This window comes from Daucus carota, chromosome 1, assembly GCF_001625215.2.
Source record: "Daucus carota subsp. sativus chromosome 1, DH1 v3.0, whole genome shotgun sequence".
NCBI lineage: Eukaryota > Viridiplantae > Streptophyta > Magnoliopsida > Apiales > Apiaceae > Daucus > Daucus carota.
This window is the reverse complement of record NC_030381.2, coordinates 34,589,138-34,700,759: the sequence shown is the minus strand read 5'-3', so window position 1 is coordinate 34,700,759 and position 111,622 is coordinate 34,589,138. Positions and strand designations below refer to the sequence as shown.

Genomic DNA, 111,622 nt, shown 5'->3' with positions numbered 1-111,622 from the left:
TTTCTCCAGCCAAAAGTGAAGACAATTATAGATGGAGAAAGACCTGGATTATGGGAAAAGATTTCCATCGTTACCTTTGTTGATTCACCAGTGTACAACACATATATGTACGTGTATCTATGGCCACAATCAATCTTAGAATATTCTTCCTGAAATGCTCTCCATTGATATGTCACTCTCGTTAATATTTTCTTTTCTTTTTCTCCTTTGTCATCTTTCGCTCTTTATTTGTTTGGTTCTACTTGCCTGCTCTTTCTTTCCTTCTTTTTGCTCCTGTAGATCGTGTTTTGTGATATCGGAATTCGGGTATGGATCAGGGAATGCGGTCTACCGACTTCTCAACACGGTTCTCAACACGGTATCAGAGCTCTCATCTGACATGTATATCTTTTCGTCTTAGAAAAAACTGTGCACTATTAGAATGTTCTCCCTGCCCAAATATTTCCTCCTCAACACATCAAAATATTCCCACATAATAATATTCCCAAAATTATTATATTATTTCAGTGAAAAAACGTTCTCTACTCTTCTCAGTTCAAATTCTAATTACTTCTCGATGCCGCCCACTTCACTAGATCCGATTACCTTTCGATCCCCGGAGAGTCCTTGACAACAATGATAGTGAAATACCTGTAACAGAATTGATGTTCATCAACTTTTTATGTACCTAATTATACAGCAAAAAACATAAATTAGTTCATGTTTTGCATCCGGCTTTAAAGAGAACAAGGTGGAGTTATTTTGTTGACTACTTTTAAAATCGTTCCAAAAAATCTATCTTTTGACAAGCACTAGCTACAAATATCTGGTGACCTATGAGCATCTTCAACTCTAATTATATAATAAAATATATATTTTTTGAGAGAATATTATATTTTATTGAATGAGAATTCCAACAACATTTCCTATTTATATTCCCAATTATTATTATAACATTATATTCAACTTATAATAAAAAGAAGGAATGGCAGGAAAGAGTAGGAAAAAAGAGAGAAGTGATTGTTTTATTTTTCAAATGCTAAGACTATGTTGGAGTTTTGTTTTATTTCATATTTTTTATTATAATAATTTAGGACAACTTATAGGTAAGGTGCGGCAGATGTTCCAAGCAATACTACTATGCAAAGAATAGAATAGTGGACAGTCGACATAATTAAATTTGTGATTAGCAAGATGTTAGCTGGCCAATGAAACGTGTGACACTCTTATAAATAATAAAATAATATATAAGATTCATAATGAGAGAATATATAATGTATTTGCCTCCTATATATTGAATCTATACCAGATTTCAATTCAGAATATATATAAAAATATATGATATAATAGACGTAGCATATATCAAAATATTTTTCTTAAATTTAATTTTGATTATAATCATCTTTTAATTTCATGTTTAATATTTTAAATATTTTATTAGACAATCTGCAATGAAATATATCGATAATAGCAATCATGTTGTTCGTGTGTGAATAATAGACTAGTACAAATAAACAGTGTACACAATAAACAAAAATGGCAACAAATAAAAATAACAAGCAGACAAGAAACGATAAAATTATAGTACAGTGTGTGACTGTTTACTTGAAGTGTATTAGGTTTTACCGGATGTGTGAGCAAATCAATTTCCAAAATAAAACGGATTATGGTAAAACATGTGTCACTTCTAACGAGTTCGAGATGAGTAAAAGAATACCATTGAAGAAAACATAGATGAGAAGAGAGTGATAGTGTTTTAAATGATTACTAGCCTTTAACCCGTGCAAAGCACGGGCGGGTATATAATTTGTAATTTATTAATTATAACTAGTTGAGAAGTCGCGCGTTGCGGCGGCCTATAAAAATTATATTAATGATTTAATTATTTTTTTTGAAAAAAATGATTCAATATTAATATTTGTAGAATGCAATAATCTTGTGGCTGTCTATAAAAAATATATTAATGATTAATATTTGTAGGATAAAATAAATTTTATGATGAAAAAATCTTGATGTAATACCAATACTAATATATAAAATTTCAAAATTGGACTATAATTCATGGTGAAAAATGAAAATAAATTTCTATACATAATTAACATTTTAAAACACGACGAATCTTAATTTTATTTATGTTTTTTTTCCTCTAATTTTTTTAGATTGATTGTGCACAAAAACATCTAACTTAAATACGTGATATAGCGGTCTATAACTACCGTTGCTTGTAACAACCTTTATTTTATAATAATACTGTGTAAACAATCCTCACTTTAAAATTGCTTGAACGGAGCAAACAGATAATTCATGGATAATTTTTTCCTGTGTACAAAGTAATCATATAAAAATTAACAACAACAAATATGTCCAATGAACAAAACAAATATTATAAAAGAATAACCAGCAAACATACATCACTAATAGTTAATTTAGTGATATCATCCATCAATATCATGTCAAGACTATATTTTTATCTGGTGTTTGGATTTGTCGACTCCCACGTAGCGGTCTATAACTACCTTTGCTTGTAACAACCTTTATTTTTTTTTAATACTGTACAAACAGCCTTCACTTATCGTTGCAGAAGAACGGCACCACCGAGTTAGAAATCGAGCAAGAGAACTATCACTTGAAAGAGAGAAACTTGTGTTTAGATGATCCAAAACGGCAAAACCCTATAATCTACAGGGGTATTTATAGGTGCAGAGAGATTTGTGTGCTACTCTTTCCCATAATTAAATAATCAGAAACAAAATCAGATTAAAACTTTCAAACTACTATATTCCATAAATAATCTGAAACAAAATCAGATTTTGAAACTTACTTCTAATACACCAGAAACTAAAAAAGGTAGTTCTAATTTTTGATATTTTTCATCCAAAAAATTCCAGAAATACTGTATAAACAACATTCACTTATCGTTCCACAAGAACGGCACCACTGAGTTAGAAATCGAGTAAGAGAACTATCACTTGAAAGAGAGAAACTTGTGTTTAGATGATCCAAAACGGCAAAACCCTATAATCTACAGGGGTATTTATAGGTGCCAAGAGACTTGTGTGCTACTCTTTTCCATAATTAAATATTCAGAAACAAAATCAGATTAAAACTTTCAAGTTACTATATTCCATAAATAATCTGAAACAAAATCAGATTCTGAAACTTACTTCTAATATACCGGAAACTAAAAAAGGTAGTTCTAATTTTTGAAATTTTTCATCCAAAAATTCCTGAAAATTAGAAAAATAGAACGGAGCGATGTGAGAGGCGCCACCTACACGCCCCTCGCTTCTCCTTTATACAAGTATATTGATTTAAATCTTAACACCATTTTAATATTGTATATTTATAATTATTTATACATTTATCTATAAATATTTTTTAATATTAATATATGTTATTAACAATAGTTTCACCTTTTTCAACTAATTATAAATTATATTTTAAAAAGAAACTAATATACATAAGAAGTGTTTTTAGTATATGAAACTGTTTAATAGATATCTACGTAGACTTTTAGTTTTAGAGGAGAGTATCAAACCAAGAGAGAATACCATACCAAAATTTTGTGCGACTACAAATTATATCCATGTTAGCTTTCTATAATACCAGGATTCGTAATTTATTAATCATAATTTAAATTTTAACATCATCTTATTAGTATTTTAGTATTAATGAATTAGATTTAACCAGATTATATTTACCAACTGATTACATAATATCTGTTTACTGATTACATAATATCTTATTAGTATATAGTATATAAATAATATATAAATTATATTTAAAAGAATAATGGTGGAGTTTTTTATCTTGTATTACATCACAAGTATTTGTAATTTGAACGGTATAAAACTCTTTAATATTGTAAGAGTAAGAGAAGTCTAAATGTGACCGACGTGTAGTTATAAAGGAGATGACCAAACCAAAATTTTGTACGACTACAAATTAAACCTATGTTGACTTATTATATTATAGTATAGATTATAAAATTCTACGACTTATAACGGATATATTGAGAAAAACAAAACGTATGATCTACTCAATTAATTAATTAATTATGTTTGATAATAATCAGTAATTGACTCAAATTAATATTTTATCAAATCAGTTATAATTATCATTATCAAAAATGAATTATTTGTTTAAGAGCTCAAGCTCATTGGCAGCGATACCTTACTAATACATTTAAACAATACTAAAATATTGCGCAATATAAAATAATGTAATCGCTTTGTTCATATCGGATCAAAGCTTGTTTAGCAATTTTTTCACTTTCTAAGGGTTCAATTTTGAGTAATACTTAACATCTTATTATTTTTTAATCATGTAGAGTAACCCAAACATATTCAACATATCTCAAAAAGTTCCTTCGATGAAGCGAATATCAACATTTATTTATCACGCACGTACAATTTTTACTACTCAAATTGTGAGCTCAAAATAATTTGATACTGTGTACTCTACTAGAATCCACATTTTGTAACATATTTAACTCCAATTGCGAGCTTTAGACTCTGAGTCAGGGTTCCCTGCCGAATTTCGTATCTAGTCCATGATTCGTTTTGAATGACTGAATGAGAGTTGCTACTTTGAAAATTGTGCAATTTGTTGGACACGAATCTCGCATGTTTAAGATTTGATTTGATTTGACGGGTAATCAGATTATTTGTTAATTATAGTTTAATTTTAACACGTGTTTATATAAAATTATTTATTAACCATATAGATAAATTGGGATACGTTTAAAATCTGAATTAATTTAAGCCAGGGTTTTGAATATTAATACTCGCTCCCTCCCCCTATTTCTATAAGTTTTTTAATCCGATACTTCTCAAGCACTTTAATACTCTTATAATATGTAATTATATAATTTTTTTTTATAAAAATTCCTAAACAAAATTTAAAATAAGAAATTTTTATTCAGAAAAAAAAATCTTAAAACTACTCTCTCCGCCCCACTCAATTGTTTATATCGACGGACGGAGGCTCGGCACGCATTCTAATACCCTCATAAAATATAATTTGATAAATTATTTTGATTATTTTTTTCTTCTGAATAAATATTTACTATCTAAATTTTTTATACAAAAATGAAAATTTTCAAAAAAAAAAAGAAGTTAAAAACTATGTTTCATATGCGTCTTAAATACTCGTCGAGCAATGCAAAATTTTTAAAAAATTGAGAGGAATAAAGGGAATAAATTTTAAAATTGAAATTTACAGGAGTATTAAAATGTGCAGTAGTATGCCGCATCACTGTCACAAATATATTAATTAAGGGGGATAATTTGAGTCTAATATTTATATTCGGAAGAACTGACAAATCAGATTGTGCATAAATGCTTGGACATTAATTATACTCGGATTTGGGTATAACATCAGTCAAGGCATGGTGTTCTAAAATCTGCACCAACTGACATATTGGTTTTCACATATGAATATTTTGTAAAAAGTATTTGAGTAAATTTAAAAAAATCGTGCGTAATTTGTATGAGCGGTCTCGTTCATCCAGACTCCAGTACTATAGTGCATGAATCCATATGCTGGTTGCGACTTGCGAGTAGGAGCTGGGCATTGCATCCATATATTTAAACCAGCTAGTGCTTGTATTATCCAAAGCTACACTGATGTGTCCCCAGATTTTTGACCAACTCCAAAGTGGTGGGGTAAGCACATAGCTATGCCTTGTTTTAGTTCAATACTTTTATATACCATCTGGTCCCGATTTAAATTTCCATCAACTTTTGTTGGTGACGCCCACAGCTGGGGGAGGTAGCTAGACACGCACAAAATAAATCAAAATTAATACATTTTCCAAGCAGCCGCGGAAGTACATGGAGAGATTATTATACCTGAATTCGTGCGGTTAAAATTTCATAAACTCGAGTAGGTTAATTTTTGCAAATTATCGATCGTGTTCATGTTAAAGAGATTATATTCCTAGAGTTCAAATTACAATTTTTAGATTACTTTATCCTTTATTTATATTTAAGTTACAATCTTTTAGCCCCTCACTCAAAATTTTATTTATAGATGACCACTGGTGACTCGTATCTTATATGTCAGAATATTTGGTATCCTTTTTATTTATTGTTGTGCAAGTGCAGCAACTCCTAAGATTTTGAGTAGTGTTTGATTCGTGCTACAAGATCATATGAGTTTTTTATTTTAATTATTACATATTTCTGGATAATCGATATTCTAAGATTGTCTTGTATTAGTAATTGGTAACTTTTCAGTTATATATTGTGATTATTATCCGTAAATGCTATGAAATGATTAATATCAGGGATGTATTCAAGTGAAATTTTAATAAAGTATATATAATTTGTAAATTTTAATGAAATGTATGTGATTTTTATTTTAAACAGATTCTTGATAAAATATCAAAAAATTTATATTAAATTGTTAGTATTTAAATATAATATTTCAAAATTTCATAAATTTCAGTAAGATTTCAAACACACCCACAGTCTTCGATGTAATATATGCATGTTTGTATTGCTGACCGAACTCTATAACCAATGGGGTTCAAAGTTAACTACGTAAGCCGCAAGTCCATTATTAATATTGGTGGCGATTAAATTTCGATTAAAAGAAAAATGGCAGCTCATTGTCCTGTCCTTTGTGGAGCACAAAGTTGTTCGAAAGTGCTTTGAATTGAAGAATGCCAATCCTGAAACACCAATTTGCATGCAAAGTTATAGAGGACCAAACACAGCCATGGCATATATATGTGTATATACGAGAAAAGTGACCAGGGAAAAGCAGCAACGTTTGGTCTTTTCGTAAAGTTAATTAGTGTTTAATTGAAATGTGGATGAGAATTAGAGCCTCCGCATATATTAATAATTACGTCATACCTTTTGATTGCTTAATTAGGAAGAATGGTCTTTTTAATGCATCATGATCATAAAGAATCAACGGAATTGCTCGCTTTAAAAATCGTGAACCCTCGTCACGGAAAAGAGAAGAGGACCGTGTGAGTGTATTTGCTGATTGCTACTTATATAGCATGTCAGCATGTGGATAAGTACTCATCTTTTTGTTGGTCGATGATGAAAAAAAATGTTTTGTGATCCTAAAAAATGGTGATTAATCTTCTATAATTCATCAAATTTATCAAATCTACAATTATTTAGCTAATTATTCCATAAAATTTTGATTAATTCTTATATTGTCCTTGCACTATTTAAATCCGTTTCATGCTTAAATGTAACATATATAACTTAGAAGCAGGGATAGAAGTTCCGAGTGATTTTCAAAAATTAAAAATTATATATTGAAAAGTCTTGATTATGAGCCTGATCTCCCAATTATTTATATATTATTCTAGTGGCTGCTGCTTGTATGAATTTACTAGAAGTAAAATAAAATTTGGAAGTTCATTTTGGCTGGCAGAATTTGCCAAATGAGGTGAAGTTGTTATATTCAGGTATGGATCGAAATTCAATCAATTGAAAATGAGTCTATCTAAAAATCGAGTTTTTTCTAAGAAAGACGAAATTCTAATATTAAATTGAGAATCAATTTATCAAAAAATTCAAAATATTAACAAATAGATCACCAAACTCCTAATATATTAATATAGGGGCAGGGCTTTTTTAACAGAAGCCGGATTGAGAAGTTGCACCCCTGTTTAGGGAAAAAAAACAAGAAGCTTATATTGGATTTCAGAAGTGGAAATGGAGAAGTTAGAAGTTCTAACTTCTTATCGCTTCTCACCTATTCACTAAATAAATTTTATAAGTTCAAAAGTAACCGAACATTTAACAATTTAAAATTTTTACTTCTGTTTATTACTTTTACTCCACTTTTTTATTTTAAACTGAGCCAAACGTCCTCATAGTCCGACTAATAGATCGCAGATAGGTTGGTCTCCCTCCCAACTTGAACTAGAATTAATAATGCATGATACCATCGCCTTGCTAGGCTAGCTAGCTCCCCCTGTGTTTTGTCCAGGTCAGTAATGCATGTCTTGATTCTAGGCCTTAATAAATAAATAGGGAAAATTAATTCTAACGTCCTTGAACTATTGACGTTTTTTTTTCTGGGTCCCTGTACTATAACTAAAACTGGTTAAGTAATTTAACTTTTGAATTTTTCCTATCAAAGTCCTTCCGTTATATTTTTGCAGACGTCCGTTATGTTTTGCTGATGTGGAAAGCTAAAAAATAAAACAAAAAAACGTTAATGCTGTGTAAGCAGCCTACATGGACATCTTAACTTAATTAAATTGATTAAGTAAAAAATATAAAAGACAAAATCAAAACCAACGTATATCGACTGAGAATAGAAATTGGGGGTTAGGGTTCTTGAGCGCCATTGAAGCACAACTCAACAGTAATCCGAGGTATTTCATCAATTAGTGTTAAGATTCGTATTATATATCAATTATAGGTCCGATTAAGTCAATACATTACTAATATCATCATCTCTTGTATGTTTTGCTCATTACGCAGATGAATCCTGGGGTGAAGATTGAGATTCATCATGGGGGTGAATTCACAGAAAAGAGCGGAACAAAGCACTACGAAGGAGGTAAAATTGAGTACATTAATAATCAATGTCTGGAAACTATCTCTAATTCCATGTTTGAAGATTATGTAAAGCATGATTTAGGATATAAAAATTTTAAATTATATTGGTACAAAGGGTCTTTTGATGAAAGGGGTTGTAAGCTACTCTGGAATGATGAGATTTTTGATCAAATGTTTTTCCATGCTTTTGCCATTGGAGAAATTAAAATTATAGTTGATCATGCACATGAAACTGGTGAGGCTGAAAAAAATTGTTTCGATAATGATGGAGATAAGGAGAGTGGTAAAGAAGGTGATAGAGACCATGAGAGTTCTGAGAGGGAAGAGGGAGATGTGGGTGGTGAGAGTGACATTGGTGAGGATAGTGACAGTGGTGAGGATAGTGATTATCATGAGAGTGATATTGGTAATGACAGTGATATTGATGAGGAATTTGAAGAGATAAAACTGAAGAAAAAAGAGGTATATGAGTCAAAGATGAACCCTGCAAAAGATGATGAATTGGACATCCCTTTGAAGGATCTGGTAAGCAAAGAGAATAAGAAAAAGAAAAGAAGAAGAAAGCAGAATGTGGAGGTGGTTGATGCTGAAAATAAGAACGAAGAAAGCACTCAAAATGCAGATTGGGAGAGTGAGTATGAGAGTGATTCACTGAAATTGCTGGATAGTGATTCTACTGATTCTAGTGAAAATGATGAGGTTGGCTCTGTTAAAAAGAAGAGGCATAAGATGAAGGAGATTTCTAATACCTTTAATCCTAATACTCCTATGAAATACATAAACTTTGAGGTTGGTTTGATATTTTCTAATGTGGTAGATCTAAGGAATGCAATTATTGACTATGCAGTTGAACAAAAGAGGGGTATTATATTGGCCACACACTGGACTACCAGATATTATCCCTCCAAAAGCAAGGCGAATGCCTGGTAGGCCAAAGAAAGCAAGAAGAAGGGAGCAAGGTGAAGAGGGTGCTAGAGGAAAGATAGGTAAAAAAGGTATTGAGATGAGATGTAGTCTGTGCTTGACACCAGGACATAACAAATCCACTTGTAAAGCAACTGCAGAAGAAATTGCAGAGAAGCAATCTGCAGCAGCTGAAAGGAGGAAGGCTCATAGTGAAGCACTAAAGGCAGAAGCTGCTAGAAATGTAAGTGTAATATTCAAGCTCTAATCAGTTAAGAAATAACAAACTCTAACTTTTTGTTAATTGTGTAGAGAAAGAAGAAGGCAACAAGTCAAAAAAAGAAGAATGCACCAAGTGGACCAAGTGGCCAGAGTGCACCAGATGGACAGAATGCACCAGATGGACAAGCAAAGAGAAAGAGGGGGAGACCACCAAAGATTGACAACACTAAAGTTCTACCACCTCCACCTCCTTTGCCTCCACCTGGTTCAGGAGTGTTTATCAGTTCACAGGATGGACAACTTTATATGTCCACCCCGAATGGTGTTGTTAGGGTGTCTGACATGTAAATGTATTCCAGTTATTGCAACATCTATTTTGTAACACTGCTTTTGACAATGTATTGCAGTTGACAATGTATTTCTTTCGACTATGAATTGCATTTTCTATCAATTTTAGTTGTCATTATTAGCGGTACTTAACAAATCGACACAAATCTAATCACCTCTGTTTCATCAACAAAATAAAAAGATTGCAATAAACTTCACAAATCTTAGCCAATTAAGATAAAAAAAATGCAATCATTTTAATTCACAAATTCTGATTACAATAAACTTTAAATCACAAATGAAGATTACAACTAGAACAAGCAACACAACTTGATTACAACTCTAGAAAAAAATTCCAGTTCCTTTGTTCTTCAACTTCATCTCCATAGTACTAATCTTCATCTCCATACTACTAATCTTCAGTTTCTCCAAAGCTTCTAATCCACTTATTTGGCATCCAATTCGGATCCTTCCTCTGCTATACAGCTTGTAAGATGTCCACATCGGGCAATGAAAGCCACAACTGATCTGTAAACAACAAACCCCCAATATTGACTTTAAACCCTAATTTCATGTTTTATACATAAACTGTGTATATATAGCAGCGGGGTGCCAAAATCACGTGCTAATCTTGTGACTCTCGTCCATGTAGGATGCTTACACAGCATTAACGTTTTTTTGTTTTATTTTTTAGCTTTCCACATCAGCAAAACATAACGGACGTCTGCAAAAATATAACGGAAGGACTTTGATAGGAAAAATTCAAAAGTTAAATTACTTAACCAGTTTTAGTTATAGTACAGGGACCCAGAAAAAAAAACGTCAATAGTTCAAGGACGTTAGAATTAATTTTCCCTAAATAAATATCGAGTTTTGTGGTAACATTTGAGTGGAGAAAGCAATATGGTGACAAAAACTTTGATGCTACACTACATCAACATAATCTTTGTATACAGAGATCCTCCGGTCCCATTTCTCTAACTTGTACGGACACTTCCCTCCAAATCTCAACTGGCTGCTGCTTGTTTCATCGCATAGTGGGTGTTTGGGTGGGGCTTTTAAGCCCCGCTCCGGGAGTTTTAAGTTAGAAACACTTATTCATATCGTTTGTGTAAAAAATAACGAAGCATTTATAAAAAATTAGGATTCTTAGTTTTTTTCATTACTTCTACTTTTTTCCCAAACATTTTATTTAATTAACTTCTAACTTTTACTTCACTTTTTTTTATTTTAAATAAGAAGCACTTATTTTAAGTTCACCCAAACAACCCCATAATCTTCTTTCTCACCACTCTGTCCCTCCCGTCGACCGCTTTTGTGTTCCCTCTTTCAAATTTTACATGGATAAGAAAGTAAGCACTCGCAAATGTCGGATTCGGAGATCTCTCGACTCTCGGTATCAATATGAAAAAATTCTAATCAAAAATCTTCTTCTGTAAAAACGATATTGGCTGTGATATTTCGATTTTCCGAATATAATAAGCGAATAAGAAACAAATAAAGTTGAGCCGATTAACATTATTAATTCCTCATCCCCAGTTTACATCACTCCATAATGGTTCAACTAGCAAACCAAAAACATCGCTTTCATTGCAGCTCTTTTCCTAGCTGGTCTTCTGTTCCATTTCTTTTATTAAATACGTGATTCTATAAATTATCTATATAATAAGATTATACATATCAAATTGAGTCCAAAATTAGTTAAAAAATGGCGATACACTGTTAATGAGGTAACTTCAAATGATTTGATCATGAAAATTTATATAATATATATCTTGTAAAGAATCCAATATTATTGTTTAAGTTATAACCGCTAAACACTTGACATGGGTTATTTTATACTCATTTTTGTATTCAATTCGATATCTCTAATATTTTTCTTTATTTATATCCATCCACGAGTTCAAATTTCTAGTATGATGCTCGCGACTTGTTATCTAGCATAAAATGTAGCAATATTTTTACTAGTGCAGGCATAAAGCCTTACCGACCGTTTTCGGTCTTTCGCTCCTTTCACGAGATGCGTAGATCAAATTAAAACGTACTCTTGAGATTATGATCTCTTTCGAACCTTTTGTATAAGAAACTAGTTTAAAATATAAGCTCCCGATTCTTCGGTTGCAACACATGCTTTTTACGTGCATATAATGTAAAGGAAAGCTCATTCTATCCTTTTACGAATTATAAGCATAAAATGTATCTTGAGACCTGATGCATTAATCAGCAAAAAATGTGTGCGAATTAATGAAAGAGGCGAGAACGTAATAGAGATACAAAGAAGATGTACCACGTGATTGAGAGACATGAGACGCAAGAGAATTACCGAAATGTTTGAATTTTCTAAAGTTGATTATGTACTTTTGGAATTAAAACAGAGCAGTGGCAAACATAATGTTAAGATGGATTGGACATTTAGAACCAAGTACCGTCAACTGCAGACAAACTCAAGTAGCAGACATAGCCGCTCCATTGTTCCAACTTATCGCAGGAGAAAGCTTCACGTCCGAGAATAAATTCATGACTATAATTAATAAATTTGTTAGATAAATTTGAAACGGAAGGCCAAGAAAATATATCAAAGTTTTTTCCAAAATTAGATCATTAATATTAATTGAATTAAATCACATCCGTGTTAGGTGTGATAAAACATTCTTCTTCACGTTTATCAATACTCTTCTGTCCCAACCATTTTTTTATCGATTCTTTTTTGAGAGTTCTAATCCAATTTTTTACATAAAACTTACCGAAAATAAATAATGGGTTTCACACTTTTCTTCCATTTTTACACTACCATTACGTCACTATCTCCCTTTTGTACACTAAAATCACCCACTTTTTTTCCTAATTTATACAAATTTCATACTCTCTCATGAACACCGGTGACAGATATTTGACTTAGGTTAAATAAAAAGTATTTATTATTTATAAAAAGCATAAGTAAAAATTATTGTTTTAATTTGTATATTTGGATGATCTACTTAATATTTATTATTATGATTAATCAAATATTAAAATTATTAAAATAATAAAAAAATTATTTCTTAAAATGTAACTATACATTTTCATAAAATTAAATTTGAAAAAAATCAATAAAAATATTAGAATTTTAAATTCTCATATTCTCAATCACCAATCAAAAATTGACTTATAAATTTTTTATGCGAACACAAATAAACTAATACCGACTGATAAATCAGATGTCGGGAAAAAAGCCTTTCACAAATAAGTCCATATTTAATTATCAATTTTTCTCCATGTTAGAGAGAATCTAATTTCAATGAATTTGATGTATTTTTATTGACCATCTAAACATAAATATGGATGAAATCATGCATTCACACCAATTTCATCAATAAAAATTTATCAAACTCATCAAATTGAATGTTTATGTGTGTGCTCTCGAACACACATCAGAAATATCCTTAGATGCGGTGGTACTTTCGGTTTTATGAGTGTGCGTGAATAAACTTGGTTAGTACTACTCTACGGATACTCCGCAGCCGCAGGGATAAAAAGGCTTATACGGGAACTTGTTCCCCCCATAAACGGAAAGCAAGAGGCCCATTTTGATGCATGTACTGTAACTGTAATAACTAACCGACCACAATCATGTCCCAATGAAAACGAGTAGGGGCAAAGCAATAAATTTTTCAATAATCAAAATGTAGATCAAATAGACACAACAATTTAGAACTTTCCTATTCATAACTTAAGTAGCCACCCAGAAAGCCTCCCTATAACACAATCCTTTATTATTATTTCCATGTCCACTTTCGTTGCATCTTCTATTATGCCTCAGATATTTCTCTTTTCCCATTTCAACCTCCGCATCTTTTCTATTTCCATCCATGTCCTTTTTCACGTACCCACCGAATTTCACTTCATCATCCATGTCGTCCGCATCATTTTTCTCGAATTCATCATCTTCGAGAAAATTCTCTGTATCGTTCGTGTCATCACCAATGTTGTTATATTCCTCTTCGCCTGAGCTCATTTTTTGGTCATAGAAGAACTCGCAATTCTTTAGAAACTTGAGCTGTAACCTACCATTGCTTCGTTCAGCTTCGAAACAAGTACGATTACACGGCGCCTCCACTGCTTCAATGATTAGCCTCCCGTCTTCTCGATGAGGCCTCACTTGAATAGAATTCGAGCCTCTTATAGTTGTTAACGGAGGCGGAAAACTCCTCTTAACGTGTCCTTGCACTTTCCTCGTTGTCGTTGTCGTCGTCGTTGTCGTTAATTTCGCGCACCTCGCCTCGGTTGAATTGAACGACAGAATGTCGATATCACCCGCGTCATCACTCCCCGTCTCACTTCCCAGATTTTCGGTACATAATTCTAAGCTCTTTTGGCTAAGCCTGAGAGCTGGATAGAAGCTTTCACTATCCAATGACTTGTTTACACTAGAATTCGAGAGAGATTGAAGAAAATTCCAACCACCCGAATTCGATTTTTCCGTCACTCGGTTTTCTCTGTCACTATTATTTTCGAAATCGATAGGTTTCGGTGCGGCCAGCTTGAGCCTCAGAGTTGTGGTCTCAGCGGGCTGAGGCTCGAAGAAGCCTTGATACACTATAGTCGACATAGCTAACAAAAATAATTATACGAAGCTATTTGTGTTTGTTTTCGAGCAGAATACGAGTCGAAGAGAAAGGAAAGAAGAGGCTGAGTATGAGGGATAAGCGAGGGGGAGGATGTGAATTTGTAGTGCCCAAAAAGTGGAAAGGAGTGGGGGGATCGGAAGAAGCTTTTTACACCACTTGAATTATACAACTATTTATCTACCACATGCTGCCCAAAATAAGAGAAAATAAATAAATAAATATATGAGTACACGTAGTTGCTCTGTTACAACCATCTCATTTTATTTTTAGGAATATTAAGGATATATTTTGTTTTTCTATATTTATCTAGAAATTAGTTAGATGCTAGCCTGTTTGGGTGAGACTGACGTATGGTGATTTATAACTTGGAGATTACTTCTATTTGTGTCTTTATATTTGAGTCAACATTATTATTCTCTTTTTCAGGAAACAGTTTTTTCTATTAATTACAGATATTTTTGGTCGGAACTGGTAACTTGTAGTTATATGTATGATGTGGGAAAAGAAAAATATCAACCCAAGAAAGAAGTATATTCCTATTCCTGGAAGGCTAATCAGAGTATCTACTGTCAGCTAGCTTCTGTGTAGCAACAAAAATAGCTAAATATCGATTTTTGCTAAATAGGTTTTTCTAAAACGGTACATGAATTGAAAAAACACCTTAAATTTAATTTTCTTGTATGTTTATGGATACACACTATCAACAATTTTTTTGATTAGGTGGCAGATATTAATCATCGACTCCAATTTCACTAATAATGATAGTCCTTACCTTCATAAAATCTCCATCAATTTAAATTTTCTACCTAAATAAAAAGTGCATACACTGGAAAGACCTTAAATTTATAAAGTGACATCATAAATATGATTGAGTAGGCAGACTTGTGAGAAACCTGTTATTCCGATTTATAAATCAAAAGTCGGGTTTTCAAGTCGAGTCAAGCAACACCTTATATTAACAGACTACTTTGAATTTCAAGAAGCAGGAAAAGTTGCTAACTAGTTGGTCTTAGTTGGGAATTCCATATATGAAGATACAGAAGGATATTTACCCTTTTTTTACTTTGTACTACTTTTTTACTTCCCCAGCCAAATGAAAAGAAGCAATACATGAGTAATATGTTTGCTTGGTCACAAGGCAATTAGTTTCACTGTTGCTGGTTTACATGTTAACAGCATTAATCTGTTGTTGGTATTAATCACTCCATAATACTCAGGTTTCAGCACAAACCAACAAATTAACTTGTTGTTAATATTAATAATACTTTACTTAGGCTTAAGCACAAACCACAATTAAATAATGGAACAACCTGAGACAATGCTTACGCAGTTTGCTAAAGGGTCTTTACATGATTATAATAATGGGTGTACTACTTTAAAATGCTTTAACAAGGTAAAAGTGATGAAATCATCTTCCACTAAACAAAACCTTTAGATGTTTGTCGGGTTGGTAATGTTAACCTACAAATCCCTAAGTATGGACTTTTTAACCACTAATTAGTCTACTGTAATACAATTCACTTATTCAGTATTTTCTATTTGTTAGTTTTAAAGACGTTAGATCACCAAAATTGAACTTATCCACTCTTCAGATGCTGCTTTTTGTGTTAGGAGTTGTCCCACATCGATTGTGGGTGGGACAGAAAATTAGAATATAAGTCGGTCGGAACAACTTCAATACCATTAGGGCTTTTGGATGTAGTTAGGCTCGCTTAGCAGGCTCAACATTTTGATCCGGTAAACTTTGGAAATTTTTTAACCATGCACAAGTGACCCATATATATTTGAGATTACTAGTGATATAAGAAATTTGAACTCTCAAATCTTTTCTTAACTATATTCTTTTTAGTTGAAATTAGTATCGTATTGAATAATCTTTTTATGAATTCATTATTAGATTTGTTAAATCTGAAAAAGCATTTTATGAAAAGAATCTTGGTTTACAAAATTGATGACGGTAGATGTATAGGTTAAGCCATGTGATTAATCAGTACAAGAGCAACCCTAAAAGTGATTAATAAATGCTAATTAAAGTAGCTCATGACACAGTCGCTGATTAGAGTGACTCTTTGGGACTTGATCAGACTTTCACTTGTTGAAAATGGTTGCCATGTTCGCTGAGTTAGGCCACGGAAGAAATTTTTTTATAATTGGATTGAAGAAGTGGTCTCCTACTCTACTCTGCATGTCAACTTTGTTGATTACGTCGCCAATAATATTCTTTTATGTCTTTAAATATTTAAATTCTCCTTCTAGAAAATATGGATAAGGTGAAGTTTATGGTTAACTGTTCATTAATTTCTATCCAAGTCTTAGCATAAAACTTGCTTAAGTATACTCCCTCCGTCCCCTTTTACATGTCCCTTTTGAAATTTTTTTTTGTCCCAAATTACTTGTCCACTTCTCTTTTCAAAGCAACTTTTTGTATGTTTTTTCAAAATGTAACAACTTCCAATGTTTGACTAGGATATATATATATATACAACTCCATCTAAATTCATTACATTTATCAGGGATATGTATGAAAACAAGATATCCACCTAACATTTTCTTAAGATGCGTTATTTTTTCAAAAGGGACAAGTAAAAGGGGACGGAGGGAGTATCGTAGCGACCGAAATTTATTTTATAGGTGTCCAATTTTATGGGACGAACATTATTATTTGAAAGGATATATAAACCCTTTACGAGGATAGTATTTATGATAAAACACCTATTTGTATTTGAGGGAGGAAAAAATAGAATAGATTAATACTAAGAAACTGTTTGGTTCGAACTAATAAAATTGAATGAAATAACATTATAATTTTTATAATATATTTAGAAAAGGGGTGGGTGATATTTACGTAAATCATTTCATTACGTCAACAGACTACCGGTGATTATGTTTGTCAAAGCATTGACATAATTACACGATACTAATTCATTCTAATAATCTTTTTCCTTTGACTTAAAACAATAAATTAAGATTGATTTTCGTTTATTTGTTCAAATAATCTTTGGTGGTTAGTGGGACGAATGTCGACCGAATCTCCCATTTCTCATAATACAATAATCGCAAATACTTCTGCTAAGCTGGGGCATCCCAACATGGTCTTGAACATTTTTTCCAAGCAAGTTAATATACGAATGTTTATGTTTGTATTTTATTATTATTTGAGAAAAAAATTGAAATAAAATTAAAAAAAGCAAATAAAATTAGAAGAAAGTGGATTTTTGATAATAATAAGTTAGAAATATTTAAATGTTTTTAAAAATTTGAGGGCAAATGTTCTTAAATTCTAAGAATTATTAGAAATTTATTAGACGCGAAATTTTCGCATTTTTTTCAATTTACAATAAAAGTTTCTAGTCTAGCTATATTTATAAGATTTGACGTTTCTAGTCTAGCTATATTTTCAAATATTACGAATTTGATGCATGTGTACATCTCTATTTGTATCTATTTTTGCTTTAACCAATATAGGAGCTCATCAAGCTGACTTTCAAAAGTCGGTTGCAAGATTTAAGGTCCCGTTGAAACACCGACCGATTTGGCATTTGAGTCGTCCATGTTTATCAGCTGTATTTGAAAATCTTCGTCGTTGATTTAGCTCCCCCTCTTGACTAGTAATCTGTAAGTCAAACAGCAAAGTCAAAAAATCATGGCGCCAACAATAATAATCGGCACAACAACTGTATGCTCATGAATGTACATGCAAACAATTCAACATATTGTAATGGTGTAACAGCTTCTTCGTACCTCTCTTGCCTAGTTGCCACCCCTATCTCTATCCTTCCCAGAAACTCTGTTTTGATAAGATTGGAGTATCTTCCCCTTATCCACAGTATATTATAAATGCATCGTATTTGATACTCATGATTTTTTACGATATCATAATATGAATTTTTTATTTATGCCATAATATTGTCACCTAATTGCACACAAAGTTGATTTTTCAAGCCAGACCGACAGGTAATCTAACTGGTATACATATACGAAGAACATCTTGTTTTCTAATTTTTTGAAAAATAATAGAATGGAAAAGAAAAACCCTAATTCCCTCTACCCTCTCTCTTAAAGTAACCACTTGGGCCTTCCATCGGTTTTCACTGGTGGAAAGCCCCGAATCAATTAATTACTTTGTTCTATTCTTAGTTTTCGAATAATATTTCTTCTCGAAAACTTAAGATATAAAATTATCGAAGATTCCGGTGTCTCTCATCCAAGCGGGTGGGTCTTAGTCCGATTTCTCTTATTTTGGTAGTTCTGCTTGGGATTTATTCTCAGGAGAATACTTAAATTTATAACCATCGGAGATTTCGATGTCTTTCTTCTCTATTTCAAGCGGGTGGATTTTCAGTCGGAATTTTCTTATTTCTGTGATTCCATCTAAGATTGTTTTCTCTCCCTTGTGAGAGTTTTGTTTTTCGGTTCTTAATCGTAAGCGGGGTTTTGATTTTGTAATGAAAATTTGTATGAAATCGCAGTTCTGGTCGATAGCTCAGACGATAGTTCTATTAGGGTATGATGAAGAAGGTACCAGTAATTCAACGAAAATTCATGAATGAAGCGGGTGTTTGTATTTGTATATGCATTTTGTTCAAAATATCGTTTAACAGTCTATTTATGAAAATAGACGATTGCACTTTAGTACTTTACTGTTTTATTGGTGTAGATGCCGTATGACTTTTCATTATTAAATTAACACATTTGTTTAAATAAAAAATAATAGAATGGAACCCAAAATTAATAATTTACTATCCAAGGCAATCATAAATAACTTCATTTTCTTCGAGAAAAAGTTAAGTTGCAAGTGTTTTTTTAATTGAAAATTCTGTTTTCTTTAAAAATATGAGAAAAAAATAATATTTTAGATAAATTTTCATAAATTTTAACTTAACAAAGTCAAACCTTTATTTTTAATTATTTGCAGGATTTGAATAAAATAAGAAATCAAAAGAGTATCATAACATCTCCAACCCTCTAGAAGTAAAAGTCTATGTAATAAATTTCACCCCTACAATTATACAAAAAAATTATATATAATTATAGTCAACATGTTAATGTTAACATGTTGACTATATTTATCGAATCTTTAAATATCTGTAGTCAAATGCCGCATCATCAATTATCATATTAAATAAATATATTTTATTAATAACAAATTGAAAATAATAATAAAATAATAACCCTAACAATAATAATAATATATAACCAATTATTATAGTGAGTCCCATGCAACATACAATCTTACAAATTCAGCATATTTTATAAAATCTGGTATCTGAAACTTAATGACCATTTTTACTAACCAACTTTGGAGATGCTCGTAGCTGTTAATCACAATCCTCATATATATAGCGCGCGGATGAGGCAGTAGTAACCAGTAGCGAAGATTGCACTTGGTTTATGTTCATTCATGATGGATACATTCCATATAACCTACAATTTGATTCTGTACCTCCATCCATCTTTGAAATATAATAAGTACAAATCATCTGTCTATTTCACTCAACCAGCTATGACATCTCAAGTCGAATCTTACAAATGTAGTTGGACTGACACTATAACTCCACACTATAGGGTTAAAAGGAATAAAGCAACGAGGTCTCTTAATGACCTTAGTTAGTCGAGTTGTTTACAGTTAATGTGGTCCATAATCTGGCTTAGCGACTCTTCGAGACTCTGAACAAGCAAGCCTGGAAGTTTATTCCGATTTGCAAGTACAAAGCTAGCTAGCTTCTTTAGGTCTTTACATTCTAAAAGACTATAACACTGATTACATAATCAAATTTTATATGCTAACGCTTACTATTTGTGTACACAAGTTAAAGTAAAGAGTTTGAATCGTAGACCATCTGTTTTAGCACTTGATGATGCTGTTTTATTTTAATTACATTCTCCGTCCCAATTTATCTTTCTTGTTTGTCTTTTTTTGGTCAAATTGACCTTGACGGATAATTACTTATTATTCTTACGTGATCTTGTAAATCGAAAAAAAATACATTTTAATGTAGATTCTAGTAATACATTTTTATAATTTTTTTTAATTATTTTATATATGTAAATTTCAGTCAAAGTTTTGTCAACTTGACCGTAAAAAATCAAACAAGACAGAAAAATTGCGATGGAGGGAACATTATTTAATTAATAATTGAGTAAGCTCTAACAGAGGATCAGATTGTACGCGCGCCCACCACCATCAGAGACAGAGAGAAAGAAAGTTTTGCATCAGAATCCATATGTGAATATTAAAATGAAGAGGACGTCATGTTTGTTTGGCCTCGAGTAAAGACCTAAAGTTGGCTTTCTGATATTTTGCAATTAGTTTATGCATAATTGTTTGTGAGACTGTCTTGATTAAGAAATGACAAGAGAATCCAGATCATAGCCTCGACAAATAAATTTATATATTACCGCTTAAAGCCACACTTGTAGTCCCTGCTTTTGTGCCCACCATGTTAGTGCCCTCTTTTTCTTTTATCAGTACTGGTTTTGTCTAAGCTTGTCCTTAATTACGGTGAGGAACTCCTATTTAACTTGCGGATTTTCATTTGAATATCGGTAACCAGACTCTAATAATCTTTGAGTTAATTATCAAGTTGGTCACTGAAGTGGGCTTAATATATCAAGTTAGTCACTCAACTCAAAACGATATCAAGATGGTCACTAAAGTCATCATAAATATCAAACAAGTACCTTGAAATATGAGTTTAAGTAGGAAAAATATTATATATAAAGTTTTATACATTATTTTTAAATGTTACCACAACCAACTAAAAGGTTATGACTTTTAGTATTTAAAATAATATATTTATATTTAATCAAGTTTATTTATTATTTATATTTTATTATATAGTTATTTTCTTTGTTTTAATTAAAAATAAATAATAAATAAACTTGATAAAATCTAAATATATTATCATAAATATTAGAAGTAATAATCTTTTACTTGGTTTTGGTAACATTCAAAAATAATGCGTAAAACTTTATAAATAATATTTTTACTGCTTGAACTTGTATTTCAAGGTACTTGTTTGATATTTATGGCCACTTCGGTATACCGTTTTGAGTTCAGTGACCAATTTGATACATTAAGCCCACTTCAGTGACCAACTAGATAATTATCCCAATAATCCTTTTAGTTAGATTCAACGGAGATGCATGTTGGATAGTAAGAAAAACCGTTATCTTTATTTTAATTTTCAAAATATTTATAAATTAAAGCAATTAATTATTTAACTCGTTTATTTGGTGAACATGATCATTGAGGGTGTCCTCTCTTTCAAATACTAATGAATAATACACGTGTTTGGTTGAGTTTTTAATAAACCAGAAACGGTTTATTTGTACAGTTCACGTAAAGAACGGTAGTAAAGAATTTAGAAGTTAATTTCCGGACTTGTGAATCGTGGAAATTTCAATTTTTTCAGTGACTTAATTTTATTTCTAAAATTTGATTTTACAAAAATATATAGAAATACTTTAAAAGATAATAATTTTCATCCCCGCTAAATTATAAACACTAAAAAATTTTGTCCAAACGCATAAATTAAAAATTACGTTTCACTTATAAATAAATTTTTATTTTAAAGTAATAAACATTTTTTTAAGTTAAATCAAAACGGTAGTAACGATGGTTCTCATGCACAAAATCTCCGCCCATCAACCCTTTTCATTCAAATAAATACTTTCAAGTAGCTGTCTTTCTAACGTGTGCCCAGGAGCACACAATAATCACTAAATTCTATAAAAATGACCTATTCTGATTGGTGGAGGTGATGTGAATGCAGGGGACCATTATCATTTATTACTCATCCATCAATCAAAAAAAACTATTTTTATTGGAGTTAGGGACTATTGTGTGCCTTTGGCACACCATATAAAATCCCTTCAAGTAATTGGGCACTTGCCACAAAAAATCTTTCGAGTATGTAATGAATGAACATTTGTACTCACGAAAATACATGCAAATGTCTATCAGTCTAAACTAGTCGTTCCTGAACATTATACTCATAAATATGCATGCAAATGGAGTGTACTATGGAGCCCTAAATTTGACTAGGTACTTGGAAGAGACAAGTTTATGCCTCGAGCCCGTAAAAGAATTTGAGCTGGCCAACAACATGCTTGCTCACATCAATCGAGGTCCGAGGTTAACTTTATAGGTAGACATTGCATAGATTTCGGAGATCGAATCTCAACTGGCAAGCATAATTATCATGATCATCAACAATTCAGATCGTCTGTCATTTTCATAATCTTTACCTAATGACAGATAATTTCACAAGTATTTAGCATCTGCTTCGCAAGTGGAACGATATATTAATCGAAATATGGTACAAATTCGTACCTTCGAGGTTTATTTTATGCTTTGGTCACGATTTTCAACAGACAAAGAGAATAATGATAGTAACTAATATGCGGTGGGGATTATATAGGAACGAATTATGATACTTATAAAATAAGTAGAATAAAAATAATTAATTATAAATAATTTATTTATATTTAAGCATAGAAACGTACCAACAACAATACACAAAGTCAGAGAAGTTTTATTTGTTTATATAAGTATTTATTATTTGTCAATTTTTTTAATACCGTATTTGACTATTCAAAATTCAAAAGAAGAGTTTATACTATATTCATTTTATTGAGAAAATCTGAAAAGTGGGCTAAATTAAATTTGTAAAATATTATGTAAAATTTGCGTAAAATATTTTGCATCGATGGTATTACTATATTTACTGGTTATGCTTTAAAAATTATATTTTATTAAATTTTATTTGTTAGTAATAAAAATATATATTTTAATATGATTTGAAATCTTATCCCAAGTTTTTAGAACCAACATCAAGAGGTTGATTATGATTCCTTTCGGAAAAGAAGAGGTTGACTATGATTGTTGAGAAGGGTTCTGTATATTTGGAGTGATAAAATCTATACATATTACCAACAATTTTTGCTTTTGACATGTCACCTAAATTTATATCTAAGAATTTTGCAGGATTAATGATGGTCTATTTAGTTAAATGAGCATAAATTATGAATAATTATAATAGGTAGTGGCCATAAATCCAATCAAATATTACCTAAGTGTTTGTTTGATTATATTTCAAATATTCAAGAACTTTAAACTTTTGGAAATTATTAATGATGTTGTTGTTTGTTTTACATTTTCATGAGTCCAACTGGGAAAAAAATTCCATTCGAACATGGGCTCACACCACATTTCTCTTCTTATCGGCCTGCACTTGGGTAAAGTAATAAGTTAAGCCACTTTAAAACTCAGAAGAAGACCCGACAGAAAAACTCAGAAGAAGAGCTCTGATCATCAGGCCCATTATCGCAGATAATACTAGTAGGATTGACTATTGAGTGTACGTGTGGTGCTTCTATAAAACCCATCAGTGCCTAATATTATTTATTTTATTCTTTTGGACGAATGACCGGAGTAGTTTGGGTAACTTAAAAGAAATTCTTCCGGCAAAGTAAAGAAGTAAAGTATAAATGGGAAGTAAATTAAGGGCCGTTTGGATGAATTTAAAATAAGTGTTTTTTGCCTAAAGTTTAGAAGTGAAATAAAAATTAGAATCAAGTTAAGACTTATTATAAATGATTAATGTGTTTGATAAAGAAGTAGAAATCATGAAACAAAAGTTAAGATTTTCAACTTTTTATAAGTATTTCTTGACTTTTTACACAAATATTACGAATAAGTTGTTCTAACTTATAAATACAAAAGCCAAATTTAAAAGCCGCAGCTAAACACCACGTAAAACTTATAAGTGATTCTGTGTGATATGAATTAAAAATAACATGATTCTATGTGATAGTATTAATCGTGCAAAATATATATACATGATTCTATTTTGGATTGTATTCTGAATTCTATAATATTTTATATTAACAATTTGGATGAGTTTGGATGTTAAATTTGATATATTATGTTTAATTGGTGTTAATTTATGAAATTATAATTTTAAAAAATCATTTTTTATCAAAAACAACGTGATATGATAATGTTCATTGTTGTTCTTTTTTTAGAGTGTTCAGTGTGATGTGCTACCCTATATTGTATGTGTGTGTATATACATATGGTCTGAACTACACTCATTCGTATATGTGATTTGAACTTGACTCGGGATATATAATGTAATAAAATTATATTATTAATTTTTATAAGAAATTTGATTTGATTTTAATTTATTTTTGAAAATTTGATTCATAGGTTTTTGACCATAAACCGCGATTTCGTTGTTGAAATTGGTGTGGTAACAGTAACTACACTATGATTGTGGTTGGATATTTCATATAACCGTCATATACGAATTGAATTCATTTTCGATCAATAATCACGTCGAATCGAACCGCGCGTAAACCCCTAGTGTTAAAGACATGTAACATGAACATAGATTGGTTTTTTGAGGAGTGTATTCAATTGGAATTTTAAGAAAAATATTCATTTATAAGATTATGATGTATTCAACTTATATTTTAAAAAATGTTTCGAAATCTTGAGATATTCAAATAAAATTTTAAACTATAACATAAAATATGAAGGTATTCAATCAAAATTTTAAATTAAACTTAAAAATCATATAATATTTTACTGATATTATTTATATTCATTAAAATATGATAATATTTAAATGTTGATAATTGTTTTTGTACTTCACAAAATAATAAAAAATTGTGAGATGATTTGGTATATTTTAAGTTTTTAAAATATTACTGAAATAATGAGTCTTTGGAGGATTATGCTTTATTATGAAAAATCTATTTTAAAATTTGAAAACTTTATATCAATTTTATATTATTTTATCTAGATTTCGTAAAATCGAAATCAAATATAATTTATTAAAATTCATAAATTATAAACTCACCAGGTGAAGTTAAAAATACATCGCAAAGTCGCGAGTAAAAAAGGGCAAAAGGGTTGAGACTTGAGAACAATTAATACCCAACATTAACAGCCGAAAACATAGTCATCCATCGAACATCAAACTGATTACAAATTTGTCTCAACACCAGCCGGGCCGCAAAACCCTCTCTAAACTCGTTCCAAAACGCAGTACCCTCACAAATGGCAAAGAAGAAGAAGCGAGACGACTCAGAAGAACACCCACAATCTCATCACCAACAACTCGAAAACGAACCCAGTTGTGTAAATGGCAGCAACTCGGACGAAAAAAATGACAAGAAGAAGAAGAAAAAGAAGAAACACAAGGAAGATGAAAAGAGTACACAAATAAAAGAGAAGCCTACAGTGAGCATAGCTTTGCCTGGCTCTATCATTCATAATGCTCAGTCACTCGAACTTGCCACCAGGGTATGTCCCCACATTAATTGTTCCTCAAGTGTTTGATTGTTTGTCTGTTAGAGAAATTGTATGTGATTCTTTTTTATGTATATGCAGAATAATGTAAAAATCGTATCTTTTTGTGCTGAAATTGATAAAAGTAATGGCTTTGTATGTTGATACTGTTTTTTCATCAGTTGGCTGGTCAAATTGCGCGGGCTGCCACCATTTTCCGAATAGAAGAGGTATTTGCTTTTAATTTTTGGTTTCGTTAGTGTTTTTTCCGTTGCAAGTTGTTTATTTTTGTTTTGTGAGTTGGTGCAATAGCCAATAGATTGAATGTTTATTAGTTTGCTTTTTATATGAGGGTGAAATTATCGTAGTAAGGGTCTAGTATAATAAATGAGAGATGATTTAAATTGTTTGGTTCGTAGTACTATTAGTGCTGATATTGATTATAATCTCTTGATGGAACAAAGCGTTTTATTGTTTGTGCAGATTGTGGTGTTTGACAATAAGGTTGATTCAGGCGATTCCAGTTTTGTGTTACCAGATTCTTCAGATGAGAATGAAACTGGTTCAGCTTTTTTAATAAGGATCTTGATGTATCTTGAGACACCCCAGTATCTGAGGAGGACTCTTTGCCCATGGCATAACAGCTTAAGATTTGCGGTGTGAATCAAATATTTTATTACCTGCATATGATGCATTGCAAGCTGTCATTGTGTGTGTTGTCTTTTACTGCAATATTGCTGATAAATAATTTTTTATTAGGGACTGTTGCCGCCACTTGATGCTCCACATCATTTGCGCAAGCATGAATGGGGTACATATCGTGAAGGTATGTTTATCATTATTCTATTTGAACAATTCATGTATGTGAAGGTATGTTTATCTATATTCTTTTTTAAAAAATTTTGTAATCATTAACAATATTATCATTTCGGGACTCAAATGTTTACGTGTGGTTATATTATTAGCATCTGAATCTGATGTCCCTGCAGTGTGTGTGTTGTACAGCGTTGCTCTGCATGTCTTCTGACTAATAATTACTGTTGTTTGAAGATTTTTAGACCTATATGAATATGAGGATGATGATAATTTTGTTCTTTCCCAAAATTGTATGATAAAACTACAAGCATATAATTTGTTCATATGAAAGTGTCTGAAACACTTTTTTTGTATATAAGACAACAGAATCTGTTAATGTGATCAAAAGGTGTACTCCTTCACGTTGAGTTAATAATGTAATCTTTCTGCTCTTGTGGAGTATGTTGAGTTAACTGATTTACTAAATTATAATTTTCTGTGTTCTCGATTCTTGTTTATCGGTTTTTTTACAAGAATCTGAGTGTCAAATTCCGACAAGAGATTTAGCTGCTTTCAACTATATTTTATTACATAGAGAACATAATTTCTCATGAAGGAGCAATATTGGATGCTGACCCTGGTTTGTTAGGTGTTTGAATGAGGCTTCCTACCGAACTACACATTTGATTTATCTTAGACCTGTTATATTCTCTTTTTGGCAGAACCTTTAATACATTTACAAACTTTCACAGGTGTCATACTAAAGGAACGAGCGGCAGAATCTAGGCAATCACTTGCTGATGTTGGATTGAATAAGGTATCAGATGTCATATTTCAAATGAGCTTTCCTCACTTTATAAAATTATCAGATTTTATTCTGTCAACCACCAAATGACTTTGCAAGAAGACATCTTTTTCTTAGCCAAATTCGAGTAACTTGCTATAAAAACACTTTGCAGCTACCATTAGAGATTTATATTTCTAGTAATCTGCTTGCAGCATGTTGGTTGGATAATTTATGTTAGCGATGTAGGACCATGTTAAATAAAAGGGCTAAATAGGAACAAAACCTATCTCCTCGGAAAACTGGTAGACACAAATAAATCCTGAGTTTTAGTCGATAATGATCAATTTATAATGTTCATCTCTAATACATTACGAGTATTACAAGAGTTTATTGATACTCAATTGCTCAATGAAATTGGTGGAAGCAAGGGTATGGTTTTATATTCCATTTTGGCTCATCTGTAAGAATTGGGAATCGGCAGGATCCTGTTGCATATATATGATATATGACATTAATTATAAAAAGATCTTGTATACACCCAGTGTTAAAAAAATTAAAGTAACTGTTGCATAAAGAGTCTTCCGTCCTTTAACTACACTGATATCTCCTCCCTCTGTTCTTTTTATCAAGACTTATTTCCAATGCATCTTTACTAACAACCATATAATCTGCAGAATGTTGTTATTGATCAAGTGCTTGAGCCTGGTACAAGGGTTACTGTTGCAATGGGAACAAATCGCCATCTGGACGGTACTTCAGATTTTAAGAGATTCCTTGTGATTATAATTTTTGTTATTGTTCAGTTCATTCATTTTCTATGTAAAGTTAGTCTGGTTTCAGTGGTAAGTATGTTGATTGTACATGATAAGCAACTTCACAAGCTACAATTGTGGAATAAGAGCATCTCAAGGGTAATAGCTAAGAGGAATAGTATTTACTCCAACCTTGTTAGCTATTACGATTAGGTAAAATTATACATAAGGGGAATATTGGTTTAAGAAATATAGCCAATGAAATGTGGTTGGATAAATTTTTTGCTGAGGGGGATTGTGTGTTGGAGTTCTGCAATTTTACAGATTATCCAAAACTCGTACCACCTAGATATTTTAGCTAAGGTTCTTTACAATTGGAGATGCTCTAACGATAAGCGAACAGTAAATATTTATATAAGAATAAGGAAAAAATATTGTCTAGTGTGTTGACTTTTGTTTTGTCTCTCTACAATGTACATAAAAGGGTGTCTATAGCTCACATCTTATGACATGCTGTACAAGAACATTGTAGAAAATTGTAATTGCTATCTTCTTGTGGAAAATTAAGTGGAAGTGTGAATTATACATTCTTGCGTGACTCATGAAGTGAATGGCTTTATGTTTTGGTTTCAGATAAACCACGCCAGATTGTTTCGTCTTCAAAGCCTAGGGAAGAAGCAGGAGCATATTGGGGTTATAAAGTGAGATATGCTGCCAATATAAGTTCGGTATTCCAAAGCTGTCCATACCAGGTATATTATGTTATGCACGAATTTCATGTTTAAATTTTTTAACCTGTAAGTTATTCCCAATCATATATGGAAGGGAATTTATTTACAAACTTTATAATTTATTGTCTAGGGTGGGTATGATCATCTGATTGGTACCTCAGAGCATGGCCTGTTTTTCAAATCTTCAGAGCTCACTCTACCTCCATTCAGGTACCATCTTTTGTGGGTCAATCTTTTACCATGTATAAGCCATGCCTCTTGATAGTAGTAGAGGTCCATAGTCTTATAACTCTACCACTATTGATGATGTGAACAACCGTGCTTTAATGCTGTTGTCAGTTATTCTTAACAAAATGGTGATGTCAACATATGCCGTGTAGAAGTCTATGCCGTGTTACTAGTATTGAAGGGTGTCCAAACCACCAAAAATATTCCTACTGTAGATATATGTGTATGTAGTGGTGAGTAAGGTCGAACCCAAGGAAGTGGTTGTGATTTTGTATATATTTGTTGTTTCATATTTAAAGACAAGAACAATTGAAAAGGTTTTTTTTTTTTTAAAATACAAAACCAAGGAAAAAACCAAACCAAAAGATTGGATAACTAAGAGGACACAAGATATTTGGTTCATATGATTGGTCATTGAATGCATAGATGCTTCAGAGTTATTTATGACTAAATTTTTGTTGTAGTTGTTAACAAGCCCCAACACAATATTTATAGTATTAATGAGCTCTGACAAGCAGTCTCTCCTTACTTTGTCGATAATCTATCAGATTAATTGTATTTAGAATGCCATAGATCTATATGTATTCGGAAACCCAAATCATCAGCTTTTGTTTATTTCGTTCCTGTCACATTATGTAGGCATCTGTTAATTGCGTTTGGTGGATTGGCTGGATTAGAAGAGTGTTTTGAAGAAGACAAAAATATGAAGGTGTGTATTAGTCATTTCATATGATTTAACATGCCATGGTTGGTCATTGCATTTTAAGCTGGTGCAAGAGAGCTTCTCAGTTTTACTTGAAATGTTCGGAGTAACAGGACACAAGATTTTACATTGACCTTGGATGGCCAGGTTTAAGCCTGGTAGTAATTTTCATTAAATAAGTGGGATATTCATGTATAAAAGTTTTCTTACAGGGTAAAAAACCAAGTGATGTATTTCATTCTTACTTGAACGTTTGTCCGAATCAAGGAAGCAGAACTATACGAACAGAGGTAATCAATCGACTAGATGCACAATGATATGTTTTAACTTGTAAGCTACTTAATTATTCACTTATGTTGGTGTTTTGCTTGCAAAATTTTCAACCAGGAAGCTGTCTTTATATCTCTTCAATATTTCCAAGAACCAATAGACCGCGCACTGCAGAATATTTAATCGTCAGGATATGTAACATTGAGTCATCAAAGGGCTTGATATGATCACTCCCTTGAAATTCAGTGACACTGGATAAATGTCTGCTCTAGTTCAACGCTGGTTTGCTTCAAGGGTGATAAACTTGATTCACCAGCTGAGATTTTTGTTCACTCAGGAAGAATTAGATTTAGGGAGAATTAGAAGATTTAGGAACCTATTGTGTTGGTGTGTGATGCTCTAGGAGGAAGGTTGTGCACGGGCAATTTATTTTGTGTCACTTGTGAGTTGTGATAATCTCCTGACAATTAAATGTTCAATGTAGTTGCTAGAATGTAATCTTGTCCTAATTTGATTACTTTATCATGAGCATGTAAGAGATTGCTTGAGATGATTATCCTTTGCTTACTATCTTGTGCTCAGTTTATATGCCTTAGATTTGATTGTGCAAATTGCCTTGTTAGAAACAAATTTCATCGAGCAATTGTCGGGATCTTAACGTGATGATAAAATAAAAGTACAAAATATATCTAAAATTATATTCTTTTCGTCCAATATATAGATTCTTTACGTTAATTTTCGATATGCATTTTGAAACTCTAATAAAGTATAGTTTTATAATATTCTTTTAGCTTTTTTTTTAAAAATAAAAATTTGACGTTCAAATTTTATTAAGAAAAAAAAAGAAATTATAAGATCATTGTTTGTATATACTGGTACTTACGAGAGGTTTTTCCTAACAAGTTGATTGTTTGACTATCTCCAAAATTTTCATAATTTATTATCGACATAAAAAATAAATTTATTTTTTAGAATAATTTATTGGAATATTTATCAAAAAATATCAATTTCTCACAAATTATTAGTGTGCAAACTGATATTGAAAACAAAGTTGCAGAAATTGAAAGTCGTATGCAAATGAAATTTCTCATTTATAACTATCTACAACTATTGCAAAATGTTGTAGCAAATGGTTGCAGAAGTTGCAAATCGTATTTTTGTAAATAATTTGTAGAAAATGACATTTCTAAATATATTGACAGTTGATAATAATATTTTGTAAGAAAGTTCAAAAAGTTAGGCAGTTAAAAAAAAGCCCTTTATTATTTGATAATAGATTTTTAATTATTACTATTGAATATATATATTTTTGTTTCAAAAATGCACTCGCAAGTCGCACGGGTTACATCCTGCACGCAGCACGCGACTCCTTTGATACGTGTGGCTTGCGAAGCGCAACAGGAACAGATTGGGGAAAATATATAGCAAATAAAAGAAAAACAAAAAACAACTAAGATTATACACACAAATATCTATATCTCTACTCTAATCGCCCATACAACAAGATTATTCATTTATATATTTCAAAAAATTAAAAGCTGTTAAATTGTGGCGCCATGGGAGCTCAAGTGAATGAAGAGAGAGAAAGCTCCGTGGACGATGAAATTCAAAGCACCAAGACTTTAATCTGCGCCGTCAATCTTCTCTCTCGCAATCTCCCCCTTCCTCCTCATCTCTTCGATGCCGTTTCTTCAATCTACAACGCCGCTGGATCTGCCTCCGCGCCGCTTGATGATATCGAGGTTCCAATTCTTATGTTCTTGTGTTTTTGATTGATTGTGCTGCTGCTATTTTTTTTTTTTTTTTTTGTGTTTAATTGCTTATTTTTTATTTTGTTAATTGTTTGATTTGGATTAATTGTGCTCTGCTGCTACTTTCTTTGTGTAATTAGGTCAATTGTTAGATATATGCTGCTTAATTAGCAATTACTGCTGTATGGAAAGTTAATTTGTGTGATTTTCTCCGTCAACTAGATGGTATACGTCTTTATAACAATGAATAGGATTAATAGGTTAGTGACTATTTTGAGACGGTTGCTGACTATGTTCTATGTTTTTTGGAGTTCCGATTACAGGTTTGTATTAGGATGTAGTTGGTAGAGTGAAGTGACTAATACTAGTAGGCGAATTTTAGAATTTTAACTATTTTGATTGTCAAGTGATATTATGTACTTTTGTAGTATGAGTTTCTTCAGTTTGAACTAAATAGTAGCAGTTTGCTAGTGACATTACACCTGCTGAGTTATAATGCATTAAGTGAAATAGGTGATTGGGTATTTTTGGATGATTAATTAGTCTGAAAGTTTTACAGATTAATATATGATGACATGCGGTTATGTTTATGTTCAGAATGGCTCTGATATCTCGTCTGAAGGAAATTTGATGGCAGAACTTGAGGATGCATTGTCGGAGCAGCGACCAAATTATATGTCAGGCGCTGGATTGACAAAACAAAGGGAAGAACGATTACAGAGTAACATACAGCATCGTATAACTGAACTTGAAGGTTACATTTCCATCTCAGAAGAGAACTTTAAGCATTTTACATTCTAGATTGGTTTTGTTTATGAAGTAAGATTTTTACTGCATCTCACAAGTTCTTTCTTCTGCAATTTGTTGTTTTGAAAATGTGTGAGTAATTAAATAGAGGTGGTTCATAAATCTTGGACTAGTTGAAAAGTCTATTGAACAACTGAAGAAATGGCCTTGATGTATTATCTTGATAAAATGTTTGCATGTGTTTAGGCTTTCATTAATTCATCTTCGAGTATGGTTTTAAACATTTAGAAATTTGCAGTTAGATCCGACTTCCGAGTACCATTTTTGTATACAGTCCAACTGCAAGGTTACGTCCACCAAGAAATGTGAATATTAAGTGAGGTAACTAAGAGTGTGTTTTGGTTGACTTATATTAAACAAAAAGGTGCAGTTTTGTGAATCTACTGGTTAGGTACTTGTAGAAACAAGCAGATAGTGTGCCGGTATAAGTGGGTCTTTTTTTTTTTGGGTGTGCCGGTATAAGTGGGTCTTTTTTTTTTTTTTTTTTTGGGGGGGGGGTGGGGGGTTGATTCTCCTTTTCCTGTATCGTTGCACTATGGGGGAATTAGAGCTAGCAAATTTGAGGATTTCCGAGTGATATAGGGAATCACCCTAAATCACACTGTTGTAGTTGCATTTTAGATAACATTCCCTATATTTAAGCCTAGGAGCTCATTTAAGGAAGCTTTTGGACTTGCTCTTAGTGCATAAACGCATAACAAAGTTGACGAGGAACCGAAGTGAAGATAAAGTAATGTTTGTATATGGTTTATGATGGTTATTTATTATATTAATAACAAGCCCAACTGCCATTGGGCCTTCGTCTGTATGGTTTTATTTTTTTAGTACTAGACTTATTATTGTTTCTAAAAAAATATTGGCTTCTTGTCTAATACAAGAAAGACCTCAAAACTTAAAGGATGGGTCCTTTATTTTATGCCTATTCTAGTTTTGTCTGACTTAAAATATTATTGAAATATTGAATTGCGCATCTTCATGGATTGCGATCCATATATATTCTCCCTTCCGCTGTTGAGAAAACCTTTATTGAAAGAAAAGTGTGTCTAAAGGGGCTCCAGACTTGAATTAACCTAGTTGTATCTTCTTATTGTTTTGTCCATAGTACCTTTTCTTTCTAATAAAACTATTCATTTGTACGTGCCTCTTTGTTTATCCTTTCCATAGATTATTATCTGTTCATTGACAAACATATCTGAGTAATATCATGGCAAATCTTATATGATATGATACTGTCATGTTCGCGATTAGTCTTTATCTGACTTCTGCGAATTAAGTTATATGGTTATTGATTTTTAACAGAATTGCCTGCAAGCAGAGGAGAGAGCATCCAGTCGAAATGTTTGCTTGAGCTATATGGACTGAAGGTATACTTGAGTTAAAGACTTAAAGTGGTCACCGGCCATTTGATTACATGTCCAGCATTGTGTGGATGCATGCAATATTTATTAGCTAAAATGTCAAAAATTATCTGAAAAAATAATGAACAAGAATACATGGCTGCAGTTACATGAGGTTTACACTATTGTGCTTCTCCTAACAAATTTACCAACATACTTTATATTTAAGAATGGAAAGGAATGGCTTCTTTCTATTTTAAACTCTTTCATGACATAAATGGAAAAATAGCAGTAAACCAAAGTGAAAACTCAGATATCAGCCATCAATTTATCAGTTATAATTGTTTACGTTGTTCCTCTTCCAGAGGTAAGGATGTAACTTACCAGTGGTCCTAAACATAAATATTCTTGCACGTTAGTATCTATATTAAGCGATATCATAGATTGTCTTTGTTGATGAGAATTGTCCTCCATTCCAGCTAGCTGAGTTGCAAAAAAAGGTTCGGTCGGATGTGAATACAGAATTCTGGCTACGCAAGAACTGCGCATGTCCAGAGAAGCAGTTGTTTGACTGGGGAATGATGCGTTTGCGTCGTCCTCCATATGGGGTAGGGGATGCTTTTGCTATGGAAGCCAATAATAATATGAAAAAGAAACGTGATGCTGAGGTAATATTTTCTTTTAGCTACTACTATGATTAAATTTTTCTAGTTAGGGTCAGTAAAATTAGAATCATGAAATTAGGTGTTTAAGTTGCTAAATGAAATATACGTGGCAAACCAAATTTTATCTTAAAAAAGTATATTCCAGCAACATCAGTAATACTGTTATATATCACGAATAAAAAAATTTAAAATAACAGTTTCGCTATCAGTCTATCCCATTGCCTGGGATTAGTTAACAAGTTAACAGAGTTCAGGTTATGATCATCTTCCCAAAGGTTTCTGTACACATGCAATATAAAACTCACACATTGACCTGAATTTGTGCAGAGGCTTTCAAGATTGGAAGAAGAGGCAAAGAACCGAGTCGAGAACAAGAAACGGAAATTCTTTTCCGAGATACTTGATGCAGCTCGCGAGCTGCAATTACAAATACAGGCTGCTCAAAAGCGCAGGAAGCAAAGAAATGATGGTGTTCAAGTACGGTATTAGCTTGTTTTATGTGCTTCTTTTCATCATTCTCTCCCTCCCCACTGCCTCATGTTTGAAAAACCCTACTCAAGTACTTCACACAAAGAATATCATTTTTGCCGTTCAACTTTACCCTTTCAACTTAGATGCTGAAAGACACAAAGTATATTTGTTCAATCTTGGATTATTTTACCGATAATATATACTTGTTCGCTGAAATTCATCCAAGAAAAATGAAATCCACTCTCATCTGCTTCTACACCTATATTAATCTTTATTAGGCATGGCATGGAAGGCAAAGGCAACGTGCTACTCGAGCTGAGAAATTGAGACTCCAAGCTTTAAAAGCTGATGACCAGGAAGCCTACATGAGAATGGTCGAGGAGAGCAAGAATGAAAGATTGACTATGCTTCTTGGTAAAACTAACGAGCTGCTTGTTCGTTTGGGTGCTGCTGTTCAACGTCAAAAAGATGCTGAGCATGATGGAATTGACTCCTTAGATGGATCCGAAGACGATCTAGTTGACTTGTCTCCCTCTAAGGCTGAAACACTTGGGGATTTAGTAAGAGAAGAAGATGCTGATATAACTGACAAAGAACCTGATCAAGGTGTAAAGCCGGGTGATTTACTTGAAGGTCAACGGCAGTATAATTCAGTTATTCATTCAATTCAGGAGCAGGTAAATAAAAAGATTGTCACCAGCATATTTCTTTCCTCAGCCAACAGGTTTACTTCTTGACAAAGAAAATATTCAAAATTGTACATATAGGATTCATATGGATTTATATATGCAGTCTACAAAACAGAGTTTACTTGGTCTTTACTACTTGTAAACTTCCTAAGACTTATCTTTTGAATGTTGTTAGCAGCTTCCTTGCTGATGGAAGTTTCTGTATTTGAAGTATTATTAGATGGCATACTTGGCTGTCTACTTAATGTAGTCCTCTTAGACTTTTTGCTAGCATTATAGAAAGACCTAGTCGCTTGTATAGCAATCATTATTTATAACTGAACTTTACAGGTTACAGAGCAGCCACTCATGCTTCAAGGTGGAGAACTGAGAGCATATCAGATTGAAGGACTTCAATGGATGCTATCTTTGTTTAATAACAATTTGAATGGGATTTTAGCAGATGAGATGGGATTGGGGAAGACAATCCAAACCATTTCATTGATCGCATATCTCATGGAGAACAAGAATGTAAGTGGACCCCACTTGATTGTGGCCCCAAAGGCTGTGCTACCAAACTGGACGACTGAATTTGCAACATGGGCTCCCAGGTATGCTGATGTAAATTTGTTCTGCTGTTCATGTTTGCACTCCTATATAATTGATTCGTTGTCTTTTCTAAGAGTTTCCTCTTCTTTCAGTATTAAGGTTGTGCCTTATGACGGAAATATGGAGAAGAGGAAGGCACTGAGGGAAGAGTACTTGGGAGAGGGGAAGTTTAATGTTTGGCTCACTCATTATGATTTAATCATGAGGGATAAAACTTATCTGAAAAAAATTCATTGGCACTACATGATTGTTGACGAAGGACATCGGTTAAAAAACCATGAATGTGCTCTTGCAAGGACTCTTGATGGAGGGTATGTAGCATCATGAATCGCCACAATTATTTGTTTCTTTTAAAGTTGCATCCTCAGGGTATATCCTGTTTTGTAGAATGAACCTGTATAAAATGTGTGAATATCATTTGCAGATACAAAATAAGACGAAGACTTTTGCTGACTGGAACTCCAATACAGAACAGTTTGCAGGAGTTGTGGTCCCTGCTGAATTTTCTTCTCCCGAACATTTTTAATTCAGTTGAGAATTTTGAGGAGTGGTTTAATGCCCCCTTCGCAGATCGATGTGATGTTTCGTTGACAGATGAAGAACAGTTGCTGGTTATTCGGCGCTTGCACCATGTAGGTTTAGCTGCCTAGCTAGTCTATTTTCAATCTTCTCCTGGATTTCTTACTTTGTGTGCATTTGTATTAATAGGTTATAAGGCCATTTATATTAAGAAGGAAGAAAGATGAGGTGGAGAAGTATCTACCTCAGAAGTCCCAGGTCATACTGAAATGTGATATGTCAGCATGGCAGAAAGTATATTATCATCAAGTCACTGATGTGGGAAGAGTTGGACTGGCTACTGGTATGTATTTTATCACCGAACTTGTTTTTTTATTTATCTTGTGCAGAAGTGTATACATACGAGAATTGGGATTTATTTTATATGTTGCCTTGTTGGTAATTAGTATGCATTTCGCTGTATATAATTTCCTGTCGTGGATAAATTTTAGAGTTTAAAAAGTTACATTGTGCTATCTTTTTCATAAATTTCTTTATAATTACTTATTTCAAAAATATTCAGAGAAGTTCTATTTTATGCTTAGCTAGATAGTCAGTGGTCTTGGTTTATCCAATCTAAATGCAACTGAACAGGCAGTCATCTTGAATCAAACCTTTTTGTTGGCCATTAGAGAGTCCAAGAGTTGCCTTATATATGCACTGATATATAAAATTTGGTGCAATTTTTTGACCTTATAAATGTATTTTTGTTCCCCCATGATTTTATAAAATAAGCAGATGATAAATCATGATACTAGAGAACTGCTACCTTAAAAGATTTACATAAACTGTATATTGAAGGGCTTCTTTGTGTTAGACTGTGGATGGTTCGATGGGAGTTTATTACTAAATTGTAGGATTTGCATAACCTATGCTATAATCATTTGCCTTTTAGTTCGACGCTGCACTATTTCTTAAAGATGAATAAAATGCTCTACGGTTTAATAATAACTTAATTTTACAGGAAATGGGAAGTCTAAGAGTCTGCAAAACTTGTCTATGCAACTCAGAAAGTGTTGTAACCACCCATACCTATTTGTTGGTGAATATAATATCTGGCGTAGGGAGGAGATATTTAGAGCATCGGGAAAATTTGAGTTACTTGATCGTTTACTTCCCAAACTGCATAGAGCTGGGCACAGAGTACTCCTTTTCTCACAAATGACACGACTGATGGACATTCTTGGAGTTTATCTGGATCTTCATGGTTTTAAGTTTCTTAGACTTGATGGCTCAACAAAAACTGAAGAAAGAGGGACATTGCTAAAACAATTTAATGCCCCAGATTCCCCTTATTTCATGTTTCTTTTGAGTACACGCGCTGGTGGTCTTGGTCTAAATTTGCAGACCGCAGATACTGTTATCATCTTTGACAGTGACTGGAATCCTCAAATGGACCAACAAGCAGAGGATCGAGCACATCGCATTGGGCAAAAGAAGGAAGTGAGGGTTTTTGTGCTCGTGAGTGTCGGATCAATTGAAGAGGTAATCTTGGAGCGTGCGAAGCAAAAGATGGGAATTGATGCAAAGGTCATTCAAGCAGGACTGTTCAACACAACGTCCACAGGTTAGTAGTTTAAATTTAAGCAAAGGTTTGAATAGAAATAATTTCACATTTCCGGTTTTTTGTTTGTGTGTGTGAGGGGGGGGGGGGGGGGGGGGGGGTTGATTCTGATCGGACCAATATTTATGTACCCGATATGCTAGGTAGTTTGTGCAGTATACAACTATATTATTACTTTTTGAGACGATGACGGCTTTACATGGTCAAATATGTTCTGTTGCACTAATGACTGTAACTGTTATTCTACCCTCGTCTTTGTAAAACCAAACAAATATCATAAACATCCTCTCAAAATGCAGCTCAGGACAGGAGAGAGATGTTGGAGGATATTATGCGTAGAGGTACGAGCTCACTGGGAAGAGATGTACCAAGTGAAAGAGAGATTAATCGTCTTGCTGCCCGATCAGATGAGGAGTACTGGATGTTCGAGAGAATGGACGAGGAGAGAAGGCAGAAGGAAAACTACAGGTCTCGACTCATGGAAGATCATGAGGTACCAGATTGGGTATACACTAAACCTGATCCCAAGGACACCAAGGGGAAAGGATTTGACTATGAAAGTGCTAATCTAACGGGAAAACGACGTAGGAAGGAAGTTGTTTATGCAGATACACTTAGTGAATTACAGTGGATGAAGGCTGTGGAAAACGGCAAAGAACCATTTAAACATACAACTAGAGGAAAGAAGACGGAACATTTTCCTCCCACGACAAATGATTCGATTTATCATAGTGATGAAGTTGGGAAGAAAGTGATAGAGTTGAAGAGCAAACCTGAGACTGTGCCAAGTGAGTTCACTAATGAGAAAAGCAGCATTAAGTTGTCTCTGAAAATGCATAATTCGGAGACAGCAAGTTCCCCGTCGAATGAATTTGTAGATGCAGGTACTACTTCCAAGGGACGGATGTTATCATGGAAGCCACATAAAAGGAAGAGGTCTAGCCTAGTGTAATGAGTCTTCCATATAATCTTTCATTCTAATTTAGCAACAGATACAGTGGATAAACCTCAATGTAGTGGCTTTACTACAACACAACCAAAGGCTAGTAGTAAACCAGGTAAGCATGTAGGCTAGGAGCATTGGAGGATCGACGCAAGACTCGGCACTCACAAGTCATAAGATCATGAAGTTTTTCCTTCCTTTAAATTGTGGAAAATAATTTACAGTCGTATTGTTTTCGAATCAACAACATCGATGTAATCTGATACTTATTATTTCTTACAATTAGTTGGATTTGAATCGGAGCGAAAGTACTTTATATTTAAGAGCATGTGGCTATAGTCAGCTAAAACAATGATCAACTAAAACTTCGGCAATTTTATTTTTTTTGAAAAAACTAAAACTTCAGCAAGACGACTTTGTTAAAAGACTAACAAGCTAAAGAAATTAATAGGAAAATAATATTAAAAATTAATAGTAAAATAATATTAAAAAAATTTGAATAGGTCCAAATTCACTCATCCAATCACTTTTCACTTTTTAGTCCCAGATTGAGCTCGGGCAAAAAATTTGGATTTTTACGCAGTTGCACTCAGAAGAAAACAACAGGAACGCACAAATCATCTCCATCGGTGTGAGTCCGCGAGTGTGTAGCAGCAGTCAGCAGACTTGCAGTTTGAAAACACGCCATATAGCCGCCTAAATCGAAAATTATGAGATCTTTGCGTTATGTAGGCAAACACCCAAATGTTGTTCTACTGGAGACCTGCAAAACCCTCAAACAAATCAAGCAAATTCATACCCAAATGCTCATCAATGGCCTTTTTACTGATCTTAAAATGTTAGGCCAATTTGTATCTGCAGTTGCTCTTAAACAACCAGAATATATTGACTATTCTATTCAAGTTCTTGAACAATGTGAGAGGCCTCCTCTTGCTGTATTGAATTCACTGATGAGAGCTCACTATAAAATCGCAAAACCTTGTAAAAGTTTCTACTTTTACAGTAGAATTGTTAAATCAAGCCATAATCTAAAGCCTGATAACTATACATTTACGTTCTTGATTAGGACTTGTGCTCAGCTGTTTGTTGAGGAGACGAGTATGGCTGTTTATGGGTCTGTAATAAAATATGGGTTTGATGTGGACCCACATGTTAGGAGTAGTTTGATTAGTATGTTTGCTGAATTGGGTTTATTGGGTTTTTCAAAAAAGATTTTCTTGGAGATTTTTGAGCCAGATTCGGTGACTTCGACAGCTATGGTGAGCGCTAGTGCAAAATCAGGTGATTTGGTGTCTGCAAGGGAGTTGTTTGATAGAATGCCTGACAGGGATTTAGCTACGTGGAACGCGATGATGGCGGGGTATGTGCAATGGGGGCAAGCGAGGGAAGCGTTGGATTTGTTTTATTTGATGCAGTCTGAAGGTGTGAAGGTTAATGAGGCAAGTATGGTTTCGGTTTTAAGTGCTTGTGCTCAGTTTGGTGCATTAGACCAAGGGAGATGGGCACATAATTACATCGAGAAGCTGAGGTTAAGGGTGGATGTTACTCTGGGATCAGCATTGGTTGACATGTATGCAAAATGTGGAGACATGGATAAAGCCATGGAAGTCTTTTGGAGTTTGAAAGAGAAAAATGTTTACACATGGACTAGCGCCATGGGAGGTCTTGCTGTGAATGGATTCGGTAACGAGTGCCTTGAGCTTTTTGCTCGCATGAAACATGCAGGGGTTGAGCCTAACGAAGTCACATTTGTTTCGTTATTGATCGGTTGTAGAGTGGTTGGACTTGTAGAGGAAGGTCAAAGGTATTTTGAATCGATGAGCAATGTGTATGGACTTCAACCGAGTATTGAGCACTATGGCTGCATGGTTGCTTTGTATAGCAGTGCTGGTCGCTTAGATGAAGCTATTAGTTTTATAAATAGCATGCCCATAAAACCTCATGTTGATGCTTGGGGAGCTCTGCTTAATGCGTGTAAAATCTATAAAAACAAGAAACTGGGTAAACTGGCATTTAAAAAGATAGTAGAGTTAGAGGGTGGCGCGCGTGGCACATATCTAAACTTTATGAGAACTGGAAGAGGGTTAAGAATGTAAGCCACGGAGTGGCTAGGGAGGTGAGTCAAGTGACAGAGGTCTGGGATTGTAGTACTACAGAAGCAAATGGAGAAGTTCATAAATTCTTCATTGGGGATAAATCCAATCCAAGGCAGGCTGAAATAAAGAAAAAGATGGAAGAGATCTCACAAAGGCTGAAGTTAGCAGGTTATGTTGCTAACACTATTTCTGTTCTTTTTGACATAGAAGAAGAAGAGAAAGAGAATGCTACATGTGAACATATTGACAAAGTTGCAATTGCTTTTGGTTTGATCAGTTAAAATGAAGGTGTACCTGTAAAAAATCTCCGTGTTTGCTCGGATTGCCATCATGTAACAAAAATGATATCTGAAATTTTTGACAGAGAAATAATTGTACGGAACACGAATAGTAGTTATCATTTTACAAATGGTGAATGTTCCTGTAATGGTTATTGGTGAAACAATAGAGTTTTTCTGACTCGGACTTTACTAATTTTTGCCATACTTATCTGGCATTTCCACCTTGTATAGCAACCTCAGGAGCTTCTCTAGCATCATACACTTTGTTTAACTTGCATTGTTTGAAAGTTGCAGCATTTTAAGGGTAAGTATTTCTTACTGTATCAATCTTCTAACTCGACTGTTCAAATTTCTTTGTTTGCTTTCTCATGTTTCTCTTTTTGTGTGACATATGTCTTCACTCTACGAGCAAAGGAGCAGCTCTCCTTGCTTTAGTGCTATAGGAAGCGAATTAGGAACATATGGTGAGTCACTATATACATTCTTCTGTTTATAATCAACAGGAATTATATGCTACATGAACCAAATGAATTTGTAGAAACTGTTACAGCTTTGCTATTACTGTCAGGGTGCTATAATTTTTCTGACAGGATCTGGAATTTCTAAGTGGCTCAACAAGTAGAGGGCCGAGCACATTGCTTTCGACAGAACCAAAGGGTCTTTTATATGGTTTAGTTTCAGTTGAAAACTTGAAATAACTTCGAAACAGAGCAAGAAGGATATTGATATTATAGCCAACTGCGGTAATGCTGTTCAGTATCACTTCTAAAGGTTAGTTGGTAAACTTGAAATTTAAGAGAAGGCCTGCAGATAATAATAATTACTATTATTAGCTCATAGCTTAGCCTGTGGATTTCTGTCAATAAAAGAAACACTTAGCTCAAAGACAATTACGAATATGAAAAGGTGGAAATGTCTTTTTACTGGGTAATATTCTGGTATAGGGCAGAAAAGTAATTTAAGAACATATGCCATTATACTCACGTCTCTGCTGGCATATTTCTAAACAAAATTATATGCAAGATCATGTCATAGGATAAATTGCAGAAATCTTAGATTCTAATTACTAGACACTCATAACTCCACTAATGCTTGATCTTCGATCTCTTATCATAGAGAAAGGGATATTTGGTAAGCCTAAACCATAACCTCTTATTCAGAGATTCGGAAGTCACATTTTGATCTTTTTCAATTGCAGTTTTAAATGTAAAAGCTTATACTAGACTTAAGTTAAAATCAAAAGCTTGGGGGATCTTAATTCTTTTTGTGCGTATTGGGATTTCGCGGATGAGGTAACTTATTTATAGAAGGAGAATGTCCTTAACATATCCTATGGTACCGGCCTGTCTTCTTTTGGAGAAGAATATTCGACTTTTTTGGTGTTAATCGTCATTATATAAAAGAGTTATTTTCATATTGGCTATCTTAAACTCGCATGACCAGATATATGCTAAAAAAAAGGTTTTGAAGATTAGCACTGTAACTGTTATCACTTATCACTGATTGAAGCTGCATACAAATTTGTTTGATATTCTGAAGGGTGCAGGCAATCAATCCTTTTTGCTGCTAATACTTCATGTTCTTTACCCTTAATATTATTTTGGTTTTCATGCTTATTTTTTCTTTATGCTAAATATTATGCAGTTTTACTGCTACTATATCGACAAAGATTTCTTTTGTCAGTCTTCGTTTCTTGCTCTTTATGAGATTATGCAGGTAATTCGTTGCAAACATGATCATTTGCTGAAAATGATTTATCAGTCATTATTGACTAAATTGGTGATTGCCTTTGGACTTTCAAGTGAGGTAAATAAAAATAGTTTTTCTACGGAACGGAGCATAATGATGTCCTCATTATGCTCCTGCATACACAAAAATCTCCACCAATACACTTCCTGCATCTAAACAAAAAGCAGTTGGTGTGTGCCCACTGGAAAAACTCTTATAAATTTATAATGCTTGAATGGGTTGGCTAAACTCTAACTGAGTAAAATCAATGATCAAGGGCAAAAGGTCACTGCAAGGCTTGTGAATCGGTGCTTTAGAGCAAGTCTACTGTGGTGTTAAAATATATATATAGTTATTATTATAAGACGGAATCGAAACGTGATGTTTGATATTAAAATAGAATTTATACTCTGACGATAGTTTTAAAATAGCATCAAATTATCTAAATATAGCTATTATTATTCATCCACCAAATCTTTAAATACATTGCTTTATCTATCAACATTATTTTAAGTATTAATTTTTCCCCTTGCATACTTATGTAACAGTTATAACAGTATCTATAAACATCAATTACTTGTATCGAAATGGTTGAATGTAGTTATGATGATGTACTTCAAATACATCAGTGTTCGTTCAGTACTAGAAAACTTGCATGCATACAAAAGAATTGTAAAACGATATCCTTTTGACACATCACTTGAACTATCCGATACAATGGAGTGCACTAGTTGAGACCATGCCTAGATGGCAATTGAATGCCTTGATCTTTTGGATCACAAGTTTTTCAAGTCCCGTGAAAATGCCAATAGAGTGGGAAAATGGGGGAGCTTTTTCTAAGGGGAGAATTGGCGGTATGGCTGGGGACTTGTTATGTGACTTGTTATTTTTGAACCGTTGGATGAATATCCAATCGCCAGAATTATAACAAATTTTTAGTACGTTCATTACTTTTTAACCGTTGGACACCCATTCAACGCTCCCCATTCGGTGGTTAAAAATCGCTAGTTGTGTAAAAAAAAAATGTTATAATGGATATTCATCCAACAACCTAAAAAATAGTAAACTACCTAACAAGTAACAAGTACCGTCTATGGCTAGACCAAAACCCTTCTAAATGAAGTAATATACTACTATACTGGGTGAAATGAAAGAAATCCCAACGAATGAAATCTATTTATACTTAAAAAGCAGGTAAATCTTCAACATTGTGGCTTCTTCATCCATTCATTTTCTAAAAACTACAACTATATTTTCTAACCTACTAATTCGAGAACTCAGAAGAATGTTTCATTCTCCACCGCCCATTTTCTTCTCCTCCATTAAAGTTTGCACTCCCTCATTTCTTCCCCCCTTCAAATTCAAATTATCCTTCTTCCAAACTCCATTATTTCTCTTTAACCTCGTCCATTCCATTCTCTCCTGCTCACCCGAACCAAACACGATCTCCATTGTTTCCTTCCATTCCATTCTCCCCAATCAAACAAAATTTCCATTTTTTCATGTTAACCTTGCCAATTTCATTCTCCTCGACAAAACACAATATAACTGTCTTTAAATACCGTCATGAAGTGCAGCTTAGCAGGTAAGTCCGTATCACAGTACCAGACTACCAGGTCCAACATATATCTAGTTTACACGAATTTGACTATGTTGGCGATTGTGAAATATTAAAATGATATAAAGTTTCATACTTAATGATCCATAAAAATTAAGAGTAAGAATATATTAGCAAAGATTGTTCTGCCCAAAAAAATTGGAAAAAAAATTGGCCTATGAATATGTAGTTATATTTTTGATTAGAACAATAAAAAGACTTTTCAAACTTATATAATAATATATATGTAGACCTGATGGAACACCACAAGTCAAAAAACTTCTAACCTTATAAATATATGAGAAAACATCTGTAGCACCTAGGACCTGGAACACTAGGTTGGATCTTAGACAATATAAAATTTAATTGGTTTATAAGAGAATCATACTGCCTTTACCAAATATAACAAACAATTATCATTTCACCATACAAGTTAATTACAGATATCTAACAGTTCGGATGTCAGACCCTGGTGATCTTGGCATATGAAGGTATGGAGGCTCTTGTTGCACGGGAACACAAGAACGATGTAACTCTCTCTCTACAAAGAAAGCCATCTTTTTATCCATACAATAAAGTTTTTACCATATAACAGATGAAGGTGTTAGTATTACCTCCGTTTCTAACTAGGATTTAACAAATAACAAAAAAGCACAGTGCTTGTGATCATCTAAAATCTAAATTATGTAAAAATTAACAAATACCAATGGTGGGATACTGTAATGTGATCAAATTTGTAATTAAGTATGTTACTGGTAGTACAGTGCAACAACAAAATTATACAGAAATAATATATACATATTTATGCAGAATGCAGATTACAGATAAACAGAGCAGAAGCAAAAATTTGCAGAAAACTGCAGAACAAAAAAGCACAGAAATTAAAACTGCAGAATGCAAGAAACACATAACCAGAAACAATTAACATATCAGTAAACACATTCTGCAGGAAAGTTGAAACAATAAGAAGTCAGGAAGTCAGAATGCTCAATCTGCAGCTCAAATAGTCGACCGCTTAGTCGACTAGTCAACAAGGTGACCAAAATATCGACATTCAGCTAGTCAACATCCGTTCATCCCATAATCGACTAGTCACGACTAGTCGAACCGACATGACAACCATGAAAATAATGATTCTGGATCAATTAACAAAACAATATCAAGCCTAGTACAAGGATTTCAAGCACATGCTAAAATGAGACTATATTATGCCTATATCCAAACATTCACCTAATATAGTATGTATATCCAGAACCTAGTAGGATGAGGTTCCACTCTAGAAAGAACAGGAATTTCCAGAGCTTCATGTAAAATGCACAACAATTGATTCTCACAAACTTATAGACAGGCATTCTAAAGCATCAAAAGCACAGAACGTGTAGTGATACAATCATACAAATACAAAAAAGAATCAATCATAATGCCCATCAACATTCCTATTACTTGCCACATAAATGATTATATAACAAGTATATGTCACTAACGCATAATAGTAGAATAAAAAACATACATCTAAAATGCACAATTCTACACACACAATACCACTTGTCCTATAAGCTAAATTAAATACTTAATTACTTTTGCACTACAATCACACATATGAGTATATGACTGCATCTATATTAGCTGAATGAAATCATCAAAAAAACAAACCATAATGTAATCTAAGAAAACACAAATATTATAGAAATTCAGGTGACAACCGATAATATCACAATATCCGAAACCAAAACTTAAAATACTAATCCATCAGTCATCAAAATGTGACAAAACATAACATTGGTAATTGAATTCAAAATCACTAAAATAGCAGCAAGCAAACCGATAAACGTCTCGGCTTTCGAGAAATCAACGGTAAGACTTCTGGAACCTTGCACGAGCACCACGACCTCCGAACTTCTTCGGCTCGCACCTTCTGGGATCAGCAACAAGCAAAGTCCTATCATACCTCACCAAAATATCCTTAATCTCCTTCTTCGACTCTTCGTCGACGAACTTCTGGTAATACGCAACCAGAGCCTTCGCAATTGACTGACGAATAGCGTAGATCTGCGAGGTGTGACCGCCTCCTTTGACGCGGATCCTCATGTCGACGCCGGCGAAGCGGTGGCGACCGAGGAGGAGGATTGGCTCGAAGGCCTTGTAACGGAGGATCTCCGGCTGAACGAGCTCGATTGGAACGCCGTTGATTTTGATCAAGCCGCGGCCGCGCTTGCAGTGAGTTACGGCGACGGCGGTCTTCTTCCTGCCGAAGCATTGAACTGATTCCGGTGGTGTTGCCGCCATGATTCTCTCTCTGTATCTCTCTCCCTCTGTGTCTCTCCCTCTCTCTCTGGAATGCGGAGGCTGAGTGTAGCTAGGGTTTTTGAGAGTGAACGTGAGGGATTTAATAGGGTTATGATATACTGGGCTGATCACTGATGGGCTACTTCAAGTATTACCAGTTTGATGAATATTGGGCTTGTTGAATACAGTGGGCCGAGAGAACAGTAGTCATGACTCGCGGCCAGATAAATCTAACTATTTTCATTGTGAAATCTATACTATTAGAGCATCTCCAATAGTCTCTTAAGTCATTCCTCAAATATAATATAAAATATTGACTCTTAACAATTTAATGTACATTCATCTCCAACAACACTCTTTATATCCACTCTTAAACAATATTTTATTATTAAATGAATAGGAGTACACTACTAAAGTGGAAAGAGAAAGTGGGTGCTTGTATTACTTTATAATAAAATATAACTTAAGAGGGAGTGAGAGACTCTTAAAAGAGAGGAGAGAGAATAGACTCTTAAGGTTTTGAAGAGCCTCTAAGAGTCTATTGGAGCTTCCATTTTGTTAATGCTCTCTATTTTTTCACTTAAGAGCTTGTTTAAAGAGTTTATTGGAGATGCTCTTATTACCTACTTATATATAATAAGCGTAAGGGAGATAATTTGGTCGCATGGTCCTATGGTCTAAAAGCTTATCATCCGTCGGATCGTATATTCAACAAATAAGCACCGTTAGATTAGAATAAAATTAGATTCTGTTCTATAAGGAAACTGACATCTACTTGCATGTTTATAATTTCTTTTCTAAATCCAAAACAAATTCTGTCTTTCATGTGTTTTTGGTTTTTTTAATCCAAAATAAATATTTCTTACAAATTTTAATTGTAGAATCGTATAAATCGCACCGTCACAAAATTATTTTTATCCATCGGATCGTATATTGAATAAATAAGCACCGTTAGATTAGAACAAAATTAACTTCCGTTCCATAAGACAACTGATATCTACTTGCATGTTTATAATTCCTTTTCCGAATCCAAAAAAATTCTGTATTTCACGTGTTTATGATTTTTTTTAATCGAAAATAAATATTTTCTACCAATTTTATTTGTAGAATCACATAAATCGCGCCGTCACAAAATTATTTTTTTCCAATATATTTTAAAATTAATAAACCCGATTTATGTGAGGAACGAATACAAAAACTTTTTATTAATCCAAAACAAATTCTACCATCTTATTGCATGTTTATGATTCATCTTCTTAATTCAAAACAAATTGTGTTTATCAATTTTAATCTCGAACCATAAAAATTTTTAGAAAAATATTTTAATCACATTATAATAATTCTAATATGAAATACATTTATAAATATAATCTAATAGGAGTTGGCGTCACATATTTTACTTAAAATAATTTAAAATTTGATAGAAAGAATTTAATACTTTGGCTTGATACATACAATTTTAATATATTATTTATAAATTAAATTTTTTTCACACCATTTAAAATATATTTAAAAAGTTTATAAATAATTAAAAAGCTCCCGTGCCTTGCACGGGCTATAAGCAAGTACTATTAAAGCCGAAACATTAAAAGTTTGGTCGGTCGGTACTTGGGCTGAATTATGGACTTTTATATAATCAATTATTAAAAATTTGATCGGTCGGCACTTGGGCCGAATTATGGGCTTTTTATATAATCAATTATCCTTTTTAACTAAAACTATTATCTTTTTTATATTTTCTAACTAAAAAATTCAAAATTTGAAAAATAACATTGGACAATGTGACAACTATCCTTTTTAACTAAAACACATTATGTTTTTCAGATTTCTAACTAAAAAACCGAATTACATACTTTATATATAATAAGCATAAGGGAGATAATTTGGTCGCATGGTCTTATGGTCCAAAGCTTATCATCCGTTGGATCGTATATTGAACAAATAAGCACCGTTAGATTAGAACAAAATTAGATTCTGTTCTATAAGGAAACTGACATCTACTTGCATGTTTATAATTCTTTTTCTGAATCCACAACAAATTCTGTCTTTCATGTGTTTTTGGTTTTTTTAATACAAAAAAAAATATTTCTTACAAATTTTAATTATAGAATCGTATAAATTGCACCGTCACAAAATTAGATTTATCCATCGGATCGTATATTGAACAAATAAGCACCGTTAGATTAGAACAAAATTAACTTCCGTTTCATAAGACAACTGATATCTACTTGCATGTTTATAATTCCTTTTCTAAATCCAAAACAAATTCTATATTTCACCTGTTTATGATTTTTTTTAATCGAAAATAAATATTTTCTACCAATTTTATTTGCAGAATCATATAAATTGCGCCGTCACAAAATTGTTTTTATCTAATATATTTTAAAATTAATAAGCCCGATTTATGTGAGAAACGAATAGAAAAACTTTTTCTTAATCCAAAACAAATTCTACCATCTTATTGCATGTTTATGATTCATCGTCTTAATTCAAAACAAAACTCTGTTTATCAATTTTAATCTCGAATGATAAAAAAATTTTAAAAAATATTTTAATCACATAATAATTCTAATATAATATACATTTATAAATATAATGTAATAGGAGTTGGCGTCACATATTTTACTTAAAATAATTTAAAAATTGATAAGAATTTAATATTTTGGCATGATACATACAATTTTAATTTATTATTTATATATTAAATTTTTTCACACTATTTAAAATATATTTAAAAAATTTATAAATAATTAAAAAGCTCCCGTGCCTTGCACGGGCTATAAGCTAGTACTATTAAAGCCGAGACATTTAGAGTTTGGTCGGTCGGTACTTGCGCCAAATTATGAGCTTTTTTATATAATCAATTATCCTTTTTAACTAAAATAATTATCTTTTTTATATTTTCTAACTAAAAAAACTCAAAATTCTAAAAATAATATTATACAACATAGCAACTACCCTTTTTAACTAAAACATGTTATCTTTTTCATATATTTAACTTAAAAACCGATTTTCTAAATAATAACACACATGCAACATACATATAAAAAAAATATTATTATTATCTATACTATACTATTAAAGTCGGAAATCAGAAGTTTGATCGGTCGGTATTGGGCCTAAATACGTGCCTATCTATATAACTAATTATTCTTTTTAATTAAAATATATTATCTCTTTTATGTTTAATACTAAAAAACTCAATCTTCTGAAATAACATCAAGCAACATAGTAATTACCTTTTTAACTAAAACACACTATATCTTTTAGATTTTCAAACTAAAAAAACCGATCAATTAACACGGATGACCAGTGTTGTAAAAAGCGGGAATCAGATCTAATCGGTAAAGACACCGAACAAGGATCAATCGAGGATTAATTTTATTGATCGGGGATTAATAGAATGATTAATAGAATAATCAAATATTTAATCCGTTCGGCGAGCTACGGAATAAGGATTAATCGATGATTAATCGTTATTAATCACCGAGTTTTAGAACAAGGCGGGCGACATATTTATAAAAATATTATATTGTTATATATAATTAATAATAAACCGGTGACACTTTTCCACTAAAATACATTAGTGTTAAATTTAAATACTCTAATGGTCTCAGTTTAAAAGTAATATTATAAATCTATATTATAATGTATATTATTATTATACTATTACAACTCGGTCGAGTTTGGTGATTAGGTTGATATTCAACCCACAGACCTCTTTAATTTATAACATGTTATGATATGATTTTCATTATCTATTAAACCAAACCATTAAAAATTAGGCGAGTATGATGTGTTGGTATTTGGGTTTATGTGTCTCTTTAACTTATAATATGTTCAATATTAAATTATTAATTTTTAACATTTTCATTAAAATATAAATGTTCGACCTAATTTTTAATTAGTCATTTGACGGGCCTAACTATTAAGAATTCATTCTGTCAAAAAAAACTATTAAGAATTCATTCAGCTGTTAAATAAAAAAAATATTTAACCACATTATTCTATCATAATTTTATTTTCACAATAAAATTAATTAAATTTAAAATATATACACTAAATACCAAATATTATATCCGGCCGTGCTTTGCACGGGTTATAAGTTAGTAAAGATAATATTGGGAAATGTATAAATTAATGCATTACATTATTAAAAATGTGAAATTATTAGTGTCTGGAAAACAAATTAATTGATACAATGTGTTGGTATCGAAGTTATAAAGTTTAACATCTATACTACATTATAATGAACAAATATTTATACCAAATTAAATTATAATGAACTAATATTAATACCAAATTCATTTTATAAGAAAATTCAAAATAAGTCCAACAGTGTCTTAAATCAAAACTCAATATATTTGAAGCAAATGAGTACTCCAACAATAGCATGTATCTTAATTTTTAGTAAATAAATTAAAAAAAATGATAATGTAATTAAATATTTTAAATGTTGACATTTTATTTTCGGATGCAAGACAGGTGAATATTATACGTTTATTGTTTGTGTCTTTGCCAACCACTCCGCTATTTGAAATTAAATTACTCCGTCACATTGATATTAGCCTATTAGGTGTCTTCGAGTGAATCGTGGTGTTTGTCTGGTGAAACTTTCGGCGCCGGTCGAAAGCTCTTTCTGTCTCTGTCCATATATAAGAACTGCAACTCACTAATACTTTAGAATCTGCAGATCGATTAGTATTCCCATTGAAAATAACAGATCGACTGTACAGTTTTACATAGAAATAAGTCTAATAAAAAATCTTCCGTTAATTAAATTTTATTTTATACATAGAGATTAGAGTATTGCGGATAAAATCCGGTTCTATTGTCTTTTAATTTCATCATATCCAAACGAATGTTGCTTTCTAAAACAAAGCTATACATGCACATACTTCATTCTTGCAGTCCAAATCATCAATACATCAACTAAGGGGTCATTTGGAAATCTGAATTAAAAATATCTGATTCATTATCCTATCTGAATGAGCTGAGCGGGTAAGTTATCTGAATTCAGAATCAATAATATCATTTGACAAATAAATTTTGAAATATCTGAATGAAATCAATTTACAATAGTACTCACTCTGTCTCAGTCAATTGTATACGTTTCTTTTTCATTACTCGACACACTTTTTAAGCCTCTTATAAAACATACTTCTACAACTTATTTTTAAGATTTTATTTTTTTGTATTAAAGTATAAATGTTATACTTTTATATAAAAAAAATCTTAAAAATAATTTATAGAACTATAGTATATTGAAGCATTAAAATCCGTGCCGCGCCTCCGTCCCCCAATGTATACTATTGACTGGGACGGAGGGAGTATTAAAAAATAAATTTGTTTAACGTAAAATATTTTTATAATTTTATAATGTTATATTTAAATAGAACATCATATAATTTAATAATAGTATGTTTAATAATATTTTTATAATGTAATAATATCATATTTTAATGAGCTTTGAGCCAAAAAAATTTAACTCCACTAAATTAACATTCGATACTGTAATATTATAACCATATGAGACTTCGAAATTTTATACATAATTTCACATCTTATTTTTTTTTATATGAGCTTATTATAAATATAAAATATTCTTTCACAAGCATACATTATTATGAATATTCAAAAATAATTTTGGTTGCAGATTAGACTAGTTACTTGTGCGCAAACAATGTGCTGAATCGCTGGGTTATAAACTCAACACGGAATCGCTCAGCAGTAACTTATCCATTATGCTCTCCTAAAGTTCAGTGACAAATAAGCTGAATGGCTGATGCGGTCAGCAGATTATTCATTAAGCATTAATCAGAAGTAAACAAATGAGCCCTAAGCATTCACATAAACACAAAATTACAAAATCCCTTCAAAAGAAGATAAACACAAAATCACAAAACATAGAATGACCAAAACTAACAAAGAAAAGCCGCCAAACGTTTGACCATGTCTTGTGCTTTCTCGCCGTCAAAGTCAAAAAAATGAAAGGCATGGCCCTCACCTTCCACTTCATACAAGTCCACTTCCCCTTTCCATCCACTTTCTTTCACTGCATTACAATAGTAAACTCCTCTTTCCCTCAGTTCATCCTTCGACGCCACACAGACAAACAACCTGTGACATTGAATCTGAGACAACCTCGGAGAACCATAAGCAAACGGATTAATCATGGGATTATCAATCCCTCCCTTCGCATCAGGATACACAAACATCCATGTCTCGTGTAATAATCTTTTTTCGACCAAACTCTCGTTTCCAAATAATTTTGAACCGCAGAAATAAGGCTGACACAGAACTAAACCGTAAATCTTCATGTCACCATGCAATGTTTCGATACCGGCCTGCATGGCCATGTTATGAGCTATATTAGCACCCGAGCTATCGCCGCCTAAATAAACTCGATTAAAATCACCGTGACGAATCAACCAAGGATCCTTTTTGGTGGTCTTGGTGGTGGTATTATGAGATGCGACCCATTGCAGAGCAGCCCAGCTGTCTTGATAAGCTATAGGCAAAGGATGCTCTGGAGCTAACCTGTAATCAACCGAGACCGCGATAACATTTGATTGCGAAACTATGGAATTTATGTATCGGTGACAGAGTATCGAAAAAGGCGATTCGATGCAAAAGCCTCCTCCGTGAAAGTAGACTAAAATCGGGAGTTTTTCGTTGGCTGAAGATGCGAGTTTAGGGAGGTATAATCGAGCTGAGATATCGGGTGTTATGGCGATATCTTTCGACAGAACGCCAGTAGTGTTGCCTAGGGGTGATGGCGGAGCGTGCGGTGAATTGAAGAACCGTTCCACCGTGCCGTCTTTGTAGACCCTGAGGATGGGTGAGAGCTCCGAGACGACCTCTTTGTTGTTGCTAGAAACCATTTCTGTTAGAATCTAGATAAAAGTTTTCTTGAATATCAATGACAAATAAGTAAATAACAGTGAAAGAAACAATGAGTTTCTGAGCACACACTTGCGGAATATATGTGGATCTCTTTGCTTAGTAGGTAATTTGTCGAATTTTTTAATTTATGATTTCTAGAACACGAAAGGCCAGCGCGTTTTTAATTCTTTTATACAAAAAAATACTTAGCATGCAGTTCATGTTTTTAGGGGGTGAAGACTTAAGTATATAGATGTAACTTATATGTTTAAACTATGGAGCAGCCACAAAAGTCAAGTCCGGTGAGAAACATAAACAACAGAAAAAAAAAACACCGATCATAACAAGGGAAGTGAACACGTTATTGACTTGTGGACTTGGCACAACAAGAAAAACAAAACCTGAAATTTCTTATGAACTACAGCTCCGAGCGCGGTATACTTAAAATAATGACTTATGACTTATACTGATCAGTAAACGAGTCATTTGATAAAATCAGCAAAGCGCTTCACTAAACTCCTGGCCTTGTCTGTGTCCGGATTGAAAAGAAAAAAGCAATGATCCTCTCCTTGGATTTCAATCACTTCTATCTCACCTTTCCACTTGCTCTGTTGCACACACTCAACATACTTCAGACCTCTGTCTCTCAACTCATCTTTCTCGGAGACGCACACCAGCAGCTTCGAACAGGCTAACAATGACAGACTCGGTGCTCCATCGATCCACGGATTGATCATCGGATTATCAATCCCGCCTGATGCATTCGGGTACGAAAAATACCATATCTTATAAGGCATCCTCTGTTCATGATCGTCACTTGATTCGGATTTTATAGTCTTCGACCCCCAAAAATAAGGATGTGACAAAAGTGCACCTAATATTTTCACATCACCGGCTAGATTTTCAACACTGGCACGTAACAACATGTTGTGTACAATATTTGCACCACAGCTATCTCCACCTATGTAAACCCTGTCAAAGTCTCCATGATTCTCAAGCCATGCATCGTCTGTTTTTTCTCTAGTGGAATGAGAAGCAACCCATTGGAGAGCTTCCCAAGAATCCTCATAAGCTGCGGGCAGAACGTGCTCGGGGGCTAATCTGTACTCAACCGAAATGACAAGAGCCTTGGCCTCGGAAGCTAGAGAGGAAATGTAGGTATGAAAGAGGGTTGAGAAGGCAGACTCGAAGCAGAAGTAGCCTCCATGATAATAGATAAAAATTGGAAGCTTCTGATTGTTATTGTCACGGAGGTTTGGGAGGTAAAGACGAGCTGAGACAGTGGTGGAAATGGTAATGTCTTTGCATGAAACTCCTGGAACGACTTCAGTGGATGGTGGAACAATCGGGGATGAGATGTAGAGTCTTTCCACGGTTTTGTCTTTGTAGAGTTTGATCACTGGTAGGCACTCCCTCTCTATTTCCTTCGTGTTGTTCTCCATGCCAAATGCTTTTACTTGAAGAAACTTCAATGAAGGAGCTTATTGCAGTGAAAGTAGACAAGTCTTAGTGAAATATAAGTCCTTAAAGGACCAATTTAACTGTCGTTTATGTAGTGATTTCATGCCAACTACAACAGTGAATGATTTTACTACTCAAGTACCGGTTCACTTTGTTTGTATGTTTGTTTCACCAACCAGTCCAACCCTAGTCTATTCTTGAGTTTGTCGGCAACAGAAATGTATCTACTTATTATGTCTTTCAAATGCCTAACATTTTGGTTGATGCCTAAAATTTGGTTGATCACATTTGTCACTGTTAGTAAGTAGTGAAAATGAAAAGTTCATCTGATGGTAATGCTACGAGTAACTAGTTTAATTCTTTAAAAACTGATCAAAATGAGTGTTATATCTACAGAACCCCTAATTAAAACCAGTGAAGTTTGTTTTTAGTCTAAAATTTTGCCAATCTAACCGGAAATATTAAGCCGATATAGGCCTGCAGACTGCAGTACAAAAGGGTGGAGGATATGTTCAATGTGATATATTAGAAGTCTAGAGCATAAATCTGCACTAAAGTTTAAAGAATTTACCCAATTTCCTTGATTGTACTTCTAGGACTTTGATTGTTTCAGAAGCAAGTAATTTTCTGTGCATCTGATATTAACTAGTATTGCACCATTCTTTTTACACTCATCTGATATCAGAACTTAACATCATACCAGTTACATTAAGAATCTTTGAAGTAGTACTATATACCAATTGAAGTACCAAATTGATTACTATCGACAATTTTTAGTCTGGAGATTGTTTATTTAAGAGTAGTAACATGCCATTCCCAGTTCAGTAGTCAGTCTTGACTCTTGATCCTGTACCCATCTGCAGGATTCTGTTCCAACGGAAACGTACATACATTTCCACAATTATTTCTCATATAATATCATTATCATGACAGGGTCATTCTAGATCTCGGGTCAACCATGGACCAGAAGCCAGAGTTATTATGCGTTAAAAGCTGAGAGCAAGAATGCATTATGTGCTCCAGCATTAAAGCTGATTGCTAGAATGCATTATGTGCTCCAGCATTAAAGCTGAATGCTAGAATGCACTATGTGCACGCAGCGCCACAACATGCAGAGTCTGTATTTTTTGTAATGGCAATTGCAGAAATTTAAATCCGTACATCCTCATGGGTCGCTGAGTCTTGAAACATCAACCTCTTGCTGTCGAGAGAAAATAGCGTTCAATTGGCTACAAAGGCACAAAGCTACACGTTTGATAACCTTAGGAGTTAGGCATTTCTAAAAGTCTTTGAGATACCACTGTCTATTATTTGCTATTACTGACTTGAAATTGAAAGATAAGTTCTTGTAGATCTCTAAGAATTTATCTTTGAGTGTGTTAATCTCACTATCTCAGTTCCCTACTACTTTATGTAATAATATGGCGATTCAGGCGAAACCATTAATATGGAAAATGTGAATCCAGAAGAACAAACTAAGCTATAATTACATTGTGATTCATCAGATCCACTACAAGTAACATTCTTAAATACATTAATAATAAGAATCTCAAGGAAGAACTTGACATGAATAAAGGAAAACCAAAATGAACACACTGCACAATCCTACTCATTTACACACCTTATTTTTCACTTTAGCTTCTCTAGTTTTCCTTTCTTGAAAGAAAATAGAGGAGGAAGGGCACTGTTACTTCTCTGAGTGCAAATTGGTACATTGATCATTGGCCTTATCCTCATAGTTGCTGATCTAGTCCTCTCCAGTCCTTTCTTAGTCTTTTTCACATGCTTCTCTTTATTTCCTGATTTCTCCTCTTTATTAGTGCCCTGTGAATCCACTAATGAGCTCGAAGATGATGACGATGATGAAGATGACGGTGACAACGTGGATGGTCGGTGTTTTTTGAGCCGTAGTAATTCTCTCCATAAAACTGTGCATGTTGGTGGCCTTGGAGAGGGATCATCATCAACAAACCAACTCCCTCTACTCTCTTTGTTTGAATCTTCAGCTTTTGCTTTCGCTTTCGAGCCATCATCGGATTTGAGAGTAATCTTTTTTATCTCATGATGCATTGGCCTATAAGGAAGTAGCTTCCCTTCAGAAAAGAGCTCATCAGCCGATAGCATTGTTTGGCTATCGGTAGAGAGAAACTCAAATGTTTTCTCTCGTTTGTTCTCATGCTCTTTCTCAACCGGAGAGATATTTATACTAGAGATGAAATTGTTATCAAGAAAATCAGACGAGAATGATATACGAGGACTCGAATTTGGCTCAATGGTTGTAGCATTTGTCTGGAGAGTTTCACTTGAAACCATTTTGTTATGAAGGAAAGAACAAGGTTCTAAGCTGTGTGATAACTTTGAAGAAGTTGCATGACTTAATGTAGTACATTACTATTGCATTATAAGGAAGAGAAGGTAGTGCATTAGTATTATTGACTTGTTGTCTTGTCACTTTTATCTGTCCATAAGTTAATTGTGTTAATAAATGTTAATGTAATTGGACAGTGAGAATATTAAAACCAAGTGGTCCTCAGAAGACAAAACTAGGGAGTTAAGGTTCTGTTTAGATTACAGGAACAGCACATGGACACGTTGAAAACCATGGACAAGATTCCTGGAAAGCTTAATGATTCTTGACAAGGTTGATGGAACTAGAAATGAGTTTTGGAGAGTTATTACAATAGTTGTATTAGTTTTCTCAACCAAGTTGTGGCAGACTGTATTTAGGAGTGGTGTAAAACTATGCACAGGTCTTGTGAGAAGTCTCTGTATTAGTGAATGTCTGGAAATTATAAACCAGCTGAGTTAGATTTAATTGAAAAAAATCAGCTGACTTTCATGCATCTCTTTTTTCAAGTAGTTTTGAATTCAATTCTGTTTTTTTACAAGAACTATGGAATCTTGAAGAAAACTGCCAAAGGAGCAGCTTAGTGGAAGACAATGACTGTCAACTCCACAGGCACACTATTTAAGATTTCAATCCTTGCTCTTTCATCTTGGTAGATACTACCTCTTTTCTGCAACTAAATGGGAAGTCCGTCTTCTAGCAGAGTCGATTCAAATTTTCTACATTCGACTATATTTAAATGACAGATATTACTCGTCACGTTGGAGTTTGTAACAAATTGTTAATTTTTTATAAGTGATAATTTTGCAAGAAAATAATATGTATAATAACTTGACAAGAACAGAGTAAAATGGAGGTCAGGGAGGTTATTAGGAAACGGGATTTAAGTGTGAATATCTGAAAGTGTTCTTCGCTTAAAAGGCACTTATCATAATAACATGGGATTAGAGTCTTAAGCATGTGGTCACATGAGCCATATCCTATCTTGTTAAGTGCTGACAGGCCATTAACGAGCCAAATCACAATTATGTGCAACATTATTAACCGCAGTGACCTTATCGTTTACTCAGAAAATGCTGGTTGTTTGCAACTATATATGTACGACAACATTATTGTTATCTTCTGCTGCTGCAGAAGTGAGTAGGATGATCCATATTTCTTTACATTACCTAAAACCTAAAAGTCTATTATCATCGAGTTTTAGTCAAGGGAAGGGACCAAGCTACGACATAGTATTCACATATCAGAATGAATGAGAAGAAGGGATGGTATATCCTGTAAGCACAATGACAAACCAGTCAGTTGGCTACTACTGTACTTTCCAGCTAATTATTCATCAAGTTACTTGGTGTGCGTGCTTTCTTGATCAAGGATCGCAAGCTGTATCTAGAATCGGTGACATACACTGCAGGTATTGGTGTATTACAGCACTGAATGTTTGAAATGTAGTCGTATGCATGTTAAATTGTTCAAGTAAGAAACTTGCGTATAATCTAAAGTTTTGAGGAAAATATTACTGCGAAAATACTAAATGGTTCTGGTCCTGACATACTTGGTCATACGTTCAGTGGGAAAGAAAACGTTCGTCAATAAAAAATTGCTTTCTCTCATATTATTCACGTCCGGCATTTCTTTGTGCCGGATGTGTGCGAGTATGAGTGTTATGAACCGAGTGACAAAGTTGAGAAAACTTCTCGCGTGGTCCTTTAAGACTTTGAAAGAGTGAAAGTTTTTGCCTCAAGAAGAATGGCCAACGAAAAAAGAAAGACAAGGATTAAAGTTACAAATCACTGAAATGCCCCACGGCAGGCTTTATGCCTGTGGTTTGTATATAAAATTCATTCATCCTCCACTTTTGTTAGGGTTATATCATATATAGGATGTACAAACAAAAACTTGCTTGAGTTTATAGAATGTTTTATTATTTTTTTTTTGAAACCAAGAATGTTTTATTATTTTTGATAAAATTTTGGTATGCCAGTCAATTATAAGATATTTATTGAATAATTAAAATAAGAAAAAGTCTATTTCTGACAATAATGTATTTTAATTTATCCAAAAGAACGTCAATTTGGAAAAAAAATGTAAACCGTTACGTGTTATTGGAATGTTCATATGTTAGTTTTTTAAATTAGATATTCTTGTTTAATATTATTGGAGTGTAAATGTTTAATTTTTTTAAAATTAGTTTTTCTTATTTAATCAAACATGCTCAGGATAATGGAATCTAAATTTGAAAAACTATTTAGTGTTGTGAAAAGCACAAGTCAGTTTTGAGCGAGAGAAGAACCTTGTAGCGCTTAAGTGGTAAAACGGACGGATTTTTAAGCCGGTCGATAAGTGTATTAATAAATATAATTAAATATTTATTTATAACATTAATATACTTTAAAATAATATTATGTTGTGATAAGAATTTAAATTTTTAATATTTTTGATAAAATATGTATTTTTAATTAGTATTTTAATATATTATAGTTTTATTATAAAAAAATTAAATTGAAAAATTAGCAAGTCAACATCGTTTTGATTCAATTAGCTGTTTGTATAAAAGTGTTTGGGAAATAATTGTTGGCTGATAACTACTTAAACACACAAAATGACTAATAAGGACACTAAAATATATTAGAATTAAATAACAATCATTCGTTTTGTTTAATGCATGAATATTGATACCAATTTTAAAATTTTGAGTGAAACTCAATTTTTTTTATTTTAAAATACTCCTAGAATATTCCTAAAATTCTTATCACCATTTTGCATTCACCAACACTCAAACCTGTATAAGTATGATTTAATTGATGGGAGGATAAAATATCAATTTTATTAACTTATCCCAAACTTCTAATTGACAAAACTCCTCAAGGGAGTTTTTTCAAAAAGGCGTTGCAATATCTTGAATATTTGTGCGGGACGGTGGAAAAACATTCACTAAACTTGGTGGCGGCAATAGTGCTAAATAACTTGGTGAATTAGGGGTGAATTTCTCGGTGAAGATAAGGATAAAGGTTCTGAGGAAGAGGATGAATGGGTTGCGAGTATTTGTACGAGGCATCAATGGAGGACATCCGAACATAAGATCGAAATCCAACTGTGTGGGCTCCAATTTAAGATGGAAACAGTTTCCATTACCCTCGTCAATGATTGCGTCTTCTGTTAATCGTTTTTTCCCGCTAATGGCCGCTTTTTCTACAGGTGAGTATTGTGTGAATAATACTACGAACTAAGGTACTATCTCAAACTCACACATTATCTTGGATATTGTGCACTAAATTGGGGATCTTCACGAAAATGGTTGCTTGCATTTTATCCTCACCGGACCCTGCTCTATGCGAGATATACGGGTATGTTTTGTTTCAAAAAAAATAATAATTAATATATTATTTAATTATTTATTTGAAAAATTTTATATTGAAAAATCAAATTTTAAAAATCAAGTCAGACATGTTATAGGGGCCGTTTGGGTAAGATTAAAATAAATGCTTATTGCTTAAAATAAATAAGTGGAGTAGAAGTTAGAAGCAAGATAAGACTTATAAGTGATTAAAGTGTTTGAGAAATAAGTAGAAATTCTGAAACAAAAGCTAGCATTCATAGCTTTTTATAAATGTTTCTTGACTTTTTACACAAACGGTACGAATAAGTGATTCTAATTTATAAGCCGAGAAATTCGGCTTAAAATGAGTTGCCAAACACCCACATAGATTGTTATTTTTTTTTTTTTGAAATTGATTGACCGAATCGGAGATTATTCGGATTTAATACCTAACTGAAGACGCTCCTCGTTCACGCGATACATGTGTATATCCTCTCGATTTACTTATTCCCTTTAAACCAACTGAGCCCATCTCTCTTTTCTTTGTTCTGTTGAAAATATACGTGTATATCTATCTCTATATTATATATCGTCATAAGTTCCCTTCAAATCCTGAACCTAAGTAAACTTCTCTTCAAAGTTGCGATTAACACTTCTTAGATCTCGAATACTTCACAACCAGGTACCTAATTTTTCTATTTTGTCATTTTTTTTGAATTTTATTCGCGTTTTTTGCGTTATTTAGATGTTAAAATTCACGCTATTGATTCTGATTCACGTTTTTGTGTGTATAGGTGCGATTTGGTTGAAAATCTAGGTTTTTAATGTGTAGATTAATCTAGATATTCTTCTAGACTAATTTGATTCTGGATTGAATTGATATGATGCAATTTGAATTATGAAGGCGATGTTTCGATGCGTATGTGTTTATAATTTATGTGAATTTCCGTTTCGATACGACTTTTTGAGGAAAAAGCGATTAGATGCTGACATGAATAATTCGATATCCATGTACGGTGTTAAAACTTAATGATGAATGTGTTTAGATTTTGTTTATATCTTGGCTGATTGGCGGAGTTGTGCTTATTCCTTGTTCAGTTATTGATTTTTATGATCATGATCTTGAGAGTTTTGTCAGCCAATATGATTATGAGCTCTTGACTTCAATTACATGATGATATAATTAAATATAAAGCTTAATATTTGTGTTATTGAATTTTAATGCCTGCAAAATAATATCTGCTTTGGATTTTTTATGCAAAGCAGAATATATCTAATTTGATGTTCTTGTGTGCTTTTTTGTAGGCTATCTGCAAAACCATGGCTCTTGCGCAAAATTATAGGTCTCAAGCTGGACCCTTTCGTGGTGACCGCAGGCCTTCTTTTAATAGAAATCACCATCATTTGAGTACCAACATGGCACCTGCTATTAACAACAGCTACAATGTCCCTGGCAACTTTGTATTCAACTATGATTATTCTTATGATAACCCAAGAAATTTCAGGGAGCATAGCAATTACAGTAAATATGCCGAGGCTAATGCACCTGCTATGAAAAGGAGAAAAACTTCCACTTCTGGCTGGGAAAGTAATATGAGACCGTATATCCAACCTTATATTTATGAAAATGGTCCTTCAGCAAACAGGAACAGTTCTGTTAGTATGGGAGGTACAAGACCTCATGCAGATCAACCTCCTAGCTGTAAACGTGACCGTTCAAGTTTTGAAGATGAGGATTTGGTGTTTATGTCGAGGGATGAAATTGAGAGATGCTCCCCTTCAAGGAAAGATGGAATCGATGCACTTCAAGAGACCCGCCTGCGATATTCATATTGCAATTTCCTTCAGAATCTTGGAATTCAGCTAGAAATGTAACTTAATTTATTCTATTCTATTTAATCCTTCTATATGTTGTCCGGATGTACTTGCCTATCAAGTTTGTTATTGGAAACTGACGATGTTTTTGGAATTGTGTGCAGACCGCAAACTACTATCGGAACTGCTATGGTCCTGTGCCACCGTTTTTTTGTTCGAAAGTCTCATGCGTGCCATGATAGATTTGTGAGTATCTGGATTTATAATCACAGAAGTTGATATGCAGATTGCAGAGTCTGTCTTTCCTTTTTTTTTTTTTTTCATAAATATGTTATACTTTCTAAAGATTCTAATTTCACTTGATATTACATCCTTTTTAAAGTTGATACTGTCTTTATGAAGGACATATTACAAAAATATTGTAATGATTTTTGATACAGCATCTGCACACAATTTTTTTTCTTGTTCTTTATATCAGTTACCTGCAAAAATTCCTGATCTGCAGTACATTCTCAACTTGGTTTATTTTGCAGCTTATATCTACTGCTGCTCTTTTCCTTGCTGCAAAGAGTGAAGAGACAGCATGCCCACTGAACAACGTATTGAGAGCTTCAATGGAAATTCTTCATAACCAGGACTTTGATCTACTCTTGTACCGTTTTCCAGTTGTGAGTATCTAAAGTACCTTTAAAACTATGTGCAACTTACTTCCATTTTCTGGGGTGGACTTGGGGAACGTGCTGTCTTGAGGCTTTTTTCATGGAAAAAAGCACACAAAAATTATCTCTGCTTACTGACTATTATGTTCCTACGTGTCAAGTATTATTCCTTTGAAACTTGTTTGAGATTGTCTTGTTCATATATCATATCTGCATCATTTTATTCATTCTAATAATTGCAAAAATGTGATTTTTTTTAATTATCAATATGTTTCTCTAATTTGTGTTGCTCTTAAACAGGGCTGGTTCGAACAGTACCGCGAAAGAGTGATCGAGGCTGAGCAAATAATATTGACAACTCTGAATTTTGAGCTGAATGTGCAGCATCCATATGCCTCTCTTACATCTACACTTGATAAATTGGGCCTGTCCCAATCATTTTTGGTGAATCTGGCACTTAGCTTGGTTAGCGAGGGGTAAGCCTTGTACTGTTTCCATTTTGTACCTAATTTAACGTTCTGATCTGTAGGTAATATTATTAGGTTATCTCTTCCTTTATCTACTTGTGATTGTTGATAATGCGATCAACAATTTTTGTGAACAAATGCGACTGTGCTTACCACGATGTTGTATGTTAGAATTTGACCCACCTTCCCTTGAAGGTCACCTACTGTGGGGTATTTTGATTTGGCACATGTGCATTTTGCGGCAGAAAGATTTGTGCCGGACTAAAAAGCCATTTCATGCATATTTTGTCATCAGCTTTGAACTATGCACTGGCGATTGTTATGATTTTAATCAAAATTAAACATCTGTTGAGGCTTGGGTATACTGCTGTGGAGTAGTTGGTCTCTTTTTATCCCCATTTTTTATTATGTCTCAAATGTATCCAGTATATGTTTTTAATTACTTATCGACGTCGTCATTGTAGCATGCTATATTGATTTGTTTGGATTGACATACAATTGCAGGGTTTATAGAGGATTAGCGTGCTCGCCTGTATGAATGATATTCTTAGCTGGTGGTTGATATGCTGTTCTCATAAAGTTTTTTATTCTCATCTGAAGTTGATCCTGGGATGTGTTGTGTGGATGCCTTTTACATACGTTCACATTATTAGGCTGTACAAATAGCTATAGAAGATTCAAGTTCTTATAAACCAAGTTCTGCCAAATGCTTTTTACCAATACTGTTTTCAAGGAATGTGGCTCCAGGGATATTTGTGGGAATATACGTAAAGTTATATTCTATCTACTATTCCTGCCTGTGCGCATAGGGTGCTGATGAATATGACATCTACTTGAGAAACTGATTCATGAGTCCTTCTAGGCGTCGCGGTTACATGATTCGACTTTCTATAACATGCGTCTGGCCTAGACTTCCCTAAAATCGTTCTTGCCTTGATGTATTCTTCCTAAAAACAGAAAGATCAACAAGATTGATTGGTTCATCTGTTAAAATTCCCTATAATGGGTCCATGCCCTCCTAGATTTCTGGGTTCCGGTAATAAGATAGATACAGGAATAGTGGAAGCTGTGTTGGATCAACTCCAAGCATGCTTTTATGTGGGGTTTTAGGTCTTCAATTAGCACCAATATATCTAGCATAGTGCAGATATAGTTATTAATTGCAGAACTCAGGTTGAAAGCAGAAACTTCGTTAACTTGTGAACAGTTGACTTCTAGCTATTGTGTCAAATAAACATATAAGTGGAGAACTATAATGGGAGAGCTTGATATAGGCAATCTTTACATGTATGATTGAACCATAGAGATGGGAATGGTTCGGTATTAATCTCAACATAGATACAGCCAGATATATGCCGAAGTCATCAGGGAAGGTAATATTAATTACTGAAGTTTTGTCATGGGAAAATGAGGGGTCCTTGACCTACAGGGGGGGACTATAAATAATTACAGTGCGGGGAAATATGTGTCCAAATACTTGTGTAGGTATGCTCTACTAAGATAAATACATTTGTTTTGTAAAAAAAAAAATCTCTAATTGTTTTTTTACTAAGATATATACATTTTACTATTAAAAAAGAATCTCTGATGTTTTACTAGTCTCTAGTATCCCTAGAGAATGATAAAGAAAATTTGAACTGGTTATCAGTATACAGTACTGTTGTGCTACAAATCTGAATCGCAGTTTAAGGTATTGTTTATGTATTTATGCCTATTATTTAAATGTTTTGTCAAGATATTCAAATTTTCTCTATCTTTTACAAACAACTTTTCTGACTGCTTAAAGCTTTTTGTAGGGAAAACTTGACATTTGAACACGCTCACTCACCTTTTAGGTGGCTAACTTATGATGCAGATTTTTTCACCTAAATAGTTATACTCCTTTCAGAATATTTTTATTTGATTATTATTTATGAAAACAGATATTGATGATTTGGTTTTATTTATCATTGTTAATTTTGGAATTTTAGATCAGTCTATATCTAGTATCCTGGTTCCTACTTGGAATTGTTAATTGTGCACAATATGACTAATTATGTTTTTTTTGACGAAATGACTAATTATGTTTAAGTTAGTTACCTTGTTTCTTAATTTAATTTTTTAACTCACAACAGAGTTGCACGAATCACTTAACTTCCCAACTTTGGTAAGTTCACAATTTATTAAGTTTGTATAGTCATTGTGATGTGATCTTCACAAATATTGGTTTGTACTATTTTTTTTTTATATATGTGTGTCAGTGTGTGTATATTTATATAAACTTCTTCACTCATTTTCCAAAAAAAAAAACTAATTTGAGTTTTGCACTTAATTATTGAGCATTTAACTCTCTTGTTTCTGTTGATGTATTTGGTGGTACATGCCTAGCGTGGAGCTTGACCATTGTGTCGCGGAAATATGTGCAGCTTGTAAAAGAAGTAATGAGAATATTATACAGTAGTATGTCAACTAATGGGGCAAATCTAGTTGGAGACTCAAAATATTAGGTTTTTAATGGAAAGCAGAACTTTTGGCTCTGGATATAGATGGAACTTCCGGTCTGGAGATTTTCGTCACTTCCAGGAAGCAATCTCGTCACCTTTTTTTTATTCCTCGGCCAAATTATTTAGATATACCATAGATGTGTCAAGAGGATCAAATCAAATCCTTGATGTTCTGTTTGTTGTGACAGACTGCTGAGCAGTAACATGTCACTTGTACTTGCTCTACACATGCACCTGTTTCTAGTTAAAGAAAATTGGAAGTTGGCCTTCATGTTCAGTCTAGAAACAGTACATACTGGAAATTCTTTAGTATTTAATGTCCCTATGCATCAGTTTTTTCCACTTATTTAAATTGAGCAAGTTGCTGGAGTTTAGAAATTCTGCTGCTATTGAGCTGGGAGTGGAAGTTGGTGTTCTATCTAGATTGCTTTATGATGTTTGCTATATTTTACATATTATCAACAATTCTGCCGGAGATCCTGGAATTAATCCACCTGTTGCTGCTTCCATAGTTGGTAAGGGAAATTATTTGTCTTACTACATCTTGGGACTCTGTCTTGGACTAAATTTATTTCGGTCCACCACATAATTTCGTATAGTCATAGCAGCAATTTATAAAAACGTGTGCTGATATGGTTTGTGTTTTGTGTGACAATGTACTGTGTTGCAAGAAATCTTATTGTCGCAAGATGGTTTGTTTTATCATTCAATTTCTTCTCTGAGCAATGCTCAACATCCTACTGAATTTTCTGCTAACCTGGAGTGTGTTGTTTTATAGGCTTCGGAGCTCTCTTTGGCTACAGTTCAAACCTCACCAGATAGCTGCTGGCGCTGCGTATCTTGCTGCAAAATCTATGAACATGGATCTTACTTCGTCGCAAAATGTGTGGCAGGAGTTCCAGACACCGCCCTCTGTACTTAAAGGTATACATCTATCAAACCCCTACTCATAACATAAATATATTTACTTGCAAGTTTTTATGCACTCCTCTGGCTTGTATAATATTTCACATTCAAGCTATTGAGACAAGTTAGGTTATCAATATTTTTGCAATCAATATAAATTTTTATGAATTACTCTCTTGTAGTCTTGTATAAAAGTTATAACGTTTGGCATTTGGTTTACTTTTTTTCTTTGATCAGATGTCGTGCAGCAATTAATGGAGCTCTTTTAGATGGTATGGAGGACAAAGTGTATCGCACTTGTGTTCTTTGGGTATATGTTAGTGCAGTATATCATTCATATACGAGATGTACTTTCTGAGATCGTCATGATTAGGTGCATGTAAAGACTATGCATGAGAGTGTGTAAGAGATGCTTAGTACTGATTGTAGATTATTTCCATCTGTGCTCAAGAGAGTTCAAGAGATGTTCCTACTATTGTAGAAAATTTCAATATATAATACATGTTGGAGTGAATGAAGGATGAACTTTGTTCGGAAATGTTATTTCCAGATCATTTTGCATTGGAGACTTGGAGGTTATAAATTTTAAATAGATTTTTAGGATCTAAATCTAAATACATGTTTTTTTTCATCTGTATGTTCAAAAATAATTTTAAAATAAATACACACAAAAATAATTTTAAAATAAAATATATAGATATTAACATTTTTTTGCATGTGAAGTTCTGCTGCAGAATTCTAACTGATACTTAAATTTAAGTTCTAACTGCAAAATTCTATCTAATATTAGAATTAAGGTTTCTACATAATACTAAGGTAGGTTATGGTTCTCATTAAGATTTCTACCTAATACTAAAAATAAGGTAGGTTATGGTTCTCTCTAATAGTTCTGTCTTGAAGTATATTATTAAACAAATTTCTTTTCTTTTGTGTTAGTTAAGATATTTAACGAACTACTTTCTGTTTGGTATTTTGCATACAATAATAGTAAGTAGTTTTTTTTGCTGAAAAACATGGAAAATTATGTTGTTTTTTTTTACGAATGGAAAATTATGTTTAGTTTGCTGCAAACATGGAAATATAGATTTTAGCTGAATAGTATTTTTCAGAGAAAGCAGAAAGATTCAGTTTTCTGAGAAAGCAGAAAGCAGATCTCGTTGTGTTTTATGCTTTCTAACAATAAATTCGACAAATTTTGTTAATTTGATAAAATTTGTTAATATAAAGATTAAAAATCGTTGTGTGTAATTTTGTAGTTGTTTTTTCTTTTTTCACTAAAAGTAAATAATAAATGAATTTCTTCAAATCCAAATATATTATCTGTAATATTAAAATTTATAATTTTTATTTGATTGTGATAATATTCAAAAATATATATTAAGATATTAATATATAATTTATTCTTAAAAATATTTTCCATTAAGATAAATGAATAAAGTGATGTAAAACCTTCATGCTGTGACTATTTTGATTAATTCGGAATGCTAAGTAACGAGAGATGATGTCGGGGGACGGCCACGGGGATCAAAGTCGCTGATGGGTTTTTCTCCCCAAAAATGTTAGTTAGGGGGTGGGAGGATAATTCGAGCGAGGAGTTTGAACCTAAATTCATAAATTAATCACCACGAAGGATTATAAGTACAGTATGTCATTTTTTTCCCTGATGTAGAAGTAGAAGTGAAAGTTGAAACAACGTCGAATTGTACAAGACAAACGGCCGTTTGGACATAAATTCAGACCAACTCCTGGGTGGTCCAGATAAAGACAAGACAGAGGAGACAAAGACATGGAGGAAAATCGAGTCATCAGTTGTATCTACTCTCTTTACCTAACACTTCCAACTGAACTTGCTCAAACTATATTTTTTATACGTAATCTTTGTCTGTCGAAAACAAAAAACATACATTTGTCTCCACAGTCTAAAATCATCCACCATGGATTCTCCAGCTACTCGCCGCCTCGGAGTCATCACAAATCACCTCTTCTCCGAATCCGCTGATCAACCGTCGCTTCTCCGATCAGTCCGAACCTCCAGCCAGCTCTTCTCCGGTACTACTTTTTAGTTTTTATTTGTTATTATTATTATTTACAAGTATATTGTAGGCGCACTAGTTTTTTTTTTTTCCGAATGAATTTATTATTTAAGTAATTTTCTGTGATCATAAGTAGTATATGAATTTTATGTTAAGGTAATTACAGTTCGTTAGGATTGTAAAATATCTTGGTTTAGTAAGTGCCATTGTTTGGATGTAATGTAGGAGTGATAAGTATTCCTTAAGTTAATCTGTAATCACTCAACCGAATATGCTATTTTTTGGTTCTAGCGAAGAAATGGAAAAGTGACCTAACAACTGTCAGTTTGAGATTCTTACTGATATTCTTTAAGTGTTTTTTCTCACTTGTTGGGAGTTACTCTTTTAAAGGTTGAATGTGATAGGATACACAGATATGGAGGTGAAGTATTTTAGGGATACTAGTAAGTTTCTGTTGTCTGGGAACCTGGGAGTCAGAAGATGCCTTGCCTACTAAGCTAAGATAGTGATCACAGTCCGTGATTAGTAATAACTTCTATGCTATGTCAGGCGTCACTGATGTTTTGTGACCAATCAGCTACATAATCTTTAAAGGAGTACTCGGACCCTAAGACATTGGGTACTGCACTGAGAAACGAATTTGGGAGTTGTCAAAAACCATGTTATTCTTGGGGATTTGGTTGAGCTATAACCTTATCCAAGTACCCGTGTCTTAAAATCAAACAGAATTTGAGTTCTTATTTATTATATAGTGAAGGTGCTTCTGTAACTTACTGGAGTTGGTGATAAGCTTAGGTACTTGCAAAAAAAATAAAAAATTCTTGACTTTTTTTTTATAATCGAAGTATGGTCAATATTGAAATGCTTGGATATGATGGGTAAGATTTAAAATTTACTTTTATTTGGAAAAGCTTGAGGAAATTGGCCTTTTATGATGAAAAGTTTAGTGAAGGACAAAAATTTTCTAAATAAATTTGTATATTGCATTCCACCGCCGTCTTTTTTCATCATTGTGGTTGAACTCGTCCTAATCGATGAACAACAATGTTTCTATATGAGTATATGTATATCTTAATCTGTACATTTCATGTATTCTTGGTCTTCCTTCTCTTCTTCCCTCTTCCATACTTAATACCAGTGTGTTGTTTGTAATTTGAGCAGAGCAGGGGTATAGTGTTGTCCTTCCGCAGATATCGCAGGAAGGGGAGTCGAATATTTATAGGTGGATCATCTTTTTGTTTCCGATAAGCTTTTTTGTGCTTGTGATGTTCTTTTAAAATGACCTTTTCTTATTGACAGATCTGTGCACTCACCTCTGAAGCTCATCACAACCTTTCCTAATCATCCTGAAATCAGTACCTTGCATGATAATTTTGAGTGAGCACCCCCCAATATGCTTGGAATAGCTTTCTCTATAATATTTGTGCCACCCTCTCTTACATTGAATATGAGAGCTTGACCAAAATGTCCTTCTCATGATGGTAGGCGCTCTGCTGAAATATTTCGAGATGAAAGGTATCTAGGTACACGAGTTGGGGTAGATGGAAGTGTTGGAGAGTAAGTTGGCCATCTAGATAAGTTTCTTGATTCCATTTTAGAGCTGTAAAGTCTTCGTGAATTTTTACATTATTCTTTTTCTTTCACAGGTACAGGTGGATGACCTATGGGGAAGCAGCTACCGCTCGTTCATCAATAGGTTCTGGTTTACTGAATCATGGCATACCAAAGGCAAGTTGTATCACAAGTGTGTATGTAATTTATTTATTTATTGGGGTAATTAAGTTAATATTTATTATTAACTTTTCCTAATATGGTGAACATGTTCACGCCTCACGGATTTTTTTGCAGCTTTGTAGATATACATTTGTTTTGTAATAGATTCTAGTAAAAGTTCAGGATTCTTCGTCACTGTTATCTCATTATTATGTAATTATGTTGAATTCCTGACAGGGATCTTGCATAGGGCTCTATTTCATCAATAGACCAGAGTGGATGATAGTTGATCATGCTTGCTGTGCATATTCCTATGTATCAGTTCCTTTGTATGATACCCTTGGTTCGTGTAGTAGACATTCATAGATTTTATTAACTGTTGTGGCCTAAATTTTCTGCTGCTTTAATTGATTGCTGTCTTGCAGGTCCCGATGCTGTAAATTTTATAATAAATCATGCTACTGTACGAGCTATATTTTGTGTGCGGCAAACACTAGATACTGTGAGTTTTCTTCTTTATTTAAAGCATCCTTTGACATTTAAAAACAACAAAACTATTTGGAAAAATTACAATTTTCATATACAAACATTATCAACACTTTGTGGGCCTTTTGATATTTTCACGAGAACAATCATTGTTAATACTTGAAATTTGAAAAACAGATACGAACAAATCTGTGATTAAATAAGTTGATAATTATGATAAGGTATTGTATAAAAAGATATATAATATTAAATGATTAATGAGAATATCAAAATTTAACTATGACCTTGGAAGCACCCACCTAGGCCTTTGCTTAGGCTCCTGCTTCATCAATTGGCCCTCTGAGGTTTCTCCACTGCCTAGCACCACCAGGCATTTTTAAGAACATATAGTATAGGTGTATTGCGGCTAAAAGTAAAATTTAGTTATTTGTCGATTACTTCGATTTTCCTGGTCAGACTGGTTGCACATGAATAATTTTTGTATAGAAATATTAGCTCTTCTCAGTAATATATATATTAAGAATGTGGATTCTAATCTTTCTAAACATTTATAGTTTTTATGTTTGGATTGGATAAGTTACAGTTATTTTGCTTGAATTTACTAATACTTAGGAAATGTAATTATCCTTCCTGAACAACCTTTGGCTTTTTTTTGCAGTTGCTGAGCAGCTTGTCTAAGATCCCTTCTGTACGACTAGTAGTGGTATAAAAGTCTCCCCTGTCCTTTTTTTAAATTGACCTCTATCTACATACTAGTATGATGCTATATAGTGGAATTGATTTGTTGCAGGTGGTTGGTGGCGCAGATGGTCAAATGTTACCACTACCATTAAAACCAGGAGTAGAGGTTGTATCATACTCAGAACTACTTAAACAGGTATTTCAGATGATCAGATTCTTTTATTACAAATTTTACTTCATTATATAATAATGTGATTTCAGATCTTTCTTGTAAAATTTACTGTATGGAAATTCTCTGTTCCCCTCAACCTGAATGTGACAACTTGACAACAAAAGACTTATATTTCACCTCTAGGCTCTAGTCCTTCCCATTTCATGTACAGGCCAAAAAGTAGTTGCAACTTGACCAGAAACACAACTTGCTGCTTGCTTACCTTGTATCTAAATTTAATCATCCACAAAGTTGCAAATTTTATATTAGCAGTTATTTTAATCAAGTTAATGAGCCATGCAGAAGATCCAATCAAGAACAAGCAAGCTGTCAAAATAATTGAAGAATCTCCCACTTAAAAAAAGAAAAGAAAAAAACAGAAAATTGATTATTTTCTTTTCTCTCCAAATCTTCTCAAAAGTGGGAACAAAATTTGTTAGACAAATATACAAGAGATTTCTCTCCAAATCTTTAGATTTATTTTCCTATCCTTCTCAAAACATCACCCAGGAACATGCTGAAGAAATTAAATCTGTCACTTTCTTTTCTTTCTATCATAAAAAAGCTCAGGAACACAGTAATCTTTATCTTTCTTGGCTGGACCACCATGAAACTTAAATTAATGTAGAACTTTTAATATTTCCTTGCAAATGAAGGTTTAATGATGTTTTATTAGGGGTGAGTACAGGTCCGTTACTGCCTATGTTACTCCGACTCTTCTATTTAGGTTGCCGTACCCGTGTCGGACACTTGGACTGAATACTTATTTCGTGTCGATTCCTTTGACTAAAATGTGGACACTTTGACCAATTTAAAAATCAAATATGAGTCAAACTTACAATTCAAAAGAAATATGTGAGAATATAGAAAGAACCGAGAAGGGGATTAAAGTACAGAAGACACCTAATTTGCAAAATCCCCTACAAAATCATGTCTTATTTGAGTTTTATTGTTACTTTTTGTTAAGATGTCTAACTTATCATACTTGTTTATTAGTATACTACGATGTGTCCTCGTATCCTTGCCCAAAAATAGGACAGAGTCCCCGTGTCCCCAAATTTCAAAGTTCCCAAGTCAGACACTCGGATATGTGTCGTGTCCGACGCTCCGTACCCGAGTCCGGGTAATAGAGGTTACTGCCATGCTTAAAATAGATAAATCCAGGGACAAAGGGAGAGGGCGGCGTTGGGGAACGAACGCGCCCCCAAAATCAAGAACAGTCCTGTAATTGTAAGTCTAAATGTAAAGACAACCCTATCTGTTACATAGGGATGATAACTCAACAATAGAACAGGACAAGTAAATAACACTACGCCTGCACCGGAATCGGAAGATACGAAGACAAAGGTTGAAGAAGCCATCTACAGTCTTGAAGGAATAAGTTCACTGGAAGAAGTTCATTAATATGTTCATGCCTCGGTGAAGAATAAGGATTGAAGTATTCAAGATTGTGGAAGCAATGAAGATGTTGTCCAAGTACTCGAAAGATTTCAGTGCAACCCCTGAAGCAAGATATTTCTATATATCTTGGTTGGTTATTTATAATCAACAAACTGAAGCATAAACTAACCCGGAATGACTGATCAAGTTTATTATCAAGCAAAGGATTCAAAGAATTATTTCAGTTCGAGTCGTTCGTGAACCAGACCAGTGCACAGGACGTCAGGACGTACGAAAGTATTCAGTGAATTCGACCAACGAATTAATTGATCAAGTCAATCGAGCTGCTCCAGGATATATTGCCAAAAGGATCTTATTAATTAGATATATATATATATATATTAATTGTGAATTATTTGAATTTAAATAATTCAAGTAATTAAGTTAACACAATTATTTATATATATATGTATATTTAATTAGTATACAAAACAAGAAGCAAGATCAAAACATGGAATTTGTCTAAGGCATTTCACAGGAGCACCCAGCGCAAGGTTTGACCAAGAGTCAAAGCGCAAACTTTGACTCAGGTCAACCCCAGCAAAACTCCTTGGTTTTAATTCTAAGTACCACACACTGCATATGATGTACAAGCGCAACTTGGGGCGCAAACTTTGACTGGTCAAAGTTTGCGACTCCAAGTCACAATGACACAGAAAATTCACTTAGAATTTCTTCTAAGTCACATGTACTGATGTCACAATGGTAAGGCGCAATGTTTGACCAAGAAGGGCGCAAACTTTGACTCCTGCACTCTACTACTTCCTGGCGCAACCATTGACCATGTAAGGCGCCATGTTTGACCTCTCAAGTTAGCACAACTTAGAATTTATTCTAAGTATTACAAATCATATACTATGATGAAGTCAAAGCGCAAGGTTTGACTACCACTGGTCAGTGGCGCAACTTTGGTATGCACTTGGAGTTAGTTTTATTTTTATAAAACGAATCCGTCCAGGACGAACTCAAGTCGTCCAGGACGAACTCGTTAACCATGGTTAGATTTTGTAAAGCCTATAAATAGAGCCTTGTAGTTTCATTTGAAACTAACTACACACTTTGTAAAGTGCACACACTACACACATACGAGAGCTTAGATAGAAGATCTGTTTTGATAGGCGTTTGTGTGTAGAGTGTATTGTAGTCTCTGTAGCCAACCTTCGGGTTTGGATTTGTAGCACCCTTCGAGGTATTTATCAATATACAGATATACCTTGGAAAATATTGTGTGTTGGTTTAATATTTTCATATCCTCAGAAACCGACCCAATAAATATCCGGAACACGAAACCCATTACAGGACTGCAATTTATTTATCCGCAAGATTCGAAAGAATTTTAAATTGTAGTGAGTATCGTATTCAACCCCCCCCTTCTACGATACTTTGGACCTAACAATTGGCATCAGAGCGCAGGCTGATTGATATACAAATCAGGATCCTTATCGTACGGAAAATCAAGAACCTAGCTTTTGATATTTGATAAGGGGAAATGTTCTTCCGGTTTGTGTTGCTGAATTTGTCCGTAGGCCTAAGCAAGGATTATCTGTCGGATACTGAACTTTGGACCAGGACTTATAAATTTATATTTTAAATTTTAATAAGTTTATTTTATAAATTTAACTTAATTTATTTTAAACTTATTAATTGAGTTTATTATGAATTAATTAAATTTATCTTATAAACTTAATTAAATTTACTTTATAAACTTTGCTAAATTCTTTTAATAAATTTGCTTAAATTTATTTTAGACTTGTAAAGTTTACTCTTAGACTTTATCAAGTTTATCATAAATTTTTATAAATTTATTATTTAAATTTGTATAGTTTATGATTTAAATTTAAGTTAAAATATAAAATATAAATTTAAGAGGATTTAACTGATTATGGATATAAGTTCAAGTTCAAGGGTTCAAATTCATTTGTTCTGGAAGCTATGATTTAATTGGAGACGAGACACTTGAATATTTTCAAAAGTTAAATTTATCTAATAAATTTTAATATATTTACTAAATGAATTTGAAATAAATTTATTCTAAACTTATTCAGTTTATTATGAATTTATTTGAATTTATTTTTTAAATATAATTAAATTTACTTTATAGATTTAACTAAGTTTATTTTATACTTTATTTTCTTTCATCTTTTAAAACTTAATTTTAAAATTTATTTTCTTTATAATTTAAACTTAGTTTAAATAATCAAGTGTCCCGTAACCTTTTTAATTATTCTACACCAAGACAAATCAGATTGACATTTAGTTGAGACAGATCAGGCTGACAGATTACAAGACAAACACCGGGATTTCAAATACCAGATTCTCAGAACCGGTAATGGAAGTACATTGATGACCCAATCCAATTGATTACTCAAAGGATTATTAGAAGCAGTTTTCTATGTTCGACAAAGCTGATTGTGATTCGAAGAAGATTCTATTGAAGACTAATTTGGTACTACTAAGAGTGGATTTTGAAGAAGGCACTTCAGGCCTTGATCTGAGTAATTACTCCGACTTGATTATCAGATCACCAGATCAGGATGGAAATTTGCTACATCTGCAGTGAAGCATCTTTCCAGGGCTCGGAATGTCAACTTTGAATGGCACCACTGGTAGTAGGAAAAGAGAAGTTTTTACGGACGAATCTTCAAGGGATTTCAATCTAACTCAGTGATTCAGGGATATACAATTACCTAGTGAATTGTATCAATGCTAAATCCATCCAGAATCAACTGAACAAAAGACAGAGAACTGTGGAGGTTTAAGGATATAATTATTGAGTTACTACCGCACCAAATCAGTTTCGTGCATTTATGTCAGAACCTTAGGATTGAACAGAAGAGTTTGTAACTACTGAATTTGAGGAAGCTCACGTCGACGAAAGTTAACACTTTTGAAGAATGTGAGGACAGAACTTCAAGGATTAGCATAACATTGTCTGAGAGGTTTAGTCATGTCAGATTCAGATGGAATCCATTGGTTTCAAGTGGAGACTCTTCAGGGTTCAATTCAACAGGCTGTTTGAAAACTGAGTTGGTCAGCGCACACAATATTTTTGGTATCTTTAGCAAAAGAGGGTTGCTATATATATTTGAAGCCTCGACAAACAAGGATGATAGGGCTTGTCTGAAATTCAAGTGGATGTTTTGAAAGAAACATCACAACAAGTTCTTATGCTATTTTAGGAAAGGTGTGAGATGGATCAATTGCTAATGAGAAGGATGATTATGGTTATCTGGCTATCCTAGCATTCTCTGAAGATGACTCAACTCGCACATCTCAGGTATGAATTCTTTCTAACTATGCAATACATATTCCTTTATATTCAAAGCATGTTATAAATCTCTGAGTAGAATTGTTTAACACACAAGTACAAGCATGATAGCATCACAGTAGAAAATGTTAAACTGGTATGCTAGATGACTGTTCTAGTTACTAGGCTTGATGATAATCTTGTGCATGTGTCTTTAGCAGATTCTTAACATGTGTATGAATATTTAGGATTTGATTATTTGCTATGGTGAGATTAGAAGCTTTCCTTTGGAAAACAACTCTTAGTTTTAGGGGTTATGATCCTAGCATATATAACTTTGTTAAAACATTTACTTTCAGATTCCCTAGTACAATTAGATTTGCTTATCTAATCTGAATTGTTTGTTAAGGAATTTATTTGTTCTATGATGGAATGTCTACCTTGTGTCAGTAGAACTTTTAGAACTTCATGTTAGATCTAAAACTGACTTAGGTAATAGAGATAGTATAATGCCATATAACAATAGAGTGGGATTAGTATGAATTGATAATGTGATTATTGATTTGTCTATGATCATTATGCTTTTAGGAGATTATTGAATATCTGTAATTCTACTTGCTACCTGTTGCACTTGTGTTAATTGGTTTAAGTAGAGAGTACTGAATCTTCTGAATTGCATAACTGCCTGTCTTGCTCTTGTCTTATCTTTGATTGTTTGCCATGTGTATTCAACATCATGTCTGCTTATTTTCATGTCATGAATGCATGTCTTTGTACTTGCATTGATTTTAGAAAAGCATGTTTGAGAATCACATTAGGGCAATGTCTAGATAAGAATTAGCATGTTAAGGTTGCTTTTGTTGTTACCATTGTTAAAGAAAAATCTCTAATCCATCCGGACCCAGTTATGATTGGGGACCATAGAACTCTTTCCATTTGTGATTGCAGGTTACATATGTTCCATATGATTTTTGGTGCACTCTGTTTGCTGAGTAGCTGAAATCATATATTCACCAAAAGTACCCTGTTAGCAAATGTGATCATGTGAGCAGTTCCGTCAATAATCTTTGAAAGATGACAACAAAGATTCTCTTGCGGGACATGCTTGTTTTCCTAGAATGTCATCATGGAAGCATATCTTTCTTGGAAGAGTCAAAGCACACAAATTCCTAGTATCAAACGGTTCTCTGACAAAGGACATTATGTCAGTTCATGGAATAGTGTTTTATCTTAAATCAAGAAGGATGTGAATTTTGCTCGTAGCTAATATGGAACTTCAACTGAAGATGGAGTGAGCTGTTTTGATAGTGAAGCCTCATCAGATGAGTATTAGCTATGGCACTTGAAGCTCTCGCACTTGTATGTCAAAACAAGGAGCTCTTTCTATTCGTAAGAAGAGAATTGGTGAGAGGACTACCTCATCTGGAATTCAATATGGATGAAGCTCATGAGGTATGTCAATAGGGAAGTCGAAGGAGCATCGCACAGAAGCAAAGATATGACTAACATTACTGAGCCTCTTCAGATGATACGTATGGATTTCTACGGATCAGCTAATGTCATGTCTGCAAACAAAGCTAGATATCTTTTTGCGATGATCATTGACTCCTCTAGATTCTTTCGTGTTGTTCGTATGTGTTCGAAGGACGAGACGTCACAAATGAAGGTTGATCAAGATGAACCCTGATCATTGATAAATCCAGAAAGACACCATTTTTGCCAGTGGCCAATCAGAAGCAAACACTAACTCTTGGTATGTGTTTGGAGGAAAATGCCTCTTTACAAGTCTTGCATTTGAAGATCAAAGAATATTTTCCTCGGCTACCCTATGGAGTCTGCAGTCTACAGGGTGATTGTGATTAATCAACAGAAGGTGATTGTAAGTCTGGACAAGAGATTGAACGACACTTTGCTCCAAGCTGTTAAAGGTGATATTATTGGTTTAATAATGATTTAGATCCAAGCAGAATCTCTTTGCAAGGATAAGGATTATTAAAGAAATCCCAGCAACAGCTTAGGGGGAGCATTTGGTGGATCCACTAGTCAAACTCAACACCAAATTGAAGATGAACAGGACATATCAAGAACGTATCTGCTTAGACAAAGGGTTTGAAATCAATATCATTCTCGGGTTCTAGTTCTTAAATGTTCCTAATGGTGAAGTGAAGACTAGGAGAGCTATGGTGAAAGGATGTTATTTCTTTGGGTTTCAATCTGAAGTGAAACTTGGGGAAGATTCAAAAGCTCTTAATGGGATCCAGATTGAGTGATTGCACAGCAAGATGATCTCAGTCAGTTTGAAAGCAGATTATGCGGAGTCTGATACCCTGACCTAATGACAATTCAGTACTTAGTATTTGTCGGGTATTTAGATTCCAACTGGATGTTTTTGGCTCTGTTACGAGGGACAAGCCAATTTGGTTGCTTAGAGTTATTACAAAGGAGAAGGTTATGAAGATGATGGAAATAGAATCTTCAAGTTCAGGACTCTACAACTTAGGGGACTCAACGACCTTCATGATTTAACTAAAGCACCATTGACGAGACTCGGGTTCAGGATATTACAGTGAGCTAGAAGATGAAGATTCATACAATATTTCAAGGACTTTGCAGTTGCAGATCCAACGGAATGTGTATACCTATTTCTTCACCAGCTCTCTATGAGTTGCTATCCAATACCTGATGATCGTCACAGACATGGTATGACTTCTGACTAGCATATTATCTTAATATCTGTTTGCTAGAGTCATATTTGGTATCCAAATTATTACCTCTCATGATACAAGGCACACACAATACAACTATCTGTGCTGTAATACCATGATTATATTATATGTGGACTAACGTCACTTGTGCAAGATAATTGCTAAGTGAATGCAGATTAGTGATATGATGAGTTTGTTGGAAAGTTGCAATTTTTTATGGTCTACTAGTTAGCCTAAAGAATGATGGCAATAAAAGGAAGTCAAGGATCTTTTGAATATGCGCATTTTGGAAGATTCTAGACCTGCCAAGACTTAAGCCAACAACCACTGAACTTGATCAGTACAAGAAAGGTACATCAACTGAAATGTCAAGTCTTAGAGGTATTCAACTCATCACTTTACTTAACTGCAAAATGGTCACATGTTATATTTTCTCTATGTCAATGTTCATGGTTCTGAGTGGATTTTGGAGAATCTATCCATTTAGTTGTTAAGAGGTTTATAGTTATTTTTGGGGATTGCCTAATCTATTGGAATGGTACCCTAAAGATACTGTGCTTAACCTGTACAACTACATAGATATTGTTTTACAGATTGTCAGAAAGACAGGGGATTTATTATCTCGTGAAGCTGTCATTCGTGGAATGAGGTTGATTTCTTGTTAGAATGAGAAGATGTCAAGAACAAGGAAATAACTCCATTTCCAGCAACTCTGTGAAGCATTCTCTACTCCTTGGAATCTAAGGATCTTGCTATTGGAACCTCAGGACCTACTGCCCGATCTAGTGCTCGTTGACATAAGGTATTACTTCTTTCATGAGCATGTCTATCGTATTTCTTGAATGAATTCATGAGTATTAAAATTGTCTATACATAGGACTTGTGAATTTATTTAAAATCCAGTACCTCGTGCTTTTTGCTATTTTATATGATTGCCATGTTTATTGCTTTGCATGATTAGATGGTGATTATATGTTTTAGCATGAGTATTTGTTATTTCAAATTATTTAAATTATGGAGCATGACAATTAAGTGACTTATTTGTTCATGATTTAAATGATTAGATATGACATGAAGCATGACTTAGTTATGTTATTTTCTTGATCTATACCTCTTTAACAATTGGTATCTAGTAGAGAACTTTGTCATAATCAAGTTGTGATATATCTGTATTTGTGAACATACTTAGGATTATTTTCTAGGTTGAATTCATTTTTATAGGTATAAAATCTGAAGCATGACTTATTTGTTTCTAGACTTGTGACTTGTATCAGTAATTGGTATGTGGTTAGAATCTAGTTAGAATTTAGTCATGATATACTAGTATTTGTGGAGTTACTTAGATTCTCTCTAGGCTGAATCCATTTATATTAGTGTATATATTTGAAGCATAACTATTTGTGTTGGATATTTGATGATTTATTAATTGATATCTTATTTCATGTCTAACTGCATATAGTTGTGATACTTTTAGTGTTAGTGATATTTTGCATGCTTATATGTAGATCACTAATATTAATTGTTAATATGTTCTGCGAGGAGTTGTGTGAGTTTACTTGTACCCAATGCTTACATGTATAGGACTTGTGAATTTTTCTTCAACTTTTCCTCGGGCTTGCGAATATCTTTGTATGATTGTCATAATTTTAGTTGTTATATGCTGATCTGATAATTATATGATATTGCGTAGGTAATTATTATTTTATCTTAGTTAGATTGTGATCCATGACAATTATATGCTTATTTGTTTCATGATTGACTTTGATAGAATAATAGAAGCATGATTAATTCATCTTTGAAATATTTGATTGGTATCTTTTCTTGATGCTTTATTGATGTTTTATTTGTGAATTGATTGTGATATATTGGCACTGGTGAAATATTGTTGCATATTTCTTAAAACCACTAGGGCTAATATATTTTAGGTGTTTAATATTCTGAGTACAAGGGAGACAACATAATCTTTATTCAGTCTCATATTTATGTTCTAGAGTGGTGAGTTTCTTTAAAGAAATTTTCATATCAATTGATTTCAACAATTGGTATCCACTACTCTATATCATAAAATTTCTTAGAATATTTTGCATCTATACATGTAGCGTCATAGGACGATACATTGATTATCTTGTATTTGTGTACTTGGTGATCTTTGTCACTTGTAGCGTCTGTTTTGACGATGTGCTAGTATGAGGCCTTTTCACTAATTATTGTGGTGAGTGCTTTATACACTGTAGCGCATAAATTTTCTTTTTCCCTTTTTAAATTGTAGTGAGAAACAGGAGTCTGTGTCTTTTTCAAAGACAAGTTCATTTAAACCTTTTATGCATAGATTCAGACTCTCGTACTCAAACAAGTTTTTAATGGAAAACTTTGATTCTTTCATCGGTTGTGATTGTCATTCTTTATGAAAATCAATTTACAGTCACAACTGATTCATTTTTCCTCAAAAGATTAAATGCAATTGCTTTCATTCAAAATCATAGATTTTCTAAAATGCATTTATATCTCTTTCTGTTCTTTGGAACTTAATCAGCCTCTTGGCTTTCCTAGATAGTCATAAGGTTGAAAAACCAACAATCTTTATCCCAGACTACAAAACCAAATTCAGAACACATCCCAACTTTCCCCATGGAGTAATAAGGAACTTATTAGACTAGAGGTCAATGAGGGAGAAACTGTACTTGTTGCAGCAAATAAGGATGTGAGGGATAGTGTACCCACAGCTCTACCTCTCAAGAAGAAAAGGTGTTTTCAAACTTGAGGTAACTGTTGCTCGTCTGTATTCTCTCAAAAGAATATAGAGCTGAAAAGGCAATAAAACAGTCTCTGGAATCATTCTCTCAACAGGATGAGTCCATTGAAATTCGCTCGTCAGCCAGAGCATCTTGTATTGAGTCAAGCACATTATCAGTAATCACTCTGATAAAGAGCCTACACAGAAAATCTTTTGGACACAATACAAGAGAGTGCACAGTAAGGTTAAAGGTTTTGTTCTAGAAGCAACTTCTTCATTTACCATTTCACGGTAGATAAGATGGTTGATGCCTTTACAGGTGTATGGAGGAAACGAGGATCTCAATTGCCAAATCTTCAGGATTCTCGTCTCCCTCCCCAGATAAGAACAGATCTGGATCCAATCGGAATGGATTTCCTATTTATAGGAGATCGGCAACTCTCTGACTATGAGTCAATTTATTGATGAGTCAGTTGAGGATCGGGGATTTACGAAACCCCATTGCACCGCCAGTGACCTCTCTTGAAGGGGCTATGGTGATTTTCTCATGCAGGTACAGAAGACCATACTTTGAGTGCTGAGAGAAACACTGTGAGCCAAACACTGAGAGTTAAACACTTGGTGAGATTCTGAGAAGGACCAGTGAGATATCAGAATGAGAAATATGTGAGCATGAGTGAGTGCAAACACATAGGATATTGAGAAGAGTGAAACACTTGTGAGGTACATATAATAATAATTGGTATTGAAAGCTCACAAGTTGTTGAAAGAATTGACGGAAGCAACTACGGTTCATTCCATTTCACGTTGTGAACCTATGGTTGATGATTCTCTTGAATCAAGTGTCTTCACAGACATTGAGGAGGACTTAGGCCTTTGCCATAATTAAGCCTTTGTCTAACCTCCCAGAGCAAACAACTCTGGATCCTTAATTGGATAAGCCACTTAGTGGTTGGCAACTTGTGGACCATGATTCGGATTTATCTGATGCGTCTACAGGGACTGGGAATTACGAACTCCCATTGCACCACCGGTGACCCCCTTTAAGGGTGGCTAAGGTGATTTTATTGCAGGTACTCAGCATTTTGGAAGCTTAGTATTTGTGTGGAGGGATACACTTACAGAACTCGTGAGTGACACCCTTACCCAGAAACCGAGAGAAAATTGAGTGTCGAGTGATACACCTGCAGAACATTTAGTGAGATAACCACTGATTACCAAATTTATACCTAAAGGCAAAGTGGATACTTTCACTGAAATGTTCGACTGACTGCCGTTGGAGCCATGTTGAAGATGTTATCGAAACCTTACCAGGGATCTAACAATTGGTATTGCGACCTAACAATATCGGGAAGCTTTAGCATTTGGTAACACCAAAGGGACACGATTGTCAGATTTTACTCATTACTTTTCCGTTTGGAACCTATTCTTTCAGCATAGGGACCAACCCAATCAAAGTAAACCCTTCTTCTGAACTCTTTCTTCGACCCCAGCTTTAGCGTTGTGTAGTTCTCTATGGGGAGATTATCTTTTGGTACAGGAAGTATTGTACACATTCCTTGACCATATTTGATACCACATATCCTCGGAGGATTCCACAACTAAGGGGGAGAATATATTTAGGGGGAGAATATATGAAAGGGGGAAGAAAAAGTAAGTTAGCTTTCTTCTGTTGTCTACAACTAAGGGGGAGTAAACTACTCTTTAGCTGTGTAATACGGAGGAGGAGATTCATCTTTCAACTAAGGAGGAGGATTCATCTTTCATCTAAGGGGAGATAGCTACTTATCACCAAGGGGTACTTGATCAAGGTAATGGGAGGAGAAGTAATAAAAACTCATGTACACCTCACCACTGTATTGCATTCTTATTCAGGTGGTACGTGGTATGATTCCTAGGAAGTAGTGGTATTAGTTCACCACTATCTCTAACAGAGGGAGAAGCATAAGCAAAGACTTGTTTCTTTACTTTTGAGGGATCACGGTGATACATTTATTCTTCAGTAAGTGGTAGACAGGAACTTATTCATCACCACTGAAGAATTTAAAGAAGCTGCTGATTGTTCTTTGCATAATGGAATGTTTTGAATTCTCTTCAAGACAAACTATGAGGATGATCTGGCAGGTAAGCAAGAACCAGAGAAATAAAGGTGATATGCACATTTGTTATTTCTATTCATGAAATCTGGAAATGTATTATATGATCCAGAAACTTTGTAGCATTATTTACTAGTCCAGGATTTTACTTTTTCTAGTGTTAGTTGAGTTATCCTCCAGAGGATTTGCTTGTTATGATTAACAAACAAATAGGGGGAGATTGTAAGTCTAAATGTAAAGACAACCCTATCTGTTACATAGGGATGATAACTCAACAATAGAACAGGACAAGTAAATAACACTACGCCTGCACCGGAATCGGAAGATACGAAGACAAAGGTTGAAGAAGCCATCTACAGTCTTGAAGGAATAAGTTCACTGGAAGAAGTTCATTAATATGTTCATGCCTCGGTGAAGAATAAGGATTGAAGTATTCAAGATTGTGGAAGCAATGAAGATGTTGTCCAAGTACTCGAAAGATTTCAGTGCAACCCCTGAAGCAAGATATTTCTATATATCTTGGTTGGTTATTTATAATCAACAAACTGAAGCATAAACTAACCCGGAATGACTGATCAAGTTTATTATCAAGCAAAGGATTCAAAGAATTATTTCAGTTCGAGTCGTTCGTGAACCAGACCAGTGCACAGGACGTCAGGACGTACGAAAGTATTCAGTGAATTCGACCAACGAATTAATTGATCAAGTCAATCGAGCTGCTCCAGGATATATTGCCAAAAGGATCTTATTAATTAGATATATATATATATATATTAATTGTGAATTATTTGAATTTAAATAATTCAAGTAATTAAGTTAACACAATTATTTATATATATATGTATATTTAATTAGTATACAAAACAAGAAGCAAGATCAAAACATGGAATTTGTCTAAGGCATTTCACAGGAGCACCCAGCGCAAGGTTTGACCAAGAGTCAAAGCGCAAACTTTGACTCAGGTCAACCCCAGCAAAACTCCTTGGTTTTAATTCTAAGTACCACACACTGCATATGATGTACAAGCGCAACTTGGGGCGCAAACTTTGACTGGTCAAAGTTTGCGACTCCAAGTCACAATGACACAGAAAATTCACTTAGAATTTCTTCTAAGTCACATGTACTGATGTCACAATGGTAAGGCGCAATGTTTGACCAAGAAGGGCGCAAACTTTGACTCCTGCACTCTACTACTTCCTGGCGCAACCATTGACCATGTAAGGCGCCATGTTTGACCTCTCAAGTTAGCACAACTTAGAATTTATTCTAAGTATTACAAATCATATACTATGATGAAGTCAAAGCGCAAGGTTTGACTACCACTGGTCAGTGGCGCAACTTTGGTATGCACTTGGAGTTAGTTTTATTTTTATAAAACGAATCCGTCCAGGACGAACTCAAGTCGTCCAGGACGAACTCGTTAACCATGGTTAGATTTTGTAAAGCCTATAAATAGAGCCTTGTAGTTTCATTTGAAACTAACTACACACTTTGTAAAGTGCACACACTACACACATACGAGAGCTTAGATAGAAGATCTGTTTTGATAGGCGTTTGTGTGTAGAGTGTATTGTAGTCTCTGTAGCCAACCTTCGGGTTTGGATTTGTAGCACCCTTCGAGGTATTTATCAATATACAGATATACCTTGGAAAATATTGTGTGTTGGTTTAATATTTTCATATCCTCAGAAACCGACCCAATAAATATCCGGAACACGAAACCCATTACAGGACTGCAATTTATTTATCCGCAAGATTCGAAAGAATTTTAAATTGTAGTGAGTATCGTATTCAACCCCCCCCTTCTACGATACTTTGGACCTAACAGTAATTAGTTCTAAAATAATGAAATATTTTCTTAAAAGCCTTGTATATCATATGTAAAAAACTAAAAATTAATAATATTTGACTTTCATTCCCCAAAAGAGGTATATATATATATATGTGGGCAATTTTAAATTTTTGCTTGTCTTTTAAAATCATTATGTATCTTGATACAAAAACTAGAGTATACTCCCTCCGTCCCTCTGATAAGTATACATATGGATTGGGCACGGAGACTAAGAAAAGTTTATAAAGTAAGTATAAAGTAGTGAGAAGAGGAAGAAAAGGGGGTAAAGTAGTGGGTCCCATCAATATATAATTGATAGATTTGAAAAAGTAGTTGAAAGTAGTGGGTGAGTGGGTTTTTTATATTATAAAAGTTTGCTATTTTGGAAAAATTTTGAAATGTATAGAATTGAGTGGGACATCCAAAAGAGGAAAGTGTATAGAATTAAATGGGACGGAGGGAGTATCTATTTACATATATAATTTTTTCTATAAATAAATAAATATATACTATAATATCAATAAACTAACAGTATATACAGCGTAAGTCACTGGAAAACTTTTCGCCCTGACAACTGTTATTTCCTAGCAAAAATCCATCCCTATTTAGATCAAATATTCATCATATTGTTATGATAAAAACTATGTTCTGTTCACTCTTTGATTCTTCTCTGAACTAGGTCTATGTTTATATATATCATAAGACAAATTATTTGGAATAGTGCCAAAGGATATCCACTTTGCAGAATCTAGCCACAGTCATGTGTATCGAAAAGCCATGTAAAAGCACAGATTCTTTAATCGACCTCCACGATGCCGCACTTGTGACCCATTCCCCTTGTCCAAACAATCCACACTTACTCAAAAAATGTGACACGCATATTACACTAATTACCTTAGTAGTGTATGCTTAAATATGAAGGTGTAAATCATAGCTGGATCATTCACATATACACACTTACACATTTATTACCAGCCAATGTGAGAATATAAATGAACTTCTCTGCACATTAAACAACATACTATCCTAATGAAATGGCTGGTGTTTTCTCAGGGTCAGAGCAATCTCCAGCCCTTTCGTCCACCAAAACCTGCTGACATTGCTACTATATGCTATACAAGTGGTACAACTGGGAATCCAAAGGTGAAAGATACTAAACATTTATCTTTAATACTTAGTGTGTTATTTTATTACCTGTAAATGGTGTGTTGATTGTTATCATTTTAAGGGAGCTGTACTGTCCCACGGAGGCTTGATTGCAAATGTGGCTGGCGCAACTTATAAAATTATATGGAATACTTCAGATGTGTGAGTATCTTACTTTAGCGCACCACAACTCAATACAGTCCACAACTATGTTCGGCATACTGCATCTTTTAAAAGGAAAGGAAAATCAAGTTAACGAAGAATGTTAACTGTGTCAAGATCATTTAACATGTCACAGTTCCTGATTCACCCTGACATTTGGTTCCTTCTTTGACAGTTATATATCATATCTACCTCTAGCACACATATATGAACGATATCACCAAATAATGGTGCCATATTATGGAACAGCAGTTGGATTCTACCAAGGGGTATCATACTCAACCTTTTGTATATAATTACGTCTGAGTGTCTGGAGACTGGAGGGGTGAATAATTTCATTATTTTCAATTATTTGGGGCAAAAGGATGTGAGGTTTACACCTTTACAACTTTATTTTGTATAATGGTGCTTAGATTCTTTTTCTTTTGAGAGAGGATTTATGTGTTGCTTAGTACTGTGGTTTATGGACTATCTATTCAGTAATTCCACGGACACACCAATACATCCACAATAATGCAATTTATAACAAACTCTGTATTACTGCAAATATTAACATCTGATATAATTTGTCATATGTAGTGCTCATGTCAAGTGTACTGAGAAAGATTTTAATTAGAATATATAAATCATTAAAAAGTGTTTACTCTGAAAATTGTTGCTACTTGCGTTTTCTTCTGTATTAGTATAATTTGTTACTTGTATGTGCGCTAATGTCTTGAGTAAGGGTTTAGAAACAGAATGGAAAAGATGTGTGGAATTTTAACATATGAAGTTACTAGAAATCAACAAAATGTAAAATTGGTAACAAATTGTTCTTTAAACAAATTTGTGCTGTTCTATATGGACTAGCATAGTAGAGATTTCTGATTTTAGTTTACCAGCAACACATAATTATGTTAAGTAGCTATAATCTATAGCATTGAATCAGGGAGTTTATTGTATATTAAATAATAACACAATTATAAGTATCTCAGAAAGTTATACTTAAAAGGAGCCTCTTTAGAATTTTCTTTTTTTAATAAATGAGTAGCATATATTGCAAGTGCTTTCATGAGCCTCATGTTCTGTTCATTATTCTTTTCAATAGGACAATACGAAATTGTTGGATGATATGGTGCAGTTAAGACCCACTATTTTTTGCAGTGTTCCTAGGTTATTTAATAAAATATACGCCAGGTAAGTACAGCTAGATGTTTTCACTCTGTTCTGTTCTGTGATTTGGACTAGATCTTGCTTCTAGCAAACCTTGTCGACTGACTCAAATTTTCATGTTATTGCAGTATTCTAAATTCTATAAAGGCATCTGGTCGTGAGAAGTTGTTTACTGCTAGTTTCAATGCTAAGAAGCAGTCAATAATGACCGGTGAAGTTCTGAACTATATTCTGCTAAAATACATGTTATGCTCAGACCTCAGTTGTATAACAGAATTTTATGTCCTTGATGCTATATCAAAATAATTTATTGCTGTACTTGATCAAAAAATTTATTGGCTACTATAAATTATAGTCTTACTTTTTTTTTTTTGCAACATATACAGGCCAACATTCCATGGTGGTCCTTATATCTAGTTCCGTAATCTGTAAGACACCATTATATATCATTAATTCTATTATAGAACACACATAAAATGTGATTTTAATATAGAATACTACGACATATATATATTATAAATAATTTGAAACTTAAAATTTGAACAAATAAGTTGATTTTCGAAATTGGTTCTATTGTAGAATTATTCTGGATAATTGTTATTATGCTATAGAATCATGTTGGATTATTGCATAATTTTCAATGATTTTTGAAAAACAATATTGTATAATTTCGTTTTCGGTTTACTATGTTGAGAGTTTATATATTTATTATTTATTGATGTATTGTATGAGATTCTATCATCTATTCGTCATAGTGTGAGAGAGAGTTTATTTATATCTTTATTTGTTGGTGTTGTATTGTATGATATTCTATCATCTATTCATCATAGTGTTAGAACTGTGATATTGAAGATTAAAATGTTCCTTCCAGAATTGAATATTTTGGGGGCAAAGAGAATTAAGGAGTTACATGGGGATGCCTAGAGTGAAATCACTTTTGCACTGATGAATCTTATTTGCATTACCTTGTCAGGAAAGAATCCCTCTCCCACTTGGGATGATGTTATATTTAACAACATAAAAGAAAAACTCGGAGGTCGAGTTCGTTTTATGTTTTCAGCTGCAGCCCCCCTATCTCCTGATGTAATGGACTTTCTGAGGGTGTAAGTTGATATTATTCATGCCTTGATCAACATTACTAGTCAAATTCGATTAAAATTTATGCCCTTATGTAACTTTTTTGTTTAATTCACAGGTGCTTCGACGGTCATGTTATAGAAGCATATGGGATGACTGAAAATTCTTGCATGATAAGTTGCATGGATGCTAACGATTATTTAAATGGTCATGTGGGTTCTCCCAATCCTGCTTGTGGTGAGTAATTGGTGATTTTATGTGTTTCTACCCCAGTTAACACGATTAGTTGTTGCTTTGCCACACATTGAAAAATTCAATCCTGATGTTTGCAAACTCCTCAATCAGCTACGTTCGAGTAGTCGCCACAGAATTGGCTATTGTTAGTTTGTTTGAATGAACAGATATTTATATATATTGGATTTACACATTTCTCGAATTTTAGTTAGAGCATCATATTATACAAATGGTTTTTTGTTTCCACCGTTTGTACTTTCAACTAGGGTTTCGTCACCTTCCCATTTCAAGCTACGAATAGTATTAATTTTGTTTGGATATATTTCAGAAGTAAAGCTTGTTGATGTTCCAGAAATGGAATATACATCCAAGGATAGGCCTTATCCACGTGGTGAGATCTGCGTAAGAGGCCCCACTGTGTTCTCAGGATACTTCAAAGATGAAGTACAGACGTATGTACCTTTTCATGCTTTGTTGGTCAATTAATAATTATGTGTATCAGTCTATCAGTGAGTGATAGACCCTGGTCTGGGGATGTTACTTTGTAAAGTTAAAAAGTATCTGACAGTGTAATGTAATGAGTTAGAAAAGAAGCAATGGATGAAGACAAATGGCTTCATACTGGAGACATAGGGATGTGGTTACCCGAAGGCAGACTAAAGATCATTGATAGGTATGATACCTATACAATTCCGGGAATAGACCTTACAGGGTTTAGTGACTGCTTGGTTACAGTTGTATATATGCCTCATATTTACAATTTTAAAAAATTATTGAATTGACTTTGTATTTAAGGATCATATATCTGGATTCTACTGATCTAGCTAGTCTGCCAGGAAGAAGAACATATTTAAAATGGCACAGGGAGAATATGTAGCTCCTGAAAAACTTGAGAATGTATATGCCAAGTGCAAATTTGTTGCACAGTGTTTCATACACGGTAAAGGTTAAGTTTTCTCTATCGTTTTTCTGGCTAAGACTGCAATAGCTTGATACTTGCTGCTTATTTTTTATGCCGGTAGGTGACAGCACAAAATCCGCTTTAGTTGCTGTTATCTCATTAGATCAGGATGTGTTGAAACCATGGGCATTTGCTGAAGGCATCATGGTAATTTAATATATGGTTTCTTACTTGTATGCCGCAAGCAAAAACTTGCTGACCTGCATATGTGGGTTAGCTGAAGTCTTTGCTTATGAGCCAATCGCCAAGCGTTCAATAATACCTAAAACTTATACTTTTATTGCCATCTCTGGTGGATACAGTATGAGAACTTACACCAGCTGTGCAATGACCCGAGAACAAAGGCAGCCGTCCTGGCTGACATGGACGTTGTGGGTAGACAAAGCCAGGTTCTCTATAATCCTGCAATCATGTTCTACAATTTATTGTAGCATACTAACACAAAGTAATCTACTGGTCTGCAGCTGAGAGGCTTTGAATTTGCAAAAGCTGTGACTTTGGTGCTGGAGCCATTTACTTTGGATAATGGTCTACTCACTCCTACCTTCAAGGCAAGTCCCCTTTTCCTGCAAGATATATCATTTACGTCCGAAAATAATATCAAATAGGGTTAAATGGCTATTTCCTCACTGAAGTGAGGCTAAACTTGCAAGTGAGTAACTGAACTGAAAAAATTTTCAGTCAACTAGTTAAACCTCTTGAAACTTTCAATCAGGTAATCGCCGTTTAAAAGTTTAAGAAATGGATGGAAAACTAACGTCTTTGCTGATTTGTTTAAAATAAGCATACGTGGCTGTGCTGACTTGGCTGAACGGTTAACCCGAAATAAAGATTAAACCCAATCCTCATTTACCCACCCATTTCTATGATATATATACTCCTCTGTTTTTTATTATTTGAGTCTTTGACTTTTGGCACACACTTTTAAGTGCTTTGACCGGGTAGTTAAAAATATTTTTTTCGATTAATTTTTTTTGTGAATTAAAATTTTGATTATATATTTTTATTCAAAAAAATAAAATTTAAAAAATATTACCTCCGTCCTTTTTTACTTGTCACTTTGACTTTTTGCACGTAACTTAAGGTGATTAAAATACATAATTCCGCTAGTTTTTTTTTTTAAAAAAATTTTATGAATAAAAATATAAACTATAAACTTTAATTTAGAAAAAAATTTAAAAAATAATAAGTAGAAGTATGTTCTTTAATCACCTTAAATTACGTGCAAAAAGTCAAAGTGACAAGTAAAAAGGGACGGAGATAGTAATAATTTTACCTACCCGGTCAAAGCACTTAAAAGTGTGTGTCAAAAGTCAAAGTGTCAAATAATAAAAAACAGAGGGAGTATATCATTAACTCTCATTATTCTTTAAAGATTTAACACATCTGTTGCTTTTCGAGGTTGAATCATGAGCTCATCTAGTTCAAATTCTAGAATCTCAGTTACACATTAAAGAAGACTGAATCGAAGATTTGAGCATGTGAACTATCGATGTGGGATTGCTGCTCCTATATGGGAGGCATTAAAACTTGTTATTTATGGATCGGGTCAAGTTTTAAGTCGGGTTATTCACTTATGTGGATGATGAATGGCAATACTTAACGGCCTGCTGTTAAAAGTCAAAGAAAACTAACGGTTGTGAAATCTATGTGTACGTATAGTTATTTAATTGAGTGTTAAATGATGTTTAGTTACCCAATTAAAAGTTTTTTCAGTTTAGTTACCTACTTGCAAGTTTAGTCTCACTTCAGTGACGAAATAGCCATTTAACCCAAATAATATCCTCTAAAAGTTTTTGTTATTCAGTTTTCAATGTAAAATAATAACAAGCAGGAGACTTCTGTTTTCATTATATAAGTTGATTGAAATGATGGATTGGCTATATTATGTGCATTTTCTTGCTCCAGATCAAAAGAGCTGCTGCAAAGGCATACTTTGCAAAAGAAATATCTATGATGTATGCGGAGCTTTCGGCTTCTGAAACCTCAGAGAAGAAGCTACTGTAGGACAAGTGGAGGCATCGAATAAGAGAACCAGTCAATCTTCTTTAACCTTCATGACTGCATAATTATTTAGGAATGTGGTTGTCTGAGAATTGGGAGCTGTCGTAGTGTTGTAACTTCATATTTATTTACAAAGAGACGGGAATTTGGGGTAGGGTAGAGGAAAACGAGGAAGGAACCACAACCAACTTATAACTTGTGCAACTTATAAGTCATGTGCTATGTAATAAAGAATGCAACATTAATTCTATCATAGAAATGAAAAACTTTGTAGCAAATACAAAATCAAGCAGTATTATTAAGACCCTATGACATTAATTCCATCAAATATTGGTTCAGTTTACAAAGACTCCCCAGAGAGTAAATACATATCTTCCTGATTGATCAAAATCTCAAAACAAGGCTACAATAACAGGCATAACCAACCAAAGGTAACACGAAAACCAGCTCAAAACAGAGAATGGAGCTGCCTTGCTCGGAGAAGGTGCAGGCACAATGGGTGAAGAAGTGGGCAATGCAGCAGGAGGGGAGGAGGGAGGAAGTGAATCAGAAAGGCGAAGCACGTTGATGTCGACTTTCTGACCAGCTTGGCAGTGACCAGGAACCCCGCAGAGAAAGAAATGGTGGCCGTGCTTGGTGATGGTGATGGAGTCATTGCCTGATGTGTGAGTGGCAATTGGGAAAGATGCATTGCATGACTTGTAGTGTACATGTTTCACTTGCATCACATTGTGGAACTGAGAGCTGTACTCAAACACTGTTTTCACCATTATGGGAAAATGTCACATAAGCTATAGATAATATTAGTCATAAAAATTTAAATATTCACATACACGTTTTTCATAAGAAAAAACTCCAACATTTTAATTTTTTAAGAAAACATTGCATCATGTTGTGCAGGCTTAAAAATCCCTACAAAACACTACACGATATGATATTTTAGTGTGAAACGCTACATGAAATAACGTTTAGGGACTTCAAATACCAGGCGATCTAGCATTTTGGTTTGAAAAGTAATATTTGGAACGTCTTCTCCTATTATAATATTTGAAATTCTCTTCTAAAAAAATATAGGTCGGGCCAACACCCGATTTTACTAAAATTTGAACTCTCTCGGCCTTTTATCACCGATAAAGGCCTCAATGGGCTCGAAACACAATGACATTGACCTATGTGTTAAGATGGATGGATATTATTGTACTAGCAACGACTTAACTTATCTTCAAAGAGAGATAAGCCACATAGTGATTGACTTCAGCATCAAGATACCTGCATGCCTCCACTCCAGTTCCACTAACATCATTCATCATTACAAATGGCTTTGCATGTTACAGTATGATTGTCCCCACTTGTGGGGTGAAATTCAAAGGTGCAAAATTCTTGTGGAGCTAGGTAGTAGTTATTGACTTCTTGGCATATGTATAGTTCCAAAATTCAAATATTACTACTCTAAAAGTCATCTAAAGCACCAAATAAATAACAAAAAGTAGAATTAAATCAAGGGCCTCTTTTTTTTAGGCATCGGAATTCAGAATGACCAAACTGGAATGAGTGTAAGAAGAAGAAGACATACAGATAACATCATTAAGTTTGAAGGTTTTAGTAGCAGCCCACTGCTTGTAATCAACTTTCCCAATGGTTGTCCAGCCAGCTGAGTCCCCCACCTTGTAAACTGTACCTCCTGCTATTTGCATGCAACAACATATCACCACCATCACCAACACACCCAGATCAGCTCTCTCCAGACCCATCACACCTTTCTTCTGATTTGTGTGTGGAAATATGAGAAGGCAATGCAAGAATGTGGTCAGAGGCTAGTGTTTATATATACTGGAGAGATGATGATTGCATGAGCAAGTGGTTCAGCACCTTCCTCAGTAGAGGCGTGCCCCCCTTGCTTTTTATTAAAAGTAAAATTACTCAACAGTTAGGACTATGGTCCTTAGATAGTTACTCATATTCAAAAGTCATGCATTGTTAAAAGGGCTAGGCTTGCTCCAACACACTCCCATTTTATCATTTATTATGTTCAATACAGTGTGTCAAGACAACACATGCCTTGAAACACTTCAACTTCCATCATTTTGCCATCTTAATTCTTAACCTCCAATTCTCACACAGCAAACATTTCAAATTGATGGGAAGTAGTATATGTGTTAATTTTAGGACTTGCAAGTTGCAAGGGGATGGCAATCTTTTAGCTCTGTAATGCATTTTGCCGAAGACTGTATTTGATAATCAAGTAATTTTGTTATAACATTCAAAATTCTGGTAGAAGTTCTTTTTTATACTATATATTAAGAGTCCGGTTGGATGAGTTTGTGACTTATTTTTAACTTTAAGTCAGTTTATGACTTACTACACAAACAAACATTTTTCAGTTTAAAGTCGAAAATGACTTAATATCTGGGATCATAAACACCACCAAATTGGCTTTGGGATAGATTCATACGAGAGTCTGTTTATTTGGCATGACTCCTGAACAAAAACAATCAAGTGCGCCAACATTGATGAGATGAAATAATATTGTTGCTCCTGCATGGCAAAGCAAACTATTTGCTTGAATTACAAAGTTATTTTGATTCATAGGTTCAACTCATTACAGATTTTTGTTGACATCATTGTTACTTTGGTGGAACAAACTCTTAACAGCCCAAGTTTGCAGATATTCAATTACAATGTAGTATGTGCCCATGTTCTTGCTAGAGCATATACGAAATCATTTACGGTATCTGTAACATCTACAGCAGTATTGTAAAAAACGGGAATCAAACTAAACTGATGAAGACACTAAACAAAGATTAATTGGATGATTAATTAAATAATCAGATATTTAAGTTTAACAAGCTACAAAACATGAATTAATCAGTGATTAACTTTTACAATAAAGATCTCTGAATATATTATAATCACTTGACTGAAAATGATTATATTTTAAGTTATGAAACCGCAAAACGTATTATTACATTACAACTTTGATTAGCATGAAATTGTTCCAACACTATTTATTATACCACAAAAAAGATAACAGCTATTATTATGTTCTTGTTGCTATAATATAATTTTAACTCAATTTTTTAGTGAAATTAAAGATTATTGCCTTCCAGGTATGACTTGCATTGAACATTTGTCCAGGTCTTGTAATATTTCAGACAATGGTAAAAAAAAGCATAGCATTGTACTTGTCTCTGCATTGACAAAGAATAATGAGGTCCTCAACTTTTCATCCCAATACATATAACAATGACAACAGTAATCCCTCTCCTAACACCTGCAAGATGCTTTCGCAACATTACATTGCAACTTAATTAGCAATATATGCTCCTTTACAATATTTTCATGTACTTTTGTTGCTGCGAAAGCTCTTTTGGCCTTTAATTGTGACTCTCTATAGCGCTGAGGTCACAAATTCCTAACTGCAACTACTAAGTAAAAATAAAAATGGGACTTACTTAGCAGCTCTACCTAGAACTAATGATCGGTATTGTTTGAGGTGTCTGCTGCAGGTGGTTCCTGATTTGCGACAGCAGCCAACTCTTTCTCCTGCTGCTTTTTAAGATATCTTTGGGCAGTTGAAGTGACAATCTTTACAAGAAAGTTCATGAGCATTAACCACACAACAGCGTTCCAAATTGAAGCTAACGACAACTCCCACTTGTTCACCTGAGAAGGATATGGATGTCCATCAAATTATACCTATAAACTAGAGAAATCATATGGTTTGTGTGACCTATGTTACCTAGGCTCTTTATTTCAGCTTGAGTACTTGTATATAGTCACTCGCACTTTATTTTGGGCCAAAACATGCAAAATTTTCAATTTAAAACCATGTCTGACACCAAACACATATCCATGTTGGACATTTTAGTTGAGTCATTCTATCGAGTCAACATGGTGTATAAGCAGGGATACCTTAACATTTGTGTTCACTGGCGGCGGTGATGTCATATATTTCTCTTTCATTGCATGCAGTTTTACAACAAGGTCGGGGAGAATGGAATCAAAACCAGGTATATGGCTAAGAACCCAAATTAACTCGTTCTCTATCCAGTCCAATAGCTGATTGTTGCAGACTGATATGATGAACACAGTCTGCAGAAGAATTATATTCACAATGATATATGTGAGAAAGAAAAGAAAAAAAGGAATTATGGCACATAAGTACATAGCAAATTTCCTGTTGACATATATAGAGTTAGATATACAAAGGATGATGACTCGGGTTAATATATCCCACTTGCATAGCCACCGTGAGTAAACAGGTTCCCTACTTCATTCAATCTGTTGCCAATAAAATAAGTATTCAAGATAATCTTCACAAACCTGTATGTGTGTTTTAATAATTGCTTTTCCAATCATTGTTGCGAGAAAAAACTCCCAAAAAGGAATGCCAAACTGTCCACACATTATGCCAGCAAGGTCAAACAAAGGATTTGGCACCTGTATAAGACTTAATTAGTTAATAAGTTGATATGTATAAAAAAGATCATATAGTAAGGCAGAGGTATTGTAGATGCTCTAATTCAAATCCTGTATTTTACTCAAAAGAGATACAACTTCTCTATTAAGTTGCAAGATCAGATAGAGCACTAGCATGATCTGACTAACCGATGCAAGCAATAGAATGGTAAAGAAGTTTAGATATTGAGCATGTGACAGGAACCAACGCTTGAGTCGATTCAAAAGCGAAGCTATCTGCCCTTCATCTTCAGAAGATGATGTATCCAATTCTTCCATATCCAGTGTGCCGCCAGATAAGCTTGCTACATATATATGAATTTTAACATGTAAGTATGGCTATATGGCCAACTAAGAAACAAAGAGAACAATAGAACAAGAGTCAAATGCTGAAATATATAGACACCAAAACCTTTTAGAAACCAAAAGATAGTAGCAAGTTATTATGTACAGAAGCTCAACCGAACATTATAAGCTTAAATCTATAGTCCGACCTTAATAACTTAATATAACAATATAGAAACCTCCACGGCTCCAGGCCATAAATAGATTTTTTTGGCAACAGCTGGATCTGAGAAGTTCATATCGGTATAAATCTCGTCGTTAGTGGAAATATTAGGCGTCCAGCCCTCGTAGCATTTGACTAAATCTGAAAGTACATGATCCTGCCCTCCAGGACTCATCAAATAATTAACGAAGTTAAACGCCAGACAATTCAAATCTCAATGTTGAATTTTTGACAACACTTGGTCCCGCGAAATCCCTTACTCCAAACTGTGGTTGGGCACATAATTACGCCAAACCCTTGCGGATGCACATTTAGGGTAGTCTTACTGAAACTGAATACAGGTTGCTCAGATCAATTAAGTGTGAATACGTCTAAAAATTCACTTTTTAATAAAGGCATACATAAGGTTGGTAACTTATAGACTGAACACATACTTGTGAAATGAAAAGACCCATAGTGCTTTTTAGGAACATTAAGGCACTACTTTTAGATAACCAAACACATCTGTACAGTAACTCTAAGAACTTCACATTACTCTGATGAATCAAGTATCCAGCAACATGGCATAGCTATACAGCCTATACGCAGTCTTGTAATAATTGATAAGGGTAAAAAGAGTCCCTTATTGCTAAGTACCTGCTCTTGAAATAAAGTATGGAGGTAGCTCTCCTAGTGCAGTTCCCAAACCCCACAAAACAGCCTCTAACTGAACCTGCGGCAGTATACTGCTAAGTGGAACCCGCAAACCCTCTGAGGACGTAAAAACAGGAGGACCAAATTCAGAGCAATTCTTCCTAAGCCATGAAGGCCCTCTATTCAATTGTATTGTATCATATGGAGCACTTTTAATGTCCACCCGGCCACATTGCATTGCTTTTATCGTAAAAAAGGCTACATGAGGACCTAAATACAAGACAAAAGTATGTAGTCCAGATCCTGTAAAAATATTACACAAGATAGCATCAGTTTTCCATCCCTAAAATATAGTCTGGGTGCTATGTATATCAACGATCGATGCAACAAAAAAACAGCTGAAGATAAATGATAATATTATGCTTCTGCAACCAGAATTGATAATTAAAATACAAAGATTCTTTAGCATATCAATCTCATAAAAGGACATTTTACTACTGGCATTCACAATACATCGTAACATATGCACTGCAGGATTCATAATTTGATTGGATGCCAACATTTTATCACTGTTCAGAAAGCTTGGTACAAAAAAATACCATGTAATTATATAATACATATAAGTAAAGTATAGGAATAGCAGTATTTGCTTATATTGATGAGAATCATCTATCGACTATCGATTTCTGGCATGTACTTCTATCTTTAATGGAAATTACTTTGAACAAAATTTGTTAGTGATAAAACTACAATCTCAAGCAATTGCAGCATTAAAAGTCATTGCGAATAAATGTGAAACTTTTCTCACCAAGACCAATTGAAGATGCAACACCAAGGGCCACCCACCACAGCCCAAACTCCAGATACTGGATTATCTCCTCGAAATGCTGCAGAAAACATACAAACAAAAAGTTAAAAGTGTATTAATTAAAATTCATGCTAAACTTTAAATATTAAAATAAGAAGATGTGCTATTACAATTTCTAAAAAGACGAAGAAGATGATGATTTTGAATTTGCTCTTGGGAAACCCTCAAAAACAAACTCACGAAAGTTTTATCTTCAACAGGTATGATAGCCCTGTGAAGACAAATGCCTCAGTGATGCAAGAGGTTTAGGGTTCTTTGCTGTATTAAAACTACTTGTTCGTCCAAACTCCAAAGCAAATACTGGTGGTTGTTTCAGCACAGTAATTAAGATACCATTCCTTTTTGCAGTTATATTTAAGCACAGATAAGATGGAGACATTAAAAAATCTTGAGTACCTTTTCATGAGGGCCATTAGTGTTCATCAACAGTGCCGCACCTAGAACCAGGAAACTACTCAGAAATGTAAGCCAAGCTCCATGTCCCAACAGATAGAGTATTACTTTTTTTAGATACTGAATAATAGCCAGAATGAAAAATTTTATGGTTTTTAAAGGCTGTGTTGTAAGTGTTAAATTTTCTAGTTCCTGCTTATGCTTCTCATGAAGTCCTGCACAAAGTAGAATATCAATCAGCTCAGATCACCTATAGCTATTTTGGAGACTAATAGATACTCAAGAGACATCCATATATGTTTATCCACAAATAGTTATAGAATGCTTCTATAGAAACAGAGTTATGTGATTATCAAATAATGAAAACATGTCTAATGCAGCTGCACAATTTAGTTAAATTTAGAATCACCTGATCAGTTGAATAGTTCATTTACACATGCATGCGGATTTATCATCCTTCACATATATAATTAGAGACTTGATTACTTGAATAACCAAAATATTGAAATGACTCCCTTCATGGGTTGCAATGCATAACTTGAAATGAATAACAATAAGTGTCATGCACTTATTGTTATTCCTGTTGTTAATTCGTATATTCATTTTTGGGAATTTAACAAATATACTGCTTTTTGTAAGTTTTTTTTGCAATTTTACTATCTTCTGAAAATAATTGCGAATATACTATGCAACTTCTGAGGATATGACAGCAACACAGCGAACAGGACAACAGCAGTGGCTGCCACAGGCTTCATTCCCGTCAAGAATTCCGTCAACCGAACCCATTCCATTCTTACTAACCCACCTTTCCAGATTTAAACAAAGCTCCCTACTCACCCACCTTTGAAACGAATACAAGAAAAGTTAATTTGTTTTTAGTTGATTTTGTGGTTACTTTTAGTTGATTTTCGGGTTGTTTTTGTGATATTAGTCCTGGCCCTGCAGGGACACTCATTTTTCGTCTTTTACAACCACTTGCAACTTATTTTTGCAATTTTTTTTAAGAAAATAGCATTTTTGCAATTTATATGGCAGTTTTGCAAATTTTTTAAAAAAAATTACAGTATTTTTGCAAAAAACTTTCTAGGCCTGGGTATTTGTGAGAAAACCCCTTCATTTTTCTACAGGTTGTCTTGCATCACACGGTGTCGAAATTTTAAAAAAAATTGATCTGAGCACGTGAATGTATAGAAATATTTCCATTGCTTGAAAGTCAATTTGCATAGATATTTCAACTCTTCTGTATCCACAATGTTAAAGAATGAGAACATACAAATTTTTGGCATCTAATGGTACTTCTGCTCTTGCTCAGAGTTCGTGTTTGTGCACATCACAACAAAATCATCATATGTTTATCTTCAAACTAGACAAATTCTTGACACTATTCAAGCACTTCTCATTTCTTCCTCTTGTCCAAAATATTAACTTTTAAGTAAAAAATGTGTGTTTGTGTATGAAGTGAATAAGTTGCTTAAAAATAAGTACAAAAAACTATTATACTTTCAATATTTTATTTGATGAAAACTAATACTGTCATCCACATGTTTAATATATACATTTCATTTTAATTTAGTTATGTTAATAATTTATATGTTACACAATTACAATAAATATATCTAGACGGATAATAACCGAGACTTTTAATTTTGACTTCTCCTTTCAGATAACACAAAGTCATCAATAATTTTTTGAAGTCTATCCAAACGAGTTCTAAATATAATTTCTTCTCTAGTTACTGCTAACGTAGCTACTTAGGAAACATTATAAGACAAACCGCCCTTATATGATATCCCTAAGGATTTTGATAAAACCCGAGCCATGTGCACCGATAACAACCCATAACATTAAGGGGTGGTGATTCAATTGCAGAAGAATCGCTACCCTAAAAGAGTTTGCACCGATAACAACCCATAACATTAAGAAAGGACTGGAGCAATTCCCAATTGTAAAATAATTAAAGTCTTGGTAATAAGAGATTTAAGCATCTCCAACACTCTCTTAGTTGGATCCTCAAAATAATAAAAATATATGACTCTTAGCAATTTAGTGCAAAATTAAGAGTGTGAACTCCAACAATGCTCTTTATATTTCTCATCTATTTCATATTTTATTCATAGTGGGCTCCACTATGACAAAGATTCAAATAAAAAGAGAAGGAAAGTGAAATAAAAGAGAGAAAAAGTGGGGATAATTGGAGAAAAAGTTTTATTATTAAAAATAAGTTAAGAGCCCAGTTGTGGCTCCTAAAAGAGAGGAGAGAGAGTGAGCTCTTAACTTTTTAAAGAGACCGCAAGAGTCTCTTTGGAGCTCTATTTTGGACATGGCTCTTTATTTTTCCACTTAAAGGAGCTCAATTAGAGAGCCTCTTGCAGATGCTCTTACATCTCCTTGCATAGAAGTAAATCCCTAAGCACCAAGTAAAATCCTAATAAAAAAGGAAACAAATCTTTTTCTTATTCTCTACCATGATCTAGAACATTTCTAATTACCATATTTTTAACATAATTAAACTTTATAATGAATTACAGTTGAATCTATTTCAAAATAATAGTAATAGAAACTAAATATATCCTATTTCTTTGATTTCCCGTTCCACAACAATGTGACATTTTCGGAACATAAAAATTAACGTCGGCTACTTTACTCGGGACTCTCCATTCTTGACCTAATAACTATGTCCACTGGACATGACATGGGTGTGGGTGTGGGATCTGAGTCGAATCATTTTTATTAAACTCCACACTTCACCTTGTAGCATCCCAGTTTAAAACGAAAGTTATGGTCTTGTTACAACTTGAATACAGAGAGCAAGGTCCATCAATAAATTGATCCTGTGATTTCCTATTGATTTTATGCTACAATTTAACATATATAAATAAGTGTATGTGATTTATATGTAGTAGACACTATTTGTATGAATGCACAATAAATCCATCTATGTAAAGTTTTTACTTGCATTAAGCTTACATGTCGAGTCCCCACATCCGTGTCTATTTCTGATCCATATCCAAGAATCCCAATTATCCTTAAACTAAGAATCCGACTCTTGGATGCACACCTGTGTTCGACACTCATACCCGAGTCCGGGTAACATAGAACGTCAAAGTTCAAAATTGACTTATACTAGTATTTTTCACTTCACAAATCATTTTGTTGATCTACATGTCAGTGATGAAATCATAGATTATATGAATCCTCAAGTTGAGAGCTCAGACAATGAATTCCAAATACTAATGTTCATTTACATGAAGTCCGATGGATTCTGATTTCGAACCTCTCATTCTATCATCTCTGTCAGACGAGTTCAACAATGTTGCCATAACAAGTATCGCAAAACTAAAGTGTGCTCATAGCAAAAAGCATAGCTAACACAATAGGACAGAAGTGTGCCGATAGTGATATCAATGTAAAGAGCTCCGAATGAATATGATAAAACGTCTTCTAAATATTTATAGTTCCAAACAAATCCACTTCAACGACTTTGGTGTACCAGGAGGAACGTAGATTATCTCATTAAAACCTAGAATACTAATTTCTCTTGTTGATGCCAACAACTTAATTCCTGACACGAGATAAGAACTTAAGCTTTCACATCCAGTTATTCGAGTAAAGATCTACACAGAACAATTCCAGCTAAACTCATTAAATTACCCGCTCAGAAACAGAATAACACCAATCACATACTGCCCAGATAATATTACACATATAACAAGCCTACAAGCTGAAAAATCACCGACCCACCTAAATTCAAGACAAACCCACTGACAATATACTAACAAAATTCGATTTTTAAACAATTTACACCAACATACATATACACATAAAGGCATACAATAATTATAAAATATTATATAAAATTAAAGAGACAAGAACTTGCCTGAATCTGTGACATGATTACTCTGGGATGCAGCAGAAACAGATCCCATGATGCTCTCACTCTAGAAACTCAATCAATATATATTCATAAAGATCTGCAAAAACACAATATTTTATGTGTGTGTGTGTGTATTGTATGCAGCTTCTTGGGTTCTGTATTACATAGTACAACTGGATCTAATGTAAAGCAATTGAGTGAAACATGAGTGGGAGAATTGGGTGCAGATTTGATTGGCGAAGAAAACGAAAAACTGTGTGTGTTGCGTCAATGAATTGATGAAACACGATCCAGACAGTGCCCTCTCTCGAGAAGCGCAATATGAAAAAACACTCAAGTATTTATTACTTTTTTTTTTTAATTTATTTGTGGGTGATGAGATAAATATACTAGTCAAATTTGGCCTAATATAGTGGTCAACAAACACTTTTTTAATTTTGGAAGTAAATTAAAATTCGACTTTTTAAAGAATATTCACAAGCCTTGTAACTAATCTTTTAGAGACCAGGAGCACGTTTGCCGGGTCTTAAAGCCCAGATTTAAGTTCTGTTTAAAAAATCGGTGATTAATTACGATTAATCCATGTTTCGTAATTCGCCGAACTGATTAAATTTCCGATTAATCACTGATCAATCTGATTAATCCCCGATCAATTCAATTAATCTCCGATTAATACTTGTTCTGTGACTTCACCGATTAAGTCCGATTTCCGCTTTTTACAACACTGGATTTAAGTCATATCTGACTTTAAACTGAAAAATGTATGTTTGTGTAATAAGTCAGAAGTCAGCTTAAAGCCAGAAATACGCCAGAAGCTGACTTAAAACCATAAGTTAGTTTGAGGTATTTTTTTGAGTGACTAATTATCTTTTACTTAAAGTCAGAAGTTAGTTTGAGGTACTTTCAATAACTCATAAGTCATTAATAAGTCAAAATTACCCAAACAGACATTTTAAGCTCTCGGCTTATCAAATAAGTCACGTTAAGTCATAAGTCAATAAGTCACGTTAAATCATAAGTCACGTTAAGGCCTCATTTGTTAACGGATGAATGAGAGGATATGGACTGAACCAATTCTTTTTGCGCGTTCATACCGTTTGTTTCACATTTTGAAGTCTGGACGAGAGCAAAAAAACTCTGGACGACAGCAGCTTAAAATTCTATCTGAATGGTCCATACAGCCTCTGTGATCCAACTAATTACATACTGTGTGTGATAGCTTCTTTAATTTTAAGTTTTAAACTTTAATATTAAACTTGTGATTTATTATATTATATGATATTAGTTTGTTTTAAATTAAAAAAAAAATTATTATATTTTTAAATTATAATATTAAAATTAAAATAGTTATTCAGAAAATCAATTTTAAATTTAACAAATGAACCATAACTCAATCGTTCAGAACACTATTCATCCAGAATTCTCATTCATTCAGAAAATATGATTCAGATTTAACAAATGACCCCTAAGTCATAAGCTATAATAAACTCAGCCAAACGGGCTCTAGCTCATAACCTGGGCAATGCCCGAGACTTTGAATAGTTTTGTAAAAAAATTTAGTGGCTGTTTGGGTGAGTTTAAAATACGTGCTTTTTGCTTAAAGTAAGAAAAAGTGAAGTAGAAGTTAGAGGTAAGTTTAGACTTATAAGTGATTAAAATGTTTGGGAAATAAGTAGAAGCCGTGAAACAAAAGTATTTCTAGCTTTTTATAAGTACTTCTCGACTTATTACACAGATGGTACGAATAAGTGTTTCTAACTTATAACTCCATAAGCCGAGCTTAAACGCTCCCCACAAACACCCACTTAATATATTAAAAATGTTAGAAAAAATATTTATCAATAATAAACCATAATTTTTTATTAATAAAAATAGAATATGAAATTATATTTTATAAAGTCAAAACTATTTGTATTGTATTAAACTTTTGTTTGTCCTTTGATCACTTTTATCTTAACTCGTGTTTGTTTAGTAGCATTATCGTATTGTTCATGACATCGTTTATTAAAGTCAGTTCTTTGTTGATCCTGTATCTTTAATATATTGTTCAGGAAATCATATGTTTGTTTTTTATCTCTTTGTCATGTTCATATGCTTATATTAACAAAATTTAGTAGGGGCATGTTCAAGAAGAAACACATGGAACCCTTACCTTATTTCTAATATTAGTTAGGGTTCTGCAGTAGAACTTCACATGTAAAAAATGTCAAAATTTATGTATTATGTTTTAAAATTATTTTTGAACACACACAACAATAAAAAAACATAAAAAAAAACATTTTTCAGATTTAGATCCTAAACATCTATTTAAAATTTGGGGTTCTGCAGCAGAATCTTAGTGGTTCTCTAGTTCTATTTTAAGGTTGGGTTCTCTCTTGAGCGCGACCCAAATTTAGTATTAAATTTTATAAAAGTGAAAGGAAAAATTGATGAGCTTGACGTGGATCGGCTTATATTCAATATTTTGACCACTTTTATGTTTGGAAGATTTTGGTGTTGTAGGGGAACTGGAAGATCCTACTCTCTATAATATTTTTGGTTGATTTGAATTTGCATGAGAGGGTTTTATGTGTAATATTAATTTTTATTACAATATCTTCTCATCTTGACGTTAATTTTTTAATATGTATTCGTATGATAGGGTTTTATATATGTAACGCAAACTTCTTTTAGATTATATTTATAAATATATTTTATATTATAACTATGATATCTGAAAAAAAAATTTACATAAAAGATGTAACTTATTTTAAAATTATAAAATAAATACATATTTTAAAAATTATTTTAAATTTTTTTACATCGTTGTCTGTGTTCAGAAATAATTTCAAAATATAATACATAAATTTTGAGGGGTCACGAGGGTAAAGTAGCTATTGGAAACTAATGTACACGCGGTTACCTCTCAAACAGTCAAAGTTAACGATAGATTTGGATGAAATAGTGACCAGGGGTTACAATTTGCACGAGAATATTAAGTGTATGGTGTATATTGCCACGTTTTAAAGTCCAAGTACTAAATTGTGTTTGGGGCAAACTTGGGACTTATAAAGTGTAATTAACTCTAAATTATAATTGATATTTTTGAATATTTAATTAGGTAGGTTTCCTTTCAAAATTTGAATTGAATGTGTTGGCATGATTGAATTTGAAATAAGTACTCCCTCCGTTCCTTAATGTTAGACGCTTTGACTTTTTACACGTATTTTGAGGTGCAATAAAAATGTATTTCTATACATTATTTTTCAAATTTTCTTTTTGTGAATAAAAATATAGATGTTAAACTTTTATTCAGGAAGAAAAATTGAAAAATAATATGTAGAGTAAATTTTTTGTACAACTCAAATTACGTGCACAAAGTTAAAACGCCTAACATTTAGGAACGAAGAGAGTATAAAATATGAATAGAGAGCAATCATAAAGAGTAGTATTGGAGTTAACACGTTGTTGAATGTATTAACTCATTCGGAACCACATTTTATGTTATTATTTAAGGAAGGATTTAGGAGTATCATTGAAGATGCTCTAAGTTATATTTTTTTTTTGTCGCATGCTCTAAATTATATTTTATTATAAAGTAATACAAGCACCCATCTCTCTCCACTTATGTATTGTACTCCTATTTAATAAAAGTAAGTTAATAGTAGAATATTATTTAATATTGTTTAAAGAGTTGACATAAAGAATGTTGTTGTACATGAATACATATTAAGTCGTTAACGATCAATTTTTTATATTTGAAGAATGACCTAAGAGGCTATGAGAGATGCTCTAACTTTAATGTACATGAGCCAATATTTTCAAATACCAGTCATCTGGTCTTACCCAAACTACCTCAGATGGCAAGAGTCGTTCGCATAATAGATCTTTTCATAAAAAAAGGCCCACAACAATTCATTTCACATTTCAATATTCGGAAAAATAATGGAAAAACAATGCTATGCTTGCTTAATTATGGATTTCACCGGTGCCGTTTGGCAGTGGTAGTGTGTTCTAAGAGCATCTCCAATCCTACAAATTTTTTAGCTAAAAATTGAGTTGGTATTTTAAATATAAAAAATTTAGCCAACCTGTTGAAAAAATCATACTCCAACCATGTGAACCTGTTGTCTATAATTTTAGTCAACCTCCTGTGGATGACTATATTTGTCGAATCTCTACAGGTCTATAATAAATCTGTAGGATAATTGCACATCATTTATTACCATATTAAATTGATATATTCTATTTTAACAAACTAAAATATTAATAACATTCTATTTTTAAATTATAACCAACCAATACAGCCAATACCATTGAAGTACAAATGTATTACAGGTTCAGCAAATTTTACATAATGTCTTACAGATTCAATTTAGCCAACGATTATAGCCAACGCCATTGGAGATGCTCTAACCACGCAGAGTAGTTATAAATCATTTTGATTATTCAACTAATTTCTGAGGGCTTTGAACTAAATTTTAATAAAAATAATAAAATATATCGATAAAACTAATGAAATAATAAAAATAACAATATTAAAATAAAATTGAAAAATTTCGTTCCCGAAATACTAAGAGCCTAAAACTTTTCATGATATTTGATAAAAGGTCTAAGTATATTAATTTTCAGACGACTTCGACAAATTTAAAATCCCAACAAATCATAAGTTAATTCTCAAATAATTTAAAGTGTAATATTAAAATAGAGTGCATTGTAATGATGCATGAGATTTACAACTCCAAAAATAGTTGAAATTAATCACAAAAAAGATTGAGAATTTACAATACTAGAATATTTTACATATTTATAATTATAAAATCAACATATGGAGTTATAATTTAAAAAATCCAGTTAAAACGTAGAGAACAATGATACTATTTTATATTGAAAATTAGAATCTGTGTCCGCTAATGAGATGATTCTTGAACACACACACACATATATATATATAGAGTCCTACTCCAATACAAACCAAATTAGCCTAAAAACTAAAAACCAGTTTCTGGTCAGTTTTTTATCACTATATTTTACTACAGAAATCACTAATATGTACATAACATATCACTAATTTATATATAGCATATCTCCCGAATATAAATATATGTATACACATATATGCAACGTATATGACCATCATCTTCACCAGAACTGTAATAATGGACCTCTTACCACCATTACCAGACCCAGACGTTTCTATGACTTGCCACTATTGCCTGCTATCACTCATGGTCACATACACTTTCCATCATAACTTACCAAAACTAACGATTACTTAACACTATCATACAACTTCTCTATGGTTTCTTACCGCCAAGAACCTTCCTACGACTCAAATTGATCATATATAATCGATTACCAATAGTTTAGGTAAGTAGATTTTCTCAATTTTGATGATAAAAATCATTGTTTATATACTGTATAAAAACAGTGATTAGTGCAATATAAATTAATGATACCCGTAGTTATAAATAGTGGTAGGGAATTTGGTTTTTAGTTTGTATTTAAGAGTTGGTTTGTATTTGATCAATTGCCTATATATATATATAAGCAAGTGATCAAATACAACCCAATTTTTTAATACAAATTAAAAATCAGTTTTCTTACCACTATTCATATTCATAAATGTAGGTATCACTAATTTGTACTACACTAGTCACTGTTTTTATACAATATATAAACATCAATTTTTATTATTCAAAATTAAAATTGAGAAAATCTACTGATCTAAACTATTGGTGATTGATTATAGATGATTAATTACAATCTTAGAACATCTCCGACCATTGAAAATCCTTAGCTAAAAGGTGAGTTGGCATACTAAAAATACAAAATTTTAGTCAACAGCTCGAAAAACTCAACTCCAACCATACCTAGCTGTTGTCTGTAATTTTAACCAACCTTCTATGGATGACTAAATTTGTCGAACCTCTACAGGCCTCTGTAATTTTAACCAACCTTCTATGGATGACTAAATTTGTCGAACCTCTACAGGCCTGTAAGAAATTTATAGGAAGATTGCACATCATTTATTACCATATTGAACTGATATATTCTATTTTAACAATCTAAAATATTAATAACATACAATTTTTAAATTATAACCAACCAATATAACCAATACCATTGAAACAAAATGTGTTACAGGTTTAGCAAATTTTACATAATATCTTACAGATCCCATTTAGCCAACGATTATAGCCAACGTCGTTGGAGATGCTCTTAGGAAAGTTCTTAACGGTACAAGTCACAAGAGAGGGTATAATGATGATAATTAGTCGCTAGTTTTGGTAAGTTATGTTAGCAAGTGTCTGTGACTATTGATGATGGTAGACACTGGTGGCAAGTTATAAGAATGGCTGGTAATGGTGGTAAGAGGTCCATATTACAGTTCGGGTGAAGATGATGATCATATACATTGAATATATATATGTATTTATTTATATTTGAGAGACATGTTATATACAAAATAGTATTTGATTTTGATCTTAGATTCGGATAACGTTTTGCGAAGTTAAAGTAGAGTTTATAGTCTATAGGAGGTAAGCAAACTACTTTAAAAATCTCTTGTGATGAAATTTCACAAAAATATAAAATACACTCAATAATTCCACAAAATTCATTACTCTATGAACTATGAAGTCAAAAAATAATCTAATATTTATATACTATCATATTTATTGAATTTTAAATAATCTCAATTGAATATCATAAAATTTTTAAACATAATTTAAAATATTGATCGAATATCACCACATTTTATAGTATAATTTAAAATTATAAGTTAATAACTCAAAACTCTAACATATTTTTTAAAATTTAAATTAAATATACCAGAATTTCATGAATGAAAAAATAATTTTAAAGTTCCAACCAATATACCCCTTGCACTTCACAAAACACATTTGCGATACACATTCATCCTCCAAAGTCCAAATAGGTTGATACTATACTTATCTTGTAATTCATGAAAGGAATAATAAGACACTGTTTCATATGCAGCCCTACACATATCCAAACCCATGAACAAAGCAACATAGTTGGATGTGATAAAACAAAGCCTTGATGCTTAATTAATTTTGTAGGGGTCGACTTCTTTTCGGTGGGGAGTGTGAGAATGACGGAATGAAAGCAATCCCAATTCAGCAAAGAA

General features: G+C 33.4%; 12 protein-coding genes and 1 pseudogene across 13 annotated transcripts; 6 read left to right on the top strand and 7 right to left on the bottom strand.

The window, feature by feature from the left end:
• The first annotated feature begins 8,244 nt into the window (after positions 1-8,244).
• On the top strand, positions 8,245-9,992 carry LOC108221536 (uncharacterized). The gene is made up of 4 exons (XM_017395411.2): positions 8,245-8,332; positions 8,442-9,308; positions 9,367-9,666; positions 9,735-9,992. The coding sequence occupies exons 2-4, from the start codon at positions 8,442-8,444 to the stop codon at positions 9,990-9,992; spliced, it is 1,425 nt and encodes a 474-aa protein (XP_017250900.2). The 5' UTR covers positions 8,245-8,332.
• Positions 9,993-13,680: 3,688 nt separating this feature from the next.
• LOC108226249 (protein FANTASTIC FOUR 3) lies at positions 13,681-14,559 on the bottom strand. The gene has a single exon (XM_017401198.2). It carries the CDS (start codon positions 14,557-14,559, stop codon positions 13,681-13,683), a length of 879 nt encoding a protein of 292 aa, XP_017256687.1.
• A 10,954-nt stretch (positions 14,560-25,513) lies between these two features.
• Positions 25,514-30,713, top strand: LOC108226042 (uncharacterized). Its single transcript, XM_017401000.2, has 11 exons — positions 25,514-25,892; positions 26,060-26,107; positions 26,361-26,534; positions 26,637-26,703; positions 27,425-27,489; positions 28,134-28,209; positions 28,845-28,963; positions 29,073-29,152; positions 29,810-29,879; positions 30,086-30,163; positions 30,261-30,713. The coding sequence occupies exons 1-11, from the start codon at positions 25,647-25,649 to the stop codon at positions 30,324-30,326; spliced, it is 1,089 nt and encodes a 362-aa protein (XP_017256489.1). The 5' UTR covers positions 25,514-25,646; the 3' UTR covers positions 30,327-30,713.
• Positions 30,714-31,590: 877 nt separating this feature from the next.
• On the top strand, positions 31,591-39,839 carry LOC108225500 (probable ATP-dependent DNA helicase CHR12). Its single transcript, XM_017400389.2, has 12 exons — positions 31,591-31,885; positions 32,492-32,648; positions 34,001-34,065; positions 34,518-34,706; positions 35,031-35,180; positions 35,453-35,851; positions 36,194-36,453; positions 36,544-36,762; positions 36,876-37,083; positions 37,160-37,313; positions 37,974-38,576; positions 38,873-39,839. The coding sequence occupies exons 1-12, from the start codon at positions 31,700-31,702 to the stop codon at positions 39,523-39,525; spliced, it is 3,243 nt and encodes a 1,080-aa protein (XP_017255878.1). The 5' UTR covers positions 31,591-31,699; the 3' UTR covers positions 39,526-39,839.
• Positions 39,840-40,085: 246 nt separating this feature from the next.
• On the top strand, positions 40,086-42,071 carry LOC108225733 (putative pentatricopeptide repeat-containing protein At5g40405; annotated as a pseudogene).
• Positions 42,072-46,878: 4,807 nt separating this feature from the next.
• On the bottom strand, positions 46,879-47,617 carry LOC108226561 (small ribosomal subunit protein uS9). The gene has a single exon (XM_017401538.2). It carries the CDS (start codon positions 47,502-47,504, stop codon positions 47,067-47,069), a length of 438 nt encoding a protein of 145 aa, XP_017257027.1. The 5' UTR covers positions 47,505-47,617; the 3' UTR covers positions 46,879-47,066.
• A 5,657-nt stretch (positions 47,618-53,274) lies between these two features.
• Positions 53,275-54,500, bottom strand: LOC108226149 (2-hydroxyisoflavanone dehydratase-like). Its single transcript, XM_017401096.2, has one exon. The coding sequence runs from the start codon at positions 54,386-54,388 to the stop codon at positions 53,426-53,428; it is 963 nt and encodes a 320-aa protein (XP_017256585.2). The 5' UTR covers positions 54,389-54,500; the 3' UTR covers positions 53,275-53,425.
• A 230-nt stretch (positions 54,501-54,730) lies between these two features.
• On the bottom strand, positions 54,731-55,967 carry LOC108226158 (2-hydroxyisoflavanone dehydratase-like). Its single transcript, XM_017401103.2, has one exon. The coding sequence runs from the start codon at positions 55,829-55,831 to the stop codon at positions 54,872-54,874; it is 960 nt and encodes a 319-aa protein (XP_017256592.1). The 5' UTR covers positions 55,832-55,967; the 3' UTR covers positions 54,731-54,871.
• Positions 55,968-57,122: 1,155 nt separating this feature from the next.
• On the bottom strand, positions 57,123-58,253 carry LOC108226325 (uncharacterized). Its single transcript, XM_017401269.2, has one exon. It carries the CDS (start codon positions 58,161-58,163, stop codon positions 57,480-57,482), a length of 684 nt encoding a protein of 227 aa, XP_017256758.1. The 5' UTR covers positions 58,164-58,253; the 3' UTR covers positions 57,123-57,479.
• A 3,692-nt stretch (positions 58,254-61,945) lies between these two features.
• LOC108226021 (cyclin-T1-4-like) lies at positions 61,946-68,381 on the top strand. 2 transcript variants are annotated; one of them, XM_017400984.2, is made up of 7 exons: positions 61,946-62,195; positions 62,819-63,384; positions 63,493-63,574; positions 63,862-63,996; positions 64,288-64,463; positions 67,716-67,861; positions 68,081-68,381. In XM_017400984.2, exons 2-7 carry the CDS (start codon positions 62,834-62,836, stop codon positions 68,110-68,112), a joined length of 1,122 nt encoding a protein of 373 aa, XP_017256473.1. In that variant the 5' UTR covers positions 61,946-62,195; positions 62,819-62,833; the 3' UTR covers positions 68,113-68,381. The 2 variants fall into 2 exon arrangements, with proteins under 2 accessions (XP_017256473.1, XP_063937343.1); XM_064081273.1 differs by lacking the exons at positions 67,716-67,861; positions 68,081-68,381 and adding an exon at positions 64,959-65,235 and having other exon boundaries at positions 61,970-62,195.
• A 1,112-nt stretch (positions 68,382-69,493) lies between these two features.
• On the top strand, positions 69,494-94,041 carry LOC108225700 (long chain acyl-CoA synthetase 6, peroxisomal). Its single transcript, XM_017400633.2, has 24 exons — positions 69,494-69,654; positions 69,791-69,892; positions 71,038-71,098; positions 71,176-71,253; positions 71,362-71,433; positions 71,523-71,604; positions 71,827-71,932; positions 72,015-72,091; positions 72,734-72,778; positions 72,866-72,952; positions 88,074-88,163; positions 88,249-88,328; positions 88,504-88,597; positions 89,416-89,504; positions 89,609-89,691; positions 90,454-90,583; positions 90,676-90,794; positions 91,120-91,243; positions 91,378-91,464; positions 91,628-91,731; positions 91,814-91,899; positions 92,055-92,141; positions 92,217-92,303; positions 93,661-94,041. The coding sequence occupies exons 1-24, from the start codon at positions 69,630-69,632 to the stop codon at positions 93,757-93,759; spliced, it is 2,094 nt and encodes a 697-aa protein (XP_017256122.1). The 5' UTR covers positions 69,494-69,629; the 3' UTR covers positions 93,760-94,041.
• An 8-nt stretch (positions 94,042-94,049) lies between these two features.
• On the bottom strand, positions 94,050-95,642 carry LOC108226443 (mavicyanin-like). Its single transcript, XM_017401409.2, has 2 exons — positions 95,330-95,642; positions 94,050-94,513 (listed from the first exon to the last, which is right to left on the bottom strand). Exons 1-2 carry the CDS (start codon positions 95,505-95,507, stop codon positions 94,149-94,151), a joined length of 543 nt encoding a protein of 180 aa, XP_017256898.1. The 5' UTR covers positions 95,508-95,642; the 3' UTR covers positions 94,050-94,148.
• A 1,273-nt stretch (positions 95,643-96,915) lies between these two features.
• Positions 96,916-104,836, bottom strand: LOC108225953 (vacuole membrane protein KMS1). Its single transcript, XM_017400906.2, has 8 exons — positions 104,494-104,836; positions 100,620-100,831; positions 100,164-100,242; positions 99,359-99,658; positions 98,365-98,519; positions 98,080-98,196; positions 97,669-97,848; positions 96,916-97,419 (listed from the first exon to the last, which is right to left on the bottom strand). The coding sequence occupies exons 1-8, from the start codon at positions 104,540-104,542 to the stop codon at positions 97,228-97,230; spliced, it is 1,284 nt and encodes a 427-aa protein (XP_017256395.1). The 5' UTR covers positions 104,543-104,836; the 3' UTR covers positions 96,916-97,227.
• Positions 104,837-111,622: the final 6,786 nt, after the last annotated feature.

Excerpts from the sequence above, each read along its gene's own strand:
- LOC108226249 (XM_017401198.2), bottom strand. The coding sequence starts at position 14,559 with ATGTCGACTATAGTGTATCAAGGCTTCTTCGAGCCTCAGCCCGCTGAG.
- LOC108226158 (XM_017401103.2), bottom strand. The coding sequence starts at position 55,831 with ATGGAGAACAACACGAAGGAAATAGAGAGGGAGTGCCTACCAGTGATC.
- LOC108226021 (XM_017400984.2), top strand. The coding sequence starts at position 62,834 with ATGGCTCTTGCGCAAAATTATAGGTCTCAAGCTGGACCCTTTCGTGGT. Across the intron at positions 63,575-63,861 it reads ATGCGTGCCATGATAGATTT|CTTATATCTACTGCTGCTCT; the intron begins GTGAGTATCTGG and ends TTTATTTTGCAG. Across the intron at positions 67,862-68,080 it reads ACCGCCCTCTGTACTTAAAG|ATGTCGTGCAGCAATTAATG; the intron begins GTATACATCTAT and ends TTCTTTGATCAG.
- LOC108225700 (XM_017400633.2), top strand. The coding sequence starts at position 69,630 with ATGGAGGAAAATCGAGTCATCAGTT. Across the intron at positions 88,598-89,415 it reads CAGTTGGATTCTACCAAGGG|GACAATACGAAATTGTTGGA; the intron begins GTATCATACTCA and ends TCTTTTCAATAG. Across the intron at positions 91,244-91,377 it reads TTCAAAGATGAAGTACAGAC|AAAAGAAGCAATGGATGAAG; the intron begins GTATGTACCTTT and ends GTAATGAGTTAG.
- LOC108226561 (XM_017401538.2), bottom strand. The coding sequence starts at position 47,504 with ATGGCGGCAACACCACCGGAATCAGTTCAATGCTTCGGCAGGAAGAAG.
- LOC108221536 (XM_017395411.2), top strand. The coding sequence starts at position 8,442 with ATGAATCCTGGGGTGAAGATTGAGATTCATCATGGGGGTGAATTCACA. Across the intron at positions 9,309-9,366 it reads TGAAATACATAAACTTTGAG|TTGAACAAAAGAGGGGTATT; the intron begins GTTGGTTTGATA and ends TTGACTATGCAG. Across the intron at positions 9,667-9,734 it reads AGGCAGAAGCTGCTAGAAAT|AGAAAGAAGAAGGCAACAAG; the intron begins GTAAGTGTAATA and ends TTAATTGTGTAG.
- LOC108225500 (XM_017400389.2), top strand. The coding sequence starts at position 31,700 with ATGGGAGCTCAAGTGAATGAAGAGAGAGAAAGCTCCGTGGACGATGAA. Across the intron at positions 36,454-36,543 it reads TTTGCAACATGGGCTCCCAG|TATTAAGGTTGTGCCTTATG; the intron begins GTATGCTGATGT and ends CTCTTCTTTCAG. Across the intron at positions 37,084-37,159 it reads TTATTCGGCGCTTGCACCAT|GTTATAAGGCCATTTATATT; the intron begins GTAGGTTTAGCT and ends TTGTATTAATAG.
- LOC108226325 (XM_017401269.2), bottom strand. The coding sequence starts at position 58,163 with ATGGTTTCAAGTGAAACTCTCCAGACAAATGCTACAACCATTGAGCCA.
- LOC108226042 (XM_017401000.2), top strand. The coding sequence starts at position 25,647 with ATGGCAAAGAAGAAGAAGCGAGACGACTCAGAAGAACACCCACAATCT. Across the intron at positions 26,704-27,424 it reads ATGGGGTACATATCGTGAAG|GTGTCATACTAAAGGAACGA; the intron begins GTATGTTTATCA and ends AAACTTTCACAG. Across the intron at positions 30,164-30,260 it reads GCAGAACTATACGAACAGAG|GAAGCTGTCTTTATATCTCT; the intron begins GTAATCAATCGA and ends ATTTTCAACCAG.
- LOC108226443 (XM_017401409.2), bottom strand. The coding sequence starts at position 95,507 with ATGGGTCTGGAGAGAGCTGATCTGGGTGTGTTGGTGATGGTGGTGATA. Across the intron at positions 94,514-95,329 it reads CAAACTTAATGATGTTATCT|TGTTTGAGTACAGCTCTCAG; the intron begins GTATGTCTTCTT and ends TGGTGAAAACAG.
- LOC108225953 (XM_017400906.2), bottom strand. The coding sequence starts at position 104,542 with ATGGGATCTGTTTCTGCTGCATCCCAGAGTAATCATGTCACAGATTCA. Across the intron at positions 100,243-100,619 it reads CTAATGGCCCTCATGAAAAG|CATTTCGAGGAGATAATCCA; the intron begins GTACTCAAGATT and ends TGTTTTCTGCAG. Across the intron at positions 98,520-99,358 it reads ATACTTTATTTCAAGAGCAG|CAAGCTTATCTGGCGGCACA; the intron begins GTACTTAGCAAT and ends ATATATATGTAG.
- LOC108226149 (XM_017401096.2), bottom strand. The coding sequence starts at position 54,388 with ATGGTTTCTAGCAACAACAAAGAGGTCGTCTCGGAGCTCTCACCCATC.